This window comes from Teleopsis dalmanni, chromosome 1 (genome assembly GCF_002237135.1).
Source record: "Teleopsis dalmanni isolate 2A chromosome 1, ASM223713v2, whole genome shotgun sequence".
NCBI classification, from domain to species: domain Eukaryota; kingdom Metazoa; phylum Arthropoda; class Insecta; order Diptera; family Diopsidae; genus Teleopsis; species Teleopsis dalmanni.
In genome coordinates, this window is record NC_051846.1 from 17,984,132 (window position 1) to 18,128,310 (window position 144,179).

Sequence of the window (144,179 nt, forward strand, 5' to 3'; positions counted from 1 at the left end):
ACAGTCAAGTGCGACATACAAAAGCGTTATTTTATGCCTTAAATTATTTATTTTTATACACTTGGGAGTTAAAAATACAAGTTAATATACTTTCACATATGTGCGTTTGTGTGCATAAATGATTTATATTTTTTCTTTCTGTGTGTGTACATTAAAGTGTATGTTTGAAAAAATTATATTTTCTTGTAAAAGAAAATTCGCTTCACTTTATGAGTTGAAACCAACATCTTTACTACATTGTAGATAAGTTTTAGTTAAACTACCCAGCGGCACCATTATGCCAGCGCTGAAAAAGTAAGCGAGGAGGTAATAGCTCTTCGTTTTTATTTTTCTTTGTTTTCGACATTTGTGTTTGACATAGGCAATTTCGGGGTTGAAATTATAAAAGAATGAAGAAGAAAAGCATATGAGTTAAGAATTTCTTGTTTTGCCTACATTGTATACATTTAGTCTGCTTTTGATTTTAGTGAAGTGCGAACAGTGAACAATTTTAATTTTTAAAATCAAATAAAAAACAAAAATATAAATAAAATATAATTTGTAATTTCACATAAACTCACTGTAAGTATATGCAAAATTAAGTAAATATATTTAAAATGATAATTGTAATTTTTGTTTTGTATTATGTAGAAGCTACTGCGTCAAGAACGATTAATTGAACAATGTGCTGCGAATGCAGTCATTCTAAAGCAAGGGGTAATCAGCTGTAGTCATGTAGTCAGCTGTTTCAATTGGAAAATTTTACAATTCAAACTGAGGAGGATTTAATTCAATTTAATGAAGAAATCACTGCAGTTGAAGTAGTTGTAAGTTAAATTATATATGTATGTTTCTTACTTTCAATTTCAACTTATTAATATATTCACATGTAACAATTTTACTAATTCATACATTTCTTTTCATCTATTACGTTATTTATAGACTGCATCAATGAGACGCGTTATTAAAAAACAATCAATTACGCGAAAAATTTCCTGGAATTTTGGAGAATGGTACCCAAGGCAAGAAGTTCTTAAGAGCATTAGAGAATGTGACAGCAGCACTTTTTGGTATGGTATATTGTACATAATTAACTTTAGCGTATACAATAACATACTTTTGTATTTACAGATGCTTTAAGTACAGATGGTAAGCCGGAACAAGTGATCAAGTCGAGTCTGGAAATCTCTTCAAGGTGTTAGTAACAATTTCCAGAAAAATATTCATCTATATAAGTATGTTATATTTTTTTATGTTAATATTAATATTTTAATTGTATAAAACATAAATATAAAATATAATTTATTCAAAAAAATTTATAGTATTTTATTTAAAAATTAATAGCATAGGTAAAATTGAAAATTTAAGCGAACATATCAGCGCTGATATGTTGCATTACAAATTCGAAAAGGTAAGCTAACATGTCAGCGCTGATATGTTGCATTACAAATTCGAAAAAGTAAGCGAACATGTCAGCGCTGATATGTTGCATTACAAATTCGAAAAGGTAAGCGAGCATGTCAGCGCTGAAATGTTGCATTACAAATTTGAAAAGGTAATCGAACGATTCAGCGCTTGCCCGCAATGACATGCACGTGTTAAAGTAATTAGGAGTTTCATTTGAATAATCAGCGCTAGGCATTACCATTCAGCGCTGAGGGAATCGATTCCCTCAGCGCTGAAAGTCCCGCTGGGTAGCTGTGTATGTGTGTGTGTGTATGTGTGGGTTTGCCTTGTGTGTGTTAAAGGCTATGTTGTGTTATGCTTTGCATATGCTTGGCATTTTAATAGTACTTTACTTCAGTTTTGTTTTCATGCTTTCATACAAAACAGATTCTTCTGTGCTCTTCACAACATTTCTTCATTCCTACTTCACCAACTCAAGTCAACTTCGTCTTCGTCTTCTGCTTCTGCTTATGCTTCTTCTTCTTTTCAGTCTCAACTTAAGCTTCTGTTGTTAAACAAATGAAGACCATAAATAATTGTGCTTACATACACATACACATACCTACACACATGCATGCACTCCTTTCGACTACTCCACATACAAGCTTCCACTAGTATGTGCAGATTTGAAATTGTAATAATGCAGCAGGAGAAAATGAAGCGGAAAAATAAAAATGAAATACTCGTATAAAAAAATGAAATAAAAAAAATACATGAAATGAAATAAAAATAAAGTAGAAATAAAGAAAAAATGGGAAACGAAAGGAGAGAACACAATACATGTTAAGTGTTCTACGATTTGCAGATTGCCTGCAGCAATTGGTGCTTGCAGTCCTGGTCATGGACACACTGCATGAGTAATGAAAATGTGTCCGTTTCAAATTTAGTGCTTAAAGGCAAAAGTAATGAGTTTTTACTTTATTAAAACTGTTTAAATCTATCTAACTACGAAGTAGATAAAATGTTGCAGTGACAGGAGTAAGAAAGCTTTAAATAAACATTGTTAAGGGGGTGCTCTTCTTTTTAATATCGCACATATTTGCACAAGGATAACGATATTTGAATTAGTATTGCTCAATGTATATAGTTGCTGATGAATTTTATAGGTTTCCAATAATACAGTTACTTTTGATAATTAATTAATTAAATATAATGGAATAGACAGAATACATAAAAAATTTTTCTTTTCTGTATAATTTTAATACTTAGATATTAATAGATATTTTTGTTAAGTGTATTAATTTTTTTTTCATAAATTATGGTTTTTTTAGTTATAGATTTCATAAGCCGTGTGAGAGTTTGAGTAAATTGAGGTAAAGTAATTCGAAATTTCCTATGGATTTTTTGCACTGAACTTATGTAGATATTTATTTATTGCACTTATTTATTATTTTTGGTTAAATGTTTTTAAATTTATACATTTTATAAAATTTTCACAATGGTAACACCTTATTTACCTAATTTTTATCTAATTTGCACTACTCGAGATTCTAGTAAATACCAACATTCGCTGTTATATCGACATAATTTACTATTTACTGTTTACACGGCCATAGTATAATAAACATATACATAAATTCTGCAAGCTACGAAGGTTATTATTTTAATTTGAATGAAAGAAATGTTTACTTAGTTCAAACAAGAAATAATTTAGCAGACTATTAAGAAATAACCCTTAACCCTTATGTTTACAACTCACCAATTTATGTATTTATCGATCGCAGTTCAAAAAGTATGTTTCTTATTGTTTAAATTTCAAAATTATTGTATTAGCTTCACCAGACAAAGTAAAGTGAGCGAAAAAGGTAACCGGTTCTGAGTTCCACATTCTGAATGAATGTCATAAGAAGTCATAAAAAGTGCTTTCCACCAATTAACAATTATATACACACTTCATAAAGGTCTTGTTAACCAGGTTTATGATATTAAAATGGTGCCTGTGTCAGAACAGACAGCTTCATCTTCACTAAAATCAACCATATTTTAGAAAATAAAGGTACTTTTGCTGCCATAAAATTTTTAGTATAAATAATACAAATAAGTACTTAAAACACATAACAATAAAAATTGTTACTGCGAGAAGACTTCCGATTTAGGACAGTTACCCAATGGTTGAACAACCCTATATGGGTGTAGGGTTTTTTAGTTACGGTCCGACTCGATGATGACAAGAACCGTATCCGTAAGTTTTAAAGACAGTTGTGAATATGTGTCTTATATGTCGAATATATGATGAGTGAATAAATACAATAAATGTCAGTCACTCAGTGGAAACAAAAACTCATTACATTGTTAATTTGAAACATTTATATGATTATCAGAGTTATAATTCTTTTAAAACAAAACAATTAAAAATGAGCTTTCGGAAGCGAACTCATCGCATTTTAACCGCAACTACGGGGATCTCTATATAAGATCTAATCAGGTACTGTTGTGAAGATGAGGACACACTGAAGTATGTAATTGGTTAATGCCCGGCTCTTAACAGAAACAAATACGAAATGAATTTAATTCGATGACCAGATAGGTTTTTTAACAAAATAAGAAGTATATAAGCTCTACAATAGTTCTATAATAGATCTGTAGTCATAGTTCCAAATGTCTTCACTAGGTATAATTTAACAGAAGACTCATTCATTCATAGCAGCTGTTGAAATAGCTAATCTGAGAAATACGAAAAACATTGAAGGCAATTAAAAAACATAGATTTCGCGTTATTTTTTTTTTTAATTTTTGCGGTAATTAAATAGTAAAAAACAAGCAGACAGCAAACGCAAAGAAACACTGATAAATAAAGAAAGCATGTAATTGACACTAAAAATAAATTGCCTTGTCGCGGTGTGAGATAAATTTTTACTACGTAAGCACAAAACAATTGAAAACAATAACATTTAGTATGTAAACAAAGAAGAAGAAGAAGAAGTAGAAGAAGTGTAGCACATTCTTGATAAAAGTACAAATCATTTTGAGCAAAAAAAATTATTTTAATTAAACATTTTAAGCATATCAAACACACAAATTCGTTAGATCGATTCAAAATAATTTCAAATAAATTGCCAACATTTTGATAATGGAAGCAAATGAAATTAAAAGTAAAATGTAATTGAATTAACAGCTAGAAGGCGAGTTGGAAGAGAATTGAGTGCGCACTGTTAAAACAAAGAGTAGCAAATGCAACTACAATAACAACAAAGCCGTACTCGACGTTGATTAGAGATGTTTTTGCACTCAAGAATGTTAACATGAACTTGCTTACAGGTTTAGCAGGTTCTCAGTTGTTGTTGTTGCAGCTGGATTACTTGCTAGATTTCGTTGTTATTGTTTTCGTTTGTTATCTTGTATAGCATTTCGCCGCAATAAGTTAACATCCAAAGCTCTCAATTCGTTTGCGAAGTTTGACCGGTTAATCAGTTTTGTGCCGCAAATGAAGTTGGTACAACGTACGGAGGAGGTGAATTTATAAAAAAAATTGACTGCAAAGTTCGCTTAATATTTCCCGAAACAGTTCGTTTTAAGTAATTGTTTAAAATATAAATTAAATAAAAATTTTTTGATCGCGTGACTAGCACAATCAATATAAAAACTATAAAAGCAATTATTTGAAAATATTTTCTATTTTTTTTAAAACTCTTCAAGTAATGATCGTGGCTTATATTTTTAAAAACAAAAAACCAGTATATTTCTCAGTTACTTAAGCCTCATATGCTTAAATATTATCTGCAGAAAAATACTGTATTAAAATAATTTAATTAAAACTATAATAACATATAACATTAAATTAGAAATTAAAAATTTGAATTCAAAATAAATTCAGTGTGAACTCTGCTTTTGTTAACGTTCCGTTGTAACGTTGCTTTGGCGTCTCAAAGTTAATTTACAAAAAAAAAGTGAAAACAGCTATTTACATATTTATTGTATGTAAATATTTTGGTTTACATAAGAATAAAGCCGTAAACATTACGCGAGAAATGCATTGAAATAAATAGAAAATTATATAAAAAAATTAAAAAAAAAGTAATTAAAATTGGTAAAATTTTTTTTGAAATAAATGCTTGTTGTTGTTTTTGTAGTAGTTAAAGTTTTGATTGTTGTTGCAGTTTATGTCATTGACGTTCAATTGCGCGGAATTTCCGAGCGGTTAAACAATAAAATTTTTACTGGTAAAGATTTTTTTAAAATATTTTTATAATTAACATTAGAAACGCTTATAGAATAATAGTAATTAAAAAACATTTAAATATTTTAAAAGTCAATAAAAAAAAGTTCAACTGTTTTTCAAACGGCATTTGTTCCGTCAAATTATTTACGGTTCTATTTGTTGTTGTAATATCAATGACAAAAGCGGTTTTGTTATTGTTGTTGTCGCTCTTGAATTTACAAGGTAAATGGGTTGACAAATATAATTTACATAATTGCATTTAACATAAACTGTTAAAAAATAAGTACATACTTTTACTGTTAACAGTGGGGAGCCATTTTGTCTAGCGAATTTAACATCTTCATTCCCGCGTTTTTTCCTTTTTGGGCATAAAATGTACATTTGAATTTATTATATAACAGTTAAATACATTTAACGAAAAGTGACTGGATTTATAAATTATCGATAAACTTAAGATAAACCACGTGATTACAAAATTAAATTTATTCAATTATTTGTTTAAACATTTTTAAATAATAATCTTTTAAAATTTTTCAAGCTATTGATGCTTTTATTAGCCTCTTTCTAAGACATGATTATTAAATCTTGGTGGGATCTTATTAAAAAGTATGAAGGGAATACTTTTTAATATTTGTTAATATACAATATATACAAATATATATACAAATATATTTATAAAATATACAAATATTTTCTAGATTTTTTAAAAACAATTAAAAATAGTTGCATGCAATCTATTTTATTATATTAAAAAATTAATATTTACATATGTGTGTAATAGAATTTTTCCCAGAGTGGGAGAAAATTATTTACTGCAATACTAAATAAATAAATTATTAATATGCAAATTTAGTTCGTGAGTATATTTTTTCAAACAATTTTTATATTTTCTTTAATTAATTCACTAACCCCCATCATATAACATATATACATATATATATAAATCATTAGAAGGTTACAAAAAAAATACTTACCTACATATGATATACTGTAAGGTTATGACTGAATTTAAATAGTTTTTGAAAGTTAAATGCAATCAAATATATAAGTTTCATGTAATAATTTGATTTTAGAAGTTCAATAAGACGAGTGTACAAATTACACTAAAGCAAAAGCAAGTAAGAACGTAATTATGTTCCCAATTTATAAGTTTCCAGTTTATATATTCTCAGTTTGGCTCGTTATAAAGGAAAGCAGAACCAAACAGCATTATTTTCATGTTCCCAAATTGTTAGTTTTCTCACTAAGAACTAAACTAGGAACATGTAGTTTTTATGTTCTCAGCTTCCTAAAAGCATACTGCCTTGCTTTTAAATCCCCAGTTAGTAAGTTTCCTATTTATATTTCTTCAGGTTGAAAGTAAATTTCTCTGAAAACTAAAGATGAAGAATGTAGCACTGCTTCAATGTGCCCAGCTTTTAAGATTTCAACTTTTATATATTAGTATTAAAAGTAATATCTCTCTCAATGTTGAAAAAGAAGCAAGTATCATCGCTTTTATGTTCCCACTTTGAAAGACTCTGGCTTATAACTTTTCCGGTTAATATTTATACTGACATTTATATATATAATATATATGTCGTGTAAAAGTTTGAAGGTTAGAATCTATTTAGAACTATTAATAAATATTAAGTTTAATAACTCTTACTAATATAAATTTATTAATAATAAATTTAATTAAAATATTTTAAATTTAAGCAATTTAATTTAAAAAAATAACATCATTTAAATTTATTAAAATTGAAAAATTTAAAAAAAAAAAAATTTATTAAAATTTTTGCTTTTATTGATACAAATAAATAATTTTCTAATTATAATACAATTTTAATCCCATGAAACCTTATATTAGTCTCCTTTTACCTTTCTAAAAGTATAGTTTGTCAATTTATCATCTTTTAATCTAACATCGTTTTTTGTTTTATCTCACATATCTTCATTTCAAGTTTGTGTTGATACTGACTCTACCAGTCTGATTGTGAGCTTTTTTATCAGTCACTATTTTTGCTATGGCTTCCCCAGTTATCTACGAGTCTTTAATTGTAGCAAATTATAAGTGACAATAAAATTAATTGTGTAATTAATTTATCATTTTTAAACTTGTAATCATAATAATGTCTATTTAATGATCTTAATGGGCTCTTATCGCAAGTCGATAAATTCATTTAACAGTGTGCTCTAGCAGAACGAAATAGTCATGTTAAAAACATAATTTTTAAATTTACTACAAAAAATTCTTGAAATTATAATTACATTTTATTATATTATTATGCAATAGTTATATAATTATTGTATAATAATTTAAAACAGAAAAAATATTTTATTAATTTCCTGCTGAGCTATTATCGTATTAGGATAGTTTGTATTTAGCTCAATAACAAAGTAATTATGATAAAAAACCATTTCAGTAATCGAAATCAAAATGGAACTACGTAAAATTGTTAATAATCATGATAATACTATAATTAGCACAATAATTTTGACAATAATTATCTAAATATATAAATATATAAATAATTAAGTGAAAAATTGTACGTGCACGTTCTTACTGATAACGAAATAATTATCACGATTGCTGATTATCATTGCTTGAATACCTCAAATGGTATAAAAAGGAACTCACAATCTGTCTAGTCGTTTCACTTAAATGCTATGCCATTTCTGTTCTATTTGTAGCAATATAAATATCTACAAATAATCAAAGTTCATAAATCAGTTGAACTAATTTAATCAATAAATCACATCAAAAGTCATAACCATCATTTGAATAATTAAAATCGTAATTATATGCATAAATGTTAAATGAAGCCGCATCACTTGGACACACATAGATAATCGTTTCACTTTGCTTTTCATCTCCAGATACTTCAGATGAAGTATCTTCACATGTGCAGGGAGTTAGAAAAGTAATAAAGAAGACGTGAGTGTGTATTTCCTACGTGAAAAGCGTGCACCAGTGCTTTGGAACTTTGGCTGGATGAAGCTAATGATGCACATAATGTGCCACGCTACCTCCTAGTTGATGCTGGTTGTTGGTTCTAATTAAAAAGTGCACTCAGGACTTGAATTTAATGCGAAAAGTTGAACGAACTCTGTAGGAAATTCTTTCAAACATGTAATCACAAATATGTCCTCATGTGCCTGAAGTAGGAGTAGAGTTTTCTACTAATAAAACAGAAGAGTTTTTATCATCTGCATGAATTTGATGCATTGATTCTATCATACAAATATGTGGGAATAAATTTGTGAAAATTAACAGAAGAGTTCTTAATCTTCATAATTTTAGAAGTACTTGAATGCACTAGAAAGATAACTAGTTTTTTTTTAAATAGGTAATTATTAAATTTATTAAACACTATTGAATAATGTTTAAATTTTATATATTTAGTTGGACTTTTTGAAGAAATAGTAGATAATATAAAAACAATTATCATCTACATCATCACTCTATTCATCTGTAAAAGTTTTTTCTCATCTTTTATTTCTTCCTACCAGCCTAATTTACAATGTGAATACCTTTTTTCAAATAATCTTCAATTTATTTGTCTTATAGAACTAGAAACGAGAAATATGGAACCAATATGTATATGATTTACTTAAAGTATTCTTAATTTTAAACCTAATATAATATAAGATCGTTCATCGTATTCAAAAGTGTCTGAATTTTAATCTCAATAGTCTCGCCATTATCTCAATAGACCAAAAGGGACTTCTGTAGTCAGTATATTGTGTATGTGTATGAAATACTTCACAAAAAAACTAAGTTCAGTTATTTAATAAAAATTTAATGTTCAATAAAAATAAAATATTTTTAATGAGAATTTTTTTTCATTTGTTGGTGGTATTCGTAACCATGTGGGGTATGAAGTTTATTGACTAATATTAATGACCTTACATCTCTCCACAGACTGTCACCCTTTATGCATTTATTAGTCACAAAAAGTTTTTAAAAAATAAATCATTAAAAGCAATTTCTAAGTAATTATAATTTTTCTTTTTGAGTGTTAAAAATGTTTCATCACAAACGAAAGGAAAAATTAAAAAGTAAGTTTTTAGAGAGAAATATTTTCCTTTCATTTTAAATATTTTGTTAAATAGTTTGTCTTGTATAGAGAAAATAGATAGAAATACGTTTTTATTCAATTTGCTAATTAATGTAGGAAAAATAAAGTTTTAAAATAGAAGCGAACTTATTTATAGAAGTTTTGAAAATAACCATTTCTATATTCCCCACAAACCTCATCCCATTCATTTTTGTTTTTGAACTGCTGTACATATTTAGTGTATAATGTGAAGAGCACATGAAATGAAGCTGAGTCTTGTCTTAACTGTTTTGCATCGAATATGCAAAATTGGTACAACAAATGCTGCTAATGATGAGCAACCGAAACAGTAAATTTATTTAAACTTTATACGAGCAAACGAGCTAAACTTCGTTTAACACTTGAAATTAATTTTAACATCACCAACACTGGCATCGGCATTGGCATCAGGCACTCTCACTCTTCCTTCACTGAACCAGTGCACTAGAGCACCATTGCAGTGACGCCATTGTGAAGGCAGCGGCATCGGCAGCGGCATCGACAGCGGCATCGGCAGCGGCAGCAAAACTTGAACTTTGCGCTGATATTATTTATTCATTTGAGTCTGTCGGAAAATGGGAAAAAGAAGCAAATTGAACAAAGTGAGTGAGTAATTATTTTTGCATTTAAAACAAACTGAGTGAGCACTTCAGCGTTTTGCCAACATTTGCATGTACCTACGCAATATTGGCGCGAGGAGAAGATGGGCAGGGTGGGCGCAGCAGATATAAGAACAACTAAAGCTATTTATGCAACACTTACCACAATTGCATTTGTATTCACATTTACATTTACCGCATTTTCAGTTTCAGTTTTAGTTGCTGTAGCTGTTATTGTTGTTGCTATTACTATTTCTTTTGTTGTTATTATTATTGTTGTTGTTGTGGTTGTTGTTACAACTCTAAAACAAAAGTCACTGATACTGGCAATAAAAGGGACTATGGAAATGGTGAGGTATGTTTGTGGTATGAACTAAAGGAAAAATTGTATGAATAAATGTTTCAAATTAAAAATTATTTTCAAATTTTCTTTACGGTACTCATGGCGAATGCACACACCGCATACCCGCTTACCCATTTTATACGAGATTTCCATTGCCACACTATTCATATTCATATTCATAAAAAGTCAAGTTTTTGTCTAGTGTCAGCAGTGTTGCAGTGCATAAGGGCAGTATGGACTAATATTTTCGCCCATTGGTTGTGCGCTGTCTTTTGGCGCGTCTGTTTGCTATGACAAAGTTTCTATACATTGCTTCCTTTGTAGAGCAAATAAAGCAACAAGGAGTTTTCAGCCCTTGCCTTCATTCAGACACAAACCGCCGCTGTACAACATATGATACTTTTCAAAACGACCGTTTATGCGTGACGTTGTGTGCAGAAAAAATATTAGAGGGAAAATGAAAAATGAAAACTAAAAGGAATTTAAATATCCATAAAGCAATCCCACAATTTTCCCTTGAGCCTTGAATTGTAAATGTCAAAGTTGTTCCTTGTACGATGATTTTATGCATTTCATGCCGTTGCTGCAGCATTGAGCTGAATTGGTTTGAAATGTGAATTTGAATCCATAAAGCTTTGACAGTCTACTCACACACTCTCACACATACACATATGCACATTTACACACAGATGGATTCGTGCACGTTTTTATATATATAAACTTCAACTTGCACTTCTGCTTTGTGTTGTTGGTGTTGCCAACTTTAGTTGTTGTGCCTGTCATGCGTGTCCTTTTCTGCATTTTGTTGTTGTCTTATTTTGTTTATGAAACATATTTTGCGGTTGTGTTGTGTTTGGTGTTGATTTTTTAAATCTTTCTTTTGTGTAAGAAAGATTCCAAAGGAATGGTCCAATGGTTCTATGTGGTTCTGGAAAATGTTTCCAACTTACGCCCAATAGTTTTCTTTACAAACTTTTGAAAGTTTCTTCCTTTTGAATGTACTCAAGTAAATCGATGTTAAAAATTATTGAAAATAGTTGTTGATGTTCTCAGAACGTGAGCTAAATCAAATTATTGTAAGGTTGTTTTTAAATACCCAAAATCAAGTCTGAAATATAATTAATTATATGCTTAATGTTATCATGATAGATTAGATTATGTTTTAGAAGCGGCTTTAGATGACTTCTTAATTGTTGGTATAATAAATTGATTATTAAACAATAAGTCTGTTTGTATCTGGTACTGATTCGGAAGATGATTTTTTTAATTGGGTTTTAATATTTTCCATTAAAGTAGTAAGTAATAATATAATGTTTAATTAGAACTACTCTGCTTCGTTTATTTGTTATAATTGTAATGTTATTCATAAATATGATTAATTGTTAGCTCATCAACATTTTTATGATATGAGTAGGCCTGTGAGTAGGAGGTAAAGTGCTTAACTTTATTTCTATCTGGGATAACACACTTTATAAAAAAATAAAAAGATTTACATCATCTTTTTGTATGGTTTAAGAAAACTGAAGATGAAGAAAACTTAAAACATCTCCGAATTATTGCTTTGTAGCTGTTGTAATTCTCTTCTCGTATTTAGTATTATAAATACTTAATGAAATTAGAGACTATATAATAATACCTCTTTAAATATGTGTATATAAGGAGTTTTTAATGTTTTTTCGTATTTGTTTTTCTATTACTTGCTTACCAATCTAGTCAACAAGTTTCTAAATCATAGGTCTTAGTGGCTACATAGAACAATGAATTTTCGTCGTCTATTTGAATGATATTTGAAAACGCTACTTATGTTACGGAATAGGAAATGTCAACTATAATATGTTTCCCTATCCCACAAAAACGTGAAAGACTCATAAGTAGGATTTGAATGTATTGTGATCACTCATTGCCATGTGATTTCACACCTTCGATTTTAAAATATCTTTTATAATGCAGGATGAGATATATGCTTAAAGCATCTTATATATCGTATCAGGAATGAAGATATATACAAAAACGTGAGAATCGAGAGTAAACATAGAGTACATCAAAGACAGAGCGCGAAAAATTATTTAATTCTGTGTATGCTCACACAAATGCAGAACTGCCCTCCCTTAAATCGAATGCACTTCATATTCCGTCAGAAAGATATTCTGGGCTTCAAACTATACTTCTACGAAATCACTTTATCACCTGAACATAATTCAATGAAACTCTTATTGGAGTAAGTCAACCAAGTGATCACAAATACTACCAAGTAAAAGTGTTTCAAACACTAACTTGCGTTTCATCAAACAAAAAAGAAGAATAGAATGAGCATTATTTGGCCAATACATTCTAAACTCTATGTCATACCCTTTGACATTATTTCTAGAAGTGCCTTTAGAAGTTTTAGGTTCGCAAAATTATGTCCTTCGGTGTACTTCATATACAAGCGCTGTATTTCAAAGCAGTTATGCATGTTTATAGGAACACTGTCAAAACTTAATGACAGTGTTTAACTTTATATTGGGTAAGAGAGTAGGGATGTTATTCAGTGATTCTTCCACGACGCAGAACTTTGCACATACTATATTATATGATATTTACATAAAAAAATGTATACATAATTAACTTAGTTTCAGGTAAGCCCCAGAACCAGATCAGACCAGATCAAAAATTTAGTAGATTTACTCATTACGATACTTTTGAAATTTATTCAATTAGCTATTGCGGTTTTGTAAATGAATCGTCTCCAATTACTTATTGTAATTACTTTTTGAGTGATTGACTTTATTAGTTTTTCTATCAATTATACAAGCTATTTGTCGATATGAAAGTTAGATAAACATTATCTAACACTTAGTATATACTATTTCTGTAGTTGTGTCAAATTGCAAATGCTTTGTTCCAATGGAAGACAGTAAATCAGCAAATCGGATTAGAAAAAAATGTGCTTGTTTTCTGTTTTCAGTTTTCAGTTTCACAACAACTTTTTTATGTTTTTATTTGGTATAACATTGCAAGCCATTGAAATTCATTCATGTGAATTTCTGTGATATCGCATGTCAGTTACTTTTATTACAAACAAAATATATATACGAGGAGTACCACCAAACTGCGTGCTTATGTTATTGTAGTGGTTGCTGTATATTCACATCCTCATTTCCACCATAGACGAGGATAACCAAGACAAATACTCTGCTAAACTCTGCAACCATTAAAACAATTCTTCTCACTCAGATACTCGTTCGCTTCAGCGTTTGGACAGCAGCTTTTGCTGTGCAGCAGAAACTGATTTATGCTTGGTGCATGCAACAAATGTGCTGTTGGCCAGCAACATTACAAATTATTCAAGCGTTGCCAGCTTTTTCCTTTGTCTTCTCCATTAAACGAGAGAATTCAAATTTCTATTGAAATTAACGTCTATAAGCAGCTGTAAATGAAGGATACTCATTTATACTTCATTTTATTTTTGCTGTGGTTTTTTTTTTTGTGAGTAGAAAATAATAGAGCAAGGATTCATTGCATTCATTTGCAAATAGTTTTGGTTGCCAGCGCGGCTTTGGCATGTGGCAAACCAATTGTGAAGCTTTTAATTTTAATGAATATACATTAGATTGTTTTTATGCTTCATCTTTGTGCTTCCACGGATGTTAGGTTGGCAGCTGGCAGTGGGAGAGCTGCCACCTCTTATGACATCTGTCAGTAAATTTGTTTGACTGTTGAGTTGAACTTAACGGATGCACATTTTGTGAATGAAATTCATATTTTATAGAAGCATCAGTAGTTGGTCACTATGGTTTGGCATCACACATAAAAGTTTTCCTTGCGTTTAACAATCTGTGGTTATCATATCATTATTATAGTTATAGAGGAAGCACTCCTAGTAATACTTTTCGTTAATTTAGTTTATGCTTGAGGAACGTAATTAGTCGAGACAAATGTAGTGTTCTTAAATTCCTTAAAACATTGAATTATTTGATTAGCTGATTAGTTGAGAGTTCTTTAGATATACAAAAGCCGATAATTGTACATCTTTTGATTAATCCAGGATATGTTAGTTAGTATCCTTCAGTGCTATCATTTTCCTTAGGCAATGAATTGTTGTATTAATACTTTTTTCATGTTAAGTTAGTTTTTTCTGTCTTAAATTACATTTTTTTTCAATTAATGTAGTGATTCAATTGCATATGTGTTAATATTTAGCAGTTGTTTTTCACATGAAAGTCTTAAAATATTAAAGTTTTGTTGAAATTTTCATTGTTCTCTAAATAGCCACAGGTGTTCGGAGTAGTTGTTCAAATCGAAAAGTTTCTGTTAATTGAAATCATTTCAAATTCAAATTCAAATTCAAAACAAAATTAAAAAATTTGATTTGAAAATATTCGTTGCACCTTTATTAGGCTTATGTGCCTTCATCTAATGGCTTTCATCGTAGCCTGCATTGAGCATAGTGTTGGCATAGTGTGTCATATTGAAATTGGTATTCCATATGACGTGACGTGATATAGAAGAGTGAATGAATTTGAAATTTTAGTGAATTTTTTATGTGAAAGTTTTTGCATAATTAAAAATCTCAAAAATATATTGCAAAAGTTTTCCAATTAGGTCCTGCCAAGTTGAACGAAATACGCCTGAGGATATTTTTAGGTATAATTTCAAATGTTTACTTAGCGCTTTGTATTGTTACTGTTTCAACTCTTTTTTTATAAATAAATAGTTACTGAAAATAATCCTTTAAGTTTCAGTTCACTAGTAATATTCCATTTCGTATCAATTTTCTGTTAGTAGTCCATTTGGTATGAGTTAACCGATAATGGTCCATTTGGTTTCAGTTTACTAGTAGCGGTCCATTTGGTTTCAGTTTACTAGTAGTGGTCTATTTGGTATCAGTTCACCGATAGTACCAGTTCCATTTGTACCAGTTTAATAATAGTGGTTTATTTGGTATTAACTATATTTGTGAAAATATAGGTGAACTGTACAAGCATTAATATACTATGAATCAGCAGCGCAAATTTTTAGCGTAAGTTATACTTAAGGCTTGTCAATGACAATATTAACTTTGATATCTTTATATATTGTTATATATTGTCTCTCTGTAAAGAAGATTATGATTCCGAAGTATTGAAGATTGAAACTGAAATTGAGACATACTTATGTATGATATAAAACTGTTCAGCAATGTGCCTATATTTGAACCTCAGTTGGGTCAGAAGAATCAAGAACCCGTTTTTTAACGCCATAAATTTTAGGAGCAGGTATGTTAAGAACTTTGTTGTGAAACAACTCTGTTTTGGAAAATGGTACAGAATGGCATCTATTGTTACGGCCAGTTAGTTTAGGTGATGACTTGAACTTTATTTGACATTAAAACATTTTCTATAACAGTTTAGAAACAATCAACGTCTTTTAAAGATAATAAATATATTTTTATGTAAAATGAACTAATCTGTATGAAAACAATAAAAATTTTTAAAAAAAGTTAATAATGGCAATGTAGTTTTGAGATTAAGTTACTACACAAATTTGTTTAAATTCTATGTCTTATTCATTTATATTTTATAAAATTGCTATCTTATTGGAACACAATCAGCCATCGTAGGCCATCGTAGGTACTTCTTCTATTTTGTTTTTTGTTAATTTCAGTTTTATTTTTAATAATTGTGAGTCTTTTATGTTTTGTGTGAAGTCATTTTGCTTATATGTTATTCCACATTTTTATTTAAATATTTCACTCAATAGTAATTAATTTCTTTCTTTCTATTCCAGATTAACTGTTCACACTGTTAAACGATAAATCTTTAAAACTCAATTAAATAATCAAAATGCATATTTTTTAGCAGTGAAAAAAACAGTTTCTGTTGAAGTTTGTGAATATTTTAAAGGACATCGAAGGAGCATTTGGATTGAGGTTTCCGTTAAAGTTGCTCTGATTTATTGACTGTGCTCGGAAAGTATGGATGAATAGAAAAGAGTCATAAACGCTTTGCATATCCAATTCAGAAAAGAGAATAATTTCAGAATTATATTGAATAAAAACGTGCATTATAAAAGTACCCGAAACAAAAATTACTATAAATAAAATTTTAAATTGGAAAAACACGAAAATCGCATCGATCGAGTTTGAATTTATTGCTGTATTTACTTTATATTAAAATGGTTTGCAAGTGTGCACAGGTAAGTAACGGAAACTTAATATATATAATATATATTATGTATTATTAAGATTATGAAATTAAAATATTTTAAATTCTGTGTAAAAAGATGGTTTAATTACTTTAACTAAATGCTGGAATTATTGCTCAAATATTTGTTTAATGATATTCTTCTGAAAACTATTTTCTCTTACTAAGCTGATAAGAATATCTTATTTATGATACATACTTTAAGGATAATTATTTTCAAATTGTTTTACTTTAATTTTCTATGGTAAACAAAAACATATATTAAAATAAATTCATATTTACTCGCTGAGTTAACCCAGAGAAATACAAGTATGTATATGTGAACCACAAGTATGTGTGCATATTTGTATTTCAATATGAAAATACTTCAGTTATCTTGAACATTATGGAAACATTCCGAACATTTTGACAAGGATAACAATAAATCCGGCTACAATAAAGCAGCAACAATTTGAATGATTACACAATTCGTTTCTATTTAAATTTACTTTGCATGAACAATGTATCGAAATCCTCGCAAAATGGATGACATCTGCCAAATCTAACACAACAGACGCATAAGGAACATCTTCAAAAGTGTCAACATTCTAAGCAATCATCAATGTCGATAACAGACTCAGCAACAATAAACAGCAATGAGAACAGCTGTGTGTGGGAGAATGGGATGATGAGATGACGGGAAGACTGTAATGTTGCGTTTCTTGGAAGAAAAGAAATTGATTTCGCTTGCAACTACAACGTCTTCAATAACTGGCAACAATAACAGCAACAATTGCAAGGAGTAAATTTCTTTATTTTTGGTTGCGGTTTTGTTGTTGACATTGTTGACGTTGTCGCTCTTGTCGCTGTTGTCGCTGCTGTCGTTTTGGTTTCCACAATTATTTAAAGTTGTTTGCATTTATTTTGTGTGCCTTGCTTTTGAATATTGCAACTCAAGTATTTGCGCGTTTAAATCCGAAGATTGTAAAACTTCTTTATAATTTCTGAGTTCCTTTTAAAGCATCAAGTTTTCTTATATGAAAACCTAATATGAATATATTAACAAAATCATATTGTTAAATTCGATACGAATGTTTTATTATATGCTTTTAAATAATACTCTTCATTATTTCATTTCAATATATTTTAACCATTTTTGTATTCATTTTTAATCTTCTTATAATTCTTTATTTTGTTTGGCTTTATGCTTATATACATATATCTAGATAATGTTGACCATTGTTCCATTTTAATATGTTTAAGTAATTTAAGTATACATTTTTCACCTTTTTTTTTCACCTATTTTATTTTGTGTAATTAAATTCTCTTGCATATACACTCACAAATAGTTCACTAAAATTAAATTCTTACTTAAGAAAAATGTGATTCCCTTTCACCCTTTCACCCATTCACCCATTTTCCTTTCCCAAAACCACAATACAAATGGCAGACGATTATTCATTAGTAAGCTTTCCTCTTTCAATGCCTCCAGAGCACAAAAATCAACAATTCTGCATTTTAATTGCGTTTGTCTACTTTAGTCTGATTTTTTTTGACTTCAAAATAGAAGACGAAGACGTTTTAGCCATAAACCAACTTTTGGGGCTTACCCTTAAGTGGTTAGTGTTTTGTTATCGCTTTGACTTTAATTATATTCTTCAGGTACTTTAATTTAATTGATCGAATTGAAATTTACATAGGCGCATCAGCAAATCAGCAAATCTGCAAATCTGCAGCTCTCCGAACATAGTACAGTAGTCATTGCGGTCACTGCGGCGTATGAGTGTTGCGAGTGCACATTTCAGGCTGCGAAGGTGGCAAGAGTTTGAAATAATTATGTTGAAGTAAATTCATTTCAGATAAATACAGATTAAAACATATTACGCAAATAACTTACATAATTCTAGCTTAATATCAATTAGGGTTTTAGTTGAGTTGTTGTATTTGTTGAAACTAATTAATTAAGCTTGTGATAGTAAGTACTGTTGTAACATAGCTGATGCCTTTTGTAGATACTTCAGTGCAAAGTTAGCTCAAGTGTTTAATTTTGTTTGTGAATATTTAAGTAATGAGTTATTGATTGCATCTATGTACAGCTTGTATTCATCCCGAATAAGTGAAATAATTCAGGGATTATTTCAATAATTAGGTAACAAACATCCTTTTCAATGAATACCAAGACTTCTTTGAATTTTTTCTGAAATAAATTAAATGCAAATTATAAAAATAATATATATGATTTAAATTTGCATTATTTAAAAATAATAACAAAATTATTAAGACACAAAAAGGTTTTATAATTAAAGAACTTCAAAGATTGTAGTAACGACAAGTAGTAACTAGTATCAAAGACATTTATATATAGGCAATTTTCGATGATTTGTTGGCATATAGGTGGCATTAGCTCGATCATAAATCACGTGATATTCGTTTTCATTCCAAATATTTCTTGATCTTGATAGTTAATTCACGTCCGGAAAGGTTTTTCACAATGCTAAAACAAGATGAGCTGTATAGTATGTAGAACCTTTCAATTAAAATAGCATATCTTTCACATATATATTTTCATATATAGTAAAAAATAGAACAAAAATAGTAAAAAACATTGTAAATCATGTAGCTGTAGGGTTCATAATTGACAATTTGTATTACATCCTCTTAATTTCCAATAAACTATGGGTGTATTACAGCTCCAAACCAAATGTCACACCATCCAGAGAATTTTTGTAGATAACATATAATGAGCTTGCGACAGTTACTTGTGCATTCTAACTGCAACAAATTGGATTATTTCGTTTTTATAGGTAAACTGATCTTTTGTTCAGTCTGTCAATAAACTACTTTCCTGAAAATCTCTTTTTTCTGTTAGCCAAAGCAGTCACAGAAAAGTGTGTGAATGTCTCTTTTTCTTTTAAGTTTTTACAATTTCTACAATAAATATTGAGTGGAAAGTGCGAACATAAAGACCAGTGATCTCGAAGACCTAAAAAAACTGCCATTAGCTGCCATTATTCTGGAGTTTGGGACTTGGTCCATATTTATAAATTTTCTTGACTTGGTAGAACTATATGAATGCTACAATGTTTTATACGTTGTGATGTTTTAGTGTAATTCATTATTAAAATTGAAATTGTAGCTTTAATAATCAGTAGAGGACTGTAATTTATGTCTACGTCTGTAGAAAATATTTACGAGTGTACCTTCACCTCAGTTCATTTGTCCAACCATCCATGAAAATTGAGATATATTTAGGTGAGAGTAATATGTTGCCATGAAGTAGCTTAGAAATAGGGTATCGAAGATTTACCAAAGTCAAAAGTAACTTCTAGTAATTGGGATTTTATTGATATATTCATTAAATTCAAGTCATATTAATAATGAATTCATTATTTTTAATCTTAACTGATTTAAATTGTTTTTCAGTTGTTTTTCAGTTAATGACATTGTTATTTTAAATTAAAATGAATTAATTTCTAAATTGAATAAAATTAAATAATTGATATTCTATAATAAATTGTTTGTTTATTTCAAATTATTGAAACTTGAAAGTATCTTATACAACAGTAAGAATTAAGTACAGACAAAGTAAGGTGAAGTGAAGGTGAAGCCCTTAAATTAAATGATTTTACATACTCGTAACAATAAAATCGTTTGTGAGCACTTGAAAGGGCTTTGGATAACCTTTGACAAGAGTGCATTCTTAAAGGTCTCTTAAAATTGTGGTCATTGTGGTTTGGCATACTTTTGGATGCTATTGAATTATCATTAAATCACTTTAAGCAAAATAAAAGATACTCGTATGCATATTCTGTTTAGTAACCGCACATGAAGTCTAACATGAAATGTTTATATATGAACCAAACACAAATGTATTGAATTAAATTATTAAATAATCTTTTGGCACAAAATTTCTATTATTTCAATTTTGTACTTTGGGCCATTAGAGTTACAAGCAACAAGATATATTTCAATTGCATATTAAATACGCTTTGAAATACTTGTACTTTGGCATACATTTCATTCGTCAAGATAAATGAAAATATTTAAATAATTTTCCAAAGATTTGCAAATTCTTTACTGTTTGCTTAAGTCTACAAGCAATTATTAACCATTTCTGAGGATTTGTGTCTTCACTTTTGAATTATTTCGAAACTAAATACAGCAATTCGAACGATTATTTAATTTATATGAAGTTTAGATACATTTGGTAGTGTGTACAACTACAATATTTGGGACTCAAGATACTGGTGGAGAGACGCCATATAAATTGCATTAGACACAAACCGCATTTACCAAAATAAATAATTAAATAAAGTGAAATGTAATAAAAGCAATAACAGCTCAAATACACTTTTGTGTTTTAATTTAGTAAAACATTTGCACACATACGCAGATAATTATGTATCTCATCAAGTGTACGGCAAGTGTATCTGTAGGAATGCGTGCGATTCTGTATATACTCGTAACCTGATTAAATGAAGTACTCGTTTGTTTTGAGGAATCAACACTACAGGCGAATGTTTTCCACTTAAATAAGTTTCAGAACGAAACAGAAGCCATGTTTCTGTATGGCAGTGGAGTTGGAATTGTGTGCGGTTTGGCCAATGAATAGATCTTCTACAGCTTGAAGTAGACGTCTGAGTATGATAGATACATGTTTAGTTCATGCGAGTTTAGGTGCCCAACATCTATTGTTCAATTTTTGTGATTTTGATTAAAACTTCTGTGATGGCAAACAAATTTGTTATTTGTTGTGTGTGCTACCACATTTGAAAGCATCTCATCCTACCTAATAATTTGAATGAAACGGATATGTAAGTCGCTTTCGCTGCTTAAGCTATTCTAGTTGACAAATTATTTGCCGGCAGCGCTAAAGTGAAGCACATGTGTACTTTAAGTAGATACAAGTGTTGGATTTCGTAGACAAAGTTACTGCATTATGTTAATTGTAAATTGTATCTCTTTTAATTGCTTAGGATCAGTTAAAGGTTTATGAACTGACATAGATTTGAAGTCAAAGCAAAAATATTATCTCTGTGTTCTTTCGTATATGAGTTGTCTTCACTTAGATGCGACAATGTTTAAATAAAAATTTAGTCTTTAACTTTATATCTGAATACAAATTAGAATCTATATTAAAGTTTTATTTTTATGAACATATACTTTCTAATGTTTGATTGGGATTGAACTTCATTTATGAGGCATCCTTTTATCGCAAATAAATAAGGCACAAGACCCGAGCATGTTAGTGGATAAACATTTTGGGAGACCTTTATGTCCGAAGAAGTAATTTTTTCATTTCCATGTAAAGCAAAGAAATTCAACAACCATCTATCAGTAATATATTCCAAGTAGAGTACTTAATCAACTTACGAACTAAATTAAATGTAAATTAAATGAATATCTATTAACGAATTCACAAATGCAATATGAACTTTCTGTCGTTGGATGAACCGCATTTCTTTTCCCTGGTTATACTACTTTATAGTATTCATTTGAGAAGATCATTTATTTTTGTATAAAATTTGAAGAGAATATATTTGCTTCACAACAAGCTAAATAATTTCATTCATATTTTGTTTGTGTTGATAAGCCCTGTCATGTTCAGATAATGGATAATACTGTAGTCCTGAAAAGAATCCATATTCTCAAATAAATGCCATATTATTGTCATATTAGAATTGTAGTTGTTAGCATTATTAAATGATAGTTTTTAATTTTAATTAAAATTTTTTAATAGAATTTTATAAACTCAACATATATGCAACAAAATTCCATAGGCAGAATGGATTACTAGATTTTCAAATAATCCAACTATTTCTTTCATTACATTAGAAAAACATATGATTCTTCAATTACAGTTACATATCCAGATCTTGTACATTTTTCACAAATACATAGCAATCATATCTTCAATTGCTACGTAAGTACCAAAAATGCCACCAAAAATACCAAAAATAATCAGCAAAATATTTTGAATCAAATAATATTTGAGAGGTCCATAGCTAGTAGAATATAATATGCATATAAAAATTAAGCCCAAAATTGAGGTACAAAATGCTCCAAATGCCTAAATTTGGAAAAATGAGGGCGACGAAAACTGCAAATGACATTTATAATAGTTCCAACTCTATGGAAAAGTTGTTTATTATTAAAATGAGATGCATTTGAATTGATGAACTAACTTATTGTGTGGCAGTTTCAAAACGATATTTGTCTCTGCATCGGAACCAAATCGCCAATAGCCGAAAAAACCGAAGACTGCATAAGCACTTGTAATAAAAACACTTCCCAACAGCAAAACACCGGTCCATCCTATATATTCCTTTGGCTTAGCCATATTTTTCTCGATTGCTATCATCTGTTAACTGTTGTTTATGAGGTTAGTATAGTCTGAACTGAAGGAATAAATGTATACTTACCACCCCCACAGCACCAACAGCAAATAGCACCGTTCCTATAAAAATTGGAAATTTGTGTAATGTTCCAACTGGCTGCATTGCATCAAATTTTGGTAAACCCGTAAAAATAAAGTAAAATATAACACTGAGACCTTACAAAAAAAATATAATTTTTTTATTATTCAGATGATTTGATTGTGTGAATTTAACAATAATAAAAATTCTACATACCTATGAAAATAAAGCAATTGCCGAGCCAGGAAAATGACACCAAATACTTCATATGACGATCAGTAATATTAATATACATGGAATTGAGAGTAAGATTATATGCACCCGTAGATCTAATTTCATGCAACCATCGCATATTTCTTTTACACTGCTGGCAACAAAAACAATATATATGGTGCATATGCATATGTCATAAAAAATTAGAAAAAAAAATCGACAAGGAGCCTATGAAAATGAAAAGAATTATTATTTATTTATTACTTTGGTAGCAAAATAAATATAGTGGCTAATCTACTATTAGCTTAGAATTAAAACAAATAAACAAATCTTCGTTAATTCTTTATTCTTAATACAATTTTCTTAAAATTTTCTTAAAGTTTTTTCTTCAAGTAATATAATGATCACAAAGTCTTACTTTGAGAAACTGCTTAGACATTTAAGACATTTAGGACCTTCTTCGAATAATGCTTCCATAGCGTCTCTAAACGTTATATACGGAACCTTTCTTCTCTTACATATCAGAACAATGTAGTAAGTCTAAAAAAATCGCATAATTGCCCATAAATAAGAATATGCGAAAGATATTTTGTTTGTCTGTTTACCAATAAGTGTATACCTCCGATTTCTATAAGACCCACCACAAATAATCCAATTAATCCCACTAACCAACCGGCATAACTGATCGCGAGAAGCATAGCTGTGATGCCAGTTCCAATGCTGCATTTCAATAGGTCTATGAACGCATTAAGATCTCTAATTCAGAAATTAAAAACTATTTTCATTTTAAAATTATGAAATACTTTATAAATTATTGTACTTACATTATGGGTTTTTCAATAGTGCGAACTCCATAAGGATCTAATTCGTCTTCATCTTTAGTTCTAAAATTTCATTTATTTTGGTATTGAGTAAGGGTTACTGAAAGCAAAGGTGGTGATTTCATTAAATTTACTTACGATGTCATATTTGCACAAACTTATTATAGATAAATCTTCAATTATTTTTCTTTAATTCAATTCAAAAATGAAATATATCTCAATGTTAAATGGAATGAAAAAGTTGATCAAGATTCTAATATCTATTAAATAATCCTTTTACATTAAAGATTTGTTTAATGGGCTTTATTTTGATTTATTTGGAATTTCATATAAACTTAAAGAAGTTGTGAGCGCATCCATTGAGTATAAGAACTATAGAAGTAATCCACAAGTATCTACTAGGGCATTCGAAAGTAGAGAGAGGAGTAAAAAGGCTTTCATAGAAGATTCTTCTTGATAAAATTTAGAATTGAACACTGATAATATTCGTAATTATTTTACAAAAATGTTCATCAATATTTTTACTTTAGTGTTTATATCGACTTCGGAACATGTTTTCACCAGTATAACTGGATACTCTAAAAAATCCAAAAAGACTTGTCTAGAATTGCAAACAGTTTAGTTATTATTCATTAGGCAGACATTTTTGATAATATTTCTGTTTTCTATCACAAGAGGAAAGTAAATAAGAACTTGTTACAACGATTTTCTGAAATGGGAAAGTTTAACGCATTAATGAAGCAGAAAATGCCAGAGGTCTTTAACACGCTTTTATCCCTTTGACAAACAAACTTTTTCTCGCTATTCCATATCCTTTTTTAAATGCTTTCATAACCCAAACCAAAAAGCCATCAAATAAACAAACGAATCAAGCATTCAATATGAAAGACACATGCGGTACGTACGGTCCTTAACCCCTATTCTTCCATGAAAATTATTAGCAATCCTTGTAAATGTAGTTTGACGCTTAGCACTATTCCGATGCCGCCTTACTCCCCGGCACCTTTCAATGAAGCTACGTGCATCTGCATTAGTATGTCATATTTGTCTTTACATAGCGTTCTTCCGCGTTGCATGAATGTGAGTTTCAGTGAAATTCAATGTAAAAACTAAAGGCAATGGGACGACGACGATGGCGATGACGATGACGACGATGACGATGATGGCGAAAACATCAAACCTTAAACCGAACAAAAAATATTTGAAGGAAATGTTTAAAAAAATGCATTACAAATATTTGTTTATTCCGCACTGAGGTTAAGTCTTTGTTTGGACTGGTATGCGCAGGCATACCAATGATGACGGCATTGATGAGAAATGACGTTTATTATTACGAGAACGAAAGGAACGATAAAGGCGACTTCGCTGAAAGCTATGAGTAAACTTTAATGTGTTGGCATCGAACAGTGACTGCAGTTGACTTTGAAAAATTATGTGAATTGTATGACTCAATCTCTCTAAGTGAAATTGCTTTTAAAGGATTTTATGTCTAAAATTTTTTGAATACAAGAGATAACATTTAATTTCACTAACTTATTTCTATTTCTATTCGGTATTACTTAAAACGACTGCAAATACTTTATTAAAGAAGGGTTAATTTTATCTTTGTGGGCTTAAGATGCTTTACCATAGTTATATATATGGTGGGACGTTGGGACAGTGCACTGTCCAACAAGTGGCCCCACGGAAGTGAAAGATTAGTCGAAGTAGACCACGAAACGACTTGGGTCCTTTTTCGTCCTTCGATTCTCGGATGTTGTTATTGAGTTAAAGCTGGAGTGGCTTCCATTCGCATAACTACATCTTTTGTTAATGCAAGCATCTTATTTAGTTTGAGGTTTCCTGCCAAGTCGTCACCAACCCAATGGTGTCCCAAGACAGTCCTCCTCCTACTTGCCAGTGCTGGACTTTGGCACAATATATGCACCGCTGTCTCCTTTTCTTCTAGACATAGTCTGCAAGTGTCTTCCTCAGCAAGAGTTATCTTTTTGAGGTGATACTTGAAGTTGCCATGTCCAGTAATTAGTGAGGTCAGCCAGCTTAGAGTGCTTCGTGAATACCTAAGCACTTTTATCGCTTCCCTGGCCTACAGTTTAGGTAACATGAGTTACATTATTAATAACATTTTTAATGAAATTGATTTATTAATATTATAAATAATAATACAAATCACGAGTGCCAGTCTTAATTGTAACTCTATACCTATAACTGTATAATGAAATAAAATAAAAAATATATGTTTTTACACTGTGTATATGCATGTGCTGTATAGAATTGACATTGATAAGCATTGATATTTATTAGATACAAGATATACACTTATTTAACTTTTGCCCGTACATTATTAAGATACTTTCTCTACTGTCATGTGTTTCAATTTCATTTTTTTTTAATAGGTTAAGATACTCGTGTTATGTATTATTCAAACTAGATAACTGTATACTATTTTGGTAGCTCAGAAAATAATTAAGCATAAACTGAAGTGCTATTAAGTGATTGGGCGATACTAAAAGTATCAGCGGTATTTCTGAACATTTTTTAAAAAAATTTTCTTTATTGAAAATGAATTTTAATCCAGCCATTTTTCTGGCTTCATAACATATATCTATCGATATAAAACAACTGTGGCTTAAAGTCGTTTTTGGATAGACATCAACCTTTGACCAAATAAGTATGCTTCGGATGTTCCCGCATTTGAAACAATTATCACCGCTCTTAATGATTTCTTTAAAAAATGACTCACTTTCATTGCATTTCAGCAGTGAATTTGACTGATTGTTATTCGGAAAAATAAATATAGTCTGAATATAGTCTGAAATGTCGTCATCCAGATGCATATTTGTTTCACATAATGTGATTAGTGTTGACAGATGTATGGGTACCAACACTCACCCTATACTATATGTATTATTTCCTATAACCCATTAAGTAAATATAAAATTTTAAGTTTTTATAATTATAACATATGTATATAAAAAATATATGATAATTATCTTTCTTTATTTATTAGCATACTTTTTCAATTAAATTCCATTTTCATTGCTCAGATAAATCATTTGCTTTCCCTACAAGTACTCGTAATAATCATAAATACTCTATATATCACCGGTAAAAATCTTATACCTCAACTCATAATAATCAATTTTCGCTTAAGCGCCTTTCACTGTTATGCAAATAATATTCGCAATAACGTTAAAATCCTTCGACGTATTTCCTTCTTTAATTTCCAGAATGAACCATTTTGGAACTTAAAAGTAACTGCCTTTTTACAATCGAATACCTTTGAGGCGAAATATTAGAAAATTATGCAAAGCAATTGGGAAAAAATTAGCTTAACATTCCTTGGCACAGTTGACTCGGTACTGGCGCAAGACCATTAACGGCAGAGGTTTGCAAAACGACAAATAATGTGCCTGGCAAAATATTTCAATGGCTTTCATATGCAGGACGAGCTCTCCACTCAGCAATACTCGTATTAACGTAAATTGCAGCTCATAAAACTTCAAAATTCAGTACTAAATTCGAATAAGTGTGGGGGAAAAAAATTGAAAAATCAAAACGAAACCAATAAAAATTGTGTGCAAGAGAGAAGATGGCAGAATAAAAACAAAAGATACCTAAAATATGGCAAAATGATTTCCAACGAATTTCAATTCGGAATATATGAGTCTACGTTACTGGAGTGTGAAATAGACACAATGAAGAGGCTCAACGGCTCGGCCTCACTTCATTGTTAGGGCGCACAGAATGCGTTACCAAAAATCAAAACACGAAGTCACAACAAAAACAAATTTAAACAGTTTAATGTATGGAACGAATGTATGCAAAGGACATGTTCGGCTGTGTGCCCAAAACACTCATTCACAATTCACAAACCCCACGCAACTTACACGCACAGAAGCACGCCGCACTTTAGTATGTCCCAAATACGTTCCGAACAGTGCAAGGGCACAACAAAGTCCTACCGTGCAGTACTGGGTCGATATATATTCAGCATTTGGTATTTCGAAGACACAAACGTTGTGCTTTAATGGCACAGTTATGTGTGTACTCACATATAGGAGTACAACAATTTGTGTAACGCTCGGTCCATGTAGATGTGAGGCGTGCAAGCTTATGCTCGTTTGCAAATTTGTTTAAAATTTATCTCCGCAGCACTTCTTACAAGCTTTGAGGCATTTTGGCATATATTTCTTTACGAGAATTTTTCCTCAATTGTGCCAAAATGTGTCTATGTGCTTGTTTTTTTACTATGAATATGCGATGTTAGTGTACTTTGTACGTATTAGCCATAGGCTTGAATGAAAATTAATGTCATAACTCGTCAAATTAAAATTTTAAGTGGTAGAAGAATCATTAAGTATACCAACTGCAGTAATGTGCATGACAGGTAGCCTAAGTTTGTAAAAATGTAAGTAAAGAAATAGAAATAATAAAAAAATAGATACCGTAGATCATAAAATCGTTTTTTGTAAGTTTTATACTTATTTTAGGTATTTAAGGTTTACAGTGTTCTACACATCTAAATCTCTGGAGACAATCTGTGATCCAGATGCATATTAAAACTATTGATAAATCTTACAGAATTGTTGGTTGCAATGATCTATGATATCTATTGTATAAACTTTCGAAAATCTGGTAATATAAACCGGGTTTACATTAAAGTAATATGAAGTTATTGCACTCAGGTCTTGATAATCGCACAGAACCTGTAAAGAAGATTGGTAAAGGTTTCATTTTATATATTAAAAATCTACAGCGGACTGCAGTGTTTATTTTAATTTTATAGTTAACAGGAAGATCTCTAGTTATGGTAGAAAGGTGTTTATATATTTTTATAAGCTTGATAAGTCGAATCGTTTTCACGATACTTATCTAAAGTATACAATTCGTTATCTTGTACTCATTACGTACTCGTAGTTTTTGCCTTCGTTGTGCAGTTGGTTATTCTATTGTACATCTGTCGTTGTTACTTCGCGGTGGACGAATTTTTTCTTTCTTTCACATGTGAGCACTCATAGAGCTGCAAAGAGTTACTCATTGTACTCATTGTATACACTCATTGTGCATAGAATACTTTTCTTATATTGCTACTCATACGCACTTATATCCATGGTTACCAGATGTGGTACTTTAGTATCAAAATTGGTACTCTGGTACTCGTTTTTAGAAAATTGTATTTTTTTGAAGCGCGAACATTATTGTACATACTATTATATTATCCAATTAAATTTATTTATAGATGCAATTGTGCACTATGAAACTTATATAATTTTATGTATTGATTTAGTAAAAATATTGAGGCTGCAAAAGGTAAAAGAAATTTTCGATCGGAATGGCGTGCTTACCAAAATTTTGGAGAGCACATGATTCGATTTCTCGCCAACATGTTGTGAATGATAGTCTATGACCTAAAAACTTTAATTTGTCACTCAAGAGCATAATGTTGCATTAACACAACTAACAGCGTGCGTAAACACCCTTATTCTTAAAAAATTTTGCTTGAATGACAACGCTTGAATGTGAGCATGTTTAAGTACGGTCGCTAGAATAAATTTGAGTAAGCGAGAGCGTAACTTGAATGACATTCAAACATGATAGTCTGCACCGCGCTTAAGTTTTAATGAGTCGCACATGAGAAGAATGTAAGTGTGAGTTCATGCGATGGAACAGAAGTGAAAGAGACAGAAATTAGAGTAAATAAAATGCAGCCAATACTTAAGTATTACTCCAGGGTTGATACTTATATCACTTTTTCAGTGAGCACTCTTCTTATGAATTCTTCTGTATATCCTCTGTATCTAATTTTTGATTTAATCAAATGGAGGATTGCAAAATAATTTCTTTTAAATCCAGCCAAATCGAGTCTTCACATGCTTGGTAGAGTAATTTGATATTGAGTCCATAGAAAGTAATTGTTGAAAATATATATATGATTATATATGAGTAGTATGTACTGAGAATTTTATGTCAAAATATATGAAGACGTGTTTGTAGCTTGAAGAAATTGATTATAAGATAACTAATTGTCTGAGGTTTAAAAAAACTTTAATAAAGCTAAAACCTTATGTACTGCTAATTTCAAATCAAAAATATGAATATATAATTTTAAGATATATTTATGAGCATGATTACTTATGACTATATATACCATATTTATTCAAATAAAAATTGTATTTTTTTGATTCCTAACTATTTAAATTTATTAAATACTAAACATTTTGTGTATTTTTTCTATTTCATTTATAATATTTTTAGCAGGCCGCAATAATGAAATGGCGACTTGCGGTGATATATCGATGATCTCACCACCATCGTCTTCCATTTCGAACGGCCAAGATCCTTTTGGACAGTTGCCGCCGCTGCCACCGCCATTGCGTTCTACACAAGTACTTCAACCGTTGACGGTTTTTCCAGGTGTGCTAACTTTTCTAAAATGTTTTTACCTGAGTTCTTGTAGGTTTTCGTTTTAATGTGTATCACAAAATGTTTTTATATGGTTTTGTTTTTGCATTTTCCAAAAAAAATTACTTACAAAACAGTTCATTTTTTTACTTGTAGTTTCCTTTAAATCAAGGTATTTTCTTATTCAGTTTTTGTGTCTATTAGATTGCAAGCGATTTTTATTTTTTATATCTATAATTGTATATTACATTCGCTTTCCTATTTGCTATAGCAAATCCAGCTAAATTTTTATTTTAAGTTTTCCTTAGTAAGTTTTTTTTAGTGTGTACTTTTTGAAGTTTCCTTTGACTTTTTGAAATTACCATTTTATAAACATTAATTATTGAACATCTTGAATGCATTGATTAAAAATTATTTTAATTGCAATTGTTTGGTATTTGTTTGCATCTCATAAATTCACACATTTCCATGTAAAACTCAAAACAGCAGAAAATGGAGAGCCACATCGAGACTGTTGTGGTCACTAGCACAGACACTCACTTTACGTCTATTTTTATTACAAGATTTAATATAATTTTCTTATACATTTATTCGATTTTATATTGTACTCTTAGTTAATCTTTTATGTTTTTACTGTAAGTGAAGTTTTTATTTTAAATGGAAGAAGGATAAATATTTATGTGTAGCGGTGGATAATGCTTTTGCAAGTCAGTTTTTTGGTAAACCAACAACAGCAAAATTCCAAGCTTATATATCACATGTTAAGCACGGCGTTGGATCAGGTGTTTAAAACGTGACTTCAATTTAACAGGGTTGAACCCTTAGTACTTGCAGTCAAAAAACTATATAAGAACAATTAATTCCATAGAGCCATGTTATGTAGAGTGTCTCGGACAGGGCATAAGTAAAATTGTTATTATTTTCAATGCAAATTATTAAATTGAGATTGAGAGCAAAAATAATATGTCGGTTCAAATTCCGGCATTAGAGTCGAAGTATTTTTGCCTCTGCACTAAGGCAAAGCAGTGTTGTTTAGTAATAAATTTCACAATTTGCGCCTTTTAGGAGCAAATGAATCCAATTTCAGTACAAATACAAAACAGTCTGTATAACATACATTTTCGGCATAGCCCGAAAAAGACAATTTTCCGTGCCCGAGATGTTCTACATAACTTGGCCCCTAGATGGTTTTCAGAGATCACTGATGATGGGTGTCTCTGAGTTTTTTTTTTGTCATTCATTACTACTCGTATTTATCCTTTTTCTTCAGAATTATATTTTTATTGTTGATTTTTTTTAAAAAAAATAATTTTATTAAATTATTCTTGAATATTTTTTTTTGTAATAATTTTGTGTACATCTTGCACTCAACACAAAAACCTCAGATACATTTTTGCTTAGCATTTTTGATTTCAGTTGTTCTCGAAATCATCAAAACTGTGCACATTTCTTCTCCTCATTTTCACTTTCAAATGAAATTTGCAGTTTGCTTTTACGACAAAGTATCTTTAACAAAACACTTACATAGATCTGGAAGATACATATACTCGTATTTGTTTGTGTGTAAATTGAAATGACTGCATTCGAAAACTCTTACGTATGAAATGCAGCATTTTATTTGGACATTTTTGAAAAGTTTGTATTTCAGAATTTTTTTTGAAACTTTCTCAAACTCCTTGTAATTTGTGCTCATACAATTTTTTCTTAATTACTTAATTAAGCTTACAGTTCTTTATGTACATTTTCTTTATAAAAATAGTTAAATTCTTTTACAATATAAACAAAAATGCTAACAACAAACAAACAATTTTATTTTCTTTCTATTTTTTCTTTACGAAATGCAATAACTAAAACAATTACCAAAAAATTGTGTCCTTAAAAAATGTTATTCTATTAATAAATAAATGACGACAAAAAATAAAAAAAATTTTAATTAAAACAAAAAATAATATTAAATTAAATTATACTTTCGAGTGGCTTTAACGTTCATTTTTTTGTAGAGTGAGTATCTAAAGGCAATTCAAATAAAGTAACTATTATATTATTAATTTCATAACTATTATAATTACATATAATTAAAATAAGTTCTTAATTTAATCTTTTGCTTTTTTCATTTCATTTATGATATTGTGTTTTTTGATCTTGAATGTAAATAACAAATACAAATATAAATATAAATAATATAAATATAAATAAAAATGTAAATGAAATTGAAATAATTTTTAATTTATTAATGAAAATGGAAATGAAAATTGAAATTAAAATTAAAATAAAATTTTGTGTTTGTGTTTGTGTGCGTGCGCGTTTAAAAAGTGTCCAATTTGAGTGAAGATTCTTACGATTATGTTTTTGGTGGTCGACGTAAGACCCCGCCTGCAACCACAACACTTAAGCTGACCTCACCTCCGATACGACTGCGTCCACAAGGTAAGTTATTCATTCGAAATGTGTTGCTGCAAAGCCTTGCTTTGTTGTTGTTAAAAATTATAATAAATTACAATTTTTTCTCTCCTTCATTTCTCTTTCAACTGCATTCAATTGCGTTCAATCTCAACGTTATTTTCAACTTCATTTACTTATCCTTAACTGCACAACTGCACTATGTATGGACTGCATTTAAATTTGGATTGGTTGGTTGGTTCAGATACTTGCAATCGTGGTGGTAACATAATTAACGGCCGTTTTTATCGTCATTCATTCAGTTATGCCCCGAAACGTTCGAGGCACGTGAACAGCGAACGTGACGCAAATCGTGAATCTAGATTGAGATGTCATGGCGAGGATGAAGCAACCCTGCGGCAATTGCTTCTCGAGTATGTATCGTGATTTGCTCTTCTTTCATTTTTTCCTTTCATTTATTTCATTTATTTCATGTATTTTTTCAAACAAATATTTACTAACTTTTTACTCGAGAATTTTGCATAAAGCATTTTATATTGTTTCCTTTTGGGTTTTTTTTTACTAGTGTACGAGTAAAGTATTTATTGTTTTTATGTATCATGTAAATTTTTTATAAAACCATAATTAAATATTTCATAATTACTATCTGCATTCTTATATACTACATTTCTCTTTTATAAAACATTTAGTTTAAAAGTAAGATAAGAGATAAATTAATTTAAAATTAAATGTTGAAATATGTGTCTCTTTCACATAATGAAACTTAGTAAAAAATTTAATAAAAACATTAATTGAAGTAATTTTTTAGTAATTTTTAAAGTTAACTATTATTGGCTCTCATATGTGCAGGTTAAACATAAACTAACATAAACTCCATGCCTATTTGTGCGCACTACACTGCGTATGAGTTACGTCAATATTCTAGAAAATTGTGCGACAATTTGATTCCAATGAATCAAATGGATATATTTTCTTATTATCGCAACTTACATAAACACACTTCTTCATGGAAAGCGTATACATTAAAAATTATTTAAACTTAATGTGAATGATTGAAGTTGCTTTATTTGAGAATATTTTAGTGGTAAAATGATTTTATTAATCGTTATTTATTTGCGTTAAAAGGTTTTTGCATCAAATATATATGTACCATATATACGACAAGGTGAAGAACTGATAAAGCTGTAGATATAGAGGATTATCTCAAATATTATGAACAGTTTAATATTAATTTTGGGCCCTTTTTCAACTGTGTCTTTATTTGAATCACAAATTAAATTGGATTTGTTTAAAGGTACTGGAAAGATCTGTGTAAGAGATAAAGCAGATAGCTATAAAAACTGCATATAATGTAGACACTCAGAGAACACATACTGCAGTGCATTCATATTTATCTGAATATTTTATGCAATATAAAAAAAGGGAGACATATTATCTACAAACAGTTTTTATTTGTCATTTTATTGGTCAAATAAAAAGCTTTTAGAATTTTTATTTTTATTAAATATCCAGGTAAAACCAAATAGCTTTTACGATTTAACATCTATTCAAAAATTCAAAATATGAAGTATTAGATTTTCCCATTTCAGTTGTCATTAAGCAAATACTTTACATTTTGTTAGGTTTCTCTAATGATAGTGATTAATACAGTTTATAAAATCTGTTTGTCTTTGAACAAAGTACCAAATCATACTAATAGTACCTTTTTTAGTTCAACAAAGTCCAGTTCAGAAAATGGACAAAATGAAAATTTTCTTAAATTTAAGATTAAAAGAAAGATATTATATAAAACATTTATATTTATTTTACAAAATAGCATTCTTGATCTTTAAAAAAAAATTGTTAAAATTACTACGTAAAAATTTAGTTGTTTCATTGTCAAAACATCGCTTCATTGAGAAGCGATCTCTATGTGTCAAGAAACTTTAATAACCGATTTAGTTCGGCATTCTGTTTACGAAGTGCCTCGCATTCCTTATCCAATTTTGCACGTTGTTGTAAGACTTGCACATAATGATTGAGTCCATGATCCAAGCACTTCCATAGGTTTTCCTTTTCCGGTGTAAAATAGGTGGAGAGCTGAGCCCAAAACTTTTCTATATCATGCTTTTGAACTTGTATTAAATTTGGTAAAGTCGATCGTCGCCTTATGTCGGCTCTCATTGCCTGAGTATATGGCGAAGAGTTGCGTACGTATTTTGCAAAACGATTGAGTGCAGTTAATGTAAATATTGGTTCCATTACTAAGTGATGGTCCACACAACCTTTTTTAATTTTGGTTGGTGCTTCAGTTCGGAGATATGTGTCTCTGCTGTCACCAATGAGGAACAGATCAGCAATGGCTCTTTTGCTCGGACCTGAAGAACAATTAGGACAGTAAGAATATGGTGTGAAGAATTTCGTCAAGGATTTTATCATATTTTCATTTTTAATACAAAGTGCTTTACATATTTGAGTAATGGTCACAAGACGTTGATCTCCTTCACCATACGGCTCCAAAGCTTTTAGAATATTTTCTTCAACTATAAAACCTCCACGATTCGAAAACTGTTTTAATGTTTCTAGTAAATTCTTCTTTTCCATTTCATCTAATTCAATGTCGAAAAACATGTCTTGTGTTTCTGGAGTCTTTTTTATTATATGTTTTGGTTTGTTAATATCGGTAAGATCGAATTCGGGGTTTTCCCATGGTAAACCTAACATTTGCTCATATATTACCCTCTCCACATTCATAATATCAGTGATTAATTTCTTCATTTCTTGAAAGTTTACAGCCCATACATTGTCGAAATTCGATTTATTGATCAGCTTCATCTGTTCTGCTTGCTTCTCTATATCATTAAGAGCGAATTGTAATACGCGGATTTCAGCTTTCATTTTCTTCCTTGCTGCTGCTGCTGCGATTTTGTGCTCGGAGACTTGTTTTCTGAGTATAAGGATATTACGTTTTACTTTGGCTACCCGTTTTTTCTGTAAAATATTAATTAAACTGTTTTCCTCGAAACGGTTTTGCAAAATTAAGTAATTATAATCGGTTATCTCGGATGTCTTTAAGAGTTGTGCTTTTGTGTTCTGTAGATCGCATTCCAAGTCTTCGGCTGCTTTTTCTAATCTAATTTTAATAGCATATGTTTCTCGTTCTTGGTTTTTCTGCAAATTAGTTAATTCGTGATAAAAAAGTTTACAATAGTCTGCTTCTTTTATAATTTTTTTTTGATTGTCATCCATGGACTGATCAAATATTTTTTCCCATTTCAATTTCCATTTATTTTTTTTCCTTTCATCTTTAATTGCTTCAATTAGAAGCTCCATTTGTTTTCTATATGAGTCTTTTATCAACTCTACTTGGGCATAAACTCGACTGGTGAAATGTTCAATATCTGTTTCTTTTTGTTTCTGATCTATGAAATATTGTTCATGTAACCGTTTGGAATGTTCTTGGCACTTTCTGATTAAAGTATCTTTACGATCTAGTATATCAGCCAATCGCTTCTTTTGTTTTTCTAATTCTACAAAAGTTTCATATGGTTCCTCGATATCTTTCAGGCTTAGCCATCTATTTTCAATGTCACCCATTTGATCTATCATCTGTAAACTTTCATTTTCAATAGTAGCTGCTAATTTATGCAGTTCTTGAGGTTCAACTACCCGACGCTGCGCCTCTCGTTGTTCACTTGCTACCCTAATGTTATCTAGTAATTCCTTACCAATTTTTAATAATGATTCAAAACTTTTGTCATTTTCTTCCAAACATCTTTCAATGCCCACCTTATCCTCTAGTGCTTCATCAGCTAGAGTTTTGGGTCCAGCTTTTTCCTTGAGGTTTGCAGCTTTAAATATGTTTACACGTTGTGTATCTAATTTGAAGTATGGAGAACGTTTCTCATTGCTAAGATCTAACAGGTTAAGTTTATCGGCAAGGTTTATTTGCTCTTCGTGAAATTCTTCGTGCAATTCTTCGTGCAATTCAGTTTGATCCAAGGAGCTGGATTCTTGAGAGATTTTATCAGGTTCAATGTATAATGTGGCTATTGATTTTATATCATCTGGATTAATGGTACTTTCACGCTCTTCCGATTGCTGTTCTTCCTCATTTTCTTCACTAGCAGATTGCAGTGCATTGACTTCACTGATTGACACACTCCATTCTTCTGAATCAACTGAAGCCAATATGACCTCCATGTTGAATAATGTAATGGCCAAATCACTATAAATTTAAATATAATAAAAACCATAAATAATGTATAAAAGCGCGTGCAAATTAAAAGAAAAAAAAAAAAAAGACAGAGAGCAAAAACCGGAAATTAAAAAATAAATTAAAAATAAAATGTCAAACAAATAAAGTAAAAATGTTAAGGAAAAAATATATGTTTTTACTTCCAATTGAAGTAGGCTAAGGAAAATTTGTTTTTAAATAAAGATTGGAAAAGCGATATGGGATAAAATATTCATATTTATGGCTCTTAAATAAAAATATCTCCGTACTTCATCTTGCGTTAAGCCATTTATGGATCAGTTGGAAAAAAATATGCATTTTCCATCGGTAAAACGGGGTGAAGTAAATGCATAGCCGGTTACAGACCAATTGGATTTTATTATACTTATTTATGAAACTGAACCCGTATTTTGTAATATTTTTGTTTAGTTACGAATAATGTGCTGAGTTCTCAGAAAAAATCCAATTTCTTAGTTTAAAACCTTTTCGTCTGGGTGGTTAAAAAGTTTCTGTTCTAATGCAAAACACTCTAATTTCACATGAAAAAGATTAACGTTTATACCGTCAGCTCGATTTTATTGGAGGGTATTTGTGTATGATTATTAAATCTCAATAAATATGCAATAATACAAGATTTCAAACATATATTAACTTTCATATGAAAATATTCGAAAACAATAGAAAATTGCAATATAATTTTCACCGAAATGTTCTAGCATATTTTCATTTACTTTATAGGTGTACTAGATAATGAAACAATCGTAGGATAAAATTAGATAAATATAAGGTAAATTAATAATAATGAAGGTATTTCTACTGCATCCATTGAGCTGAAGTTAATAGAAAATGCTTTAAGTAACTTTTAAAGGTTTTTTTAAAAAACTTTACTACTAAAAAGTTTTTATAAAACAATGTTTTGAAAACAATTATGACATTACCTTAAAAGTTAATGGCGAATGTAGGAGCACCAACGTTGAAAATCTTCTACAACGCTTTAACATATCATGAGAATTAATTCATGCAGGTAACTCAGTACATAGAAAATATTTTCTCACGGAACTTATTGTTTGCATATTAGAACTAAGTAATTAAAAAGAATATAATAAAGAAGCGAAATTCGCTATATTTCATTAACAAATTTATATAAGATTTCAGACATTTAATTTCGCTGGAACGCAATGCTAAGAGTGAAATACTGCCGTCCTTTTCAATCTTTTATTACTTAATTGTTGTACTAACAAGAGGAAGTAGTTTCTCTTTTTTTCTGTACTAAGTAATTCATTTCCTGCTACTGCTAAGCCATAGAGTAATATTTTTTGTAGATGCAGTTGTAATAGAAAAAAAAAGAAGATTGGAAAGATTTATTTATGTATTTTTCTATACTAACTAAGTCCCTTGTTCTTATTCAGGCTATTATGTTTTGTATATAGTATCTATCGCAATTATTCTATCGAAATAAATCCATCATATTGAAATAAAAGAAGGAACGTTGGAGTTTTCATTATTATATTATTCTACACTAAACTATAAACATCGGAGAACTCAAATATAATGCATGAAACTTTTTAAGAATTTTTGGGGTTTTGAATGGCCTCATAGGAATGGCCTTCAGTAAGCGACTAATATCATCTTAATAAGCATTCGTTTTACTCGAGTATTTGAAATAGATTTGTCCATAGCTATTACAGCTTATTTAGTGTCTTTTAGTAGAATTAAAGGTATAAGGTATATTAAAGTTAAGACTGCGGGTATATGTGAACAATTTCCAATTTCCAACAATTTTTCCAAGGACATTAGGCCAATTTATTTATGCAACCGCATTAATTAATTTATTTTGAGCGTAAGAATATATGAAGCAAAATTTTTTAATTAAATTTTAAATATGAAAGCCAATAATAGTTAAAAAAAACCTTTTTATGAAACTAATAATTAAATTCTTTAAATTTTCAGCAGTAAAAAATAATATATTTAAAAGCTTTCGCATAATTTTATTTAAAAATATTTGCATTATGATATATAGTTTAACTAATTTACTGCACCACATAAATTATTCATTTAGTTTAATTAAAATATTATCAATATTAAACAAATTTTATTTATAATTTTGTTCACGAATTCACAATCGCAAATTAGTTAATTTGAATTAAAGTGCAAAACATAAAATTGTCTGACTGACACAATTTCATATAATTTTTTCATTCATTATCTTTTTACCCATTCTCTCCTGTAGATATGCAATAATCGAGCAGGTCTCAATCCTCCCAAAATGTCAATTTAATTGAAATTAATATTTGAAGGTATCTTGTATACGGCCCGGTGTAATTTTTCTGGGCAAACGCGACATTCACCAAACTGCATAAATTAAAATAAAAAATTTATATTAAAAGCAAAAATATAAAAAATATAAAAATACATAAAAATGAAATTGTAAGCAAAAAAAAGTGATATAATTTATAACAAAAAACAAAATCGAAAAAAAAAGAAAAACAAAAACAAAACGAAAAAGAAAAAGAAACTTTAAGCATTTGGTCCTTTAAGTTGAATTGAAATTACAAAAAAAAAGTCCTAGAAAGGAGCAGGAAATATTTTAAGCTCAGCACCGAAAAAATTAAAAATAAATCGTCAAAATGATGGGCACTATGCCGCCAAGGTAGATATGAAATTTATTTAATCTCTTTATGAAAAACGATATATATTTTATATAGTTTATTTTAAATATTTGTTGAATTCATTACTAAACTTATTCATAAAAAATATTGTAAAAAAATCAAAAATAAAAAATAGCAAAATATTTCTTTTTAATTGATTTTTAATAATGAAACTATTTGAAATTTTTTTTTTCTTTGGCTCACATATTTTTCACTGTAAATATTTAAAATTTTTTTTGCGATATTCATCAATGGAATTTATTTCAAAAAATATTATTATTATTTTTTCAACAAATCGATGTTTGTATATATTTATTTTCATTAAAATTAAAATTATTTCACTGGTCGCTAAACAACCGATTTACAATATTTTTACATGTGAAATCACAACAAATCACTGCCATTTCTGTCTTTTCTGTCTTTTCTGTAACGAAAATATTTACTTACATACTTTACATACTTTTTACTATCTCAACACATCAAAGTGGAATGGTTCTCTCACCACTCAATGAGTATGAAACTGAATTTGTTAACTTTCTCATAATACTACATAAATATCATATTATATCTAATTTATCTCCATTTTATTCATTTTATTCATTTTTACTATAAACTTTAATTAATTAGAAATATCTTAACTCTTAAATATTTCCTATGCAAATAATGTATGTAAATATTTTACAATTCTTTTTAATCGAAAACAATTCATTCTCCATTCATCCATGCTGCTAATCTATTTTAAATTATTAACCTATTTACATAATCTCACAGATATGAATTTGGCTTTATTGTTCAGTTTTTGCATAATTTTAATATAAGCTTTAGGATATGAAGTCTTAGGTATGAAATTTTGAAAATATAGCTTTTTCTTTATTGGGAGATAATATGAATAAAGTAAATAAAAGTACAAAAGGACTCAACTGATAAATTCGTTATTCATTATAATGTTATGTATTAGATCCCTTTGAAGCAATTTATAATAATATGTTGACACAAAGTTAGCAATAACATAACTTGACGAATAGTCCTTGCGGAATTTTAAAAGCGTCAAGAGTTTGAGGATTATCCGCATAAACACGGAACTTTGCGTAACCCCACAGAAAATCCGTTTTGTGTCTAAATCGTATGATCTTGGTAGCCAATTCAAGATACAAAGTCAAAAAAGGATTCATTTTGTGAGTTGTGGTACCATCCTATGGAAATCATACATTCTCCACGTCGTTATTTTCAATTGTACTCATTTTTCTCCTTCCTTACAAGGTTGTGCCATTCGTTATAAGCATGACTTATGACACATTATTTTAACAGTGCATTGAACTGTACATAGCAAGAGCAGGCTTATTACTTTCAGTGACGAATCCAGTAGGAATTAGAGGTAGATTAAATTATTTTCAATCGGGCGTAACTTGCACAGTATGTTGTCAGTTCTCCATATTATGTTTTATAGCTTGATAATTAGGTTGTTTTTGGGGGATCTTTATAAATATATATTTTACACGTAGTCATTACTTTTATATCCATTTCTCATATTTCCTGTATATCGTTTTAATTATAATGTGACTATTTGCCTTCTACAAAACTGGGGAATCTTTATAAATATATATTTTACACGTAGTCATTACTTTTATATCCATTTCTAATACTTCCTGTATATCGTTTTAATTATAATGTGACTATTTGCCTTCTACAAAACTTATTGTCCTGCACTTCGACCATTAAAATGCGATTTCAATATAGTTACTGAAGATTTGCATTTAGTACGTATTGGTCTTATAGGCATGAATATATAATATATGGTATGATCATAATTTTAGTCTACAACCAACAAGTTTTGAATTGATTTCGTATAATTATCAGTACAAAAACTGTAAAATCAATCAGAATATACCATTTCAACTCACCGCTCTTAGCTAGTCCTGAACTAGTTAACGAAGAAAAGCCAACTTCAGTTATTTAATAAATATATTGACTCTTTTTATTTATTTTTATTGAAGCGAATAATAAAAATAATATGTTTCTAGTACTTTTCGTATAGAATTTATAGTACACCAAAGATCAAAAATAAAGTTTGAAGTGGTATATAATATTATCTTGAATTGATTATACATGTGTTTTGAATGCTGGTATTATGCTCTATGAGTGATATTTAAATATGATATGATATAAACAATTTTCAAGATATACCTCACTGACAAATTTTTTTTTTGTAGATTAAGATCTCTTAATCTTTTAATAAAGAAACTTGAAAGATATTTTAAAATGAGTTGCTTTTGTTTTTTAGATTAAAAAACTTAATATATTATAAAACTTTACTTTATTTATATTCAACTAATGAAAGTATCATTAGTTTTAAGTATTTGTAACATTAATATTTTAAGTATTGTAAGAACCTGTAGGGGGTAGTGGGTAATTCCGATAACGAATATCTATCTTAATATCTATTTAAAATTTTAGTGGGTTTTTAACATACACATATACGATTTATATACCCAAGTTTAGACAACTTCATGCCGAAAAAAGCTTATATTAAAATTTTAATAGCAACAATTTAATCATTTTTAATATTAATACTTAAAAATTATCATAAATTTTTTTTTAAATTATGAAATTATTATATAAATACATAATACCATATATAATATACACAAAATATGTTAAATGTATGTACGTAGCATGACCTGCTTTTATATTCTTATATATACTCTCTTCATTCGCTGCTTCATAGCTATTTGCATATTATTTCAATGCTAACCAAATGCTTAAAATAAAAATAGAAATATTACTAACATATATATTTTTAATTAAATTTTAAATTTTTTAATTTTATTTACATGACAATTAATAATACAGCAAATAACACTGCAGTATTTGTAAAAAAGCCGTGAAATTCACGAATGTAATTTCATTTTTAATTCGTGGCAGAATTTTTCAACATCAAATTTGCCTGGAGAAAGTATGTAGCGGGGAGAAATCAGTAATAATTAAAAAAATTAGTAAAATTTATATGCACTTCTCCTTAAAATAACTTTAAAGCACAAAATTTCTTTTAGTAATTCCTTTTATTTTATAAAAAATTTATAAATTTTAAATTGGTCTTTACGATTTTAAGAGAAATTAGCAAATATTTTAAATATATTGTAACTTAAGCAATCATTAAAGTCATTAAGAACGTCATTATTATTGCTAAACACAACAATTTCGTAAACGAAATTTTAGCAACTTTTTAATAGCAGTAACTAAAACTGAAAGCATAATTGTGAAGTAAAGTACACACGACACACCGAAACTGCAATTGTACAGGTGCATTAATTCCCTTTAAAACATTTGCACAATCGCACAGATACTCACATTTGAACACTCACAAAAGATACAAAAAAAGTTTGAAAATATTTTATGCAAAAGTCATTCTCATTCTTCAACTGTTGCATGTTTATGGATATTTTTTTATGCAATCAATTCTTTATTCATATTTTGTTTTCATTTTTATTTTTGCATTGGCATATTTTATAAAGTATCTGCACGTTGAATCTGTTTTGTATGCACTTCTCCTGACACTCTTTCTAGTTATACTTGTACTTATACTTATACTTATATCTTCTCACCATTCACCATGCACCATTCACCATCCACCATCCACCTAACATATCATCAAACCTTGAACTATTCTCATATTCAGATCTGTGACACAGCCAGTGTGTCGCAAATCTTCCATGTCATTAAGTGCAAAAGACGAAAGTGCATCCACTCACAACAACAAATGAAAACAAAAATCATTATACAAAGTCCTTTTCATTTCATTGCCGTTTTCTAGCTTCAAATCTCTATCCTTATCGATGTATTTGTTTGTGCGTTAAAAATTTTGTATTCAAAATCAGATATTATTTATGCATTTAAATTCAAATTCAAATTCGATATGAAAATTCGAAAAAAATCAGTAGAAAATTTATGAAATTTATGAACTTAACAACTTTCCAACCAAACTAATTGGCAAATGTGGCCTTTCACCAAAATTTTAGTCATACAATTTTCATGGAATTTCAAAAAATTTATTTTGCTTTGGTTTCCTCCTAGTCATTGTGCTGTGCCTTTGAGTTCACGTCCACATAACATTTGACATAAATTCGTATTTCGTATTTCAGTTTTAGTTGAGAATTTTTCAATTTTTGTATAAATTTTTAATTAAATAAATTATTTACAATGTGTTATAAATTTGTATAAAATAATTTTTATTTAACGAAACAATATTAAAAAAAAATAATTAAATAAATTGATTTAAAATTTTAAATTACTAATTAAAAATTAAAAATAAATTTACAAAAGACTATATTAAAATATTTTATTTGAATAAATAAATTTTTTAGGGTTATTAATTAATAAATAATAGCGCTTGCAAGTTTGGTGAATGTCATAAATGCCAATTGGTTCCGCTGGAATTGGTTAATTACTTCTAACAAATCAAAAATGGGTTGAGACCGTCAAAATATCACCTCAATCTACAGACAATGAGCAATACACGTATAATGATTTATTGTTTTTTGGTTGTATATATATATATAATTACATATATATATTTATATATACATTATATAAAATAATTCAAATAAATTGGTACAAAACATTATATTCATATATATAATAAATAATTTCTGTGCAAGTATGTTTGTGACTAAGAGAATCACAGTTTGATAACAATATGGTATGGAACTATTTTAATAGCTTTCCAATTGACTAATTAGATATATTTTATATAACACTCACTTCGTAAACTCAGAAAAATATGCTCTAATCACATACTATGAAACATATTTAAATTGACCTGATCATTTTGTTAGAAAGATTTCAACTCATGTGGTAAAGAAGATATGAAAATCAACATATGGTATGGTTGAACCAACATGAGATTTAGTTAAAATCAAGTTTTTCTGAGTGTAGATACATATTTAAAATAATAGTTTATACCAAGTCTGCTTGGTATAAACAATGAACTCTGGCAAAAACTCTACATATATTAAAAAAATTATATTTGCCTTCATCAAGTCAAAGTTATATCTTCTGCTTCGAAAATATAAAAGTCCCTACAAACTTTACGAACTTTTCTATTCCTTAACGAAAAATAAGATGCTTTTTAAGGGAATGTCTTGCAGTTGACTAAGGTTCTCCAAAAAATTAGTCCATAGGAGTATACTATTATAAGTCTGGTTTCTTATATAAACCATACTTTTATATATATAAAAGGAATAGGAATATATATATGATAGAGAGTTTAATAGCATTTCGAACCTATGAAGAATCAAAAGATGTTTTTCAGGTTAATATCTTAGTTGACTTAGATCCTCTAGAAAATTAGTTCATAGAAGAATGCTTTTGCAAATTTTGTAAACCAATGTGTTGTCAAATAAAATTTAGAAAATTTTCTAGCATTTTGAACTTGTGATGATTCATAAAATGCTTCTAATAGACATATCTTACAGATGACTAAGATACTCTAGAAATTAAGTTTATAGCAACACATATGCACATGTGTTGAACAGTGACAAAAAAGATGATAAGTAATTTCCTCACATCTGGAGGGACTTTGTACCAGTTGGTTTGCGTGGTTACTTGCCATACGGGCTACATAACATGATGCTCTAAACACACGTATTAAGTAATGTGCCCCTTAAACACTGATAACAATAAAAGCTATCGTTTGGATGTAACCTTCTCTTTGGTGAGGAGTGGTGCTCATAGCAGCCTCTTCTGTTTCTTACATCACTGTAACCAGTTGAGAGAATGCAACTGCCTATCGAGTGAAACCATAAATCCTGACACTATTCCTGTGTTACTGTAGCTGTTAACCATAGCTACTACGATATTTCCGTGTGGAGCCAACTCAGTATCTAGGACACTTGATAAAATGTCAAGTTTCCATGACATTGGGTTGACAACCGAAGTTGTGGGCATCTGGATCTAAAAAATAATGCAGGTTGGTGCTTAATGGATTTTAGTTATCTTTTATTGACAGGCATGTTTTTCCTTGGAAATATTCTAAGACGTATTTCAAAAGGATACAACTGAAGAAAATGTTCAGTCATTTAATTGCCTGGAATAGTTTTTTAAACGATAGTGAGCTGTCAGCAATTGCATCAAAAGACTCTGTTTTTCTATTGTAGACAGGTCAAGTTCTTTGCAGATATTTCTTTATCATTCTTCTATTGTCTATCTTGTATTTAACAGTTCTATACAGAAGAAGTTCATTATTTGTTTGTGTAATGTTAGCGGCACTTTCAGTTTATTCAGTTGCTCCGAAAGTGCTTCTAAAGTACTTTAGTTACAATTGCTAGCAATGCTCCTTTATTGAGAAACCAGTGAAGACAAATATTCAAGCATTTCGACATTTTGTTCAGAGATTTTTATTGGAACATTTTTATTGTAACGTGAATAAAATAAAGCCCAATACTTCAAACACGAACCAAAAAGTTATTATTTTATGTCGCATATGTGGGATGTTTGTTAGCCTTTGGGATATCCATCATAGACCGCCAAAGTTTAATGCCGTAGCCTGCCAGACCTGAACGTTTGCATAAAAAGTGTTTAATGTGAATTTTTCTTCTCTTAATGTATTTAATAATTAATTTTCAAATATTAAAATACCTATTTCCAAAAGCGTTATTGTAGAACACTGCTTCCTTCAAGTTTAATTGAATAGAAAGTATCGATTACTTTTAGCTTAAACTAGTTTAATGCAATAATTAGGTGTAACGTAATCTTCTTCCATTTTAGATTACCATAAACACCTACCATAATATTATCTAACATTGTCTTAATAAATTCCTCTGTTCACTCATTTCTTTTATATGTGAAAACTAATAATTAAATTATTTTGTTTGGTCTGAAACCAATTTTATCAAGTACATTGTAATGGATCCTTTATATTAACTGAGAGTATTTATGTTTAATGATGCCTTAAGTAGAATTTACACTTTCAACAAAATATTTGCTTCAGCAACTTCCACAAAATCATGCCGATTCAGTATCCGAGTATCTGAGTATCTGTTCATAAAATATACACACTCATATATACTGATATATCTGTACTTATTTTAAATATTTACCTAAATACATAGATATGCAGAAGCATGTACCCAACTACTTAACATGAATAGAAATTAATAAAGTCAAGTGCAGTGTAGTGTATTGTGCGGATATGCATTTTGTATTTCTGCTGTTTACATACAGGCAGCCATGTGTGTGTTAGAGGATTTGTATTGGCGATGATGCACTAGCTCTGTAAAATGCAGCAGCAGCAGTACATACTGAAGTTGCCATTGTTTTAACCTACAACATTATCCACAACTCATTTCATCTTAAGATACAAATGATGCGCTCGAACAATAACAAAGTAAACAATGTGCTTGCATTGTATTTGGATGCATTAAAAAATAATATTTATGATTACTACTCGTTGATGAGCGGGTAGACGGGGAACGGCTATTTAACAGGCATTGGGGCGCTGGCTGAATATGTATGGAAATATGATTATTTCGGTTAGAACGGATAGTGTAACTTTATTGTTATATATTCCGCCTTTTGCGTCTATTGTTCTAAAGTTTGAAAGCATGAAAATGAAATGGTGATAGAATGTTGACATCAGCAGTGATAATGCTCATGATTATGTGCACATTTCTATATTACCTTGTAAACTGTAATGAAGACGCAACATATTACACAACACAACGCACCATTACACAATATGTCAGAAGTAACATATTGCGGAATAGACTTCGAGTTTGTCAGTCTTAATGTGAACTGTCATCCATATTTCGCTACTTCAAAAGAAGAAACCAAAAACTCTTTCAGCGGTTTTGTTTTGAAACTTCTCCTTAAGATAAATTTGAAATGGAATTGATGTTCTCGTACAATGTTTCTGTTTCTGTTTCTGTTGTGTTTCTGTGACAATAGAAGTCATTATCAGCTGCGCTAATGTTGCAGTTGCTCATACAGAAAAACCATTAAAAATTCGTGATGTCAAGCAGTTTCTCAAGAAATGTGGCATAACACTTTCTTTACAGCAACTTTCTTTTAATAATTTTGAGTTTTAGATAAAATAACAATAAATAAAGTTACGACAAACAAATGTCGGAAATTTCCTGTTATATATTTTCTTTCACTTTTGTTTCATTAAAGACGAAGTTACATCAAAAATATTTTATTCAATTACAAAGTTTTAAAAAGTTTACGTTGAATTTATTTGTGCCATGCGAAAGAGTTTAAATTTCATATTTCCGAGTCCAGCACAGTCCAATGTTAAAAGCTGGCGTCGAACTTTCAACCTCTCAACTTCTCAACAGCTGCTTCACATCTCAAGCAGAAGTTGTTGACGCTTTTGAAAAACAATGACGGAAAGGAAATCTCAGCAAATGCATTTCTTATTGTTGTTGCAAAATTTATAGCTGCAGTTGTTATTGCTGCAATAGATATTAAGTAATCTTTTATAAAGAGGTTTTCGAACAGAAGTGAAACAACAACAAAAATTTATTTTTTAAATTATTTTAATTAATTGAATTTTTGGCTGACCATACAGCTGTTTCGAGTATTGCCAAATACCCTTCATCAGTGGTCTTGGAAATAATTCTTGTATTTAATTATTCGTAAATAATTATTTTTGAGACTGCAAGTACCAGGAATCGAACTCGGGTCCTGCCAAATGTGAAGCTCAGAATCAATCTTTTATGCAAACGCAAATACCCGTGAAATACGATTAGAAACAAATACAAATACAACAACCATAGTACAATACACATACATATACATATATGGAGCAAATGTGAAGCATTCGATTCAATGGAACAAGGATGAACATATTAAATATGCAACAACAACAACAATGCTGCACTTGCTATTAAAATAATGTCCTTATCATCGAATTCAGTTATTGTCATATTACCATTGTAGCAAATGGTAATGTCTATTGTTAGCCCCCTTCGCTACAGTTCCCATGCTAAGGCAGCTGCTGTTTCATTTATTGTGACTACTCAATGACTATTGTGACTATTGTGACTGTTGTCATTTATTGTTATTTGCTTTTGTTTTTCTTTTTGTTTTTGTTTTGTTCAATCGTTCAACGGCTGCTGCTGATGGGCAACCAAACAAATACAAGCTTTGTTACGCCTCCTGCTGTTTGCATATACGACACACACATATATATACATATGTGTTATGTATATGGATTCTATATGGATTCTGCTGCAAGTGAAAGTTAATTCCCCTGCCTCTAGTCTCTAACCAAGCGGGTTGGTTGCTGTTCAAATCAGGCTGTTGCTCATACGTTTCACATGCAAAACATACAGAACATTTGGAACATTCAGAACATTTTGAATTTTTTATCCTTTGACACATGAATTTTTGATCGGCATACATTAATAAAAAAACACCAAGGATATGTTGAGACAAAGCAAAAAGGGTTAAGAGTTGTGTTCTTCATTTGCAAGTAATAAATTAAAAATCCAGAATAAAATAAATTTGCATTTGTTGAAATTACTTGCCTAACTTTTGTTATTTAAATTTAAATATCTTCTTTTAATGAATTATTAAAACCTTTTATTTGTTTTAAAGTATTATTGAATCTTATGAAAACGAATTAGAAGATATGCTCATCTTTGAAGGCAGCTCATATTTTTACCCTTTCTACGGCATCTTCAGAAGTATTCAACTGTCCCTAGCTCAGCGGGTGTGGAAGGACTCATTAACTAATATTGGAATATGTATATCGTATCTTATTCCAATCTCATTAATCTGAGCTGACCTTAAAGGTATAGTCTTATTTTATTTCAGCAGTTTATAGTATACCACACCCCTTCCGACCTCATCAGTTCATTACCTTGTTGGTAAAAATGTTGCATTTAGGTGTTGATGCGTTTAATTCACTACGTCATACACACATTGCTCTTCATTTTGAGTTATAGTAATACCTGTATATGCATTTTCGGTCATCAGTAATTATAAAATATAAAAATTTTTTTCTTATTTATTTTCTACATAACAACTTATAAATCTTTTTAAAACATTTAAGAGCTTTGCATAGAAAACGCATGATTCTCGACATACTAAATAGAATTATCAAATATATGCTGTTTTGTATAGGAATTTAAAATTCTTATATTGTTACTTCTAGTCGGAGCATATGCATAAGAGGTGCATTTACGAATAGAAAGAATAGTTATTAAAGGTCAATATATTGATCTGTAAGATCACCAGCGCTGACTAGTACATGCCATTTTTGTAATAACTAGATTAACGATTAGTAACAAAAAACATTTATTTTTGGTGGTTATCATAATTTTAAAGCCTGATATTTTAAAAACTATGTTATATTTTTGTTTAACAGCATAAGATTTTAACGCACTAATATCATTCAGATGTCTGACGATCGTCATTGGCTCTACATTTTTTGCTTGTGTGTTTTTATATGTCATCGTTATAGTTGTGTTACAGTAGCTGTCCTCGTCCTCAATGACGTCCTCCCTGGTCATGTGAGCTGTGATAGCGCTTTGTGCTCCTCCTCAAAATGTTTAAGACGCTGTATGGTTTGAGTTGGAAATGTTTTTACTGTATTCCATTTGAGACTACTGTAGCTCATTTCATGTGTAATGTTGCGCTGGGAGATGGTATGTGTCTTAAAACCTTCAGAGTCCTCTGGATAACTACACCTACCTTTTCTGTTTTTCAATAAGTAAATACGAATGTTTAGTAAATTTTTGATGATATTGATATCACGCCTTGCCTATTGTAAACGCAGTTTAGCTCTTCTGTCTGCATGTCTACTGGAAGCTTTCTAGTAATGACATAGATTACACCATCAGACACTGTTCTATATGCGCAAACAACATGCAATGCATTGCATTTGTGTATCTGTGCCACCCATAATATATATAGTGACATAAAGCATTCTGAAGAAATTTGTTCAAAATAGTTGGAATATATAAATTGTGCCAGATTGAATATTCTCTTCAATAGCTCTCGCCGCAATTGTGAGGAAGATTATTGAAGGGCTTGCTATCTAATTTGTTATTGAAAAGCACACACAAAATATAAATTAAACATGTTAGAGACTTACTTTAGAAAGCATCTTACTTGGTTACAGGATCTCTGCTTGCGGTTCATCTTAGCCTTGATTGTACAGTCAGAGATTTATATGGCAATAGAATGGGCAAATTGGTTTAAGTATACCTCTTAGGTAAAAATTAGAAACCAAGTATTATCTTACTGATTCGATTAAATAAAATTTTGGAAATTTAAAAAATTGAATTGTAGTTGCACTTTTTAACATGCTAATGCAAATAAAATATATTAATGAATTATAAAATGTTCTTGTATATTTCTACGAGGTGTTCTGGTTTGAGTATATAATCCTTCATCATCATTCATAGTTTATTTCCATTATAATCACATCAGCTCAACCATTTTAAGTAATGCTATATATACACTGTAAGAAAATTATTTAATTTTATTTCTTAATTTAAGTTTATAAAGAGGATATTTATGTTACTTCAACGTGGATTCATCACAACATTTATTTCGTTTTGGGAATATTTGAAATTTTTCTTACTGAATTTTGAATTTTTATTTATGTTTTATTTCAACAATAAATTTTTTGCATATCCTTGCCATTTACACATTTTCAGTTTAGCATTTGCACTTAAGTTGGTTTTTGTCTGCATTGTAGTGAGTGCACGCAGCGCAAGTCCTTAAACAGGAGCGGCACCCATTCGCCCATTCACCCATTCACCCATTCACCCTTTCCTTGTTTCTGTTAAGAACAATTTATTTCCGACTTCCTTCGTTTCGTTTTCTCGTTTCGTCTCAGTTTAATTCACTTTATTTAGTTTAAGTTATATTTTAAATAAATAGCAAATTCTTGTAATTTTAATGCAACAAATCATAAATAAAATTGCTTAAGTTTTTCTTTATTTCTTGTTCGAGTATGAAAATAAATTGCATTTTCTAGCAATTCTAGAACTCTTTACCGAAATCCAACTAAAAAATTTTCTTTAACATTTTTTACTCGTTTTCCAAACAAAAAAAAAATAAAAAAAAATAAAACCAAAAAAAAAACAAACAAAATAAACTAAAAATGTCATTTGCAACATTTTCACGAATATTTTGGTGCATAAACTGCTGAATTATTCGGAAAACTTGCGTGACGCTACTTAACTACAACGCCACTATTGGGTTTGGATTGTTCCGAAACTAACAACTCCACCATCCCACCATCCCGCCATTATGCCATCATGCCATCTTGCCATCATGCTATCCTGCCACACTGTCAAATGCCATACAACGTGTGCTAAACTTATTTTTTGATAACTATTTCCATGTATGAATTGTGTGTGTGTGTTTGGATACGTGACGTCACGCGATTGGTACATTTGAATTGATTTTTAACAAAATGCCACAACGCGCTACTTTGACTTGGTGTTTTTCGTCGCTTGGATCTGGGTCCTGACGTTATCCTAACCACCATGTAATGCACCAAACTAAACTGAATTGAATTGAACTGAACTGAACTGAACAAAACCGTGGAATCGCATGCAAATGCATTCGCCAAAAACAAACATCACGTACGAACGCTTATGACAGTTTGCAAAAGCAAGTTAGCGTGATGAGCATGAATTTATCAGCGAAACTAGATGAGCTTCAAAGAGGCGATCGACACTTGGAGACGACAGTCGCCTTGTGCGAAATACGTACACAACTGCAGGAGCTGACAAAATCCGTTGAGAGTTGTCAGAGTGAAGTATCCGAGGTAAGTATGAGTTGACACATAACTTAAGAACTTAAGAACATAAGAACTTGAGAACTTAAGATTTCATAATTAATTAAATTCTCAAAATTTGCATTAATTAAAATGTTGCAGGTTAAACGTGACATGGTCGCAATTAAACACGAATTGGACACAGTGCAGCAAGTCAAGGAGGAAATTGAGGAGCTGCGCGAATATGTCGACAGACTGGAAGAACACACGCACAGACGGAAGCTAAGACTTTTAGAACAAGTTTGTAGCTTAAATTATTTGCCATGTTGTGTAATTAATACTTAAATTTCATATATATTCATGTACCAAAAATATTTCAAATTTATAAAAACGTAAACAGTTAAACGAACAATTCAAATGTCATACTATGTGGCACATGCAACCGCTGGAGAGGGATAGGGAGAGTAATGTCCAATGCATAATGCGGGCAAATTATGAACGCTTTCATTACATTTGTAGTTAACCTGTGCTCTGTGTCCTATGTCCTGTGTATCTTAAAGAACAGATTAGAGTGGTTGCATCTGCCACAAGATGACATTTCAATACAGACCGCTTCTTCATGTTTTGCTATCAGTTTTTTAATTTCATTTCATTTAAAATAAGAGTTTATTATTTTTATAAATTCAAAATTTAAAAAAAATAAAATTTATTTTGCTTAATTTTATTTTTGTGTTTTTATTTGCGTATTTAGTTTTTATGAGTTTTTTACATCCACTGTTTTTTACAAAAATGAGTGTTTTTTTCGAGAGTAAAAACCTCAGTCTTTTTTTCACTAACACGATCAATGGTAAGGTGCCGACAGTTGGTAGGAAATCGCTGGCTATCTGATCCTTCATTTTACACATCAATTTTAAATTCTGCTACGGACTTTTAAGTTTATATATTGAAGTCAACCTAAGTGTATATATAAGCGAATAATTCGCCATTTAAAGAAGTATTAAAAATTAGTTTTTTTAATTCTCTGACATGTATCTCTAAATAGCTTCGCGATTTTTCATACTTCCCAACCGATAATATGCATAATTCTTAAAAATCAAAATTGGTCAGATAATTTTCAAGTGCATAAACAACACACATATACTGCCATGCACTTGAATAGGGACAAATATTTTATTACGTATACACAAATATATGACTAAAAGAAACAAAGTAAACTAATAAACAAATATTTTTTTAATATTCGGTATTTCATTTTGTATTGAATGAAAAAAAAACTTTTTCAAATTAATATAGTTTTTTTTTTAAATACTTTTTTTTTGCGTGCTCTTCAAAAATGAATATTTTTATGCAGCACTTGAATAGGGACAAGAACTAAAAACTAATGTTCAAGACATGGTATATAAATGTTCATAAATTTTACGGCTTACTTATTATTAGTGTTCATAATTAAATTATTTTAATAATGTGTGGAGTCACTATTTTTGGAAATAAATTTATACAACCTATTAGGAGGAAAATCATATAATACCTTGATGTAATTTAAGGATACTTCGCTGCAGGCTGTGTTGATGGCATCTGTTTATGCCTGTATGTCCTCGTAATATCTCCCAGCATTATACATTTTTTTGTCAGCTATTCCCATACATTTTTGATTATATTTAGATCAGGAGAATAATCAGGCCAGTTCAATAAAATCGCATTTTGCTGCTAAATCCAAGTTTATGTAGTATGAATTAGGGCATTATCCTGCTGAAAAGTCAACTACAATGGTCCACAATAATGTTGTTAACCTCAGGAAACGCTTTCCCGAGCAAACCTTTGTGATCCGTTGCATTAATTTTAAAGAACACAACTTGCAGCTTACATGTTCCATAATATGATATGGCATTCCATACCATAACACCTTTCTCACGGTTATGTCGACGGTAAAGGAAGTGCTCTTCTTTTCGAATATCATAAAAATATTATTTAAAACCATCAGATCCATTCAAATTAAAGCGATTTTCAACTGAAAACACTTTGGCAAGCCACTCGTTGTCCCAAGTCATGTAATTTTGAGCAAAGACTTGACAAAAATCTTTACGCTGATTATAGCAAAGTCTGCAAAGTTTGCCTATTCTCTATACGTCAGGAAACAGCAAATCACAGACAACAGCAACAATAGATTAAGAGAAGAATAAAACGAAATATACACAAATTCTTGTACCTATACGAGTGCATAGCAGTGTATATGCCCAATTTTATTTGGTGTATATTATATAAACTGTATAAAATATCGTCAATTATATATAGATGAATATCATTGTTGCCACATATTTCATATGTGGTAAGATGTATATTTGACTGGTCAAAAAATACTTACCATAATTCTTTCGAAAGCTTATGGAATCACAAATATTTACATAGATTAAAAACATTTTATTCCAATTAGTTTTTGCATTTTAATAAAAATACATTCCCGTTGCAAATGTTTTATTTCAATAGAAATCTAAGCCCAAAACAACAACAAAAACACAAACAGAAACAAAAACAAAAACTTTATCCTTTCGACCAAACAAATTGAACTGTAATTTTAATTATTTCTGCTGTGCTTAATGACCTTGACTTAAGCTGTTTGGTCATATTTAACATAACCGCACCACAGCAGCACACAAATAAAATATTGCAAAGCGAAAGCTTGCCTTAATGTTTGCCAACCAACAGCCAACAACTTACAACCGACAACAAACATGTAACAACCATTGCCCCTCAAGTAAGTCAAGTAAGTAGCCGCCTGCTTAATAAACAACAAATAACAAATCTGTATGACATGTTGCATAGTTTCAGGCGCTGCGTGTTTAAGTGTAATAATTTTTGTTATTAAATAATCATTGATAATATTCTTGCACTCCATCATAATTGCAGGTGTAAATTTATTAGTTCTTCCTCTGTCGTTCCTCCTCCTTAATATTCCACAGCACAACACAGCTCAGCACAGCACAGCTCAGCACAACAGGGAAGTAGTTGGAAAGTAGTGTGCACCTTTGTGCTTAGGTATTTGCATTATTAATGAATGCGTGTTTGTTCCCCTTTTAGTTAATGCGTGTTTTCGTGTTAACTTAAACAATATTAACGATGTTATGGCAATATTAATTATGTTTTCGTAACCCTGACTTCAATTCTTTATGCTGATTTATGTGCTGATAAGGTCAGGTCGGAAGTAGAGGAGTGCAGGAGTGCAGGCTGGTAAGGTAGGAGTAAAAGATTATAATGTGTAGTAATTATTTAAATTAGAGAGAACATTTTTCTTAAAATCGTTGGTAAGAAAGTTTTAATTAGAATTTGCTACACCAACACTAATATAAACAGATTAATGAACAAAAATAAAAAATAAACAATGTTTTAGAAGTAATGTGTGTTTTGTTGCTATACATTTATATAGACATTATTTATGACTACTACATTTGTACAACCACTACAAAAGCATTTGAACATTGGAAAGAGATTTCTGTTTCAAAGTATAACACATGTTCATCTGTCTATTCGAAATTATTACTTGAGACTGAATCATTGTTCCGTTTTTAGTGCTGTTAATTGGCACTTTTCTTCATTTTCCATATTTTTAGTGTTGTTAGCAGAGCTTAGAACCGGAACCGAAAACCGAAATAAACCGATATTTTTGCACGAACGAAAAAAATTCCGGTTCGATCAGGGCTTCGTACCGAAATCGATATATATTTTTTACTTTTGAACCGGAATGAACACCGGAACGGAAAAGAACGGTTCGAAGTCCTGGTTGTTAGTTGACCGCTTGGTTGTTTGCTTTTTACCTTTTAGCTGGCATTGTGGATGTTGTTTATTTTAATAAGTATATTTTGACTAAGTCAACTAAGTTCGTCAGTATTAACTTGACTGTATGAGCGAAGTAAAGGGTACTTTTCGTTTTAAATATAAATTTGACTTAAACTTAACTAAATATTAAGGATGTGATTTACTATTTCAATTGAAATATACAAATGTCCAAGAGTAAATAAGCCCAATTAGTAACAAAGGTATTAATAATGTTTGACTTAATTGTCCTTTAGTAAAATATACAAAGTATTTTACATATAAATTTCTAATAATTTTTTTTTCCTCTCAATTGTTATCATTTCTATTTATTATCGTTAATTTTTTTTAATATGTTCCAAACATTTACAACACAATTGGTAATACAAAATTGGTATACAAAACTAAAATTAATTATAATTATGCATAAAATTTATTAAAAATGTTATTGAAAATTTTTATTTTTATTTTAATAATATTTTATTCCAACTTTTTCATTCAAATTGTACACAGGGTCTAACGTTTTTCCTAACATACGCGATATTCTCGGCGGTATTGGGTATGCTACAGTTTGGCTACAATACTGGAGTGATAAATGCACCTGAGAAAAACATTGAAAATTTCATGAAAGATGTATACAAGGATCGCTATGGCGAAGATATTAGCGAAGAAATCATACAACAGCTGTACTCCGTGGCGGTGTCGATATTCGCCATTGGAGGCATGTTGGGAGGTTTCAGCGGCGGTTGGATGGCTAACCGCTTTGGCAGGTTAGTATCGACGCAAAGTAAATTTAACTGAAAAATAAATATGTTTTATTATTTTAATATGAAATTATAGAAAAGGAGGCTTATTATTAAACAATGTAGTTGGCATATCTGGTGCGTGCCTGATGGGTTTCACGAAAGTGAGCCATTCTTATGAAATGCTATTCCTGGGTCGATTGATCATTGGTATAAACTGCGGTAAGTTAGTATTTAAAAATTTACATTATCAGTTGTAAGTTAAATTTGAATATGATTTTAGAATTTTTTTTTCCAAAAACAAATTCTTGAGTAGTAGCGAGATTAGAAGAAAATTTTATTTCTAATTAATTGAAGTCTTGGCTGATCAATAGAGCTGCTTCGAGTGTTGCCAAATAACCAGCATCAATGGTTTTTAAAATATTTGTTTGATTTAATCGTTCGTTAAATATTGGTCAAGACTACAAATATCAAGATTTAGCTCTGAACCCTTCCAAATTTGCAGCACTAAGTCACGTTGTCACTCAACCGATCCAACGCTGTGCTTGACTTGTGTTGCTCGAATTTGGAGTTTAGTCAGTTTTTGTTAATCTTCCTCAAAAAATGGGTTATATTATTGATGGATTATATTAAAATGAAATCATAAACTAATAATATATTTATTGTTAGATTTCTATTGTTAGACATTTGATTATAGATTGCTATAGATACGTAATTATATAATATTGCATTGCCTTAAATTGAAATTTTTTAAATAAAATTGTTTATAACTTTAAACATTGAAGGACTCAACACATCATTGGTGCCAATGTATATCTCTGAAATAGCGCCACTTAATTTACGTGGTGGCCTCGGTACTGTGAATCAATTGGCTGTGACTGTAGGTTTACTATTATCCCAAGTATTGGGTATAGAACAAATTTTAGGAACTAATGATGGCTGGCCAGTATTACTTGGTCTAGCCGTTTGTCCAGCATTATTGCAATTATTATTACTGCCGGTTTGCCCAGAATCACCAAGATATTTGCTCATAACAAAACAGTGGGAAGAAGAAGCACGAAAAGGTACATCCAAAAGTCACACAACAATAGTTAGTGAATGAAATATTAAAAAAATAAATGTATGTTTATAGCCCTGCGTAGATTGCGTGCAACGAACGATGTAGAGGAGGACATCGAAGAGATGCGCGCTGAGGAGCGTGCTGAACAATCTGAAGCCCACATGACTACAATAGAATTAATATGTTCAAAAACATTGCGGCAGCCATTAATAATCGCTATAGTTATGCAGCTAAGTCAGCAGCTCAGCGGTATAAATGCAGTATTCTATTACTCCACAGCTCTCTTTATGAGTTCCGGCTTGACTGAGGAAAGTGCTAAATTTGCCACAATGGGCATTGGCGCAATTATGGTAAGCACTTTTATGATTATGATTATTGTATAGTGGATGATATTGATGTGTGTTTCTACTCCTAGGTTGTTATGACTTTGGTCTCCATACCACTTATGGATCGCACAGGTCGTCGCACACTACACCTATACGGGTTAGGTGGCATGTTCATATTCTCCATTTTCATCACGATATCATTCCTTATAAAGGCAAGTAAACACAGAAAAATATTTACATACATATTTACATATTTGCGTAAATCTGTGAAGCGGCAAGTATACAATTTTTTCCACTAATAGAAGTATATATAGTTGATTTGTGATATGTATAGTAATATTAGAACTAGCCTTAGACTTACAGAACTAGGCTCGTAGACTAGTTTGAAATGCCCACTTCGAACGAAAGGCTAAAGGAATTTTAATAAGTTCTTTTGTTAAACAATTAAAACTATTTATGCATGATGTTGTCTTTTTGTTTTATAAGGAATGAATTTCGACTTTTTTAAACAATAAACATAAAACAGTATAGTTAAATTTCAAAATATTCTCAATAATTACATAAATACTATCGTAAATATTATATTAACTGGAAATCTGTAAATATATCGAATTAGATCCGCTTTGCATTCAGATAATAATGATACAGAAATTCGTGCGATAAATTTTGTTCGATCTTACTTTGATGATATAAAATAAAAAGTTCTTAATTTTGGAATAATATAAATAGTAAATTTCATTAAAATAAAAAAAATTAACACATTCAAAATTTATTTAACGATTTCTGGTACACACTCTTTATATAGCTTTTTCATATCTTGCAAGGCTTGCATCATATCTTGCATTGTTACAGTATTCTCTCGATTCTTGCACTGATCGGAAACATAGTCGAAATGGCAAGAGTTGAAATACAAAGTTCAAATCTTTTTGCATGCTTTTTGCTATTTTAAAACACTATTTGTTAAATTATTGCTAAAAACTCACTCTCAACATTTATCATAAAATATATCACAAAATTGAAATTGAAGAAAATCACATTTATATTATCCAAAGCTTTGACTTATTTCAATTTGCATTTTATTATCATTTTATACCCACAATTATCACGCATATAGTATCTTAAGTATTATGGTAAATGTATCTCACACAATGTATATATGTAAATGTAAACGTATTGATATCGAATTTGGCCTCGTTTGTGCTCTGTTTATGGCTTTGTGTCTTTGTAAATATTTGTACGTTTTTGTATATATCTTAGGTTAAGTTTACTTGAATAAATGAGTTTAGGTGTTAAAAGAAATTTTAACAAATGTTTCGAATTCAATAATAGTAATTTATTCTATATCTTCTGCAAGCATTAAGTATGGATTTTCCTTTTCACGCAAATCCGAAATCTTACTGGTTAGTAAGTACAACTAAATAAACTAGCAAGGATTTAAGTATATGTAATGAATTCTGTGAGTTATAAAAAATATTTATTTTTCACTCTTCTCTACTATAATAAAATACAGAGTCTTGGTATTGCGATTCACGATTAATCGTCTGATGCCAAAAGTAATATTAACATAAACCATAGGTTCACATTATTTATAGTATTTGATGGACTTAGTCAATGAGGAACTACCTTCACATTGTCACATTAAATTCTCCGAATTAATTCAGCAATGGAGAACTGCAAGCATTTCTGAGTATTCTCACAAATCGCCAGTTATGCGAATATATGGAGTGAGAAGCGAATAAAACAATCTATGAAAATACAAACAAGCAAACGATAGAAGTCCGAAGAAGTGATTAATCGAATTCAAATACGGGTCCAATACCTAGAGAAGTAATAATTTTTTTTGTTAATTGCTTCCCTTATTAGTTATTAGTTAAATGACAATGTAAATTGTTAAACTAAAGGTGAATAAATTAATGGATATTAAGGTTGCTCTAAAGCATACCAATGTTAGGCTGATGTAAAGATTGGTTTTCCTACTATGCCACATTCAACAAGTTATCATTTCTTTCAAAAGTGTAAATTTGTTATTAGCAAACAAACGAATAATTTTCGAATAAATTCCATAAGTTCTTGCGCCTAAAAGCGAGTGCTAGTGATTACATATTATGAACACCAAAAAGCGATTAGAAAATCAAACGAATATAAACTGAATATTTTTTTTTGGATATTTCTAGTAGTTAAAATAGAGTTTTTGGTTGCAATGAGAAAGTTTGATTTTGAATTGGAATAGAGTGGAATTAATCAATTTTGATAAAAGAGAATGTGACGGGAGATATGTAGATTGGGTCTGATTTATACTAGTGTTAAGCTGACCTAAAAAAACAGATTTCCTTGATGTGTATCTACTATATGACTTCTGTATTTGGTTATCTTGATAGTTAATGAAGGAGCAATTTCCAATTACACATATATTAATATTATTATCTTTGGAAAAATAGTAACTAGGAAGTGTGGTCATTTACTTTACTAATAGCGAACTCGTATTTCGTCACTCGTAAAGGTATAAACATTCAATTGATGTGCTTAGCGTTTCGAACGCTCATTGCATATATTATGTAGTGGATAACATAGCATTACATTTTTTAAGCCTGAAGTGAAGCGTATCGGAAAGAATGTTGAGAAACACTGGTGTAAACGTTTTTTTCATTGACAACTAACTACTTCCGTGTTGATTACATTACAGTGTAACTTGTATTATATTGCTTCTGTATTTGCTGATTATGATTCTTAAAGAAGTATATTCAATATACTCACCAAAAGCGCCTTTCAGAATTCTCTTTGTTTCGTTAAAAAATTTATTGACGTTTACGCTTGGAAAAGTTCAATGTCAGAATGATTGTTGAGATCTATATTAATAAACCATTCTTTGGTTAATTAAATAAATGAACACTTTCTGATATTTAAATTAAGTTTTTTAAGTTAAGTTTTATGTTTATATAAGTACTAAATGCTTAAGAAGAGAAGAAATTACCATTATCTTAAAAAAAAAGCCAAGAAATCAGAGTAAAACTCATTTATTCAAGCGTCTCTTCCCCTGAAAACGAAATAATTCTCGACTTGGCAGGCTTTTTACCTCTGCGATAAAAGTTATTAAAAATGCTTATATTAATTAGCGAAATTTTCATTTTTTCGTATTGTTGTTTTATTTTTTTTCTTATTTGCTTTTACGAAATTGTAATTTTTGTTTTAAAATTTGTTTTTTTATTCATTTTGCAAATTCATTCATTTTGTATTATATTTACACGTTTACACAAGTAAGGCTTTTATTTATTTTATTCATTTGGTTATAGTTTTACAATATTTTTGAAATTCAACAATTCTTAAGCAATTTTTTAAATAACGCCTCTGGTGAGACAACTGTATCAGCGGAATACACTCAAACAAATAAAAATGTGCACAAGTTTTGAATAAATTTGCTAATTTGTACACAATTGGCTTAAGCTGTAGCAAAATTTTGTAAAAATAAATTTGGTGACAGTTTTTTACTTAAACTGTTATTAATAATAATACTTTTAACAAAATTTCACAGTGTAGTTTTCTTCACCACACTCTCAACTCTCAACTCACCACCCAACACAGTAAACTGCAACGTTAATATAGCATAAGCAGATACCTTTTGTAAATTATAAAAAATATGACAATTTTGCTGTTCAACTAACATACGCAAATGTTAAAAAGGCAATTACTCAATTAAAATAGTTAAATCAGTAGCAAAAGTAAAAATCATTTAAATTGCTTAGCTTTAAGCTAATTCACCACACCAAGTACGAAAAATACAACATACAACAAAGTACACTGTTAAAAAGTAAACACACAATTTTTATAGTAACATTTTTTTAAAACATTTTTAAGTATTCTTAACTCATAGTTCGTTCACAAGCAAAGTAGAAATTTAATGCTCATTATTGCAAGTGCAAAGATTTTGATTGCGGCTTATGTGAGTTCCTGAGAACAACTTGAAGAACAGTTCAACAGAAAACAAAGCCCACAAAACCACAAATTGTTACCTGATCAAGGAACTCCGGCATTTTTAAATTATTTTCACATTAATAGCATTTAATCTTTAAGCCAAACCGGCAAATTTGCACATAATGTAGTTTACTTATAGACAATAAGTTCATCAAAATTTTTAAAAACATCTGCGAGAAACACTGCAGACATCCATGTGAACTAGAAATAAGAGTTCAAATTCCTTATTCAATAATCATACTTTTTATATTAAGAGACAAAAAAAAAAAAACAAATCAAGAACGAAACTCAACTCATGCATAAAATTAGTCAGAGTCTCCAACACTCATTTTCTATTATCACAGACCCCTGTGATATTCACCAAAGTTTAGGTAGGTAATCAATCAATCAATCAACCAAGAATCATGAGGTTCTAAATATTTTTCGATTTTATTTGATTTTATAATTTCAATTAAATTTTTTCATTTATTAAAATTTCGAACGCGAAAGCAAAGCAAATTAAACATGAATAATAAAATGTAAAAAAAAGAAATAAAAGAAATGAAAGAAAATGAAAGAGAGGAAAAGAAAAGAAGTAAAAGTCAAGAAAAAGCCTACAAACTATCGAGAATTTGGTTATTACGTTTTGTATAGGAGTTTTTTGGTTATGTGCAGGAAATGATCGACTGGATGTCATATCTCTCGGTTGTGGCAACACTTGGATTTGTTGTATTCTTTGCCGTTGGTCCCGGTTCCATACCATGGATGATAACAGCGGAGCTGTTCTCTCAAGGACCACGACCAAGTGCAATGGCAATTGCCGTGTTTGTCAACTGGTTAGCAAACTTCGTAGTTGGTATCGGTTTCCCCAGTATGAAGGTAAGTTATTTGTATTCACAACTTATTATAATAATATAGTATATAAAATCTATGTCCTATGTTTTTACAGAATGCTCTGGAAAACTACACGTTCTTGCCATTTAGCGTATTCTTAGCCATATTCTGGATATTCACCTATAAAAGGGTTCCTGAGACCAAAAACAAAACGTTTGAAGAGATTCTAGCAATGTTCAAGACTGAAAATGGAAGGTAAACTATTTGTTATGAATTCTTTATTACTATGACTTGTTTTTTAAATTTTCTTATTGTCATGGAGTAATTAAAAAAGAAACACATACTATTAAAACTACTTTCATAACTCATACAACGATTTTAGAGGTACTCATTTTATTTATTAACGAGGAACTTGGAAGTTTATTATGCAGATGAAATTTTTTTGATATATTTTGAATTATTCAAGACGTTCCTAATTTTTTTTATATATCGACAAAATTGTTTTCGAAGTATATATTACCCATAATTTAATGTTTATTCATGATTGGATCCTAATAATAGAAAACGGTTGTGTTATAATCCAGATTGAAGATCTATTTTTTCTTATAAGTGAAATTTGTCAGTTTTTATGGTAGAAGGCCATGGGGAATAAAATGAGAATGAAAAAATTATTTTTTGTTTATAATATATCTGAAGGCCTAAACGAATCATTATCAATTTAGGCAATAACAATGCGTACCTACGAGTTTACATTGAAGAAGAATAGTTCAATAGCCTTCTCAATATGTCTTGTATCTGTTTTTCCTTTTATAAAATAGCTAAGCGTCCACACTGACAAAACTTGGGAAAGATTTTCATGTTCGAGTGCAAATACCCATTATTTTCAAATATTCTCTTCATATATAAATTTTGTTGTCATTAATATTCCGTTATGTTTCCTTTTAATATACATTAAAATCGTTAGGAAAATGACAAGACTTTTATATAACTCTAGAAATACTACATTAACTTCTGTGTTAAGTATTAAATCCATTTTCGAAGTGTGAAGGATTAAATTCTCTTCTTTACAAAGTCTACTTCAATAGTTGCAGTAAAACTAAAATTCGTTTCATTTTCAATTGACTTCTAAAGATAACACCTTTAATGAAATTCGTTTTCCTCTATTTTTCTTACAACCTAAAAATTGTGAATTTATGTAGTGCTTTTTCGTTGTTGTTGCGGAAACCCATTTAGTTTCATCATTTTTGGAGAAGCCTGCAAGCTTTGCTTTCCTTATATGAAAGCTAAAATGAAAGTAAAAATTGTACTCAGTTCTCGTAAACTTTGTTATGTAGATGGTAGATACCTTTTTGGATGTTTGGATATTGTTTCAACATTTCTACAGCAGTCTGTGATTCGTATTTAAACTACAACGAAAGTAATAAATTAATCTTGGTTGTCGTAGACTTTGTGAGGTGCCTGTACCTTTTTGGATCTTGCGAAACTGATTCGTTTTTCTTATGAAGAAATTAAAGTATTGTGAAAGTAATAAATTTCATTTGATTGTGCGATATTATAAAACTTCGATAACGATTTGTTGATATTAAAAAAAGTCCTTTACCGTTTCATATTATTTTTATTTTGAATTCATATTTTTATTTTGAATTAATATTTTTATTTCGAATTAATATTTTTATTTTAAATTAATATTTTTATTTAATTTTTGCACTTATCATACTCAATCATTACATAGTAATTATTTTAAGTTTTCTTTCCTACATATTTATTATCTCCCCAATTACTCTAACTAATCCCAACTATATGAAGTATAGTACACTAAAATATATTATCTCAATATATAATTTTTTGTGAATTTTGTTTCTTATTAAATAACAAAAAACAATGATAAAAACCAAATTATGTTGAAATGAAACTGAAAATGAAAACATAACAACGCGTTACCCACAGGACTTTTCGAGATAGTAGACTGTACGGGTAAGTTGCATGATGAACAATCGAACTTATCTTAACGTACAAGTTCCTTAATTACATTTACTTAATATTTAATAAATTTGAAAAAAGGCAAATCAAATTTCAATATCAAAATTCATATGTTTTACATACAAATTATAAATAATATTTTATATACATTTATGTAAAAATTCATTGAGTCTTTTTGTAGAATTTTTATATGTAGTTTGAACCTAATTAATCCATTAAAAACAAAAATAATCAAAAAATAAAAATGCATATTCAGTGGTTGAAGAAGAACTAAGGATATATAAGCCAATTTGTGCTTCCAATTCAACATTGTTATATGTATTTTTCTTACATATTTAATAAAAAATTTAATAAAACAAAAAACCTTATATGTTATTTAAAAAAATATAAATATACTTTTGAATGCTTTGAATGCTTTGTTTCATGAAAACCGTGCCTAATTACATTTTAAATAATATTCATAGCATTAAAATATTAAAATAATTAGTGAAATACTTTTTTATTAGTTAAATCCCAAAAAAAAAAAACAAAACAAAATAATTTTTTATGTCATACGTTTGTTCTTCATGCTCTACCACCTCTATCTCACGATTTTCGTTATATATATATATATATGAATCAGTATCGCAACTTCATAACTCATAAGAAATTAATTAGTCCAATCCGGAAGTATAATGATTTATTTTCAAAAAGTATTTGCATTATTTCATTATTTCATTATTTTATGATTTTATTATTTTTTCATTTTATCATTTATAATTTTGTTTAATTTTATGATTTTAATTACATTCCACACAAAATCGACACACACAAAATTTTTATTTTGCGACGACAGTAAAGAACCAACACCAGCTTCACCATCTTCACCAACATCATCAACACCACCACCGACACCACCGCGACGTCGACAGTACAAAGAGTCTTTTGAAATGGTGTTTCCAGAACCTCGAATATGTCCAAAATGTAATAAGCCCAAAAGGGTTTTTAGAACGAGAGTAATCGTGCAACAACCAATAAACCAATAAACCAAACAAAACCAAATCGTACATAAACTTCTCATAAATATTAAGCGAATTATCATTATCATTTCCTTAATTACTTCAATTATTTTAATAATTTTAATTATTTTAATTATTTTCAAATTAATTATAACAATATATGTTTATTTTTTTTTTTATTTTTATTTTTTTTTGCTGTTGCTGTTGCTGTCGATTTGTATCTCGTATCTCCTGTTTAGAACTTAAAATGCAAGCTGTTTCAAAACTACTCAACAATATGGTCTACGTATGAGTTTGCTTATAAGAAAAATGTTCACAATACAATAAAATACATATATATATATCTACAATTTATCATTCTTATTTATCTGGATACTAGAATGTTAGTAATTTTGATTCAGCCCTGCGTTTAGTATTAAATGTTAATTGTTCGTTTTTGTATTTATTTTTTAATTGACAATGTTTTTTTTTTTAAAACTGATGTTATATATATAAAGAATATATAAAAATTATTTTAATTTTTAATGCGTTAAGTAAGACAAGTATTTAAAAATTTTAATAAATAAACTAAAAACAACGACAATGTTTCAATAAATTTCCACATATATGCGTTTATACCAAAACCCAATACGTAGCAAAATGGAATATGAGCTGTGCTATATATCTGATACTATACTTTTTCAGATCCTGTGAATATTTAAAAGTGAAATTACATGCAGGTTTAATTTACATCTAATTTCTTCAAATAATCTTTCTCATAATCACAATTGATTCAAATAAAGTATTATGTTTACTTTCTAATATAGGTTACATTAGATAAGTTTAATACGGTCATCTTACGAATCTACCACAGGTTGTTGGTTTTGGGTTACTGGTTGAAATAGTGTGAGCCCATTTCGTGTTTTCAATAAAGCTCAAGATGCTCTTCAAAGGGAAATTACTTTCTAATATAAGTTAGGTTAAATCATTTTAATCAATTTTAAGAATCTGAGCTCAAGAAGCTCTTCAAAAGAAGTTCCAGCGTATCTAAACAGAGTTTTTTATCTTCCTTGCAACCGTTGTAGGAATCATTTAAGTGAATATTCAATTCCCAGGCATGGTTTTCTAACTTCTAATTTGATAATGACTTGTTAGTCTCATATATATGAAAGACTCATCTCAATAAGATTACTACTGAAATGTCGGAAAATAACAAAATATATACGTAGTCCTTTTATCTATCTTGCAACTGTATTAAGATTTGTTAATATTCAATTATCTAGCATTATTTTATGTTATCTCCGTAGCGATCGCGTTTCTCAATCCGATCGCTACGATCCTATTATTTGTTATTTAAAGGTAAGGGTGGACAGATTATGAGGAATTATAATTTAGAAAATTTATTCAAATAAGTTAGGTTACTAACTAAGGTTACTATACCGTGTATACCTTGCCGTGTCTTGGAATTGGTTCAACAGGTCTTAATTTAAAAACAATACCAGTTAATAGAATATCTGTCTGATATTCTTAAGTGATTGAGTAGAGCATATTTGTGTTGTAAAGCAGCATTAAAAATAATATGTTTTCAAATTTATTATAAAGTACGAAAGTTTTTCTGATGAAAGTGAATTAAGTTCATCAGAAAGTGGATTTAAGGAATATTTAGTTATTCTCTTAATATATTTAATAACTGCTATTCCATGATAAGCTTCAGGAATGGGAGTACGGTACCTACTGGGTTTTCTTGTGTAAGAGCAAAAACTAGAACTGTTTTGAATATGAAGATAAATAGATAGATGTCAATGCAGCCTATTTTATGAAAAAGGTGCTCGTTTTGGCCCTAAGAAGTGAAATCATTGTAATATTACAGCGAAATCTTAAAACATAATAGTGGATTGTAGAAGCTTCGGATAAATAATAACTATAACCATAAATTTTCTATAGGGAAACCACCATGACATTTTGATAAAACGATTAACGATCGAAATACACTCATTAAAGATGTTTGATAGATATTACTTATTGCATATATCTTAACATTTTGTTGTTGTTGTATTCTTTTTTTTTTCTATTTTAAAATTGCACAATTTTAAATTTTGTTTAATTTTTTTAATGATTATTTAAAATCTGTTAATAACTTCCAAGCCTAAAAGACTAATCAGAAACAATTTAAGACACTTAAACTCTAGCAGTTCAGTTAACTCCAAAGAGCAAAAAAATATATATAGAAAATCAAAAATATTTAGGGAAAATGAAAAAAGAATTAAAAACAAAAAAACAAAAATTAAATTTAAAAAACGTAAACACTTAAAACATAATCGTAGAGTGTGCGAATTTCAGGAGTATGCTAAACTGTACAAATAGTTTGGAGCCCCAAAGTATGAATTCCGGCATCGAGCATGCCGCATTGATGGTATCTGAGGAAAAGACCCAACACGATTCACGTAAGAATAAATAAAATTTAACAAATCAATTCAATAAAATGTAATTTTTTAACTAACCAAACTAAAACATTTTTAATTAATTAGTTAATCAATTAATCAAATAATCAGTTAATCAGTTAATCAATTAATTAGTTAATTTATTTGCAAATGACTGCATTAAACCGTTTATGTCCGATTAGACTACTAACAAAATGAATCCTTTTTTGTTTGAGCAAAACTCCTTACACTTACACAACCTAACAGATATACTAACACATGTATTAATTTTAACATTAACTTATTAAATTATATTAATTTTTTCATCATTCTTAACAAATTTTTAGAATTATTTGAAATTACATTTTTAATTTTGATTTTTTCACGAGTGTTTTTCATAAGAAAAATCTTGTTCTGCATCCTTTTATGTGTTTGCATAATTCTTCATATATCTATAAACTTGATTATATTTTAATGTCGTGATTATAGTTTATATATAAATGTTATATATTTGTATGAAATTTGGAATAGAATGACCTAAAAATGTTAGTGTTATTAGAGCTTTACTAAAGTGAAATATGTATTTATAAAAATTATTTAAGAAATATAATAATGAAAATGCTATGGAATATTAATCCATAACCTAATATAATTATATATGCAGATAGGAAGTAAATATTATTACACATTAAACAACATTATGTATAATAACTAAATGTTCAATTTAAATCAAAATTTAGAATACTCATACGCCTTGCGTAATTTGAACTATAGTGGTTCAGATATTATTATTATTATTGACGGCCCTATGATCAAAGAAGTCGACGTAAAATAAACTAAACATAAAACCATTAAAGTCTATTTAAAAAATCGAGAGATGCATTCATTTGTAGTGTAAGTCAGATTTCATGTTCTTAAGTTGGAAAGTCCCTTACTATGTAAAACACATTGGTGGATGCAGATTTCATATTGTTATTAATTCCTTGTTATATTTAGTATTGAACCAAATTGGTTTACTACTTTTGGAAAGCTTCTTTCTATTATTATATCTTGAGTTTTTTTATGAATTTTATTATTACAATAGTAGTCGTAAGCATATATGTAAATAACGTTGTTTACCTTAGGACCAGCATTAGCCCCAACAGCAACATCAGTCTCAAGATCAAGTGAAGATTTTTCTTTCCAGAGTCTTTATAAAGGTTTAGTATGCAATTGAGGTATCGAGTACTTTTTCGGTGATAAAAAATAATTCTATACAAACCCTGTATTATTTAAATACATCCCAAAAAAACAAACAACCAGTTGAATAAACTATCTGTGTATAATGAATTCCGCCACCATTTCTTACCTGTCTTACCCCCAACGCCACATGTAAATAGTATTAATAGTTTGTATATTGCTAGATGTTTTAATATTAGAAATTCTCCTGAAGAAGGCAGAACCGAATTTGCCTAAACACAAAAAACAAAAACTTCATTTAAAACATTTTCGAAGTAACGACTCAAAATTTAAATCAAAATTAAACTCTATATAAGTTGTTATGACATTATGCACTATTATATGGCGCAAAAGTATAAAACGATAAAAATTAATAATTAAAGATCCATGGGATTACGCAAAATCTTTGGTCTATTAAGTTAATGATGCATATGGCTCTCTATGGAACGACAAGTTGTATGAACTATACAATGACATTAACATATCCGGGTGTTTGAAGATCCAACGACTAAGTTTGCTAAGCCATACTATCACAATAGAAGATGACATTCTAGTAAAAAAGGTCTTAAAACTCCATCATTAGAAGGTATTCACGGAAGAGGGAGATCTCTTGCTTGATGTTTCTGACTGTGCACGAAATGTTGAGATTATTGGCAATAAATGTTAAAGATTTACATATGGTTGTAATGTCAAATTAGGTATATAAGCGTGTTCTTTATATATAGTATTGCGACTCACATAAGCTTGGACCCATTTTTATGTTATTTTTACCGTTTTGAGGATTGTATTTTGTCTTCTCAGTTGCCTCTACCGCAAATTTTATAACTAACAATTTGTATAATGCGACGTACTCATGTATCAATTCCTCAAAGTAGAAATATGCTAAGGAAGAATCTCTATCTGAAACGAATCGTACAGCGATGTTCAATTGCTCATTCCATGCTCTAATTCTGACAGACACTACGGAAGCTTCTATTGAGCATACCCTATTTAGTTGCGGGGATATCTATCAATGAGCAGTAATGTTGGGCGTAAGCAAATAGACATTAATGCTTGTCATAGTTAGGACAACGTTTATTCTAGGTAAGCAGAATGTATGATACATTCTGGCTTACAAACCGGTTTTAATAAGCTTCAACCGGTTTTTTAAATCCAACTAGTTACCTATTTGAAGTGCAAAAAAATAAATTATGTCGAAGCGTTGTTGTACTATAATCATATATTTTATTTCTTAAAAAATATAGTAAAGCCCTAATAATATCATAAACTAATTTATGTTGTAGCATTATTTGAATTGTTAATTGTTTAATAGCCGTAATTCTTTTGTGTCTATATATGAATACACGTCAGAAATATGAAATGAAACCTTTTATCCTCAATTATAATATAAATCAATTATATATATACAATTCATATCTAACCTCTAATTACCGAGTCAATAAAGGTTTCAAAACGAGACAAAGGAAATATGGTTCTCATTCAGTATTTGTTTGTTTTATATTTATTTTTCAAATTACGTATTTCATTATTTACTTTAAGTAAATTTAATATTTATCTATGTAAAACATGAATATGTTTTATATGTCTTTTAAAATCATATTTCTTACTTTCAATATTAAAAATATTTCCATAAAAGTTTTTACTATAGTTGATAAACATAATGGATGTTATTTGATACTTGTTCTGTTTTGTAAATATAATAGTTCGTTAAAATTTAATAGATATATAAAAATTTTAAAAGTAGTCGTCAAATTGACCATAACATATAGGAAAATCTATATAGGGATACTTTTAGTAAACATTTCACGTCCAAGGCCTTTAATAATTTGCCTTACCATAAAATTTACCATATTTTAGTTTGTCTAACATAAACTTCGGAAGAAACTACCCAACAGATACGTCTATTATTCTTTCGGTGTGACAATCAAGTCGCAGATCAGAATTGTTTTAGTAATTTATTCTCTAATTTCAATATGATTTAGTATACATCACTACATCTTTATGGTCACAGTAAATATGTTGAATGTGTTCTACTATCAATAACTATTATTTTTTTACGCAAAATATGAAACGTCCCACCATTTATTTCACAATAAATAAAATTAAATAAAAAATTATTAAGTATTTATATAATAAATTAATATATATAATATTAACGACATCAGTATTAATTATTTAGTTCATGACTTGCATATGTATTGAACTCATTGGTCAGTTTTTTAAGACTGATCCCTAACGTGTATATACACACATAAATCTTTACAATTCTAACACATCTATACCGTATATACTATTGAATTGTAAGATTTCCTATAAATTTAAACACTAAAAGTCCATCATGACTTTTCCAAAACCATAATATTGATTCTTTGTTAAATAAACGATGTCATTAGTCTCTTGATAAATACATACATTTTATATTAAAAGATTACAGAATCCTGCAATTCACTCACGCTTTACGTAGTTCAAATGTTTACATTAAAATAAGCCGAAGTCAAAGTAACAATTCGCAGCACCAAAAAAAAGAATAACCAATAATTTTCTGGAAAAATGTCTTTATAAACATTAAAAATGTTATTGTGAAATAATAGTTATCATAATGATGAATATTTAATATGGAATGTTCATATTCAATGGTCCGTTTTAGACACTATTCAACTAAGAAGTTAGAACTTCGGAGTTCTAACTGCTTATCCAGTTACTGCTGTGCTATCCAGTAACACGCCTGATACTGATACGTCGTGCAAATAGCCAATTGCAAATCACTGTAGTGCTCTGTAAGTACTTTTCTACAACAACTCCTTTCCTGACAGTTTGTAAGAGTCGGCTGTGCAAATGCCATTCACTGTCAGCAACCTTTAAAGTAAACTATTTGAGGATGTGATTTAGCCAGTTCTAAAGTCTGATATCGGTTATATGAGTCTATTTAATTCTAACGAACTTCTCTAAAATAAATTAATTTTAAGTGATTTTAATTATTATTAAAATTTAATTAATTAAGCATTGAAATGTAGTATTTATTGGCTATATATAAATTAATTATATTATTTTCTACTAATTACAAAATAACTTCTTCTACTTAATAATATTTAATTTATAATTTTCTTATTTTGAAAAAAAAAAAATCAATTTGGCATTTCACATTTGCGGTAAAACTTTTATATCTAAACCTGACACACATAACTTTCCAATTGGATATCTAACAAACCAAAATGCTAAATCTGACAATTTGGACAAAACTCATCCGTAAAACCATAAAAACTAAACACTCAACTGCTTCGTATGTATCCGAAATTGAAATTGAAATTAAAATTAAAATTAAAACAACAACAAATTTGGAAAAATGCATGCAAAAAATTAATTTCATTAAATTAAAAATAAAACATAAAATGAAAACAAAAATACTAAAGTCTTTGGTACCACTTCGTTTTCCTTGACGGTTGAAGGCATGGGTCCATATCCATTGAGCGATAGCACGAATCTGCTGGGTCCAACGACAAGTTTAGCGGCCAGTTCGACTTGTTACACCAACTACGGTACAAACATACACACTCCAGTTCCTATACGAAAATGCTATTATGATTACAGCCGCGATAGCTTTCGGCGGCACTCGGCGCACGGAAGAATGTGTACGTCATCAGGTAGAATTTGTAAAAACTGGAAATTTTCACTGCTCTAACCACCAGCAAAGAACTCACCTTGTCAATAACACTTTAACACAAAACTAACACAAAAAAAAAAAATAACTGAAGTAAACTGTTCAGCAAACAACAAACAAAACATTTACACAAAAATGTTGTGAAACACACAGAACTGCACTAACTTTCTTTTGTGTTTAAGATCTTTGGTGAACGAAAAAAATAAAGGACTTTCAAGGTTCCAGAACGTATTCAAGAGTGCAATTTGAAATGCTTTATGCTTGCCTCTATAATTAAGTTTAACTTAACAAATAAATGATCCACAAATAAGTTTCCATTAGTAGGTAACTATTCTCAGTTAAGCACAAAATATCTCTAGGTCTCTGCGTAGCATAGTCCCTTCTTTTCTTGTCATTTAAGTTGCAAAGTTATTATCGGTAACTGAAAGAAGTTTTTGTGTTCTAGTTCCATACCACTTTAAATCCCTACTTTGAAATCAAACTTGGATTAACAGTAACCGCGATTATACATATTATCTTTTATTTTCAGATGAGATTACAGCGACGGTGCCAACAAGTTTGATTTTCCTTCTTTTATGTTACTTTGTATCAAATAAGTTTATAGACATCTTAGATTCAAATGGCAATTGGTATTATCCTTTCTCAGAATCTGAGGGCTCATCGTATACATGGAGATATTTTCTTTTTGAAAATCATATTTTATTAATAATACTATGAAGTTTATAAGTACAAAGCGAAAACCTCAGTTTGATAGTTAGTATAAGTCACATGGGCTTAGACTATCATCGAGATACTACTTTGTTAATGTTAATAGGAGAACAGTGTTCGTTTTTCTATTTAAGAAATTAACTTAGTTCTTTAAAAGATTTTACAAATTTTTTATTGGGGCATGGACAGAGACTGATAAATTATTTAGTAATGACATAAATAGAAGTTGTATGAAGGAAACCATACAACGCCTTGTCATTGATTCATATTTAACAGTGAATGAATTACCTGCTTTTTCAAATTAATACTCTTATTAACATTTGATATTCTCTCATTATTGTCACTTTCGCATAATTCTGTCAAAATTACACAATAACTAATCTGACATAACGTTTCGAATATGTTAAGGTTTTCCCAATAACTAACAGGGTTGTTGGAGAGTTGTTGGACATAAAGACCTAAAATTGAAAATCTGTCGAAATCAGAAGTGAGATACTATCTTTCATTTACATTCATAACAGATCTCTGCTCTAAAAATTATGACAACAGACTGTTTTTATTATTGTTAGATTAGATCTTCTGGTGACATAACATATCCAAATATAATTAAATCAAATTAATATCCAAAATTAGTGAAGACGTGTACACAGATTAAAAAAGCTTTCTCACACATACAAAAGAGCTTTATCTCGCTTATATTTTGACAAGTGAAAGCGTTTAGAAAAGGTTGGCAAGATGGCATTGTCGTTTTATGTGCAATAAAAAAGCTTTCTCTCACATATGTATGTGAATTAGAAGTGTTTATGAGAAGTTAGCAAAGCAAGGTGGTTATGTCGCGATAAGATCAATCATTTTTAAACTTCTAATATTTCAAGTTTGTTATATGAAGGAGTCATATTTGTCATATTTGATTGTAGCCGTAACTAAGTACGAATCCTTTATATCTTTTTACAAATTATTTATACTTTGCATAAAAAAGCAGCCACCACCAATAATTTTTCAGAAAAATTACTTCAAGATGTAATCGTAGGTGCTTTAAGAATAAAGAGGGTTTGTTTGTAAAAATTCTTCTTTGTAAATGAATAGAGTTTCCTCAAGTTATTTAATATTTGGAACTCTTCGTCTTCAAATTGCTGAATGTCAGCATTGATTTAGGATCCATAAAATGACACGAGTGGCGATTGCATGTAAACTGTGGTAAAAGTAAATCCCCTTAGGTTATGTAGTATGAAATTAAATTGAAATTATCAGCAGTTATTGACACAATAATTATATACAATATTTTAAATAAATTTAATAATAGTTTTTGCACATAAGAGTTCAGAAACCGCACATGCTTATCATATAAAATTGTTTAGCACAAAATGCCAATTATGCGTAACAAAAACTGAAATACTGCGTCGCTGAATAAAAATTTATTACAAGTATTTTTAATATTTTATTAATTATTTAAATTCTTATTAAATAATTTTATTATTTTTCATTTGGAATCGTTCATTTCATATGCAATATCAAAACTGCCTTAAAGTCAAAAGTAAATTTTTATCGCATGCTACATAATTGGCATGTCATATATATCGCATGCACTATTTAAATGTTCACGTTGTTCGTTTGTTAGCAATACACACGTTGTTTTATTGTTTTTTAAAGAAATGCACTTTAATGAATATTTATAAAACACAGTCTTATTAACTGTATTAACAAGTGTTCACATATATTAAGTTTTTATATAGTTTTAGTGTAATTTGTGTAGAGAAACTTTACACTTGTTTAGTTCATTGCTCATTGCAAAACTTAACTTCTGTGAATAAATGGCATTTTCTGCTCTTTTTACTAACATGTTGGTTTATGTTATATTATAATTAGCTGCATCCGAGCGTTGTTTAGAAGGCGGCCGAAATATACACCAGGGCCGGAACGTTGCCTCTGTGCCCCATCACCTTCGTCAGCAAGTACCTGTTTGCCAGAGCAGCGGGCCTTGACTGAGGAACGCCTCCCCTCCTGAAACTGCCAGTGTGCATTCCAACGCTGAACAGCAACAATACAAACAGCAGTACCAGCAACAACATCACCATCATCACGTACATTGTAGCTATGAAAAAGATATTGTATGTGATGATATACAAATGCACCAGCAACAGCACCAGCAGCCACAGCAGCAACATCCACAACAACAACAGCATGATGAGCAACATACGCACTGCCACGCATATGCATATTCGGACCACAGCCAATTGCAAGCAAAGCAATCAGCATCACTTCAATCCACTTCGACACCACATCGGCAGCAGCAGCACCGCAAGCACAGTCATAGCCCACATCATAGTCGTCATACTTCACCACATAGTCATCATTCGCACAGTTTGCACTCGTCACCGCATCAGTCGCATCATCATATGCACGAACGGCTTGACAATGAAACAGATTCGCTTTCACACCCGCAAACGGCACGCCCCTCGACACAATCATCAACATCGCACGCGACGCATCATCATCATCATCGTCGCAAGCGCAAGCACCACAATCATCATCATCATCATACCAGTGGTGGTGCTGGTAGTGGTGGTGGCGGTGGCGGTGGAAGCGGTAACTCAAGCTCGCATGGCACACATGGACATTCTCATAAGCAACAGCACAGCACACACCAAGGACATCATAGTTGTTCACGTCGACACCGTTCTGCCACTGACATTTCAAGCACCTCGATTAATACTTGTCACGATCCAAGCTGCATTGATCGGGAAGTTCAGGAAATATTTGTCCATAAAAGTTGCTGTAATTCTTCACGTACAGAGTTGGCTCAGTACTTTGCCGAAGATCTCTATGGCACCTCTCGACGACCATCTTCTTGCTGCACTTCATCCGATTATTGCTACCAAACGGATTCAACAAGCTTGTATGGCTCTCGTTCATCTCTGAGTCGTAACAACTCTATTAAGTCAGCTTCGATGGCTATGAGAAAGAGACGAATGCACCAACGTCAGCCAAGTTATACTTCAATATCATTGCGTGGCTTAAACGCTAGCCGACCAAACAGTCAATTAGGTTCACTGACCTCTATGTTCGACCGCGCGAAGCAAGTAAATGCACCTGATGGCGAACAGTTAAGTAGTAAAGTTGTTGTGTCTCCATCTAAGGTAACAATAGAGCGACAAACATCAAAAGATGCTTTGAGCAATGATTTACCCGAATACGCCTGCTCTCCTTCTCCAATACGGTGGAGTTTCTTAGCTGATGGTAAGTCTCCAACTGAATTTGATGGTGCAAGTGGTGCTGAATCCAAAGACATATGGAAAATCGAAGCACATGAGCATGAACAGAAGTACCCGCATGAACACAGCCAGCATGAACGTCAACGATATGAATCTAAGCACCAGCACCAGCACCAGCATCAGCACCGCAGTTGGAAACATAGTGACGATCGTCCTAGCACATCTACTGGCATACGAAAATGCAAAGACGGTACTTTCAGCTGTGATTTCGAGGAGTCCACAACAGTACTGTTCCATCAGGAAGCGGAGGCATATAACAATTGCTGCAGTAACTATGTTCAATGCAATACGTACCTAGATCAGGATTTGCAAATAACAAGCGAAGATATACATCAATATCTTTCAAAAGGCAACCAGATTCCTGGTGACATACTTAATAATTCCAAGAACTATCCCTTTCAACCAAGCAACGCTTTAGAGTTTCAATACAAAAACAATTTTGCTAACAACAACAACGGCACAATGTCATCGGAAGGAGGTGACAGTACGCGTACGTTCGACGATCGTTTTCGTCGCAATTCAAGCAAAGAAACAAACTTGAATCAGAACACCAGCTGCGCAGAGCCTGGTGCAAATGGTACGTGTGCAAACTCTACATGTGGTAACAACACACCTCTCTCACCCACAAACATAAATCTTTCATCAAGTACCAACAACATCAACATTGTATTCGGTACAAGTTCCACCACTTGTATGGAACAAAATGCAAATGAGGTGAAGTTTATAAACACAGCACGCGAAAATGCAATGTTAGCTGAGGTACAGCATTCGGGTTATCTGCCTTATGCCTATCCGAGCTACGACTACACAAACATGTCGACAAATTCAGTTTTCGATAAACCAATTGGAATTGATGAATTGCCTAAGGAGTTTGGTGGCAGCACTGAGGCAGCTGCCGCAACTGGTTCTTCGAGCACCACTGCCAGTGATGAACATTCTTCAGACTTGCAGTCACCCGCACCAATGGGAGCATCATTTGAATCATTCGATGCACCGTCAGATCACAACCTGCTTTCACATCGCGGCAGTTGCCAGTTCTCGCCACCAATTCGTTCACCGCTTTCGCCAGGATCGCCGGCTGCTTCGTCAATGTCTTCAATTAATCCAGCAGCTGCATCCTATGTTCATCATACTCACCACACTCACCACTACCACAATCAATATCACCATCATCACTTCACAGATAACTCAAAAATTGGCAACGCTTTCAAGAGGGTGCGCAAGCGTGCACGCAAATACACAGACTTTTTGCGCAAAAAATAAAAATATAAAAACGTGAATTTCTAAGAAAGTAGTTTCTAAAACTAAACTGCCACATATTTTTCAATTTTACATAGATTCACCATATTTTGGAAGTCGTTATGTGGTTGTATCGCTTAATAAAAACCAAAACAAAAAAGCGGACCAGCTTTAGAATACCAACAGCAATTACGATAGCCAACTAAAAATCATTTGGAAGAGCAAACCAAGCAATCAAATCTCATCCTCATCTACATCCACATCCTCATCCAAACAAAACATTGTAATGTCAAGATTTGCAAAAGTATTAGATCGAAGAAAGGTAACACATATGGGAGCATTCAGCATTAGGCGACTTAGTTCCCATTTAATCCTGCTAAGCAATATTAGCTAAAATTATTATAAATACCTAATTAATTTATAAATGAGAAATTTATTGAAAAGCACTGAGATATATAAAAATATATTATATGTTATTTTGTTCACTGCCAAAAACGAAATCTGGCAACGCTGCTGTTCAGGCCAAATGGCGTTGCCAACTAGGAAAGCAAAAAATGCTGGTGTAAAAATAAAAACAAATATGCAACTTAAGTAATTAATTGATTAATTTACGTAATTAATGTAACTAACACTTATAAGAATACAATGAAAAAAAAAAATTATTTGTAATTAAGTTTTTAACATGTAATTAAGATCAAATTATTATAAATAGAAACACGAAATTTCGTCAAAAGTAAAAAAAAAATACTAACAACGACTTTAAAAATATTTTATCTAGATAAAAGACGAGAAGTAATTATCTAGTTCGGATTTAGGAAATGAGTCTATAATATTGCTACAGTTATATTTCACATTTATATTGTTCTGTATTTAATTACAGTGTTCATATGAAAATAAATCATTTCGAAGAACACTTTATTTTATGTTGACAAAACATCGCGATTTTAATGGGACAGTTCCTTTTTTTAACAACCCGAATATAGTCAATCTATTTAACTACATGCTGGAGAAGCCCAGATATATGTACTATGATTTCTTCTTTCTTTTTCCATCACACCTAACGAACACCAGTAGTCATTTCAAGTTATAGCTATTCTTCAGACGTGACGAGATATAAAACACTGTACAGTAATGACACCTGACTGGAAACTATCTCTTAGGAATGGAAGTAGTTGTTTATTCTATGAACATATTTTTATATTCATATAAAGGAATTTATATGGTTGTTCCTCTTTTTGTCAGCAACGTTATATCGCTGTGTCGCTGCACAGCTGAGCTGCATTATCTCATCGCATGCATCGTCATTACATTTGATGTCGTCAGATAACTAACGGATTGATAGCTCTCTGGCTGCGTGTACAGTATATTTGGTTAAGTTCTTTGCCAGTGTTTCTACATAAAGACACTGTAGCATTTGGGAAACTTTTGTTGTAACTATAATCTAATACTATCATTATAATTATTGAAAATAATATAATAATGTTAACGATAATTATTAGAATGAGCAATTAAATTTTAAGAACACTATTTCCCAGCTATATGAAATGATTAGCAATATTACTTGAATCCGAACTAAATATTATGAGAGGAGAGGAATGTAATATATGAAACATTTTCAATAAAATCTAACAAACTAGTTAAGTATAAATGAAATCAAATTAAACTTAGTAAAATTTTTAAGGTGCACAATTAACGAGTAATTTTACAATAAAATTGGATTAATATGTAATCCAATTTTTAAAGAAGAATTTCTTTTATCAATTCTCCATTATTTTTATTTTTTTCTTTTAATTAAAATTATTAATTTTTTTTCATAAATTCTATAGTACTTTTCCCCGATTCTGATAGATGAAGTCCAATCGATGATTATTTATTCCGCGATTTTTAGAAAAAATTCATTTTCATAAAATACCAGACGATTGCTATGTTAAAGATATATCTGTTATAATTTATAGAAGTAATTGTTTAGTCTAATTGGAAAAGCTAAAATTTGTTTCATTTTCTGCATTTTGTAAAAATATTAGCCGGACCTACATATTTATTAACCGTAATAACATTTCGTTTGTTTTATAGACAGATTTTAATAAAATTGTGTCAATGCATAAAATTGGGCCAAAAACATAGCAGCCGGTCCGACTGCTCTTAGATTCTTAAAGTTCACATTAGCCTTCTCGATTTATTGTTCCGATATGAATCGACTTTGATTAATAGATATTCAATAGATTCAGAATATTTAGAAGAGGATTATTATTGTTTTTGTTTATTTTTACTATCACATTTTTAGTTAACTATATTAGATTTATATTAAAACAAGTGTTTCTATTTATGCTTACATTGATGATTCGTCTTTAACATTGTCATGTTAAATACTTCATGTTATTAACAGAGCATTCTTAAGTGAAATAGAAATTTTATCAGTAACAAGAAATATATTTACATGAAAGTGTTTTGTTGTTTTAGTTTGTGTGTCTTTTTTAATCAATATTTTTAACCTTATTCGTACTTGAAATAATTATTTAACTTTTTTATTTAACATTATTTAATAATTAGCTGAATTAAAATAATCACTTGTAGTTGTAAGTAACTAAAACAGAAAAATATTCTAAATAATTTAAGGACTTAATTTAGTTTTAGATTTTAAGTATCAATGTGAAAATATTGAACGAATATGTTAAAGAAAATATTAAAAAAAAATTAATAAACAAATATAAGAAATTAAGGCTTCAAATTTGTTAGTAAATAAATAAATTTAATTGTTACATTTTTCTATGAAAAAAAACATGAAATCGTATATTAATAAAGCTGGTATTATTTAATAAAATGTAAATAATTTATTAAATTAAATATTATATTAATTTTATTTTGGGTTTGAATGTTATGTATCATTATACAATTCAAAGTTCCTATATTTTTTAAAAACAGTCATTATAAAAATACATAAAAAACATGAAACAATTAAGAGATTAAATTATTTATGAAAATTATTTTAAAGAATAATTTTAAAGAAATTCCTCAAAATAATTATCAATATATTAAAAACTTTTAATTTCAATAAAATTAAATATTTTTAAAATTTTAGAAAAAGATTAGAAAGACCTCACCTGTTCCATTTTAAACTACATTAAAAAAAGCTCAGAATATATGTCCTTGATCATTTTTTAATCTGAAAATGGGACAGCAACGCAATATTCTTCTCTTGCTCCAGAAATCGAATCGAAATCGGATAGACAGAAAAAGTGTAAAACTGAAATTTTAGTACTAGTACTTAAGCAGAGACGACTATCTGCCAGATCTGTCTTCTGTCATCATTAAAAAATTTTCGAATCAATTTGTCGTAAATAAACATTTTATACTCGTATGTTATAGAAATTTATATATTATAATCCATTTCTGGAGACGCATGTGTGGTTGATTAATATTTTACTTATATGAGAATCAATTTTAGAACTTGTTATGAGCTTCTTACAGTTATCGATATGATGCGATACATAAAAAGGTTAAACGTGTTCTTTGATTCCTCATATGAAGACCAAAATGACTCGTTATCCCTTTTCAACGAATGCTAAAGACTCAGTTCTATATTTTAGTCAAATTGTAAAAGCTATCATTAATATCTCTCTGAACTTTTTAAGGTGAAAAATGAAATGGAACAGGTTTTATAAAATAATTAACAATTTATTTAAATTGTTTTAATTTACAATTTTTATTTTGTTTTATATTTTTTAATAAAATAAAGAGTCGATTATAAAACTGAAGTCATTTAAATATTATCTTTTTTTGGCGCCTTGGCGAAAAAATTTTGAAAGCGTCAACTGTCTTCCATTTATAATGAAATGATTGTAAACTTTTAATTTTAACTATAGTTTCTAATTATTTTCCACTGTATTTTATATATTGTTTATAAATAAAAAAAAAATAAAAAAACAAAAGAAAAGAAAATAAAAATTAAATAAAATAATATCTTGTACAACTTGTAAATAGCAAAAACGATTGAAACGCAAGTTCGCATGCAAATTATTTAATTAAAAATGAAAAATTAAAAAATATCTGAAATCTGAAAACTAAAATGATGTGCGAATGTGTGTTTGCAACTCATTTATATATAAATGTTATAGTCATCTCAATATCACGGTAAATAATTAATAATAGCAAATATTTATACAGCAAAACGAAATAAAAATAGTTAAAATAGTTGAAATTAAGTGATTAAATCGTAATTTAGTTAATATTTCAATGCACTGCCAAAAATAATAACAAACAAAAAAGGTTTTAAGATATTAAATATTCAAAAATATTGAAAATATAAAAAATCAAAAGCAAAAACAAAAACAAAAACAAAAACGAAAAAAAAATTTAAAGAAAACAGCATTTTCATATTTATATATATATATATATATTATTATTAAGAATTATATATATATACATAAATTATTTTTGTGCATTTATAAACAAACAAAAAGGATTATTATTATTTTTTTTTAATTTCACAGCACAAAATCAGTTAAAACTATAAAAAAATGTTTCAAAAAAAAATAAAAAAAAATTGTTAAAATAATTCAAATAACGCATTTCGATAATTATTTTATTTTCTTCTAAAATTATTTTTTAATACTATTTTAATATTTTGAAAAACTTTTAAAATGCATAGTTGAATTATAAATAACAAAGAAAACATAACATAACATAACATAACATAACATACCATAACAAATAATAAATAATAAATAATTATAATATAATATAGCTTAAAAATCAATTGAAACGATGTTGACTGGTTGTGAGTTTTATTCGATAAATATCTGGGCTTAACTGTTACGTAAAGCAATCTGCCAGAATATCTCTCGATAAAGTATCTAAACTATCCCAATGCTCGGATATGTATCTGCTGAAGCCGAACTAGTTTAATATTGTGCATTATTCTAAATGTAAATATTAACAAATTAACAACAATAAAACTAAAATAAGCAAGAACAAAATTTATTTAAGCACCTTAATGAATAATTCTTAAAAAAATATAAAAAAATATTAAACACATTTTTATTGTTCATTGGACCTTTTCATAAAAATAATTTAACCAAAAATTAGATCTAACGCAATTATTGTAGTGTTAAAAAATTAATTAAATTAATACAAAAACAAAAATTAATGAAATATTAGCTTAACAGAAATTATGAATAAAATATATATATGAATAAAAAATATATATATATTATATATATATATTACATATAAATATAAACAAAATAATGTAGAAATTCGTCATATAATTAATATAAATTTCAACAACACAAAATTAGTTTCAATTGTTAAAAATATATTAAAATTACTGAATAAAATTTAAAAATAATAATTAAAAATCTACTAAACATAATTCAAAAAAGAAAATCAGAAGAGCAACAAAACAGTTTTTTATATAAAGTTTTTTTTATAAATATAATTTAATAAACACAAGTTTTGTATTAAAAATTGTAATTTAAAAAAAATGCTAATTAAAAATTAATAAAAATATATGAAAATGAAGATGACATGAAAAAAAAACAAAAATAAAAAAAAACATTGTATATAAAAATTGATATGAAAACAAACTTATGAAGAAGAAGCAGTAATTACTGTATAGTATTGATTAAAAATAAATTACAAATAGGAAATTAAAACAAAAAAAAACAAAAAAACAAAAATAGGCAACAATAAATTTAACAAAATTAAAAAAAGTATAAAAATTGTGCAAATGAACTCTTAAAAAACTTATAAAATTAATTTAAAAATTAATTAATTTTGTTTTTAGAAATACACAATTATTAATGAACTAATGAAAAAAAATGAAGATATTAACAATTAATTTAAATAACAAAAACTGCTCAATTTAGCAAAGTAAATAAAATCATAAATAAATAAATTAATTATTATATATACATATATATAAAACGGACGTTTTACTTGATGACTTTATCTCATATTGAAATAAAAAAAAATTATCTCATTTTCTTAACATCTATGTAACATATTCTTGAATGACCTATTCAAGAATAATGGCCTATGACCCATCCGCTATAGATAAAAGGATCAATATATGAAATTCCATAGAAACAATTGAAAGTATTAAGCAGACGTCCACACACTTAACTACAAGCCGGAAATCAGGAAACTCACAGTACAAACTCGGTTAAATATAAACTTTACGATCTGACTCGTAGTAATATCGGTTGTACGATGGAATTATTTTGTCCTTATTGTATTATATAGTAGATTGAAAGCGTTGAATTGATGTAGCGTGTCTTATAATTTAAAACAAGTCAAGAGATAGCCAAAGTTGAAGCTTAATGATGTCGAGTGGCGGCTTATGATATCAGGAGAAATATTTTCTAACAAAATACAGTAAATCTAGGAGTTCCATAAAGTTTCTATCAGCAAAGTCTACAATTAAATAAACATGAAATATTAAATCAATCGAAATGCATACGCGTGAAACTTGAAAATGCGTTTGGTTGATCTAGTATCGTATCCAAGTATTTATATTACGTATAATTATAGCAGCGGAAAAATATATTAAAAGCAAAGTCTGAAATTACAGGAAGTAAATGGCATTGGGTCGATTACTCCGATTACTCCGATTACTGAGAAAATCAAACTCCTACTTTGTAAATTGAATCCACGAAGTTTCTGTCTATCTAGCGTAATTATAGTGAACAGATAATTTAACGGAATTGAATAGAGGGTCCAGCAGATATAGCTTAATTGATGCTACGTATAATTCCAGAAAACATTATAATAAATCTCCAAAGGCATATTTGTGAAAAAAACTGATACTTTGCATACTGTACACGTAACCAAATATAATTTATTAATTTATTTTGTCAAGTTTATTTATATCTCTAACGTTGACTTTCTAACTAGACTTGAAGACCGTACAAGTCAGAGAAGAGAATAAAATAAGATATACCATAATGTATAATAATCTTTCATTTTCATAGTGTGTATACCCGAATTACTAAAACAACAATTTAATGAACTGTATAAACTATTTGTTTACATCACTTTCTAAGCATTTTTATGGTATACCCCATTTACGTCCTCTGACCCTGTATATAATGCTATAATTAGATTATCGTACTTCACCCGAAAAATTCGCAGAATTATGTGAAATTTTTCATATAAAATCTATATAACAATATAGCAAATAGGTTCGATCCAAAAAAAGTAACAAAAGGCTTTAACAGGTAAACAAATCATGGAGTATTTTTTCTTTTGTAACAGGAAACAAAACCAGAAAATAACGACACTGTATGTTAACACACATTTTAAAGTTAATAGGCATAGGTCTCCTGTTAGGAAGTATGGTTTCACAATATGTCTAAGTAGTTCAGCTTGCTTATTTATGAAGTTCAAATCAGTGGAATAGTGCCAATGTTCAATTAAGTTTTAGAAAATGAAATCGTCACTGTTTGATTCCTCACTGCGCAGAATCCAAAATAAACCTCAACTGTCAAAATCTTGTTTACAGGTCCTTTTTTTCAGCTGCGTATTCAGAAGAAAACAATTCTAAATTGGTTTGAAAAAGTAGAGTTTAAATTTAGAGAAAATGTTGACCGGCTTTAAACGTAAGTTTCGGGTCATTATACAACGTGTGGTTCTACTTGGTTCCATCTGTGGTCTATTGATTTATTTGTACTCATATGTGGATCTGGAGTTTTGCTATAAAATAATGTCGCAGAACAGTTTGACTTTCATGGTAGGGCAGCAGCACTTCAATAACTGAAAACTGAAAACTAAAAATTGAAAATAAAATGTGTTAAATGTTACAGTGCAAGAAATACAAAAACAACGAGTACAGTGGCACACTTTGCGAGGAACTGTGCCTGCAAAGGGATTTCAAGAACTTCAAATGTCCCCACAATGAAATGAAAACAATTATTTTCACGGCACACAAAAATGGCGATAACTACGCTGTTAAGGTAAACGGTCTGATATATGAATATTTTTACTAGAAGTATATACTGTATTAACAAGTGGTTTCATTAACGTAATAAAAAGTTGGCCAAGGACATAGATGACGATCTGCGCTGGAAGAATAGCAAAAATGAATTGGTTTTCCCAAAAATTGAGGATTTTCACCGCATAGTCAAACTACACATCACACTTACTTATAATGTGTCATTGGATGATAGCATGGCAAGTAATTATTTGAGGGAGAGTTATATTACTATTGACTTCTAATTCTGTTCATAGATCGGGGCGCTAGTGAATCAAGAAATTGATAAAAAGTATCCAGAACAAATGTGGAGCTTTTGGCGTTTATACAAAGACAACAACTACATGCTTGGTAAGCTGTACGATGAAGAATCAGTTTTTCCGACAGTGCTTAGTTCTTGTGGGCCTTACTATGCCACGGAACATCTGCAAATATTAATGGCAGATCAAAGCTTTATGCAATATATGTGAGTAATATCGTTACTATACCATTAATTTCTTATGGGGTCTCATGAATTTATTTGCTAGTTTCTTCGATTGGCAACGTCGTCTAACATTTGCGTTAGATATTATGGAATATATATTCCGTTTGGAGGATATGAAGCCAGAGCCGCTTAAAATGTGTGAAATGAATATAAACCTTTTTGGCTTAACGGCAGATAAAAGGTATTCATCCTGGGTATGAGCTGTGCGTAAATATTTCAAGAATTATTCCATTTGCAGACTCAAATACCAGAATGCAGAATTCGTTATGGTGGAAAGTCAACTGGACAAGAAACTAGCGAATGGTAAGCAATGTAAACAGAATTCCGATTGCAATTGGCATTATTGCATGGGCAAATGCGATGAAGAACTTTCGGTCTGTACTGGCGTACAACAAAACAGCAACTTTCAAATATATTGTGAGCAAATTTTGAAAGGTGGTGGACTCTTTCCTGGACTATTGGCAACTTCTAAAACTCCTAAGAGTTTAATGGCTCTTCTGCATAATTGTATTGATCCTTCTAAAAAGGGACATTTCTATGCTCGTCCATATGCGCCCGGCACTGAAATTGTGTTACGTTTGTATAATGAACTTAAGAGGCTTTATAAAGAGTTTCCTAAACAAAAAGGAAATTAGAAAATTCTTACCAAAAACCTGAACTAGAGAGTAGTCGGTATATTTTGGCAAATTTGAATTGGGACCTCAATGGAGCTCCTATAACAATCATTCCTCTACATCTATATTCTTCCAATTTTTGAGTCATTTTTTAAATTCAAGACACATAGTAAGTAAATTTGAATAAAACAACAAACCAATTGGAGTCACATTTTTTTATAAATGTCGAAATCTGATAACAGATATGGAAATATATTTATTGAGAGTTATATGCTGCCTGTTATTCGCATATGAGATGTTGGCCAAACTATATTTACTTGAAATATTTTATTTTTATTTGATATTAAACTACGCCAAAGATTAAATTTGTTTGAACTCATAAGTTCACTCACGACGACATCGTCATCGTCAACTTAATTGTAATTGTGTGTTATGTTATATTGACTGAATGTATTTTGCAGGTGTTAATTGTAAAGATTTTGAAAGAATTTTAAACTAAAATAACTATTAAGTTAAATCTATTAATAAATAAAATTAGATAAATGTTAACCACAGATGAATTGAAGAACTTTCACTGATTTTTTTTACTACTTTGAAGACAGATTTCATATATTATATACCTATAAATAAACAATAAGAAAATGTAAAGCTATTACTGAGCCATTGTTAGGAAAGATCGAAACCAAAAATCAATAGGGCTCAAATCGATGTTTGCATTGGGATATGAGAACAGACGGGTAACATGATGAAGAGCGGAGCTAAAGTTGGGAATTAACATATTTATGCGTGAAAAATGTTTAACACATGAATTTATCCTGACGAAGGATGAATTTTGCTGTACGAAAAAATCTTCTTTCCTTCCTAAATATGCGAAGAGGCAGCAACCTGTTGAGAAGTTTCTAGCTGCACAACCGTGTCCTCGAAAAGTATACGGTATGGATGGCGTGCATTCAGTATTCATCAGTTTTTAACAATGTCAGTCAGTTCAAGTTCAATGACTTCATTAGTAGTAGTTGTTGTTTTTGTCATTGAAATAATTTTTGCAACATTTAGTAGCGTTGTGTATTTGTACTTAAGAAATATAATTATTTACCACAAAGAAATAAACGTTAAATTAATTTAGTTTATTATATTTTATATTTCAATTATCAATTTATATAATTGCAACAATTTATTTTATAATCTAAATTACAATATTTAAATAAATTTAAATAATAATCGACCGCTTCTGTCATTTTAATCAAAGATATCTACGTTAATGTATTTGAAATTCTTAAAGGACTGAGACATTATCGGTCCTTAAAATTAATCGAAGACAATCTTATAAATCTAAATACAAAATAAGTGCTAAAAAAACAAAATACACATAAGCAGACAAAAATATATATAATTAATTTGACAATCTTGTATAAGCGGATTTAGAGATAATAAACATAATTAAATTTCAAGAAGAAAAGTCATACGATTAGGGACAATCACAATTAAAATTAGAAATAGAAATAGAATTTTTTAAATATTGACATATATATATATTGCATATATTGATATATATACCTAGACATAGACATGTACAAAAATGTATGAAACAAGAATATGTCAGTTTGCATACGAGATAAATACGACAAATGACAGGGAAACAGAGAAACAGAGAAAAGTGACAATTATGGTACTTATAAATTAATTTAATATTAACATTTAATTAAATCGTTTAATCGACAACAGTAGTTAAGCGACGAGTGCTTGACATGCAAATTACGAATCTTAATAAAGCACCCTGTTTGCTGAATGCTTCTTCTATAAATCTCTTGAACAGTTTAAAAAATTAAAATTTTAACAAAATATTCTTTTACACAATTTCTACAAAATACAAATTCTTTTAAGTCGTTAACAATTTTTAAAATTTCTTCATTGTTCGCAATTATTTTTATTCTTTGTAAATTTAATTTGTAGGCAACCGTTAATTGTTTATGTTTAGATAATTTAATGTATTATTTCTCATTTTATTATTTTACAAACTTACGCTTTTATATTATTCAGAATTTTTTAATTTTTAATTTTTTCTTTTTAGTTCAGTTTTAAATAAAAAAAGCGGCGCTTTAACGCTCAGGCAATTTGCAATTGATTTTTTAGTTTTAACTTTTCCGTGTTTTTTTCTTGATTTTTTATTTTTTTTTAAAGAAAAGTTTTAAGCTTTTCCTCCTTTCATGTTACTTTTAATATTAATTATTTATTTAATTAAACTTATAAAAATAGTAGAAAATCTAAATAGGTTTAGTTTTTATTTTGTTTTATAAAAATGTGCTAATTATTCAATTTAGATTTAAATTTTATTATAAATAAATATCAATAATTTTACCTCAACGAATTTTTACGAAATTTAAAGTTTGTCTCTCAGATTTTTAGTTTGCATTCAATTTTTTAAGATTAAAATTTTATTCTTACTATTTCGGTTATTCAGTTTTTCGGTATTTCGGTATTTCGAGCTTAGAACGGTCTGTATAGAACTGCAGCTGTTCGCTGGCATTTTAATGTTATAAAAATAAAGCAATTACCCTAAACACTAAATTACATACCTAATAGATTTTTACGGTTTTGTATAATTTTGCGGTATCTCAGTTTCTTGTGTACGCGAATGAAGTGGATGTGCCGTCAGTATCTGCCTGTAGATTGTAAATGTATCTTTCTTTAAACTAGTATGGTTATGATGCAGGTGTATGCATGATGCATGATGCTGTGTAAGTGTGAGTGTTTGAAAGTGTTTGGTAAATATATACCATAGTAAATATTTACCATAGCTAAACTATTTTAAGTTGAAATTGCTTTTATTATTCATTTGTTTTATGCTGTTGTTGGAGATGCGGCCGGTGAGGCAACCGTAGAGTTAGTGGAAGCAGAGTTCGTTTTGGAGTGCCTTAATTGCATCAAGTAGTGTTGTTGTGTTGGTTTATGCAACGCTAACTGATCCAATGCTTCATCAATAGAGAACCATTGACGTTTGCGTCCAATGCTCCGTGAATCTTCCCACTCTTCTAGTTCTTTAGTTACAGTCATAACAAATACTTCTGTGCGATGTCTATGCTCGGTGTTCTGCTTAAGAAAATTTATTTGTTTGAAAAATGTATAATAAATAAATATAATGTTTTATATACTAACTTCAAAAACACCCAAACACCTGCCTAATTTACCAGTAACGCCTGCTTCTTCGAGCACTTCACGCACAGCTGTTACAGCAGGTTCTTCGTCGGGTTCAACACCACCACCCGGTACAATCCAAAGCTCTGGGCGGCGTGATGAGGTTACAAGCAGGACCTACAACCAAAGATCAAACAAATACAATAAAAATTTAATTTTTCTATTTACCATATTGATAGAAGTAAAAATAAATTTATATTTACCTCCGCCTCAGCATCAGACCGCACGCAGATACATGCAGCACGTCGTCGAAAACCATCCTTATCATAAATTCGAGTAGAATTTGGCTTCTCTTTAACCATCTGCAAATATTAAAAAGCGATTTCATAATATATATTAATCTCTCTGCTGATAATAAATGTATTATTTACTGTAAACATTCATAAGAGCAATAACCAAAAAACAAATATCAATTATTGAGTCACGTGAAGTAAACGCAGAAAAAATGTTAATTACTCAACACATCGAAATGAGCTCACATTAAAATAATTGCTATCTATATTCGAAGTAATGTTGTCATATGAATTATACATTCACTTTAAAAAGACACAATTATTTGATAAAAATACTTAATAAACACCGAAACCAAATTAAAACGAAGCAATCAGTGAATCACAGGGATTAGCTTAATCTTATGGTTAATGTATATAAGTGAAAGTATTGAAGCCCATATTAATCTGTTTAAAAAAGATTTCACGAATCTAAAATGGAGATTAAACAATCTTAAAAGTACATCTTTGAAGGAATTAGATTTTTTCGCCGTGATCTAGGTTAGTTTAAAATAAAATCCCATACATTCATAATCCGCTCTTGTTCTTAAACAATTCCCTTCCCGCATTCACACTTTCTTTACTCAACCATAATCTCATAATTAACGTGTTCCGTATTTATAACTCGTTTCATGATATCCACCGCGGACTACAGCAACAGTAACAAAGTACATCACAATAGATAATTTTACCTTGAGGGTTCGGTGAGTGGTTGAATATACATCCCGGACCCAACCAGCCATAAAGACAAGCAAGTGAAGGCAGATCCTAGATCAAGACTAATTTGACGGCGGAAAACAGAAGTTCTTGTAGAAAATGATGGAGCAAACACTGTACATCTGCCAGAATAAATAACAAAACAATTGAATATTTCAATGTCTTCAATTATTTCAACAGAATAATTATAAATAAAGGCATTACGGACGAAGAGAATACTGTGTACTGAGAACTATCTGGTAAATTATTACTAAATAACGCTAAAGAACGTATCTATAACATCAATATTACATCTGAAGTTCTGCTTGAGTGACAAAAATCACGCTATCGCCGCTTTGGGGCGTACGCTGCGCGAATCAAATAAGCAACATAAAAACTATGGTAATAATATGCATAAGTTATTATCGTTTCATCGGGAACACATTTCGCAGATCCACTGAAAATATTTGTCATATTAAAAGGCAAAAGTTGGTTGGTGATCAATTGCAGTATGAACCATAGTCCCTTTAATGGTTCTCCACTGAGTGTAAATAATGGTAGATGATAATATGTGATGAAGAAGATACTATTCAATTCATGAAAATAAAACGACAACGTTTGTAAACTGTGTAGATCGATCAAATTATTGCTAACCGTTTACAGTAAATTCCCTATATCACAAACAAGAAGATGAACTAAATACAGTTACTAGAGCACTAAGATATATTAACTGAATGAAAATGGTACTTGGAAGAGAGTCATTGCAAGTGTTTGACAGAAATAATTGAAGCATTTACTGAGCTCTATTGCTAATGATGCTGATAAATTATTAAACATGTATTCTGTGACACCGCCAACAAAAACTTTGTTTTATTTTTGTTTTCTAGCCATCGCCATCACCATCTACCAAAAATGGATAACTTTTTTGTCATTCTTAAATAATTGGAAACACTACGATAGTTCCATTGTAAATATTTGGTCAAGACGTTTGCATAATCGAGAAATAAGATACCTCATACATTATAAATCGTATATCATTATAAACCATTACATTCTGAACTAGCAAAACAAGATGAAAACATAACAAATTATGTGAAGTCAGTCAGTCAAAATAAAATTTGTTGTTTCTATGATGTAGCGCCCGCACAATATAACTATTAAAAATACACTTTTTATATTTCTAATTAAATTGAATTTAATATTTTAGGTTCCTTAAGATCACCTTTACATCCTAATAAATAAATTTTATATAAATGATGTTGAACATTTCTATCTAATATTACAATGAATAATTCCCAACACATCGGGATAATTTTACGAACCTAATAAAACTGATGGATTCAAAAGCGACCGGATTAAGAGAACCAGGTCCTCACATGTTGGAACAACTACAATGAAATTATTTATGTGAGAGGTTACGAGGTTTTGACAACCGTAGTTCACATATTTAAATATAAATAAGCCAGTAAGACTTAATACTTTACTTAAAAATAAAATAAAATTATAAGTGAAATATATATTACTATTATTGCTGACTTCATTGTTTTGAACACAAAATATTATTTAAGAATTTTATCAAATTATTTAACACGTGAATGATGTTCACATTTCAATCATTTCAGTAATAATCAAGTAGAATGTCTTTGAGGTACTTGGAGAGCATTTATCGCGACATATCTTGACACAAAATCGAAGTAACCTGCTGTTGTGCTGTGTGTAGTGGAACAATTTTATTCGCTAATTTGTTATTTTGATAAAATTTATGCATTTAAATATAAAACCGTGATTTAGTGCCGTTATCTGATTGTTTGCATATTTCTTATCAATTTAATTTCATTTTATTTAGTATTAGAAGACTGATAAAGTCTTCTGTAAATTTTTATTTAAAGTGAAAGATAAGTGAGATATGCGTAGCATATAACAACTTTAATTAGGAATTTAAATATATCAAAAATCGCGATATAATTAAGTGTGAAAAAATAGCTGGTAATTACAATTGCAAAATATTTTGTGGGTTCAATATGAAAATATTTAGACAAGTACAAGTATTAGAAATCTAAGTGCGAGCAGATTTATATGTTGAATTGAATTGTCTTTATAGGTGATCAAGTGTCGCTTAACTCTACTAACTGGGTTATACTGATGATAACAAAACAAGCACAATAGCTTGGAACTAATTTCGACAGTTTCTTACAGTCACTTTGTATAGCAAATAAGCTATTAGTCTCACATTTGGTCAAGAATCCGAAAAATGGGCCAAATATTATCCTAATCAATAGTATAGTTTGACTCTATGAAAAAAATTTGATACCTCCAACTATTGGGACCTGCAGAAGTTTGTTTTAATTCTGTTTTCTTTCTTTAATGAATAAAAATAATATTTTGCACTCACCTTAAAGTATAGTTTTGAGTATAGACTTAAGGTTATACAAAATCCTTAAAAACGACTTATTCGTAGATTTTATATAAAAAAAAAACAATTAAAAATTTCGTTGCAAAAGTTTTTTTGTTCGTAGCCAAAAAGCGTCTAAAACAGCTCCCGTAGAAAAGTCCGAAGGAGGAGTGTGTGTGTGCTGCTGGTGTCTTTTGCTGCTGCAAGGAAGGCAGGTGTCGAAGGTATTGCTGTAGTAATTGTCGGCGGGCAAGTGCTGCTGCGGCTGAAATATGTTAAATCCAAAATAAAATGTTCCAAAACAACGCTTTAGTAACACATGGGAACTGAAGATGCAACGGCTCGTTTGCGATAGACTGTGGTTTAGATAAAATGCAAGAACAACGCGTCGAACTCTGTTGAGTAACTTTTTGTAGGCGGCGGTGTCGGCTGTCGGTGAATGGGTGTGTTTGGTTTTCGCACACGGTATGCGCGTTTTTAAACACTTTAGGAAAAACCGAAATTGTGAGAAAACTTTAAATTATGCAAAAAATAAAAACAAAATAAAAAATATATGGAAAGTTTTAAGAAAATGTATTTAACTATGCAATCTGATCATTTTGTTGTTGCAATTGTTGCTGTTTGCCGTTGTTTGCTTTGTTGCAGTTTTAAATGTTGATATTTGGTAAATACTATTGTTGTTATTGCTGCTTTCAATTTTACAAATATATTTAAGTAGCTCCAGCTATAAATTTTTTTGTAAAATATTATTTCTTTTATTTAATTATTTTTTCGTCCGATTGAGCAACTTTTTTTGCTGCCAGACGTGCAGTGCTTATCTAAGGTTAATATACACGTTTTCCATTTTCTTCGCGGAAATTCTTTGTGCAACTTCAGTTGCGTTTTACGCCAGACAGATATTTCGCACTGCGGCTTCACCGATTTTATAATTTGCTATCTTTAATTTTAATTCGATTATTTTAATTTTATTCACGTTCGGCTTTCGTGAATAATTATGCAGGGTTGCATCACTATAAAAATGTCCATAAAAAAGCAGGGTTGATATTCAAACTGTCATTTTCAAAATTATATATATATTATTGCATATAGACAACACGTTAAAATATATGAAAGATACTTTTTTAATATCGATATTCAAGCAATGTCTTCTTTTATTCAACCAAACAAAGATTGCATACTTTTATTAATATATCAATCTATGTATTCATGTGACAAAATTTGCTACATATGGCAAAGAGCACCTTGTTTGTTTCGTTTAATAATGTTTACAGAAAGGATTATACGATTTTAAATAAAAATTTACCACATCATAAGACAATATATATATGTATTTGTTGCTATAACTTGTTATTGTATTTGTTTTAAAACTACAAAATTTTCTTTGATCCAAATACGCAGAACCTACTACTTATGTATGCATATTAAATACTATAAATATTATATTACGAGTAGTTCCATAGCTCAGTAATCGTTCATGGGTTAAAATGACAAACGTCTTCAAGTCTCTTTTTAATTATTCTCGCTTAAGTATTAAAATGAAACTTCCAAAAAAGCGAAATAGTTTTTGCTTGTCTTGTTTTATACAAAAATGAGAAAATTACAAAAAGTGAAAAAAATAAATTTGTTTTTGTATAAAATTTTTTTTGAAAAGTAGTGAACTACAACAAAAATTCTTATTTTTATATTATTTTAATCAATTGAATTGAACTTAGAGCTGTTTCGAGTATTGCTAATTACCCATCATCAGTAGTCTTGGAATTATTTCTTATATTTAATTATATGTAAAGTAGCAACTGCAAGTAGCAAGAGTTAAACTCGTGCCCTGCCAAATTCGAAGCTCAGAGTCTGTGTTCATTAGCCTTGTATGTTCGAACTTGGAGCTTCTTGTTAATTTGCTGTGAAAGTTCATTAACAAATTTAGATATATAAGTTGATATATTTTTTGAATATGTTTTTCAACATTTCTTATTTTGTATTTTAGAGTCTAAGCTGACATCAAAAAGATGCTAAAAGAAAATAATTCATAAGTAATATGATCTGAATTGTATATGTAAAAGAGTAAAAGAACAACAGATTAATAAAATGGTTAATATGTGATATATATCTTCACTGTAGTGTTAAATCATTACTGCCTGGGGTGAATTAGAATGCTTATACATTACTGGACATAAAAAGATAATTTGTCTGTTTCATTATGTAGTTTAGTCTCGCGCTGATTGTGTTTTTAGAATAAATTTTACAAAAAAGTGAAATTTCGTTTTAGTTTATGCCATATTGACATAATTATTTATTTAACATAATTTGCTATAGTTTCGCAAGTTTTTTTAATTGTCACATTGTTACAATATTTGCCATGGCAGAGTTGAACAAAGGATACTAAATTGAAGTAACAAAAATATTCGTTGTAAAATTTTAGAAATGTGTGTAGAACGATACATGTTGGACTTTTGTAATAATTGAATAATGATAAAAATGAAATTGACTTATTATTTAGTAATTGCAGAATTGTGGTAGGAAAATATTTTATAAATTTAATGCTGCAAATGCAAAATATCATTATATACTGTATATCTGAAATTGACTGCATATAAAGTGGTGACTTTATATAATATTTGTGTTGAATTGGTTGGTTTGCCATTGGTTTATATATGTGAAGGTTTGTTGTTTTTTTTAGAGTTCGTCCCAAGAATTTTTTTACGTGGTTTTGTTTATATACTTTCGGTGTGTTCAGTGCACATAATTTTATGTGTTGTTGCATTGGCTAAACTGAAAATGATTTGGTTGCCCTCTAGCGGCAACTAGTTCAGTAATAATGAAATATTATTTGGAAATCAGGAAAATTAAACAAAATGTTTTAAAAACTACGAGTAGAAAATTTATATAAAATTTTGTGATTAATGCAGTTTTAGTAATTAAACATTTATTTAATAACTGTTTAAAGTTTTTTTTTTGAATTTATTTAACAAACTAATAGATAGCGGAAACAGTATGCCTTCGATAGCATAATTAAACTACTTGCGTTAGCACTTCGAGCAATTCAGATTAGCTTATAGATTCACATATTAATATGTTTTTGTTGAAGGCGTCGCCGTGGGTATTAGGAGCACAGTTTTTTTGGTAATAAATTTGTGCTATTATTGTCCGCGAGGGTTGCTTATCTCGATCTTACCGACAGAATATGATCCCCTTGCGGTAAAGAGGTTAGAATATGCTGGTAGTAAGTAACACAACACTTACGACACGACCGGAGGTGTAAATCCGGTACAATGGGGGTCAGTGCCCGCTGGTTGGACTCGTAGTGCGTGTAGTTGATACCCAAACTTACACGGGAAGAATGCATCATTTATTCGGCGTGGAGTTGCGTTTCACCATCGGGTGTTAAGACCCAAAGAATAGCAGAGGTATAGATGGGCCACGTACTAAACCAAGGTGCAAGTTATATCTGTACGCATTTCTTCATTGATTCCAATGGAGCGTTGATTGACGCGTTGTATAAATACACGTGTTTTTGAACAGCGTAATATTAAGCCGTCAAGACATGGAATGTTACGTTAAATAACATTGAGACATTGACATTGACATTGAACATGAGATGTTCTTGTTTGTTGTATCTTGTATCAAAATTTTATTTTCTTACCCGTTTTAAATAATATGTACAGTAACCTATTTGGTATAAACGCAGCAAATAATTTTTTGGTTTTTAGATGTATAAGATATGAAAGATAGGTTTCCCCAAAAAAAGTTTTTGGACAAACAGCCTATCATATCTCAAAAACGATTCATTCCAGATATGGATTTTCAGTCCATTAAACATTCTTTAATTTAACGGCTAACTTGTATTGTATTATTATGTACGTAAATAGATTCAAGAATTATATTGATTTAAAATTCTTCTGACAGAGCTTTACTTGCTGAAGTCTCTTTTAATGAATAAAAAAATATATCAGCGCTTTGCATTGCGAAGGACGTTCTGCATTCTACAAATGATCCAGCAGCTATACTGGGAATATTTCTTATAGCTTTTGAGGCAGAAATGTGTGTTAGTGAAAAACATGTCACAGAATGGCTGTAACACGAAGAACATCAATGTTGAAAATCAATTATTATAATATATACACATATTTAGGGAATCACCCCTCAAATCTTTCAAATCTTAAATACCTAAATTCAAGTGGGCTCAAAGCCATAAGCATTTCAGTTAAATGGAATTTCAGTTAAATAAACATTTCAGTTGAAATAGTAAAGAAACTAATAAAGGAGGGCTTTAGCTCCATAGACACTATGTGAGTATTCTGTGTAAATACTCACTTCTTAGTTACATCGGTACTTAGAAAATCGATTAAAAATGGTTGAAGCTATTTAAAAGGTTCAATTGGATTGAGAGTAAAGTGCTTCCAAGTTGTTTAGTCTAAATAGATCTTAAATCAATTACTTAGTATTTAATAGGCTCTCCTTAAGTACGATCGTTAAGAGTTAGGAAAATCGATACTGACACAAGTATATTCTGTATAGTAAAGTCTAAACATTCAGTTTTTTTTTGGTTTATTTCTACGATCGCCAAGAAGTGAGCATAATATCTTAATCTAACTTTTATTAAAATTAACAAAATAATGCTGTAGACGGAATACTACTGCCAGGCAAAGCATTATATATCTAGTGCGCTGTGATTATGAATAGAAAATAAGAAGATTTTTTATTAGACCTTCCTATATAAACAGATTTTTTCCTACTTTCGTTAAGAAATAATGACTCTTCGTGTAAGAAGTGTAATATAATATGAAAAGTCACATATAATAGGTATTCCAAATCAGTATAATTGGTAATTGTGCGAGGTTATAAGAGATGCTGGAATATCGTATTTTTGGCAAAAATATTTCATTGTTAGGAAGGTAAGCCCATAACGTTTGTATTGCTTAAAGAAAGCACATGATAAATAGAAAGATAAATAGTTTACAAAGTTTATTTATTTTATAGTGAGGAGATATGATGTCTTCCATTACTATTCCCTCACTACCTCCATCAGTGAAGGCTCTTACGGTCACAGTCAATTGTCGGAATAATTTTACTTGATTTCGAGACGAAATTGAGTTGTTTTTATTGTTCTGCTTATGCTGACGTTTGACATTTACTGTTACGAATTTATGTTAATTTCGTGTGTTTTTGTTTCAGAGCACCTTTCCCTCCTTTTTCTCTGTCTGTCCGTAACGAGGTCTGTCCATTTGTCCATACGCTGCTTATGTGTCGCGAAATGTCACCGCTCTGACAGGGCATAAATACTGAAATATTTATTAATTTCTTCAATCGGAATCAGTGCACATTAAATATTTCGTGTGTTTGTCGCGGTTAGTCTGGTGCGGTGTGATGCGGTGTGGTGCAGAGCACTTTCAGGACACCGCTCGGAGCAGTGTAATTTTATGGTGTTGCGAGTTGTAGAAGAAGTCACAATTCAGAAATTATGGCGATGCAACAAGTGTTGTTTGTGATTCTGTTAGGAAAGTTGATGCTTCAATTCGAAAGCGCTTCTCCTTGGCCAGTCGTAGTTGTTGGCCGCGAAAAGGAGTCATATTGCAGGTAACGAAAGTACGAATCGTGAAGTTGCACTTTAATCGCAGCAACTTTGGTTACTGTTGGAACTGTGAATGCGACGACAACAGGCATGATCGACAAAGGCGCACTAGCACCAACTAACGACATCCAACATCACATAGAAGAAGGTTAACTGGAGTAAGAGGTACATAAATAATAATTTCATCATTGAGCTGTGATTTATTTGGTTTTAGTTGTGCCATTCCACTGCAGCTACCAAAGCAAAGACCAAAGCAGCGCTCGCTCCATTTTGTTTGCCGTTTACCTACCGAAGTAACGCGGTGTAATGCAGACGAAGATTCATGCACGTGCCCATAAAAGGTTTCATCTGTTTGACTGCATTGTCTGATATTGTCCGTCCGTCGGTCTTTGTGTTTGCTTGGATATATGATGTCATTTCTTGTGTTAGCGCTCTTAAAAGAACGCTCTTTTTTATTCCATTTTTCGTTGAAGGCATCAAACTGTTGCTGTCATAATTGTGAGCGATTTATTGACAATGCGAAGATATATTCTTGAGTTTTTTCCGAGCAAACATATTCAAAAATTTCCTTAATCGTCTTGAATCCATTAAATCGTTGTTCGATTTGTGTGATTCTTGCAAACTTCACTTCCGTGTGATAATAAAATTCACACAAAATGCATCAAATAATTTTCAAATTTGATTTATGTTCACAATCGATGGGGGGGAAGAGGGGGAAGTGCAAGACGAATTTCTGGCATGCACTCGCAGGAGTAACCCGATTTGGTATTGTTCCAAAATTTTAATTCATAATTTGTGAAGCAGATTTGCTTCCACAGATAAATCTTCCACTTACCAATACGTTTGTCACAGCCATACCCCGCTACGCCTGTCCTATGAGGAGTTCGCAAGGAATTTTAATACAACTACTTAATGTGGTTGTCCTTGTTACTTCGTTCTGTCGTTCGATGTCTTTTTTCCTTTTTTAATTTTTTTGTCATTCGAATTTATGCTTTTGCCTTACGAAAGCGTCGCGACACGTCGCTTTTTGGCTTTGGCTTCCTTAGCATTTCTTCTACTGGTTCTTTCAATTCGTTTCATTCATAGCCGAAATTGGGAACGTTTTTGCCTGAATGTGCGGTAAGAAAGTTGCTATTCCTTAATGCGATTTACTACACTCCTTCTGCAGTTTTTGTTTCAGTTTTAGTTTTTAGAAGAAAGAACAACTTCTTTCAGATTCACCCAATCATGTAATGCATATCAGCGTCTTAGGTAAGAAAACCTAAGGGGATATTATATAGTCTTTGGTATGCCGGATATTTCTTAAGTTATCCATTCCATTGTTGTATTATTAATTATTGTTAAATATTAATCAATTATCGAGTTTTTTTATTTATTAGCAAAAAATAACTGTTTCCATAAGATGATTAGGTGATTCGATGATAAGGTTGTTTAATCTATTAGCGAATATGTTTAATTAGAAACACAAGATCATTTCATAGTCATGCAGCAAGTTGAAATGGTGATCTCAACAGGATAGGGTTTAATTAATCCACATGACTTGCTGTGATTATTGATGAACAAACATGTACCAATAGTGGGCTTTGACCACTCCAACCTAATCTAACCTAACATGCAGCAAATATACTGAAGAATTTTTAGTATATATATTTTTTTTTGTTACTTTAATACCTTTAGTCCTGCTAAAGTCTCTAAAAGATAATAGTAGCTTTGTTGATGAAAGATAATATCATGTGAATTATATATGACCACTTCATATAATTATGCACAAATCGACTGTTTTTTTAGCAAAAAATTGGTTGCATCACGCACCATGTGGCATATTGAGCCATCTTGTTGAAACCAAAGTTATTCATCATAGACTTCTTCCGCTTTCCATTGACAGCAATGTTCAGACTGGCATCATCTTTGATAAATTAAGACCCAATGTTTCCACCAGCCAAAAAAGCATATTACAATCTATTTATGTCAAATCAGTTACATGCATCTAATGAGATTTTCGAAGGTTGATTTGTTGATTTGCGTTTCTATAACCTCTTGATTAAATACTTTTTTCTGAGTGAACTTCAGTGTAATAACTATCTACCTCTATGCGAGCGGGGATAATATATTCCATTGGAATATGCAAATATTTGCAGATACATGAGGTGTTGATAATGTCAGAGAAATAACACATAAACTCAACCGGAAGGAGTTTTTATATTAATTGGAAAAATCAAATCAATTAGAAGCTCATATGTAAAGAGATCCCTTTGAGTGCGCTACTGCTCCAATGGCATTTCTTACAGACGAAAATTATATAATAATTTCTTTTGGATGTTGGCGTTTTGTGCTTTTAGCAAAAATCTTTCAAGCTGAAGTGTTAAGTAATTTAACGCTTTTTTTGGGTTATTTTGCGGGTAACAAAGAAACGAGATTTTAATTGAATTGATTTTGTATCAAAAATTAAACGCTTCCCTTCCCAATCGATGTGTTCAAAAACTTTCTTCAACATCTCTTTGGGCGTTCTGCTGATATAAAAAATAGAACTTAAATCCTTTGTAGTTCTTTTCTAAAAAACCAACAGAATAGATGCTTTTTGTTTATTACGGAAAAATGTAGGGAAAATAAGATTTAAAAGGTTAAAAACAGTTTCAAGAAGGACATATTCGTGAGTACTCCACTTTCCCTTTTGCAAGAGATCTAATACCATTTTCTAATAGTTTTGAATTAATTTTTTATTTAAATTACTTTTTGTTTTAACACAACGTATATATAAATAGCAATTCCTCATTGATTCCTCATTTACTTCGGATCAACATAACTTCATATTATAAAAGATCGATTGTTTTCGCAGTTAAAATAGAGAAATTAAAACTATAACCAAATCCAATACGATATTAGTTTTTGTTTTAAGATTCCTCACCCTATTCGGTTGTTGTGAAAACTATATAATGATAATGGGCCATCAAAGATGGGCGAATGTTTTACTCCAAGTTTAATAGAATTTACAGATATCAGCTTTTTAAATCTGTCTTTGAGATAAAAAGATGAAAAATGTGACCATTAATTTTAAATTGTTTTGATTACAACAGCCTTCAGAATAGATCCAAGCAACAATTTAAGTTCGTATTTCTAAGTACTGATTGCAAACTGCAAAAATGGACTTATGACACAAATATAAGACTTGGTTAAGCATTCGGAATTGTCCAATCCTTCGAAATTTTAACTGCAGCCCTAACTGCAGAAGAATTGAAGTACGATGAAAAGAGTTAGAGCGTTATTTTTTGCAAGATTGTCAGTTCTTCCATTACCGTCGAATCACTTATGACAAGGTATTCAGATAAAGTTTACTTGTATACTTACATTAAGATTTATTTATGTTATGGTTCCAGCCTGCATACTTTCCTCATTCCAAAAAATATCTATTTGATTTACCATTCTTGTGGGAAGTGAAAGTTTGGTGGTTGGGTGTTGAAGATGAGTGATTCTTAACGCAGACTATGACGTATCTCAATCCATAACTAATTCATGATCAGCACTCACTTATGTTTAGCATTTTCATTTTGGATCCTATATGGAGTTAGCACTGGTGAGGATAAACAAAAAATTAATCTCTTCCAATAAGAACTAAATAATGCCGCATTCATTTAAAAAAAAAAAGAGTTTAAAGCTACGTTGTCAAGAATTTATTTGCTTTCATAAGGGTTTTCAATTTTTTTATATTTTGAAAATAGAAAACTATAAAACTCCTTCGCACACTGTCATCCATATTCGTGAGTTTTTGATGAATAACAGTACGAAAACTATCAAAGATTCATTCAATTCACCCGATGTGCTTCTTTACGATTTCTTCCTATTTGAACGACTTCTTGAATCGTTCAATCAATTCCGGACACGCAGCCGAGAAGAGTTAATAAAAAAATCATGGCCAGTTCTGATCACGAAAAAGGATCAAGCGCTGAGAGAAGTGCATTTTATTTAATAGAGAGTAGAGACTAACTTAATGGGATCAATATTTGTATTTTGAATTTTGTGAATGAATTCCTGAAACTTTTTGATCAAGATTTCAGATATGTTTTGTTACTTTTCTATCAGAAATTTATTTTATCTTTATTTTTTAAAACAAAATATGTTTATTTTATTAATTTCGCAAGTCAGTAAGCAGAATAGTTTGCGCTAATCAAGTGCGAAAGCGGTTATTATTTAAGAATGCAGCTCAGGTGTTCGTTGCTAATCTCAGTTCCCATCCATCCACTTTGTGGAACAAATCTATACCAATAATAACAATGCGTTCTGAATAAACGTAAGCGGCTTGACTGGCAGACTGGCAGGCTGGCAGCTCCGAAGTTAATAACACGCATTAGTGCAGCGTTGAGATTGAGAAACTCTGATAAGATCCGCATTCATGGTTGATTCACTCAAAATCAATGTGAGTGAAATGGAGCAGCGCCGCAAAAGTAAACAATAGCGATCGCTACTGCATGCAGTTGTAGGATCGCATAAGCAAGGTAATGACGTAATGGGTACGCCTAGACCAAATGGAGATAATCGCCGCCAAAGTGCGATTTTGACTATGGTCCGAGGTCCGAACTGCTTCCTATGTTCGGCGATTAGCGATTAGCGATGGTGTAAATGTGTTAAAAAGCCATTCCGATTCTTAGTAGCTGGCAACTCTTGCAGTTGTTGTTGCCAGATGCAAGTCTGATAGACGGCAAATAGCTTAGGAAAAGCTACAAATGCATTTGCTGAACATTTTTCTGCGGCGGTTGATATTAATTAATAGCAACAGTAAAAATGCAAAAAACAAAAATTTTTCATTTCGCCGCTGTTGCTGCTGTGAATTTGTTGGCTGTTCGGATTTTTATCGCGAAAGGTGTTGTACCGCGTTCACACGCCGTTGACGTCTAATCGCACGCAAATTGTTTGCATACTCGCGCCGGAGTTGCTATCAGGTTGCCAGCAACTCTGCTTCGATTAGGCTACTGTTGCGGCACTTGGCCTTTGTTGTTGGAGTGCGAGTTGCACATGTTCACACACATTTCGTTACATTTGCATTTGGGGCGTATCTCATCTGTTGTTAGCCAACGTCGTCAATTACCAAATTCGGTGCCCGTCGATACGTTCACTTCCTCACTTCCTCTCTGTGCTCCGCAGCTACACTTGCCTCTATGTTCGCTCCAATGTTCTTCATTAAAAGCTCATCTCGTTACAAATTAATAAAATTGTTGCAGTCGTTGTTGCGGCAGTTGTTGTTGCAAATGTTGTTAGCGATGCTGTTGGCAGCATTATTTTATCGCGTTAACCAATTGTGAGAATTTGAATAATTTTGCTGAACGACTGCATATTTAAATATTTTTGACTTATCAAATGCCTGTAAATGGCCAACTAAATAAGTAATTAGCTTTTTAATTGTCGAATTTGGCGGCTGTGAGTGGCATAGAGCGGTGTGGCGGGACGATGTAACGTCTTCTTACGTTGACTGATAAAATCTGGCAAAGCCATTAAGTTAATTTTATTGGCAATTATTTCTTTGGTCATTCAAATCTCTTCATTGTTTGGGAAGTGCACTTAAAATAATCCCGTCAATATATACGAACAATAAAATGAGTGGAAGGGCGGATTTTTAATGCAAGGGGAGTAATGCACGTTTCCATTGATATCTTTTATATTGGATTAGAGTTAAATATTGAGTATAAATTTCAACATTTGATTTCAACATTTATTAAATTTTCTCACGGTACTCACCGTGCGGATGAAAAATGGAAATGAAAGGGAACTGTCTATCTTTTCCAAAGATTTGGCTACTCAAGGCATAAAGTATAAGAGTAAGTGGTTCATACAAATAAAGTCCGATTTTATTGGTAGGCACAAGTGGCTTTCCTTATTGTAAAATAATATACAATACAAGCATTGCCATACTCAGAGTTGGTCTGAGTTGGATATAAAGTGGATTATTAGGAATAATGCATTGACTGAAGTTTAAATTACTGAACTAAATGAAACCCACCTTCTTAAGGTCTAACGTGGTGCCGGTAATTACAGCTTTAATATCTGTTGATAAATGGTAAATACTTTCAAGGAGGCGGAGCAATTGAGTTATTAAAATTTTATCTAATTTATTGAATTTTTAATAGTTTAATACTCTTTTAAAAGTAAATATATTTGTCCTCATGGATTATAAAAATAATGTTTTTTTTGTGTGCCTCAATAAATCTAGAAGTTTGAGGATTTTGGTCGACCATCGAAAAATTGTAGTAAACAAATTATTATAATATTATCACAATATATGCATTTTATATTGAAATCAAGATATATTCAAATTTTAAATTCTATATATCACCATAAGGTTTTAATACAACATTATTCATATATCATCTTCTTCGCGACATCTTATATTACTAGATCCTTTTGAGAGAATTTTTGATAATTTGTTAGCCCACAGCTCTCAATAGCTCGACTTCAAGCTATTGACAGCTTGTAGATGTTCAATTTCAGAGCTTTGAAAGTTTAAAGATTGTCTACATAAACCAAAAACGTTACTAATGGTAACAAATCAATTGATCGTGGTGACCAATTCACATTACCAATATATGAGCCTACACGTCAGAAAAGTTTCTCGAGCAAGACGAACTAGTTTTATGTATGTTGGGCGTCGTTCTATTAAAATTAGATATCATCCATATCCACTTCTTTAATATCAGAATTAGTAAACAGTCAATTCAAATCTGTTATTTTCAAAAAAGTAAAAATGGAGTTATCTCACTGAAGAAAACTCAATGTGAGAAGTCTTTATGATTTTTGTGATAAACTTCCACAATTATAAATTCTGTACGTCAATACATAATACTTTAGATGACAGGTCAGTTTGACGTAAGTTACTAAAACTGTGCTGCCAAAGCAGAACCACGATATGGATAACTTTTCACATTGTCTTATTAATTAATTAAATTTTAATTATACATATTTTTACAAATATAATTTTTATTTTATTTAAAAACTTCTTTACTTCTCCGAAAGCGCATAACTTCAATATGGAGCTGAACTATCTTCAATTAAATTTCTTCACATCCTGAGATATGGAAATCACAATAGCATGGAAAGAAATGGCAAGTAATGATAAGGTATCACTACTTTGTCATGAATTACTCGTTAAATATTGAAGTTTCTGATTTCATCACATTTTCAGTCAGATATGAGCACTATTTTTACTTTAATACTCCTAATAATCCATTAGAGTTTATGAAATTTGATAACACCTCCGCTTCGTAATCAAAAAAAAAGGTATATTCAAAAATGTAATAGAACAGTGATTAACAATCTTGGAGAAATAAATTCTTGCAATATCTATCGTCTATGGAAAAATAAAAAATCATCAACCTAGTTCATCTAGCTATATTAATAAGAGAAGAAAATATGTCTTCTTGCCAACTTTATGTTCAATTACTGAATAGAACGACTAAAGCAATAGATTGTTCCCAATTTTCATCGGCAGTCATTATTTATTAATAGAATTTAGAATGTAGTTCAATTAATTTATAAATTTTATTGTCTTAATTATTTACTAATTATAGATTTTAATCCGTTTCAAAGAAAATATTTTTATAGTGTCAAAAAAGTAATCAAGAAATTTACTTGAAGAAATTGTAATGGTACCAAAAACGCTGTGAGATAACTTAATCTAGATTCATTCGATATTCATTTTTTTCATCCGAAGTGCGATGAAATATCTTTAGGGATCAGAGTTTTAATTAAAACAGACAACCTGTTCGAATGATTTTTATTCCTCCTGCGGTTTTACACCGAAAATAAAAATCTGAATGGTCGTGTCCATGGCTCGTTAATTATTTTTCTAACTGGATTCAACGGCTCTAACGTGCTGATATTATTGTCTTAATAATACCGATCGTTGCCTCATGCAAATATGCAACTTACACGCACCTCATAGCGCAATGCGTTCAATTAGAAAAACAAAAAATGCATCCGACTATGAAGCATTTTATTTGATATAAAAACCACAAAACTGGAAGAAAAAATCCAGATGAACTCACTTAAGCAAATTCTTATGGAAATTTTAAACCAATTTAAGTTTAAATTGCTAAAAGTCTGCGTTGTTGTTGCAGCGTTATTGTTTGGTTGCAATGTTGCACATTACGTTCTGTAGCTTAACACCGAAAACTTGTTAAACGCACAGCGGGCAGCGCAAAATCAGTTATGCTACATTACAGCACTTATTTTCTTACTCTTCGCTCTGTGGCGTGGTGCGTTGCTAAATCGCGTGTAGCCGCCCACAACATGTTAACACAACAATAACAACAACAATAATAACAACAACAACAGCAACAACGCCAGCAGCAGAAGCAACCTACTTACAGTCGGATTGCTTGGTCATCCGAGAAGGTGCACGGGCATTTCTTGCTGTGAATTTGCATATTCGAGGTAAACTCATGCGTACGTACGTGTCCTGCGCGGATTCAATTCAATATCCATGCGATGAAGCTGACAACGCGAAATGCTAAATGTTGAATGTTGAATGCTGAATGCAGAATGGAGACTGCAGCACTGAAAGTGTGGGTTACACCAGATGAAGTGGATAGTGCCACTCATTTACGTGCTGTTGGTCAACAACTATTTACTTAATGATGATGATGATGCTGTTGATAGTGTTGTTGTTGCTATTCTTGCTGTTGTTATTTTATTGCTTGCGATTATGATGATAATGAAGATTTGCATGCGTATGACGTGGAGTCTTTGGTGAATGGAGGAAGGAGAATGGTAGATGGTGAATGCTGAATGCTGAATGCTGATGTTGATGCTGCCTGCGATTATGGGGTAGTGCGCGCCACTACTACGAGAAATCGCATAGCCACGACTGCGGTCGGTTGCTGTTTACCTTGTGGTACATTTCATTAAATCACCCACCTGCCGTAGCTTCTGCGCTGCTCCTGTTGCATGTACGTGCGTGTTGCCGCTGTGGCACATGAGTGCGTGTCTTATGCACTACATTTGTGCTGCATCACCATTACGTGCATGTATAATTCATGTGAGCAGTCAGACATTGCTGCATAGTTTTTAATATTGCTGATGTTACTCTTGTTGTTGTCGTCGTCGTTGTTGTTATTGTTGTTGCTTTTGTTGCTTTTGTTTTGTTGTTGTAATTGATGGCACTGCTGCGTGCAGAAGGAAACCCATAAATATGTCTGAAAAGATCCACGCACTGCGGAAAATCGATCGCCTTTAATGACACCTTATCAAAAATGCAATCTTATGTCCATAATTTTCCGTGGTATTGCAGTGTTCAGTGTACAGTGTTTTATATTGTTGTTCTTGTCATTGCTGCTGCTGTTGTTGTTGCTGTTGTTGTTGTTGCGGTTTACGTTGGCTGCAATATTGCCGGTTGAAAGTACAAAAATTTGTTTCGCAAATTTTAAAAATAAACTCAATTTAACTTTACTCAGAAAACTTAAATAATGCGTTTTTATTTTCCCTTCGCACGGATGCTTTATGCTTAAATAAATTGTTAAAATTTTTTTAAGTGTAAAATAAAAACTGTGAAGTCCATAAATTTATTGTTGAATTATTATTGAGGCACAAAGCAGTTTTGTGAAAAAATGGTCGCTGCTCATAAATTTGCAGCAGGCGCCAAAGGTTCACGACTGACTTTGGTAAGTGCACACAAGGCTGGTATCCTTCGCCAGGCTCAAGTGAAGTGAAGTAACGTTTTAAATCCCAAAAATGGACTATGCCATATTTCGAATTACGAATTAGTTTCGTATTTGAACATTTCCTTCATGAACAATCCAACAAAATAATCAGCGGTGCCAAAAATGAATTTTTTTATGCAATAGTAACTTCTACACATTTATTGTTATATTTTTTTTTTACTGGCCCCAGTCTTATCCTGTTGGTGTTGCTTATACGCCCTGGACTTCATGAATTCAAATGAGCTCGTTATTTTATTTTCAATATTAGTAACTCAGAAAAATAGAAATGATGACGTATTCACTTTACAGTGGAAAGAATACTTTACTTTTTTATTGAATTTAAAATATTATTAAACGCAAGTATTGAAGGGCATCAGCTTATATACCATACATTATATTTCCGCAAAATCAAACCTATAGAATTTTGTAACTAATATATTTTAATTAATTATAAAATCTTTGTAAGTCGAAGATTTATTATTCTTGCATTACCCTTCATGGATCCCTTACTTAATGGATCCCATAAAGTAAGGAGTATTTCTTTAAAATTTAAATGGTTTCTATCTAATTATCTTTTATGGGCACTGAGTCTTAGTTGTTTCACATGGTTAACTGTTATGCTAGCTTAATACCACTGCGTTCCACACACACGTATCAAGATACTGCGTCGGTAAACGCCCAATTAGAATAAATTTCACCGGTAGCAATAATAATTATAACTTTTTACTTATTGAGATAGAAGTCCTATTTAAACTTCATGTTCCTTGAATCAAAGCAGTCGGTTGAGAAAATTTAATTACACAACGAATGAAAGACTAAATCCTAACAATCTTGCTGGGAAACTTTAGGTGTTGACCACATCATGATGACAACCCAGTATAGAGCTAACTCAGTGTTCAGGAGAGAACAGTTGTGAGCACCCGAATCCTGGGATACCATATACACAACTGTGCTTGGGTGTCTTAAGGTAAACGCAATAGTTACCAGTTATACTCTAAAAGAGCATAGTGTTTAATGAATTTTAATCGCCATTTATGACAGGTGAGCTTGATCTAGGGAATATTATAGTCCTTATCCCGAAGTGGAAGTTAAAATGATATGTCTATGTGACGAAGATGAAACACAAATTATTGTCTAGCTATTGGCAGTTTTTGCTGATAAGTTAATACTTCAAAATTACTTCAAATCGATCCACTACTGGGAGAAATATTAGCTTAGATAGAAAGCTATATCACAAGCATTTTATTTATATTACCTATCGACATCTCAAAATTTGATTTCCATAAAGTTCATTGACTTTGATACTTGTTGATAATTACAATATTGTGTCTAGGTATATAAAAAAAATTTTCTTTAATTTTTGAAGCGGTAGTGCAGGCAGCACTAGAAATGCAGATATATGGCAATACTACAAAAAAGCTCTGGATATTACTCAATCATAAACTCTTACACCATTAAATAAATAAATAAAGCATCATTTTAAAGTATTGCAGCAAGACCCCATAGTTGCATAGTTGATCTCACAAATCTGTTACAGTTGATAATAGCAGCGCTTAAGAATTATCGATTTATCGGTGTCACAGTATTTGAGTAAATAGACTATGTTCTGAAAGATATTAAGCAGCTGTGGGTTTGCGCAAATTCAATCATTTAGTTTTGAATTCTGAAATTAGAACACAAAAATGTGATTAAAATGATTTTGTTAACTTAAACTTTTTAAGATATATGGGGGTTACTAAGATCTTGAAGATATGGTGCTGCACTACGAATTTGATTTCTTTCTTTCCATTAAAATTTTTTTGCATTTAATGCTAATCGGCTGTGTTAAATTCTAATATAAGAGCTTTTGTCCTACTCGTTACTTCACTAATTAAATATATTTATATTTATGATATGGTTCTTTTTACCCGATTCGCCCGATCGGGCACCCGAGTTTCACTGTGGATCCATTCAAGCTCCAACAACTGAGTTGACTTCATTGTTGTATTTTCAAATTAATAAATTTTTTTAGTTTTGCAATTTTTTTACTAACTTCAAATACTTCAAATTAACTATTATTGTTGAGTATTTGTTACGGTGAGGCAATCCACACATTCTAGTCACTCTAGTCAATGAATTGGAATCTAAAACCGACATGACACACAGAAGGAAGGATATTGGCGGCGGATGTCCGACAACTTTTTTTTATTCGATTTTAATATGCAAAGTGCGGTCATTTTTTACTTCATTGAAGTTTCGACATTTACATTTTGTGCTCATTTGAAATGCGTGATTCTGGGTTATTTCAAATGTATCTACAATCTAAAACGCTTGATTTTTAGTTTCATAATGCCAAAACGTATACTTTTATTGGTATCCGTAACAACATCCAATATGCGTGGAAGCGTGTGCAGAAGTGATCTGAGAGGCAGGAGCTAACTTGGCACTGACAATGAATTGACAATTGAAATGCCTGGGACGTAGCGATTGGCTGCAGAAGCTTTTATCCGATGGCAGATAAAATTTGGCTGCTGCTTGAATTTCATAAATTTTTATTACATAATTTTAAAACTGTTTCAGCAAATTAAATGTACTTACTTAATTCACTAATATCTTTCAGTATTTATGTGTTTAATGTGTTTAAAATGCAATAGTAAAATTCTGGGTAAATAAGAAACAATTTAAAAAACGCTTAAAATTCATTAACAAAGTGGCATTTACGTCACAATTCGCCCACCCACAAATCGCACCGCATAATTAAGAAATAATTAAATAAAATATTATGTAGTGCTTGAGCATAGCATCTTCATGCCACAAGCGAACGGAAAACCAAAATCGATGACTTCATCGATTGCCAAAAGTAATTTTAGATGATTTTTCACTTAAGCTTTGGCGAAGGCATCGCAGCAGACACCTCAGAACTATTTAATGCGACTGCCACTGCAATATTCCACGACTCTTAGATTGGCGTTACTCAGATTGGCGCACATGTAGCAAGTACGAATGTTGCCAATTGCAAGCAACAACATTTCTCATTGCTGTGCTGGCAAAAGTTATGACATGTTCAGCAATTAAATTAATTTTTGTTATGATGCTTAAGTTCCGTCGACTAACGCTAACAACACTGAACAGATGTAATACGAAGGCAACAACATTAACAAAGGCAAGAACAACAGCAACAACAGCAACAACAGCAACAATAACTGCAACAGCAGTAACGTGCAATATATACCATAATAATTATAATTGCAGCTGATGTTGCAGTCTGTATGACGACGTGACAACAGGCAATCCGGTCTGTTGTTGCAGCTTTGATGTTGGAGTCGCTGCCACTGTTGCTCGCTGAGTTGCTGCTCACTGGAGCACCTCATCTTTGTGTGGCTCAAGTGTTGCTAATATTGATGTTGAAAAGTTGTTGACGCAGGTGAAACGAAATGAAATCTTAAAATCACATAAACAGAATTTATTGGAAGCGAAATTAATTTGGCGCTTTGCGCTTAGCGCTTAGCGAGTCTTGGAAAAAATCGCTAAATACAAACACTCGTAATGATAATTGTTATGATGATGAGTGCATTTGATGACGTTACTTGCATTAATGTGGCACTTTGTGACAAGCTGACATTGGCCATTGTTGACGGCTTTGCACACAAATGATAACCTTTTACTGACATTTATTTCTTAATAATGAGAATGTTTGTGACCTTAATTTTGTCAAATGCATGTGGAAGGTATCATCAGCTCCCTTCATAATAAAACTTTCCTAACCTAACATATTGCAATAGATATATATTTCTGAATACTATCCGATTCTTAAATAGGGACAAATTGAACTTTTCTGTTTCGGAATAACGATTTTGGGTTCTTTCATATGAAGAAATACTTTCATGCCAAAGATTTTATTTTAACTTCTTATTAAGTTGGTTCACTTTCATTTGAATAGAAGATTCGAGACTTACAGCGCTATATGTACACTGCCCCCATTATTCTTTTAGGATCTCTCTGGTCTTTATATAAACAACGCTAATTCATTGTATTGCAGTCGTCCATTATTTGCACGTATATGGGATTTGCTAAACAAGGCCACTATTTCAACCTAGACTAATTCAGTTGTATAATTTGGATAGGTGCCAGTTTCATTGATTAAATGATAGGTCAATGCTTTGTTCATGATTAAGAGACTTATTTAAGTTACGATTTTTAAGCCAAGAACTGGTGATTAAATGTATGCTTAATTAAGAAAACACCAAAATTGAATTCTTATATGCTCAGTTTTAAGTTTACATCGAGTTAATAACTTGAGAAGTAATAAAGGGTTCGGTACTTCTAAGCTTCTCAGTGTCTTGTTTGTTAAGCAACTCAAAAAGTCTTCTAGACCAAATAGGATATAACATTTCGCGTTAAGTAAGCTGTCTGTTTTCTTTTATATAATTACTGCTGGATTGCTGGGTATGGACCTATCGATTTTACTCTAAATGACTTTCTATATGAAAGTACAGCTTTAATGGCTTAATATTGTTTCTTTAAAGTTCTTTGTATATGTTAATCAGGAGTTATAATCTGCGCTATATGTTAATCAGGAGTTATTGCTCCAGTTAGTGAGTAAGTAGCATGTAATGGTTTATAGTTGAAAGCTTATAAATGGAAATAATTTAGGTGATACCTTCCATAAATTCAATTTGAAATTATTCTTAGAATAGTACTTTGAACTCAGTTGGAGGTTAACTCTGTATGGTATTATATTAGTAAGTGTCGGTAAGTAACAATCTCATCCTTGCGTCGCTATTATCGATGTTAATATAAGTGATCTTAAGTGTTACAGAAAATATGTTTCAATTACTACTTTAACTGCTGGGAATACTTTTGCTTCAACACAAAAGGAGCATTTCATTGAGAGCTGTGTGATTTCTCTTACAACAATAGCAAGGAATAAGCAGTGTATCCACGTTCGTAACATCATGAATTTATCAAACACCGACAATCATAAGCAGCCGCCTCGGTGAGGATCAAAGAGAAGCGCGTGAATATATTTGTTTGACTCCTTCGCTTAACAATGAGCTACCTCAAACTAAAAGCAACAAGGAAAAGATTGCTGAACTTACTTCAAAGAGTTTCAATAAGAAACAGAGACAATTGAAATTCCTATTGACCAGCAACAAAAAGATGCGCTGCCAGTGTTGTTTCTGCGTCTTCTGCGGCTTCTGCGGCTTCTGTGTGTAAATTGGTATTTCGGGAGCACAAAGCGGCTATTACAGTAAGCCAAGCAGTAGGATCGATACTGGATTGTTTGCTGCCTCCAGTTCTGCAGAGTACCGCAACAGTTGTTACAAAAGTAGCAGCACCACAGAAGAAGGCACGCGAAGGATGCCAACAATTCGTTGCATTGCAAGAGTTGCGTACATTGCGGTCAGCTACAAAACGGGCCATTATTTCATCATGTTCGCCAATTATGTACACCAGATTGAGAGCTCGTTAGTTTCCAATCGCCAGAGATAATCGCTTTACATTTGCACTCTGACTAAAGTGTAAAATTATTTAATTTTCGCTTATCTGTGGTAAATGTGGCAACAACAAGAGCTGCTACAGCCGCCATATCAGTTGCAGTAAATGCAGTTGCCATTCGCTTATCGGCGCACTGCATTTGCAATGCGTGAAAACTGTTTTACAATTGTTGCTGCGATGTGATTGCACTGATATCGAATCTCGTTTATTTAATGTTGCGATTTGTAGGAGTTAAACTTCGCTTACTGCATCAGAGTCAGCAGCTGTTGCAGCAGTTGTTGTTGTTGTTTGTACCGCAATTGCCGCTGTGAGGAATTCGCGCAGGCGTAATGGCAATGTTAAGTGCAGCCAGAATTTTTAATTTAAACTCGAAAATCACTTCCAGTGTCCAGCGGCGTTAGTTGCGAAATATATTGGCAGCGAAATATATAGCGGCGAGGGCAGTAGTGAATCTGTGTTCGGCGGCCTGTAGTGCAATCAGAGTTATCAGTTCTATCAATCTGTGGTACAAGTGGCAGGCTCTATACTCCATATTGCCAAATGGCAATAGGTGCTTGGCTTGCAGTGTGAAGGAGTTTGATTTTCTTCAATTTATTTAGATTTGGCATTCCTATTTGAAATTCCTTTTCAATTCTGCCTTTGCGCTAAATTGCTTAATTGGAGCTTTTAATTAATGTCTGGTGATTTACGAGTATTTCGCAAATGAAATTCGGGGATATACTAAGCGCTGCCCAGTAAACCCATCCGGGCAATTTGAAATGACACTTTATTAGGTGATAACTCAAACATTGTCAGCAGGAAGACAATAATTCACTCAAATTTGCACGTCGTATTCTGCCAAGAAAAAGAAATTTGCGCATCATTATTTCCCCCCCTCTGTATCTATCATCCGTTTATGAGATATGAGCATTTGTATCTACAATACATATGTGTATTCGTAGTGTGTTATAAAAAGATAAACACATTGGAAGCCATTAAAAACATTTATTATTGCATTTTTGAATGTGCATTCAGTGATTTTTATTTGTCATTTTTTAATTATTTTTTATTTTTGTGGCGCTACCGCAATTAAATTTGATTTAAGGAGTTGTGAGATACTAAGGATGTGATTTATTAAAAAACACCAAATGCTATACATTCCAAATTTGGTATGGTTGTACATAATCAGTTTTTGTTTGGCCTTCTAATAGGTACAAGGAATGTGCTACCAATATAAATTAAGTCAAATAAATTTTGGCAAAAATATTAGAAAATAACAATAAATAATTCCATAAGAAATTAGAAGAATTTTCGTTTTATCATTCTCCGCCAAAAATAATTAAATAATAATTCTTATAATTCTCAAATATTTTTTAAGAATTATAAATAAAATAGAAATTTTTTGTAAATTTTTTTAATGTATATATTAAAATATTAAACCTGCCTCATACTAGTTTACAAATAATTAAAAGTTTTGTTTTCGAAAGACGAGACATATATTTCTTATAGGGAAATTTTTCGTAGAACTTTCGAATTATTTGCAAAAAACCGTTATTTTGACATTTCTCAAAACATCACCCTGCATATGCCCCCATAATGTTGTTTTTCTGAAGTTACCTCAAATCGTTATGATTTTTGTGTTCTACGGAAAATTTCCCTATAGGAAATATAGGTCTTACCTTTGGAAATTTTTGACTGTAAACTAGCTTTAAGAAAATAACATCAGTAAATAAAAAATGTGTGCTATCAATTTTATTACCTGATATTATCATGCATCATTTTAAATAAAATCTTACATTTCATTTTGTGGATTATGGATGGATTTATTATAATTTTTCTGTAAGATATGTATTTTCTTTATTGAGCCATAAAATGGATTTGGTACAAAATACCACAGACCGGTGTATATGTTTTAAACTTAAGGGAAATAACAAATCGATAATTCGGAAAGGATTGAAACACTTGTAAAAATACTAAATCTGATTATAAGCCCAATACAATTGAAGAGCATAGTTATTTTAATTTAAAACATTAAAAAATTTGTAGAGATAATACAAGCTGAATCTAAGATACATTTAATTCTTTTAAACAGATTTTAGTAAAATAAACTTTTTTTACTATACTATAAGTCAATATAGTTAAGTTCAGGTTTTAAAGTTAGAAATGTGTCCATGAGCACCACCAACAAAATGGCGTGTTTGCTTGTTGTTACCAATATGGTGTTTGTATAAAGTGTAAGAAGAGAGTATATCGACTCATACAGATTTGTCAGGAACATAAGCTAAAAATCTCAAATATGTTGTTTAGTCTACTTTCTAGAAGGCTCTATATATGGCAGTCTCCACCCGACAGCCGCGATAACATCATTAGAAACCAAATAGATTTCATTCTGGTTAAAAATCGTTTCTGCTACTCATTTAAGAAAGTCACAACATTCGCTGAGACAGATGAACTTTCTGACCACAATCTTTTGTTGGGAACAATTTGAATCAGTTTATATAATTAATGAAGAATACCAAAGCAACCGGCCCAGATGAGCTACCATCCGAAACTTTTAAACGATACTGAACACTACCTTGAAGACTGGTTGAAGTCAGAGGTCGTAGCAACGCATAAAAAGAACAATGCAAAGTACTGTGGTGAATATAGATTATTAGTAGTACAACTCACTGACGGTAGAACAATTCTGATGTCGCAGTCCAAGCTTAGGTTTTTGTCTGCCCTATCCTTGACTAGATACTTGAATTTATCAATGCGTTCGGTTGGATCTAATATATGTTGTGTGCAGACAATCATAAGAATAACCTTATGACATATGTAGCATCGTAAGCTTTGTGTTTTTTGAATTTAATTCCATATTTTAATATAATCGATATACGATTATTTAGCGAAGTCATATAACTCTTTATAATGGCATCTATGTACTATGTTTATAATTACAATAGAGGCTGCAATTTGTCAATATTAGTAGACGATCTCTTGTGGTGAGTAACAAAGTATCTTATAAGCGCTAGTGAAGTTTTAAGATCAAATTAATTTCAGGTGATTGTTATATACATCAAATATGATTTTTGTTCTTAAATTAAAGCCAATTAGTCTGTAATTATAATTTTTTTAAGTCGAAGATATAGAAAAATGTAGAGTCACATTGTTAGATAAATTGAATAAACACAAAATCCTCAATATTCCCTCGTTAAATTAGCTGTTCATATTTATCAATTCTTTAATATTTTATAATTAACTTCAAGAGTTCCATCTCTACTAGTTTGCTTTTGTAGGTTGATTATTCTGTATCAGAAGTAAACATTGCCTGGATCAATGTGAAGCCAGCGTAAAAAGCAAGAAAAGGTTTAATGCCTTCATTTTGCATATCCAATATTTTTCTTAATACACACCAACATAAAGGCTGGCATTAATTTTTAAAAATTCTCAGAAATGCAGTTTATGTATGCAAACACAGATGAAATCCTTTTTGCACACATTAACAGCTCATTGCCACTTCAGTAGGGGGTCTTTGGGCGGCTCTTCGATTGGTCTCGGTCACAGCGCACCAGGCTGGAACGATGACTGCATCGTAGTGAGGTATGCACGTGAAGTGGCGCCGTTACACAATGCACTTGTCCAATTCATTTTGGCATTCTCCTGCCTTCTGCTGTTCAGCAAACTGAACCTTTGCCGATCCTGTTTCATATTTGTGCTTGTCGTTTGCTTCTTGCGCTACTCCTCGCCTCATGAACTCGAACTCGAACTGGAACCCGCGCGAAATGAGTTATAAATTTTGCAGCCGTTGATGGGGCATATTATGATATCATTTACAAGTTGTACACAGCGGCAGCAGCAGCAGCAACAAGGCTAACGTAGAAGCCTTGCAGGCAAGCAGTAGGAGGAAATCCTCCTACAGTGGTCGCAAATGTTACGAACTTGAATAATTTGCATGTGTTAATGTGCAATGTTATTTAAATAAAACGAATGCTCCACAGTAACTGCGAATGCTATTCCTGTGCTGTGCTCCTTGTTTGCTTTGCATTCGCAAGAACAGCAGCTTTATTTCTGCTGTCGTTGGCTGTTGTTGTTGCAGCGGCTTTTGCGTTGTGGCGTTGTTGCGTTGTTGCGTTGTTGTCGTTGACCTTCTCCCACTTTAAGAATTATTGTTATTATGCTTTGCAGATAATATCATATAAGAAACATACGACTGCGATAAATATACACTCACACAATTACACAATTGCACACTTGTGGAGACACTTGCATGTGTAAATCTTAACCTGTCACTCCGCACACACATCTGAATGCATACGTATGCGTGCGCCGTAGTTCGGACAAAATTAAAAATAATTATAATTGCTCCCACGACTTTTTGTTCAGGGAATGTCGCCATAGTCGCAGTTTATCAACGCTTTTTTTTTTCTTTTTGTTGGTATTAATTTTATGTATGTTGGTATAGCTACAGCTACAGCTACAGCTACAGCTTCTGCCGCGACTATGCTTTGCTGCTGTTTCTGGACCTTCGCTGTAATTGTGGCTTACTGGGACAAAGCCGCGTTGCGTTCTTCTGCGTTCCTCTGCGTGCTTTGTTGTCTTCTGTGTTGACCATTTAATTTTAACGCATATTAATTTCAGGATTTTATGCGCGTTTGTTTTACTGTGGCATTTGATTAATTGACGACATTTAATTACGACGACAACAACAATGACAACAATGACAACGACGACAGCGGAACGGCGTTATTCTCAGCTTGTCTCGGCGCTGCTATCTTTGCTCATTTATCGCCATAAAAATTATGACGACATTTGCATGATGCGTTATACTTTTTTATCAGATTTAAAAGCGAATAAAAAATACTCTCTGCTTAAATACCTGTAGGAGGGTGTAGGATAAAGTTGGAACGGAACGTAAGTAGATTAATTATATTGGATTGAATTCATCTCGAAATGATAGCTATAATGTTGTAGGGAAACTGTGTGATGAATATAACGAAGGAATTATTTTTATTTAAAGCCTTAGTACGTGTGTTAGATTGATCATCAAATAGTTACTTCTATATATATATATATATAGCTCTAGTAGCACAAACTCTCTCGGAAAATATGGTTGATCCTCAAATATATGTTATTATCTAATATTGGTTATGTTGTCCAAAGCACGGCCCATGGGCCATATCCGACCCGCGGCCAATGTTTGTGCGACCCGTGATATCTTTTTAATCTATTATAATTACGGAAATTTTATTTTTTATTTTTATACATCGCATTTGGTCTGGAAAGCCCTGTTGTTCTGTCCAACAACATAGGCATATAGACTACATATTCAAAAATGTCTATAAATTTGAAACTGAATTATGTTAAAATTATTCACATTAGTTTTTTTTTGGTTTTTACAAACATATTCAACGGCATTATGTGGTCATAGTTTACATAAAAAACAATTGTTAACATAATTAGGAGAGCAAAAGAGCAATCCATTATGTTCTGATTTTGCAAAAATTTTTAATCGCGTTTTCGATTGACAAATCTAGGGTAATTTTTTCAGTCGATTTGCTTTTTTTTAATGCACGTATTGTATAATTTTCATTTTTGATTGGTAAATCTGGGACAAAATGTATAACAATTGAGAATAATAGAAATTAGTTAATAGATATTTTGCCAGAGTAGCAAGATTACCCTGAAATTAACAGCTGTTTTATATGATTTGACAGATAAAGTGCGATTTGAATCAATGTATGTATTTATAAAAAACATAAATATCTGCTAACACTACTCTTCTTTTTACTTCCTCCCCCACAACTAACTAACTGAAACTAATATAAAAATGTTAGATAACTCTAAATATGTTCGATTGATTAACAGAATTTAACAAATCGAGAGTAAATATAGATTATATTCAGATTTATCACTCGAGAATACCATAAGTAATATATGCCGACCAGAAATGTTATGACAAGGATTATCTGTTTAATTTAAGGTTTGACACTTTACTATATGAAACGCTGAACAACTACTGAACGCTTTGAAATTGTGAAAGCTAACTATAGAAGTGGTAACGATTTGCCGTTCATTAATGAGGTTCATTTTACGCTTGATTACATATATTAATAAGCAAAATTGTCATATCTGAAGCAGTTACTATCTACAAGTTGCTTGGTATTTAGTAGGACTGTACTTTCTTGAAAATATTAGACGTGGAATACAAACCATCAATTCTGATGATCATAGCTACTTGATTAAATATATAAAAGTAGAATATAAGGGTTTTAACGCATCATAAACCATACTACACATCTTATTTTGTGTAATTTCACATTTCGGTGATATAAATTGACCAGCAAGATTTTATCATTTGTCACCACAGAATGTTATTTTATGGGGTAACACAAATGATCGTGTTTATGAAAATAAATTTCAAACTTTCGACGCTTTGGAAATACTATAAATAATTTATTTTTGTAATGCCTGAGCTATATCTAGTTAAGTGCCAAGAAGTCATCAAAAATTACCAGTACTATAAAACATCCCGTGGAGGGCATGTTGCTTTATTTTACATATAATGGTATGGAATGATGTTCTCTTTTGTGTATAATGGAAAAGATTTCAATCACCCGTTTGTTCATATTATATTTTCTTTTAGAAACTTGAAACAAATATCCAGTGCAGAAGAAGTCGATCTGAATTTAGCTTAATGACTAACATCATAAGATGATATACTAATGCAAGGTAGTACCTTTTTAAAAAATAAAATGTTATTATCAATTAAAATAAAATGTTATAATTTGAATTAGGAACAGAAATGTTCCTTTAAGGATACCGTGGAATAAATTTTGATTTGATGAAATGCGTTCTAATAAAACGTATATATTTGGACATAAAATATTACTACAAAATTTTGATGAAATAAAAATTGTACGTAATTGAAGGTATATTATCTGCTACCACCCAGTGTTGCATTTAGATCTGAATCAGTATAATCAATTCGGCTTAAATGAATAGGATCAGACCTCAGCAGTTAGCACTCTAGAGAATATACGATTAATTTATATCAAAGCAGATAGGTAAAACTGGGAGACAATGAGAATAATACAATCTAATTATATTCTCCTTTGTATTCTGATCAAATGTAATGGAGAATCTTTATATCTGTTACAAACCAAGTTATTTTTATAAAATTTATTAGGAATAAGATCTGTATTTATGCTAAAAAAATAATTTTGTTCTGTTTCAACTATAACTTTTTTCTCATTATTTAGTTTTTAGGGACACAATCAGTTACAGGTATATAAACATGAATTCTCGTACTTGCAAAAACTTTTTTAAGTACTTGTCCTTTGTGTTTTGCTCAACTTCTTACTGTTGAATTTTTTATATCTGCTCGCCGTGCGGTTCTCTAGTCAAAATGTCCAACTTTCGCATATGTCAGCTACAATGAAAGTTACTTTTTTTGTTGCACCTAATAATCCAGTTGACACGTCCAACAACTTTTATTTGCTCTAAAACGAAATGTCGAATCCTTTTTTGTGTTGCCACAATTGCCGGTGATGTTGTAGTTGCTGGCAGTGCAGTTGTTGCGTTGTTGTTGCCAGTGTTGCCAGTGTTGCTCGGTAAACGTAAATTGCCAACGAGGTCGTCACTTGCCACACAAAAGTCGCGTAATATCCATAAATGTTTTATAAGAATCTTGTTGCAAGTTCTCCATTCCATGTGCAGTGACTTTTTCCCTGGTTTCCTGCTTCCTTGTTGGTGCTATGTTGCCATTGTTGCTATTGTTGTTGTGTAGTTTGTTGTAGTCACAGTCATCGTTAGTGGCATCCGCAATATGCCATTTTGGGCCAAGCAAAAGTAAACGCCACGTTACGTTGTCTTCACTCGTTTTATTTTCCTTTGCGGTTATCCTTTTGGGATCCCCTTGTGTATATGTGCAATCATGAGGTAGGTGTGTGTAATGTTGTATATTTGCTTATTTGTGTGTGTACAACTATGTTTGGAAAGTGCAACTAAACCCTACTAAGCATGTGACTCTGTAAACCACTTTAAGTGAATATTTGAATTGTTGGCTTTGGTTTCGTTTTTATTTGCTGCATTCAGGCAACTTTGGCGCGTTACTCCTTTGAGATTTTTTCTGTTACCAGCAATGTATCGCCAGGCCTTGCCACATAATACTCGATACCACCAAGTGTTCTGGACTTGGCGGTGGCGGCGGCGCTGGTGGACCAAATAGACAACGAACGTGGAGCATAACAAACGACTGCAGTGCAGCACGTCACTACGTGGTTAGCAAATTTATTATGGAAACGGAAGCAACACAACATCCTTGGCGGCATACCAGCCACTTGCCAAGAAATCTTGCTTAGCAAAACAAAACTAAAAATTATTCAAGATTTTTTTTTCATTTTCAGCTAGTAATGTAAAAAATGATTCAAAAGTCTTCGGGAGTCAAATAGTCAAAAAAGAACACAAAAAGGAGGATATTTCGTTTTTTGACCTAACATACAGCGAACTAGTATATTAGTTTACGACAAGGTCCTGTTACGTCCTATGACACATTATTGCTCACAGTTACGTGCATGTAGATTGCGACAGCACACAGTCCTGCCCCAACAATGGATTTTGTGCTGCTGTTGTCGCGTTGAGGCCCGTAAATCGCAAAAATTGTATAATTTTGACTGCATGTGGCTTCATACTTCAGATAGTTCATTTGTTGTTGTAGTTGTTTCTGAATTTGTTGGCAATGTTGAGCACATTTGTAGGTGCCACGTCGATTGCTGTTAGTGGTGCCGCCATAAGTTTAGTAACTTCTATCATTGTCATTGCAATTGCTTGCTGCGGCAGTTACGTTTCGTCTTCTTCTGCTGCTGTATTTCCGGTTGCATAAACTTTGCATTCACATAGCGCAAATATTGCAGGTCTCTCGGCTTAGCTTATGTGAAAATAGAAGACAGAGATTCATGCCTTCTTTTGTTATGGAGCACCAACATCAGCACCAATACCAGTACCAGTACCAGTATCAGTGCCACCGTAACGGCAACTAACTTAGAAGTAAAATACGAAAGAAAAGTGGATCCAGGAAAAAGCGATGAATGGAAAGCAACGCATGGCAAACGGAAACTATACACAATATGTTGCAAATGTATCTTGCCTGCAACACACTTTGCGGCACAGCATACGATATGTAGTTGACAAAAAAATTAAACAATTTATTTCATACGGCGGATGAAATGGGGAGGAGTGGCGGACGCGTTTAAATTCATTTTGCGGTTTCACTTTGTCCAAATAATAGGTAGCAAAGACCTCGATAGAAGAATGTCCTGATGTTGCAGGCTCACATGAAGAAAAGTGTAGCCAAAATGCATAAAATTTGTTAAATTTTGCGGTACGTGAATGAGTTCATAAATTAAAATGAGTTTTTAGCTTTTCCATTTTCGACAAATAAATTTCTGTGAAAATGGAAGAAAGTGCAAATAGGAGAAGTATCGAGCACAGCACTAAAATGCTCAGTAACAAATTTGTAGCTACTGTTGAGATATTTATATGCTGCATGAGCAATTTAAAAATTCACACCCAATCTTTTACGTACACACACACCATCGCACATATTCTCAGATACTCTATGTTCTATGTATCCAGAGCTTCATATGGACTTACTTACTTACTGTCTTATTCATATGCAACTTACTGGAAATCTTAAAACGTGCCTAAGGAAACACATTCATAGCAGCAACGCGTGCAGTCCTTGCTGTCTTTCTGCCTTGTCTTGCCTTCCTGGTCGTGCCCAACTTTGCAAAGCTTTGCGATTTCATTTCTTATTCAAAGTTGAAAGTAAATTTAAGTGAAAAGTACGTGCGCCCAAGGCAATTGGCAAATTTGAAGGCGTTTTGCTGCTGTGTGCTACTGTCATCCCAGGAGGGTGTTTGCGGGCGAATTATCCTTTCAATTTGACTTGGCATATGTGCATCTTCACTTGTTTTTGTTTCTTGATTTGCACAAACCATGCCAGCAAGCCGAGCATTTTGTTTCGATTATTTCATTTCTTCATAGAATAATTTTTCTGGCAGTCAAAGCATCACAGCATCACAGCTTCACAGCATCGCAGCATCACAACAGCAAAATAGCAAAATCGCATTTTAAAATTGAAATGCTTCGCCTTGTCTTGAGATTTCCTTTTTACTATTCAACTGCGGTTCTGTCGAAAATTCTTTGCTTGCTATTTTTTCTTTTTTGATATCTTAAAGATACATCCATTGCCTTTGCATGCAATCGAAAAATATTGTATCAAGTCTGAATTGATTTGTAATAGAATTTGTTTGAAGTTAGGTCAGTTTCGGAAAAGTAGATAAAACTGGATTGTTAAATTCATAAAATATTTAATGGAAAGAAATTGAAAATGTTTGAATTTATTAAATAAAATTTTTGAAATTCAAATTTTCTTATTTTAATTTATAGGAATTTATTATTAAGTGCAGTCAAATTAAGTGAAAAGTATTTTTTTGTTTTTGGTAGAACTTTAGATAGACTATGCTTAAGAGAAAATCTTGAATGATTGGAAAATTATTAGTAAATATTATAAAATAATTAAAGTTGTATATTATATAGAATAAAATTTTATTATTTTAATTAATTGGATTTTTGGTTGACAATACAGCTGTTTCGAGTATGGCCAAATACCCGTCATCAGTACTGTTTTAGAAATATAATATTTCTTCTTTTTAATTATCCGTTAATTATTTTTTGAGATTCCAAGTACCATGGATTATACTTGCACCCTGCCAAATTTGAAGATCAAAGGCAGTGTTAATTATCCAACTAATATAAAGTCGTACTTGACTTAAATTTCTATTTAATAATAAATATTAATAAATAATTAATAATTTAATATATTTAGATGACATTCTTCAGTAATATATTTTATTTATTTTGTATAGTATTTTGTCAAAACAATTCGAGATTGTAATTTAAATAAGAGAATTGAGTGAATTGACTAAGGATTATGTTTAACTAAATATCATGTCTAATTGGTAGAATTACAAAATATATTCGAGAACAAAAAAATAAAAATAAATCAATTTCTCAATTAGTTTTGAAAGAGATAGTTGAGATAGTAAAAATAAATTGAATGGATCAAAGTTTACTTGGTTTAAGTTAAATAAAAACGCAACAGTCAACTGCGAAAACCACTAATTACCATAGTATCAATACAGACAGGACACTTAGTATTAAGAAGACTTCAAGTAAGATTTGGTCTTCTTTAATTCGTGGTTATATTTTTGAGAAACAGGAGATAACTGTAATGTACCTTAAGTGTTAACAATCATCTTTTGCAAGTACCGTAATAAAAGTCTTTTGGATCCCTTTCCATACCGATCTGACAGATCTTTTAAAATTAGAAATTAGTGTCCTTTTATATGAATGTGATAGTCACGCTAACTAGGTACAAGGCTTCTCTTCAGCCCAAAAAACCTAACATAATCTTGATATTTATAACCATGCTGATCTTTTGTCTTCTATGTTGAAGATGCTAAAATTGTTGGTATAGAATGACGAAATAATCATAAAAACAGCTCTCTGATTATACAAACTGCTAGAGGCGCAAAGCAGCAGCAATTTCAACTTCTAAATGAGTAGTAAACAATCAAGTTCTGTATAAGGTGCTGGCCGGCAGCACTATATTCTATATATAATACAATCCTTCATGCTATTAATATAATATAGGGGAGTGTGTGCGCATCAAATACGCAGTGTTTTTATAAGAAGAGCTTTATAATATAGTGCTTATTCATCAAAAAAATGTTATCGGATGTCAAAAAAACACAAAAGAAATCTAATGTAATTACGGTTGTACTACAGATGCTTAATGGAAATGAGTGTTTTAAGGCAAACTTGTTCAGAGCTTTAAGAGTTTTTAGATTATGGAATAGCGCAAGGAAATATTTAAAAGTTATTTGAATTTCAAACAAATTAGTGGAAAATTGCTGTTGCTTCCTCTTCAGATCATTCACATTTTAGTTCATCTAGACACAACATCCAAATAATTTATCTATTATAGTCTCGACTTGTAAAACAGCAATTAATGATTTCATTTTTATTAAAATGGAGCTCTTTTTCATTGAAGTCATAAAGTCATAAATAATATTAGAAAATTATTTCAGCTAATTTTAAGGAGGTCTTGAATGTTGGTTTGATATGCGTATAATCGATTTCAATCAAATGAGTTAAAATATATATATGTATAATTCACTCAGAAACATGTATTTGGGGTTGGAAGAGAATCGTTCTTCAATAACCTCGACGTACACATATCACATCTCAGAGTCCAATGTGTATTCGTTTGAGCATTATAAATTGTTACCAACCTTACAAGAAGTCGACAGTTTGTGTAATTTTGAATGCCATTTACATTTCAATTCGTTGCGAAAATTATTTTTGACTTTAAGTGTTGAAAATAGGTGCAAATCTGAGGAATTTAACTGACAGGTCGCACACTTTGGCAGCAATAGCAGCAATAGCGGCAATGGCAGCAGCAATGGTAGCAGCAACAGCAGCGACTGCAATGACTGCAATGGGGAAACAAAAGAATAAAGCGCACCGCTGGAATGCTGAACGAATGTAATTTTATAGTAGAGATCAGCGCCATGTACAAAGGAGCCACATTTGAAGAATCCGCTGACAATGCGCTTGGCTAGCAAATGCACTTAACCTTAGGCACATTGTTGCTGTTGCTGTTGCGGTTGTTCCTGTTAGTGTTGCTGCAATTTCACTGCATTGTGTATGATGCATATTGCTTATTGTATATTGTATTGATACGCGTATTGTGAATAATCCTCACTGCTCTAGTAAAAATTTCATAAATCTATGATTGCATTTAGCCAAACAGTCTGCTGTAGTTTAAAGGAAACAATGCCAACAATAGCAGTAACAACAGCTACAGCGAGGGCAACACCAGCAACAATTTGGTAATATTTTATTTATGCTCAAAAAGAACGTAAAATTTTAACTTTTTCAATAAATCTCACAAAACGTTCGCAAACAATTCACAATTCACAATTCACCATAAATTTTTCATGAGCCTGCCAGACTGTCGGTCCGTCTACTTGTATCTGTTGCTCTGTCTATATCCGTCTGTCAGCGGCACATAAATCGATTGCAAATCGACTTTGTGGTTAGTTCGAGCGCACCTACAACCGCCACTGTGAAATGGAATATCCAAACGAAATGAGAGCGCTGATTCATTTCTGAAGCAGCTAGGAAAGTGCCGTACTTACATAGAAAAACTGTAGCAGGTGTTGCTAGCATGCTTATGCATGCTAGCAGTCAAAGGTCTGCTAAGATACAAGCTAAAATAGTCAGCCTTCACAGCTCTTTGTTGAGATAAATGCTGCTTCCACAGACCTTGCGAAAGAACAAACGCCTACCATTTCGTTCAAAGTGTGCCGAGCACTGTCAGTTTCCAGCGCTGATATTGGCAATGCTATTGAACTGCGTCTCTGGCTCGACTCCTTTGGCACGAGTATCAGTGCATTTTATTTTATTTTCATCATTTACTGCACTTATTTTCTATTACATTGTGTGATTCGCTTATGGATTTTGTACCTCGTGGCAGCGGTTGCAGTTAGTCTGGCTTGTGCCGAATTGCATACACTATTTTATATTTCCATTTGATGGACACGCAGGCGTTACGGCAGCCCGAGTCAAGTGGGGGTCACTGCAAGCGCACAGTAGGCGCTTATTTTGTGGGTGTTTCTATTGCCTCCTGTTTGGCAGTTAACAACACTTTGTGAATATTCATTGTTTCGGGCAATTGTGGGCATTAATACGTAAATGTGATGGAAAGGATTTTAAATGAAGTAATAAACAGTTTGTACTCCATTCGGAAAGTAAAAATTTATATTGCAAAGCGGTTTAGGATTGTAATCTGCATTAAAAATTATATTTCATTCTGTTTTGCATTTCATTTTTATGCTGAAATGTTATAAATGATTTTAAGTAGTTAAGAAAAATATATATGTATATGAAAATGATGTATTCAGCTCAAAGTTTATTGTGATTCAACAACGACAATATATATTTCAGTTAAATGGCAATGGGAACATATTCCTTTCGTTGTCATGGACAATATTGTCCACTATTTGGGTCACATAGTAGACTTGACACTCATAATTCAAAGATTTGTTTTGCAGACTATTTAAGCCAGTGGTTCCCAACTGGAAATCCGCGAGATGGTTTAAAATGATCCGTTAATCAAATTTAACAGGTATGGATACATAGCCTGTAGTTTGTCCACTGAGACCTCACTTATTTGAAAATAAGCACAAGAAATGTCCAAATAATTATATTCCTATCTTATAGCCTATATAATGTACCTTGCACTTATACAATTGATTATACATTATATCAGAGGTGAATAAAGCATATTAAAATAATCATATAGTTAATTATTCTTAAACTTTGTGGTCCTTACTAAAAATGAAAATACCATATCGGTCCTTGCTCAAAAAATGGTTGGGATCCACTGATTTAAGCTAATCAAAGGACTGAAAGTTGATTTTAACAAACAGAAACATTTTAGTCATAATCTCTATAAAAAGATTACTCGTGTACATCTGCCCTAAATACTACTCAAAAATTTTAATGGTTTAGATAGAGTTATCTTTTAAACGGAAATTTAAATTTGATTACGTAACTTAAGCAAAGAACGTAGAACTTACGCTCTATAGGTCGCTTATCCTCCCTGTGCTTCTGTATGGCGCAGAAGCATGGACGTTATCTCAGAATGATGAAGCAGCAGTGGGAGTGTTCGAGAGAAAAGTTCTTCGTAAGATCGTTGGTCCTCTACGAGTTGGCGACGACTACCGCATTAGAATGAACCACGAGCTGTACGAGCTTTTTCACGACATTGATATAATTCAGCGCATTAACATCCAGCGGCTTCGCTGGCTTGGTCATTTCGTGAGAATGGATGAATAAGTAAGTAAGTAAGTAAGTAATTTAAGCATAAGTAATTAAATATTATCGATTATTTTGGGTTCAAACATAATTATCTAGTAAACGACTAAGCTTAACTCTGGTATGAGCCGTATGAGCCGATTTTCTGATTCAAAACGAAATTTTTGATTTAATTTGCTCATTAATAGCTACCAGAGTCAGACCTGAGTCCAGAATGTTTCTTATAAATAACCTTAAATTTTAATAAAACTGCTTTCCTGGGTATCTCTCATACTAATCTAAAGCAAAGGACTGTTTTGAACAAATATTAGTCGATCACCTGTTTTTAAATTGGTTCTAATATAATATATAATTAATATATTAATTTGATACTGATTGAGATGATCAGTATCGAATATAATAATCAAACTTAAATTATTTTGCTAAGTATAGAAAACCTTTTTCTTTAAATTATCGATAGTTTTTAGAAAACGTTTTTACCCAACTAAGGTAAACAATTATAATAGTTTAGCATTGCTCTCCCAGTAGCAGATAGAAAGGCTGGCAATTATAATAATGACACTTGATTTTTGACTATTAACATCGCTCTCCCAGTATCGTAGTACATTATGTGAACTAAAATCCTTTTAATAGAACACAAAAATTGTAAAACTACATAATACCGAAAAGGGTGACGGTAACCAGCTGGATTAGGAGATCAGCTTTAAACAAATAGTTCAATTTATAAACTACTCTTCAAGAGTGAGAGTTTTCTTCTACTTCAACATTATGACAAAGAGTATACTTTAAAGCCCCAAGTGAGTTACGCCTTCCAACGACTAGTCAAATATATGTAGGTCAACAGTGCTTTCTATTTTAGTGTTGATCTTAATATTTCAAAAATTACTAATGAGTTTTGTACGAAAAAACCTGCATACATGCATTAGCTTTGATCGCTCATCAATTGGCGATTTCGTTTGATAACTTGTTGACAAAAATTTAATTAGCAGACAATTTATTTATCAATTAAAATAATTTTGCAGCAATTAAGAATTAAACATTAAATGAGCTCACGGCATATGTGAGAAAAGTGCAATGGCTGCAGCCGTCTGTCCGCTAGTCCGCCAGTCCGCCAGTTCGCTGACTGCTTGTCCATCTATCTGACTACTTGTATGAATGGACACTAATTAATTTGTTCAATTACTGCGACAAAATCTCGAAAATACTATAAAACATTTGCGATGTAAGAATTTATTGGTGACTGTGGCGGCGGCGTGAGTGGCACATTTAAATGGCGAGCACCAGATACACCGTGCAACATGCAATGCAAATTTCTTGCAGCACTGCGACAGCCAGCGTTCCGCGATATATCAGCAACTAATTAGCGACAAGACTTAACCAGAGTAAACTATTTCGTTATATTCATTTGTATCTGTATCTTTTAATTTTGGCTATAAAATTATTCTGCAACACGTTCCACTTTTAATTTTGAGTGCGGCGATGATGCAAACTCGCGCACGCCGCTGAATCGAAACACGAAAGAAACAGTTCTTGTGTCACGTTACTCAAATGTTTCATTAAAATTTGTTACTTGTTATTGTTGTTTTAAGCAATTTTTTCTTGTTTGCAACAAACATTGTTCTTAGTTCCGAAAAGTTGCATAACTGAAACAGCTGCATCGCAAGAGCCTCTGACATTTTCGTTTTTGTTGTCGCAGGTTTCACGTTAATTTTTGTAAGTACTTTTGTGTCATTGTGGAATTTTGATGGGATTTGGATGGGATTTGGATGGGATTTGGGTTGCATGAATTATTTTAGGGGACTAGGAAAATTTTTTTTCTTTTCAAGTAATTTCAGTGTAGTGAAATGAGAAATCAGTACTCAGAAATCGTTTATCCATTATGCCGTTTTATTTAAGTGGGACTCAAATAAGATTCAGAAAACCCCATGAAAAACTCTTTTGAAGATTGTAAAGTCCATAATGAGCCATATTCTGTAAATAATACTTTTCTTGAATGTGAAATACATAATGTTTGTTTTACAATATATGAATAAGGTCTACGCCAAGTATCTATAATATATATACAATATATTTATAATTACTTCTTGATATTTAATGAACAAGTGGAGTTGTTTCTGAAATAGTATCTAGAAAATCCAGTAGAACTGTTACTTTACGCCATCAGTTTACACAAAAGATGTTCTAAACACAAAAGACTATAAAGAAACTTTCTTCAACAGTATAAATTTGCCTCGAGGAAGTCGCATCCAGAAGCAACATTTACAGACGTGTTCAAAAATAATTAATGATTATTTTCTCTTCGACTGGTATACGCTGGTTTCTAGCAATTAATTTGAGGGGGAGCATCTTTTTCGCTTAAAAACGCCTAAACTCACTACTTTTATTGAACAGTTTGCAAACATTTCAAAGTTCAAGTCTAAATTATGCTGCAGGAAATTTCATTTTGCACTATCCACACGTATACACTGGCACCCCATTGCATATGTTGTTCCATGGAGGATCACTGCAATGCAGAAGCCAAAGCTGGCATACGCAATTTCCTAATTTGTCATGCGGTGGTGATGAACATGAATTATGTGCGCATGCCACACAACTTAGGAGCTGTCCATCAAAAGCGGACATGCGGGCAGATTGTTGTTTATGTCGGGCAGCAGCAACATCAGCTAAATAACCAATTCCAGTATTTGGCAAGCAACACCATCATCATCATCATCATCACCACCACCACCATCACCACCACTTTAACTATTCATCCAACATTGAAGTATATTTCTGCGTAGCGTCTGAGTTGTTATTTTGCGTCTGGTGCGTAATCACACTTTATTCTGGCATTCGCCAGCAACGTGGTGGAGTGGCAAGGTAAAGATGAAGTGGAATGGAAACTGGTTACGCAGGCGCAAATATGCATGGATACAGACTACACTTCTGTGGCTGTCTGCTACTCCTAGCCAACAGACTATCCAGCCAGCCAAGTACTTCCTCCACGCAGCATTTACGGTGCATTTTGTACGAGAAGCGAACAGCTAATCACAACGTAAGTGAGCAACATTTTGCGTGTTGTTTTTGTTGTTAAATGAAAAACGCAATATTGTTAATAATTTTTATTTTTTATGAAATTTTTTATTTATAATTTATTGCCCAGATATCAACCACCTGCGCATTTTCCACTTTGATTGGCGAACGGGAATTTTAGGATGAGAAGAATTTCAAGAGGCTGCAGGAAGAAAAGAAAAACGTTTTGAAAAAGAACGCGTGGGACCAGTAAATTAATAACGTCTACGTCGTGAGACTATAATAAATATGCGAAAGAAATTGGGTTGCGTTGCTGCAGTCGTAAAACGGCATGATTGATTGTCCCAACAAGTGCACTCCAAAAAATAAGATTTTAATTAACCGCAAAATTTATGGAAAGCATCCGCAAGCAAAATTTATATGCTAAGTAGTTTTTTTTTTGCTGTTTGACTCTTAGTCCAAACAGACGCGGTAACGGCGTTCATCCGAGAAATTTTAAATAGACCAAAACACATTTTTAAGAAAGAAAATTGCTTTTCAATTCTACTGCGTATGATTGTGAAATTATAAAATAGTTATGTTAATTATGTTAATTAAATGATAATAATTATATCTTGGATAAGTAAATTGCTTATGTTTGACTTAATAAATGTTTGCAAAAATTTTAGTTTATTGTTTACAAATTACTATATGCTCTATAGTATATAGTATGAATTTAAAACAAATTTCTATAACTGGCTGCAAGACAATGTAATTTCTAGTAAGAAAAACTAAATAATTAGAATGCGACATAATTAAATTAATAGAAATAACCTATGTTATAGGTTCAATAAAAATATTAAGAAAATTTAAAAAATTTCAGAAACTTGAGTTTTAATCAAGTCTTAATTTTGGGTTGACTATAGAGCTGCTTCAGTTACTACCAACATCATAATCCATAATCCATCAAATACCCGTCATCACTGCTGATTTAAAAATCGACGTCAACTTACACTTTATTGAAATCTTTAATTTCGTTGAGTTTTATTGATTACTTCCGGTCAACTATTGCGTTTGCTACTTCTGGAACTAATGCATAAACCAGAGCTATATTAATACTTGGATAAAATAATTATAAAAGTTCACTCTCGACTCATTAGTCGTAAGCAACAAATATTCGTGAGTTTTTACTACGAGTATTACTGATTTATTTTAATTAGGCATACCAAACCATTATCGGGTTTCAGCTTGATTGCGGAGTATTTTTCTTCAGACGCTTCTTCTCGGTGCGCACTTCCTCCAGTTTCAAACACTAAGCGCGGTTAGTGCTCCCTCATTTTGATCACACTCCAAGCCTTTTTCCTTCAACAGCCGCTTCAAACACCTTTTTCACTGGTTTAGAGTCATGTCATCAATTTGTATTACATGACTAAGCTAGTGAAGCTGCTACATGTCAATTCGATAAGTTGTACCAATGTCTTGATTCATTCGGATGATGTAGTCCGAATAGACTATCGCCTCTTTGGTTTTCTTCGAATTCATAGACTTGTAGAAAATTAAAGTTCATATGAAGAACTTTTCTCGAAAACTGTCAGTGCTGCTTCATTATAGGTAGAATGCAAGAGCTATAGAACGTAAATTATGTCGAGAGGGCTCTACATTCAATTGTCTTTTGAGTCCACTGTAAAATATTAAGGAGTATCGGTTAACTGGGATTTCTTTCTTAAGAATTTTAAAAAATTTATCAGAAAAATTAACAAACACTAATACTAAATCCTGATTAAAGTACGGTGTCATGGAGTAGCGACAGAGCTACAAGATCTTTACAAAAACAACGTATGAAGGCGGTACCAGTACATTAAAAGTTTCACATGCTATTTTATTAATAATAATGAAAAACATTAATTTCCTATTATAAGTATAGTACTCTGCTAACTGGTGTAAGACCAATATTTCAGTAGAGTTCATTAGTTCAAGAAATATTTCATTTCTAATTATCAGATTATTTTTTATAAATACTCGATTTCGCAGAAAATAAAAATCCAGTTCTTTTAAAAATGAAAATATTGCCAATATTTTATGCCTAATAGTGCCACTTCCAGCGTGTAAATGCTCCATGGTTAATATTATGAGGTTTTGCATTCCAGTTGCATTTCTAAGCAACTCAATAAAAGTTGAATATTTTAGAATTGCAATTTATTAAACATAAATTCAATGGCAAAGAACATTGTTCTGCAAAATAATATCGTTTTTATTTATGTCAGCGCTTAGCAGGTCTCGTCTAACCAACCAAGCCGCTAACTCTCCTACGTAAGTGCGCATAGACCACTTCGGTACATGCATACACATACCTCATCCATAAAACATCATCATTCAAGAACGCGTCAATACAAGCGCATTGAACACGCACTGCATCAACATGAGATCGCGTTATACGCACCAAAATAGAGCACCTGTCATTTGACAATGGACCCCAGTCGCCACGCAGTTGACAAACTCGTTTCCAGCCGTTTTTGCAATTTCGAGGAATTAAAATTTTTGTGCGTTGAACGCTTTCGGAATGAGATGTCGACGCATCTCTGGCTACAAGTACCTCGTTCATGTGCCTGACTGTTTATGGCCGTTGGTAATCTCAATCGAAGCGAGGGAAGGGAAGGGAAATGAATTTAAGTGAATGCATGCAACAGGAATTTTCATTATTATTGCCACCATTCCACCTTCCATCACCAAAAGTAGCAACATCGAGTGCAATTGCAATAGCAATAGTCGCGGGCAGTCATATGCCCAAGAGTTTGAACTCCCCACGCACACGCGTAAACGCAGGAGAAACGTAAGAACTGAAAGAAGCTGTTCATATTTTTTTGAACATTGTTTTTTTATTTGCAATCACGGAATTTCAATAATTGCACTTGTTGCTCTAAAAACAAGCTTAAAGCATCAACAACGGCAATAAAAGTAAGAAAAAAGTTACCGCTCTGCAAACACAGCCAACCACAGCGCATGTGTTGCGTTGGCAGTGTTGCAGGTGCGGACTTTACGGACTTTGCGGACTTTGCGGACTTTGGCGATTGTAGGTTCTTGAGTATTTTCGCATATTTTGTCGTTTTAGTTGTCTTGTGCTTGAGATAAATTATGTCGCAAACGCAAACAGCCTGTTGATCTTCTTCCTCCTTTCATCGGTTCTCTGTCATCAAGGCTTCGCGAACACAGAATTTGGCCAAGCTTGCTTATGATGTTTTGAGTCTCGTTTGTAGTGTTTTCAGAAATCAATTTTAGCCTTTTAGTCGCGACATTATCCTCGGAGTAGGCGTACTATTAGCGGTACAAGTTGCTAGGGGAAGGGAAACACTTTGTCACAGCGAGTGCTTTACGTGTTCGTAAGTGTGTGAGGAGATGGTCTGCTGTGCGGTTTATCTTCTCATATTGATAATGTGGCATCGTTAGAGATGCTGCGACTTGTTACTAATTACTTGGACTTTACCTTCCAACAGAGCACATTTCATTATCGTTGAAACAAGTGAGTTTTGACGTGGGAACATATTTTCGAAATTTTTAGAAATAAATATTGCAAAATATTGTCAACCTGTCAAGATAATTAAATTATTAAAATAAAATTTGTTTTCTTAAGAGTACTATGCCATTAATTAGATAACGGAATTTCTTTTTTTTTGACGTGTTTAAAAAGAAAAGCAATAGATTTTACTATGAAGTTATCAAGGAATGTTTAATGGTTGAGCTTATAATCAACAGAATAATTGAATTGATCAGAACTGAGGTAGTTATATTTTTAAGTAATGATTTTCTATAGGTTTGTGGGAGGGGTATACCTCATTTAACTGAAAATAATTTATGCCATTTTCTGATATTAAGACTTCAACTTTTTTGTATTATTTGCTTTAATAAAAAGTCAATAAGGTTTCCTTCTTAAATCCACGGTAGATTAGTAAATTATAGTAGAAATTTTGCTGAAAATATAACATACAACATTCCGATTGTTTTAGTACAAATTTCATATTTTCTTATATATTTTTCGTCTATATTTTTAAATCTATTTATGACATTAATTTTAATACAATATTTTATGTTTCTATTGTACTATTAAAAAATGTTAACTTAATTTGGACAGTTACTTTGAGTAGTTCGTCTTTATCATTTGTATAGACTTACAAAAATGTGCTATCCAAAATTTTAGCCGATAATCAGAAATATTGTGAGAGTAATTTTTCATTAACGAGCAAACATAAAGAGACAATCAGACAGATAGAAACACGGAACGGTTGCGAGAAAGCGAGACATTCAGATAGGTATTGCTAAATTGACTCTCCATGCTGGTCAACTACAGGGGTATGAGAACAAATCTCCCAATTCGAACATATAGCCAAATACATATAGACAAGTAGACAGACAATCAGACATAAAAAGAGGTAGACGTACAACTAAACATATAGATAAGTAATGTTGAACCGATTCACCTTCTCTTGCTGATTAAGGGCACGGGGTTTGAGAATATGTATTTCAGTTCTATACTAACGAACTAATAGGCACATATAAACACATAAGCAGACAGTAGATAGGTAAAGAAATACACAGACAGATAGGTATTACACAGGGAGATAGAGATTCATCTTCGCGTGCTGATCCAGGATACAGGAGTACAAGATTACATCTTCAAATGTCAAACTTTGACGAACTTCATATACTTACAGCTGCTGTTAATAAGCGTTAATTAAACTTACTAAATCTATATAAACGATAAATTAGGGAACAAGACGATTTGGAATCCAAATTAAGTCATGTCTGAAGTCTCTTCTACGTAGTCATACGTGTCTCAATTGAATCAAGTTTATTAAAGTGTCGATAAATGCATATGAATGTTTTGTTCTTGATTTGATTTTAATTATTTTTTCTTTCTTTTGCCTAAATCCTGCCATCTTTTTTCAAACATGTCCTTCAAGGGCTTGACAATCGTTTCGCCTATAAGCATTGTTAATGTGTTAAACAACCAAAAGTGATAAATTGCGCTGCATGAATTAATAGCAACTCCAATGGAGAATAATGCAACAAAAACAGTTGCGGCGTTGAGGACAACATTAAAAAAATAAATAAATGAACAGAAAAAACATTGATACAACAACAACTAAAAGGAATATAAGAAAATATGACGTTTATAAAAACGCCCATAATAATGCAGTAGCAAACAACGTCTGTCTGGAAGCCTACATATGTAAGTACATGGATACGAACACAATCGATGGCGTCTAAAGCGGCAAATAGCCAACAACAATGCACGAGTACAAGTATAAGTATGAGTGCGTACTGCAATAACAGCAACAACAATAATAACAACAACAATAACTATAGTCGTCCCATCTGTAGGAGCAGCAGCAGCATCAGCATCAGCATCAACATCAACATCAGATATGAAGTGTAAAAAAACATATACTCGTTCGTATTCAACTGCCCACAGCAAGTTCAAGTTCAGATTTCCCATGCAGTAGCCCGGCACACATAGTTTAATGCAGCAGCGCTGCATCAGAAATAAGCTAGTAACGTTAAATATAAATGTAGCGAGTGGTGAGCGTAGTCCGTTGAGCGGCGAGTAGCAGTCGGAGTGCAGGAAGAAAAAATACCAAGCGGATGATGTTTTGTTGACATAAACTATGAGTGGCTACTAAGTAGTAATAGCAACAAACAAATATCAGTGACGGGCAAAAACAATAATCACAACAACAATAAGAATGTATCTACAACCATATAAAGATGAGCTGCCGCAGTAGCGGCGATGTCTCGACTAACTCCTTCGTAAATGCCCTTTTGGCATTTTTATTATGTCTGCAAAGATATTTTTTCATCACTTTTGTCCTCTACCAGGCGTTTGCGTATTTTTGTTCTTTTTAGCCACAATTTTTATTTTGACTATATTTTTTTATTGAGTTTAAAAAACAGTTTTTATCTAAAGATTTAAACGTAAAGCATTTGATGTACTAAAATATTTCAAATATGCATTTAAGTCAAGTAGCATTTTGTTTCTCCTTAAGAAATACCGTCATCGACATGTCTGCGGGGGTACTACATTCCTCGACACCGGAAAGGTCGAACACTAAACGATTTCCAATAATTAGACTGTTAAGTACATTAAGGAAGTGTGGATGTGGCTTGAGGAGACCTAAAAGCAAGAATCAAAAAGTATAACCTGTTGGCATGTGGTAAGGGGAGTGCCGTACATCGATTGACATGTTTACCTATTAAAAACCGATTTCCGCCAAATTGCCACATGCTGTTCTGATGAGTACTCAATTATATGTAATTCCTGCAACTTTCCATATAGCAAATTTGAACAAGCATTGTAGAAAGTCCGTCCACTGAATTCGTGGAATGTTTTTATAATATTTACATATGTTTTTTGAATTATTAACAACTAAAATATTTAAAAACCAATTTTGCACTCTAACGCAAGTCAGTCAGTAATTAGTAATTTTTTCTAGATGGATTGAAATTGAATTTATTGAAAATAGTTAATGGGTTAATAAAAGTTTTAGCAATTATGGTAATTGAATTATCTATAAGAGTTAGTAGAAATGGAGCATAGATGGAGCAAAGTTGAATCATAAAAGGTACTACATGTGTGATACATGTAGGAATTCAATAATTTCCTTTAGGAATCTTTTTAATAACAGAAGACAGATTCAAATCAGCTTCTCCTAGTGGGTGTACTATGGGTTTAGTAGGCAATTAGGATGTTGAGCTCTCTCTTGACAGACAAAGCTTACGGCTCTGTCTATCAGTACATATATATGGTGTAGAAGTATGGAGGGTATCACAGAATAATAAAGCATCACTGAGAAAAGTTCCTTGTTAGATGATTGCTTCGCTACGAGTTGGCGACGACTACCGCCGCACCCGAATGAACCATGAGCTGTACGAGCTTTTTTACATCATTCATATAGTTCAGCGAATTAATATTCAGCGGGAACGTTGGCTTAATCATATTGTGAGAATGGATGACAATGCTGCAGCGAAAAAAACATATTTCAAGTGGTAGTTGGAGAAGGAAGGCGTAAGTGAGGACCGTGTATTTAGTGGAGTAATCAAATTGTGAAAGCATTAACCGCATTTAATGTACGAAATTGAAAAAGACTTGTATGCAGCATAGGCGCCTGGATAAACAACCTACGTTAGGTCGAAATCCGATAACGGGTTGTTATGGCCATTGAAGTAAGTTAGCTTTAAATGTAATATCATTACAATTAATGACATCTCACAGTAGATTGCTTTTAAATTTGGAATAATTTGCTTATATGTGATTGATTACTATTAAAAAACACTTTGTATTCAGATTTGAAAAAATTTTGTATATAATTAAGAATAATAATAATTATTACTAATTATAGAACTAATGCGAGACACTAATCCGGGCACTAAAGCCCAGTCATGCGGGGGCATAAAGAAGAAAGCATAAAGTGATTGCTTCTGAAAAGTAAAAGGGTTACTTGTTCACTCTATTATTATTGCCTCACCAATGTTGACAACTCCAGCGGCAACAGTAATCAACAAACTGAATGAAAATTGACAATCGACAGACGCATAACGACAACGACAAACGACATTAAATGCGACATCAATTAAGGGAAAATTACTCTATGAGTAAGGAAAATTGAACTGCTTCATCATAGTGCCTTACCAGCGCTTGCTAGACTTTCGGATTGAACGTGGGTTGAAAAATGTTTTCTGGAGCGGAGTTAGATCGATGATTGCTTGTATGGCTTGGTTCATTCACATGCGGGTGGAGTTGCAGTGATATTTATTTATTATGGGCGATGTAGATATGTCGTAGAAAAATGTTACAACAATTTGATTTGAAATGTGTTGCTTAATTGATATCAAATCGGAATTGATTGTGTCCAATTTGTGACAATAAAGTAATTTAAAATCACTTTCGCGTCTATAAATTTGTTTTGAGCAGTTGTAGTTACAGATATATGTTTCTTTAGTTGTGTGTGTGAATAGAAAGAGATTGTGTTGGGTGAGAAAATTATTGTATCTAATCAAATTTTATTTTTATTTTATTAATTTAAGAATTTGTAACTGATTTGATGAGGTATTAATTACGACTTCCAATCATTATTTCTAAGTACGATCCAAGCTTCATTGAATGCTACTAATTTATTGAATTGAAAGAGAAGGGTTTTATATGTTTTCATGTACTAATTCATTTATGTCATACTAAATACACATTTATTCTTCAATTTGTGTTTGATTTGGATTATATGAATACAGTTAGACAATTTACAAAACACATAACATTTCATATTTTTAGAATTTTATGAACACAAGTTCTCCAGTGAAACATGCTTTTTTACTCTTAGTTGTTAATATGTAGTCTGTAATATGTATATTGCGTTAGAAACATAACGAAATTATTTATAAATGTCATTAAATATATTATTTTCCATATTTAAATATGGAAATTATATAAAGCCTTATATTGGAGTTAATTAAGTACCACGAAATATATATAACACATGGTTTTCGATTAGTATTTACTTTTACACGAATTCACAATGAAAATATAATAGAACAATTTGTAATTTTTTATATCTAGGAAAATAATTTTGTGGTTCTCCGTCTTTCCAGTTTTCAAAATGGTTTGTAATGTATATTTGCATTAAAAAATGCAAATCCATAAATTTCAATTGACAATATAAATATTGTAAGTGAAAGTCAATTACGTCTGGAGTATAAACAAGTATACCTTGTTTCCCCTACTTGTGTAAAAGCTTATATAGTTCTTGTAGAACCCCGATACTTGCCCTATAAAGCAACATACAAAAATTAACTAAGTATTAAAAAGTGGACATTTTTTAAATATTCATTAATGTTTTAAACCGACTTCGCATAGTAGTGTGCTATTTCGATGGCCCTTAAGTTAGTGCTTCACATATTTTTAAAAAGCTGCTACAAAATCTCAGAAAAATCACAAAAAAACATTTAAGGTGATATATTTTTTCGCCTTCCTGCCATAATTACAACCTGGTGCATAGTATCTTGTGGATACTAAAGAGAATATAATCGCCCTCTACAGTAGAATAAATTCCAATTACATTCATTTACAAAAAAGTGCAAAGATGCGACAAGAACTGCAATTAAAGTTATGCGCTGACAGCAGCAGCAAAAGCGCACTGGCGCATTGGTTTACCTCTAATGAGGTATTAACCACAAAAAAAGTGCACACAGGATATGGCATTAAAGTTTTTGTTCCACTCCTACTTCCATTTCCGTTTTTATGGTTATCACTGCGTTGGATTTTCTTGTTCATTCTGATGAGGTTTTTTTCCACATTTTTTTTACGTGAGAAAAGAGAATGCTTGGAGAATGCAAATCAAGCATCACCTGAAATAACAACAGGAAACTACGTTAATAAGAGGATATTGTGAGCAAATGAATTAGAATTTATTTCTATAAAAACTTAAAAAAACAAACCAAGCTAAATTAGTAATTCTAAATGCAGTTTGAAAATGAAACCTTCCTATATTTATTTTTTTCAAAGGAAACGAGTGATAAGGGCGGATATAGCAAGCGTAAAATATTGCATTTTTTTAGAAAATTTTAAGTTCAGTAGTACACCCTAGAAGGGTCTCAATATAATACTTCAACTTATATGTATGTTAAATCAGGTTTATGCCGCAAAAAGTGCTCTCAGACTGCCGGAGTCTAAGTTTTAACGATCGGTTAACAATTAACACGTCACAATTTAGGATGAAATCAAAAAGAGATACATTGATTTCATCAAGTCAGCAAATCTTTAATACGAATGGTCACTAGAATACAAGGTGGGCACTGTTGTTTAATAAGCGAGCTGTTTAGGAGTTGCCATGATGAAGAAAAGTGAAAATCATCAATCACTTCCTGTATCTCTGCGAGGCATTATGCTGTTTAACAAGCGGTCTGTTCAGGAGTTGCCATGATGAAGAGAAGTTAAATTCATGAGTCACTTCCTATGTCTATACTAGGAAGTACAGGTTCCAATGTTTACGTTACCGTTTTGTAACCGACCTGAAAAAGTTAGAGAAAGCATACCTATTCAATCTTCTTATCTTCAACTGGAAGATAAATGTAACAAAACACAAAGTAACTGTTACTTTAAATGCCAGAATCCACCAAACTGACTCATGCAATTGCTAACAGGTGGCCTTACTACAAATAATATTGGACTTAACCATTTTGTGATAATTCATAATAAATTTATTAAGCAGATCACTTGGTCTGGTCAAAATTATAGGTATAAGTTATTCAAATTCCTTTTCATTATTTTTTGTTCCATTTTGAGTAGTTATCTAAAAAAAAACAAAAATTCTATTCCGAATGCAGTATAAATATAAATACGAACAGCATTACCGTTTCGTTTTTTTTCCACTAACATAATTGCAAATCATTAACATCTATTTTTGGAAACTATAACTCTTATGGAGTTATATAAATATACATATATTTGTATTTAGAAGATGAGTTTTGAAAAGTTTTGCAATCATTGTTTAGACAGTTTGGGTTATTTCACTGCAAAGCCATTTCAATAATACGTAAGAAGCATAGTATATACCAGAAAGGTAAAGGGGCGAGATGTATATTATATGCAACCTTTCTGAATTTTGAATAGTTCACTTTTATTAAAATTGTTAGTGTTGAATACGATTATTTTTGAACTCATAATTTTTATTATTGGATTATTATGTTATAAGTTTTTTATTATAAGCTGATTATTTTTATAAATATAAACATTATATAAGACTATGGAATTTCATTTATATTGAACTAAAAAAAGTCGCCGCAGTTTACTGCCGAATGAAGAACTTCATCTCTTCACCTGTTGAGATGGAAGTTTTATGTACTTTATTTGTTGGTCCTCATTTGATACAGCAACATTGTTTGTTAGTCGTAATAATTGCGGACAATAAGAGCAACCAATAACACAACGATTCTGCATTAGCATCCACCGCAAGTCATTCCGAGAAACAAGCAACCTTCCAAGAGGAAGCAGAAGTGAAATTGGAACTTAACTCATTTTGGTCTTAGTTCCTTGCTGTATGCTATGTGACGGCAAAGTGATGCATAAAGATAATCAAGTGATAGGACTGTGAAAAAGGTATAAGA

The 144,179-nt window shown here is 31.2% G+C and overlaps 4 protein-coding genes and 1 long non-coding RNA gene across 6 annotated transcripts; 3 read left to right on the forward strand and 2 right to left on the reverse strand.

The window, feature by feature from the left end:
- Window positions 1-4,814: 4,814 nt before the first annotated feature.
- On the forward strand, window positions 4,815-79,414 carry LOC119671108 (glucose transporter type 1). Its single transcript, XM_038081622.1, is given in 17 exon segments — window positions 4,815-4,940; window positions 5,523-5,585; window positions 16,354-16,761; window positions 30,457-30,615; window positions 32,917-33,030; window positions 33,248-33,416; window positions 52,486-52,651; window positions 52,763-52,900; window positions 56,921-57,177; window positions 57,248-57,372; window positions 57,936-58,214; window positions 58,283-58,560; window positions 58,626-58,748; window positions 63,160-63,363; window positions 63,434-63,573; window positions 68,616-68,719; window positions 76,146-79,414. Coding segments are annotated over 14 exon segments (4,908 nt in total). The 5' UTR covers window positions 4,815-4,940; window positions 5,523-5,585; window positions 16,354-16,761; window positions 30,457-30,473; the 3' UTR covers window positions 78,815-79,414.
- Window positions 34,825-37,278, reverse strand: LOC119671109 (dynein regulatory complex protein 1 homolog). Its single transcript, XM_038081623.1, has one exon. The coding sequence runs from the start codon at window positions 37,183-37,185 to the stop codon at window positions 34,912-34,914; it is 2,274 nt and encodes a 757-aa protein (XP_037937551.1). The 5' UTR covers window positions 37,186-37,278; the 3' UTR covers window positions 34,825-34,911.
- A 6,619-nt stretch (window positions 79,415-86,033) lies between the features above and the next one.
- LOC119673508 (divergent protein kinase domain 1C) lies at window positions 86,034-88,387 on the forward strand. Its single transcript, XM_038084805.1, has 6 exons — window positions 86,034-86,519; window positions 86,593-86,742; window positions 86,822-86,959; window positions 87,017-87,225; window positions 87,287-87,424; window positions 87,482-88,387. Exons 1-6 carry the CDS (start codon window positions 86,370-86,372, stop codon window positions 87,876-87,878), a joined length of 1,182 nt encoding a protein of 393 aa, XP_037940733.1. The 5' UTR covers window positions 86,034-86,369; the 3' UTR covers window positions 87,879-88,387.
- Window positions 88,388-89,903: 1,516 nt separating this feature from the next.
- Window positions 89,904-95,433, reverse strand: LOC119668399 (diphosphoinositol polyphosphate phosphohydrolase 2). 2 transcript variants are annotated; one of them, XM_038077888.1, is made up of 5 exons: window positions 94,407-95,433; window positions 91,253-91,351; window positions 91,011-91,166; window positions 90,648-90,944; window positions 89,904-90,588 (listed from the first exon to the last, which is right to left on the reverse strand). In XM_038077888.1, exons 2-4 carry the CDS (start codon window positions 91,349-91,351, stop codon window positions 90,696-90,698), a joined length of 504 nt encoding a protein of 167 aa, XP_037933816.1. In that variant the 5' UTR covers window positions 94,407-95,433; the 3' UTR covers window positions 89,904-90,588; window positions 90,648-90,695. The 2 variants fall into 2 exon arrangements, with proteins under 2 accessions (XP_037933816.1, XP_037933815.1); XM_038077887.1 differs by having other exon boundaries at window positions 89,904-90,944; window positions 94,407-95,432.
- LOC119668400 lies at window positions 91,744-92,251 on the forward strand. Its single transcript, XR_005251486.1, has 2 exons — window positions 91,744-91,819; window positions 91,974-92,251. It is a non-coding gene; the product is annotated as an uncharacterized LOC119668400 (long non-coding RNA).
- Window positions 95,434-144,179: the final 48,746 nt, after the last annotated feature.

What these genes read in the sequence shown, in the direction of transcription:
- LOC119671109 (XM_038081623.1), bottom strand. Translation starts at nt 37,185, where the DNA reads ATGGAGGTCATATTGGCTTCAGTTGATTCAGAAGAATGGAGTGTGTCA.
- LOC119673508 (XM_038084805.1), top strand. Translation starts at nt 86,370, where the DNA reads ATGTTGACCGGCTTTAAACGTAAGTTTCGGGTCATTATACAACGTGTG. An exon ending in TGTCATTGGATGATAGCATG is followed by an intron (nt 86,960 to 87,016) that starts GCAAGTAATTAT and finishes TTCTGTTCATAG; the next exon opens with ATCGGGGCGCTAGTGAATCA. An exon ending in CAAAGCTTTATGCAATATAT is followed by an intron (nt 87,226 to 87,286) that starts GTGAGTAATATC and finishes TTTATTTGCTAG; the next exon opens with TTTCTTCGATTGGCAACGTC.
- LOC119668399 (XM_038077888.1), bottom strand. Translation starts at nt 91,351, where the DNA reads ATGGTTAAAGAGAAGCCAAATTCTACTCGAATTTATGATAAGGATGGT. An exon ending in GGTCTGATGCTGAGGCGGAG is followed by an intron (nt 91,167 to 91,252) that starts GTAAATATAAAT and finishes CTTTGGTTGTAG; the next exon opens with GTCCTGCTTGTAACCTCATC. An exon ending in GGTGTTTGGGTGTTTTTGAA is followed by an intron (nt 90,945 to 91,010) that starts GTTAGTATATAA and finishes TTTCTTAAGCAG; the next exon opens with AACACCGAGCATAGACATCG.